Raw genomic sequence first — 143,158 nt, 5'->3', positions numbered from 1 at the left:
TCAAGGATGTCTCTCACCCCAACCATGGAGTATTTACCCTCCTTCCATCTGGGAGGCGCTACATGAGCCTTTGGTCCCGCAACAGCAGGCTCAGGAACAGTTTCTTTCATAACCCCATCACCATTCGGAGCTCTCAACCCTAACCACTAAATAGCTTTTTCTGGCTGCACTCTATGCTTACATACATCAATTCTGTACAAAAATATTTATATACATATGTATATTTATTCATACCCTATAACCTGCCAACTCTAACCCTCCTCCTGCGTCATGGGATACACACGACAGTGCCCCGCCCGCCAACTCTAACCCTCCTCCTGTGTAATGGGATACACATGACAGAGCCCCGCCCGCCAACTCTAACTCTCCTCCCGCATCCACCCTCTATCTGAAGGCTTGCGCACTGCCTGCTCATGTGCCCACACACAACACCTCACCAAACACAGCCTCAGACGCTTTCGTCTCTGCTACAGTCCATATGTACGTCTGAGCCACGTTGACTTTTCATTGTTCTTTTCGGTTCCGGCTGCTTTTCTAACTATATATATAATCAACCAAGTTGCCCGACCATGGAGTATGCACGACAGAGCCCTGCCCGCCAACTCTAACCCTCTTCCTGCGTCATGGGATACGCACGACAGAGCCCCGCCCGCCAACTCTAATTCTCCTCTCGCGTCCACCCTCGCTCTCGAGGCATGCACACTGCCTGCTCATGTGCTCACCCCCAACACCTCAACAAACACATGTTTACACGCTGGATACAGCGATTCCCATCCGCGACAAACATGCTTCTTCTTAGATGGTCCTGCAGGAACAGGGAAAACCTTTGTCTATAAAACCCTGATTCATACCATCAGAGCTAGGAAGCTAGGACCATCATCCTGCTTTCACCTCAAAATGAGTCCCGCCCACACGCAGCCGACACGGCATTTCTCTCGCCAAGCATCTGCAGTATGCTTACAAAATAAAGCAAACTCTACATGCAGCAAAAATTTACTTCAGCTAGATTCCATGCTCAGAACCATCAAACCCTTCACTAAATCATACAAACACATGCATGAAATCGCTCAGTCGAAACCAACAGCATCTGTACGAATGCTTTTCGAGGAAAACCCTACGCAGGATTTACGACAATACAATGCCCCGACATGTCACACCAATGTTGCAGCGATTTTTGTCGGAGAAGATGGCGAACCGCCTGCCGAAAGGGACGTTTGCATCTATCCCATAGGCAACTCCTGTAAACACATTTCTACGCTCAATATGAATTACAATCCTATGGTTTACCCACTTTTATTCCCTTACAGAGAAATTGGCTGGCACAAAGATTTACAACATGTTCCCAATAAAAGAACCGCCAAGCGAAAAAGGCTTACTCAATGCCAATTTTACGCGTACAGATTAGAAATGAGGAATACATTTAGTATTTTGCACTCCAGCGGCAAACTATTCCAACAGTACGTCGTAGTTGCGTATGTTAAAACAGAGGGCACTGGGCTCAACTATCTCAGATTAGATCAACAAGATTTGCGCGTGGAACAATACAAAGGACTGTCAGACGCACTGCAAGCAAACGCTGAATATAACAACGTACGTATAGGCAAAATGATCATATTACCGTCCACATTTCCAGGATGTAAATAATACATGCAACAAAACTATCAGGATGCCGTGGCCATAGTACGTAAATTCCGACAGCCTCATTTATTTATCACTTTCACTAGAAATCCTGCTTGGCCGGAAATTCTACATGCACTGTCGGATACCCAAAGACTGGAGCACAGACCTGATATTGTAGTACAAGTCTTTTGGGTTAAGCTGCAGGAATTACTTAGAGACATTCTACAACAACATCTTTTTCAGGTTGTTATTGATTATATTTATGTATTCTAATTTCAGAAGCGTGGCCTTCCTCATACCCACATGCTGTTTACTCTTCACAATAATTCTAATAGCCAGTCTTCAGCCACAGTCAGTTGTACGTGGCTTTTTCTAGGGTTAGATCTTTCGACTTATTATCTGTCGTCACCACCAAAACACCTATTCACACCTGCGTCTTTCAAGAAGTATTTATTTCTTCTTGATTTCTGAATCCCTTTCTCACCGTTTTCCATTCCTATTCTTACACCACCATATGCTACGCCGGGCTTCGGCTAGTATATACATATATATAAACTGCTCAAAAAAAAATAAAGGAGCACTTTGAAAACACATCAAATCTTAATGGGAAAAGAATCCTGCTGGGTATCTAAACAGATATGGGTGGTGAAATGTCTTAGGAACGAAAGGATGCCACATCGTTTGATGGAAATGAAAATCATCAACCTACAGGGAGCTGAATTCAAAGACACCCTGAAAATCAAAGTGAAAAATGACATAGCAGGCTAGTCCATTTTCACGAAATTTCATTGCAGCAACTCCAAATCGTACTAAGTAGTTTGTATGATCGTGCTTGTATGCATGCCTGACAATGTTGGGTTTGGTTGTAATGCTCCTAATGAGACAACAGACGGTGTCCTAGGGGATCTCCTACCTGATCTGGACCAGGGTATCAATAAGCTTCTGGACAGTCTGAGGTGCAACCTGTGGGCATTGGATGGACTGAAACATAATGTCCCAGAGGTGTCCTATTGGATTTAGGTCAGGCAAGCGTGGGGACCAGTCAATCAATTCCTTCATCCTCCAGGATCTGCCTGCATACTCTTGCCACATGAGACCTGGCATTGTCATGCACCAGGAGGAACCCAGCACTCACTGCACCAGCATAGGGTCTGACAATGGGTCCAAGGATTTCACCCCAATACCTAATGGCAGTCAAGGTGCCATTGTCTAGTCTGTGGAGGTCTGTGTGCCCCTCCATGGATATGCCTCCACAGACCATCATTGACCCCCCACCAAACCGGTCATGTTCAACGATGTTACAGGTAGCATAACGTTCTCCACGGCTTCTCTGGACCCTTTCACGTCTGTCACATGAGCTCAGAGTGAACCTGCTCTCATCTGTGAAAAGCACAGGGTGCCAGTGGTGTACCTGCCAATTCTGGTATTCTATGGCAAATGTCAATGGAGCTCCACGGTGCCAGGCAGTGAGCACAGGGCCCACTAGAGGACGTCAGGCCAAGCAGCAGAAACTGATTAACAACTCCCTCTGCTACTTAACTGATCAGATCAACAGCCCAGAAGTTTCACTGACTTGATGCTGTACTTTGATTAAAAACTGCTCCTTTAATTTTTTGAGCAATATATATATATATATATATATATATATATATATATATATATATATATATATATATATATATATATATATATATATATATATATATATATATATATGTGTGTGTGTGTGTCCTGTGGTGGACTGGCGCCCTGACCGGGATTTGTTCCTGCCTTGCGCCCTGGGTTGGCTGGGATTGGCTCCAGCAGACCCCCGTGACACTGTGTTAGGATATAACGGGTTGGGAGATGACTCGCTGACTCTATATACTCTTCCTTGTATATACTACTACCTGTATATTAAAATATCATATAGATATATATTCTCATTTGTATACTGCCTTATTGCACCTTACTGCATGTTGCTCTTTAACTCTTTAAGGGCTAATTGTTTTTTTTTTTTATTGTGGCCCAAGGCTGAATATTTTTTCCAAGAAAACTCAGTTTTCTGAAAGCACACAAAGCAATAGTTTTACACATAAATCAATATAAAATATTAATTTATAACAAATATCCCTGTGTTTTATGTTCCATGCCTCTACACTATGTGAATTCACATGCCTATTACACAGCATAGTCCTGCAAGGTATGATAATGTTAGAAGCAGCCAATGGCATGCATTGCCACTTTACACTGCTTGCAGTATGTGATGCTGTTTCAGGCATCTGTTGCTGCATACTCTGACTGCTGTGGCAGCTGGCAGCGGCCAGTGGTAGCTGTGGGAAGGCAGCTAGTAGCAGCCATCTCCTATCAGCCATCTTTGTGCAGCCGGTGGCCCCTTCTTCGACCAGCCGTCTTCACACAGCTGTCAGTGACCATCTTCGATCAGCTGTATTCACGCAGCTGTCTTTGGGCAGCCAGTAGCAGCCATCTTCTCACAGCCGTCACAGTATGCATCAGCAGACACCTGAAGTAGAGCCGAAGTATAACGTAAAAGTGGGTTTTGTTGACGTATACAGTTTATTACTGTCCTCTACCCCTAAATGTCGACTAATATTGTACATCCACTTCAGCCCTATTTGTTGACATTAGTCAAAACCTGACAAAGTTTCTTGACCCTGTGATGTTCGTTCCACTTTCTCAAGTTCTAGTTTCATTGCTGCCGTCTTGCTTTGTTGCACAAATCAGGGAACAGGTCAGCAGTTTCGTACAACGAGCTACACATTGATTGTTAGATGAATGTAATTTGAATGTGCTGTAGTGCCATATCTGTACACAGGGCAGCGTAAAGCCACAAATAACTTCTACATGAATGCCATCTGTTTATGAGGTCCTTGTTGCCATTACATTTGGCAGGAAGCATTTACCTCAGCTGACTGATTTTACACATGTGGTATGAAGCAGAGAGTTTTGATGGACAGAATGGCAAAAGACTCTGATGGAATAAATACTGTTACACTTATTAAAGAGATTCGTTCAATGGCTTATTGCAGCTGTGATTTGTTTATGGCTAAAAACACTGCTCCATAGCCACAGCCTCTAAACTGCAGACACAAAGGCCAGTGTCATCCAAGGATGCCCAAACCAATACTACTCGACTTGGCCCACAAGAGTTCACTGCAACGGACTTCTCAACAAAAGTGCTTTATTCACTGTATGTAACATCTGGCTGACTTTGCTGATCATTGTAGCCCGAGCTCAATGGGTCTGCTGCAAAAGGCAAGCGTTAATGCTGAGCTGAGCTCTTAATGAAGAAACACAAATACTGCGTTGCCAGGGTCAGGCTCATCAAAAAGCAGGAAGACGCAGGACACTGATATTTGACAGCAGCTGGCATTAGAGCAATTTCCAACAGGCCATTCAATCCAACAGAGCTGGACATTCCCATTTGCCTAATGTTTCCAAATAAGTGTCAGGACAAGCTTTAAAGGTCCCTATAGCCCTAACCACAGCACTTAGTAATTTATTCCATGATTTTCTGTGTGAAGAAAAATATTCTAATACAGTATTTGTGTGAAACCTGCCCTTAACAAGTTTCCAACTGTGTTCCTGTATTCTCATTGAACATCTAAAGTTAAAAGTTATAACTGGGTTCCACTGCACTAATCCCTTTCTTAATTTTAAACACTTCATTCCTGTCATCTCTTAATCTGCATTTGTTTGAACTGAGAAGGTTCAACTCCTTCAGTTTCTCCTCATAGCTGACACTCTCTGCCTCAGTATTGGACTTTCTCTAGTGCTGCTATGTCTTTTTTGTAATATGGAGACCAAATGTGCACACAATACTCCAGGTGAGGTCTCACTATAAAGCTTCAGAATAACCTCCGTTGACTTGTACTCCTCACCTTGTGATATACAGTGGATTCAAAAAGTGTTCAGACCCCTTTGCTTTAGTCATATTTAATTATGATACAAACTTGCAACTTTTCTCTTATCATACAACACTTGATACTCTAAAATGACAAAGTGAAAACATAATTTAGACAATTTTTGCAAAATTATTAAAAATAAGATACTGAAATATCTTGTTGACACAAGTATTCATATGGTTTATTATGACATTTGAAATCTACCTCAGGTGTTTCCTATTCTGTTAATCACCACTGTGATATTTTGGAATCCAATGGTGGTCAAGTCAGTTGATTGGACATAATGCACACACCTGTCTATAGAAGGTTCCACAGTTGACAATGTGCATCAGAGCAACAACCAACCCATAAGGACATAGATCAGGCTTCCAAAATGTCTGCAGCATTGAAGGTGACACTCCAGCTCGAGTTACGTGCAAAGTAAAAGAGTTATAGTCACCTAAAAACATAGAAAAAGTGTTAGTATTATATAATATTTGTTGCAATAAATTGATTTAGGTTAAACTGCATTTAGCTACATTTAATTATGATAATGATGGTGGAAATAAAAAAAAATCATAAAATTAAATGTATTACCAGGAACACGATGGGGAAGTAGCAGCTTATTGTTCCCATTACATCTTTAGATTTACACAACATGTTTAATGCTTACACATTATTGTTAAACTGATTATGTATAAATAAAAATAAAATTAACAATATAGGGAGATTCACGCGACAGAGTCCCCAAATATTCAGTTGTAACTCCCGTTAGGATGAAGCAATCTAAATAATAAAAAAAAACGCTATATACCTTGACGTACGTGTAATCGATTGCATTACATGCGATGCTGGAAGCGGTTTCCATTTTCTGCCAGACACTTTTCGCGCAATGTTCCATGTTCCTGAACGTAACAGCAAATGTCTCAGGGGGAATAGCAGCAATTTCACATCGGATGTTTTCCTTCAAATCTCCCTCAGAGCGAGGCATGTTTCGATAAACTTTTCCTTTGAGCATACCCTAAAAGGAAGACGTCTGGTGGTGTCAAGTCCGGCAACCGTGGTGGCCAAAGCCCTTTTGAAATTACCTTGTTGCCAAAGAAGGACTCAATTTCTGCCATGTGTGACACGTTGCTCCATCTTGCTGGAAGTAACCTTCCAATAACTCACGATCATCCAGTTGATTCTGACATCGTTTAAACGAATTGGTGACCCAATAGGTTTGCACCATGAAGATGCACTGCACCCCAAAGCTGCATACAAAGGTTAAATATCACGATGGCTGTCCGGTGCCAACCTCATCGCTCCGACGCAGGGACATCCCGGCGTGCTCAAAGCTCCATATACGAGTACTAAGGAGAAGACTTATTACAGAATATTCGTGGCCTCTTTTGAGCGAATCTCCCTGTAGTTGTTGAAAGAATATGCGTTATATTGAATACAGTTTTTAATATTGTGTATATGTTAATATTTCCATGATACAAAAAATTCGGATGGTTGTTTAAATAAAATAGTACTTCCGGTTGAGTAATTTTTACTAAATTTCATATCTGTTGCATTTTATCATTATAAATATCTATACAAAATTTGAATCATCTATATGTAATTATACCCATAGTTTACTTAGGACTCAGGAAGGTCTAAAACGTCAAAATTCATCAAAATCTCGTGGTTGAATTGTTTCGCAATTCCTATACTTTCTATACTATGTGTATGAGAAAGTAAAAACACAAGAATAACCTATCAAACAAGCTCTAAAATCAAAGAAGTTTAGTTGTCAGCAAGGTTTGACTTCTAATTATACAACTGTGTTTTCACAAAACCCTGGAGTTAATATGGACCTCCAGGACTAAACTTGAGGACCACCCTGTCTTAGAGGTTTACTTTCTTCAGCATCCTTGCAATTTGGAATTTTTGTTTTCCTCTCCTCTCTGACCATCTGGCTATAGCATATTTGATCAAATATCTATCTATCTATCTATCTATCTATCTATCTATCTATCTATCTATCTATCTATCTATCTATCTATCTATCTATCTATCTATCTATCTATTGTCACACACGTGTGCATGGGAAGCAGCTGAAGGGCTTAGACAATACTGTTTATACATCTGCCCAGGGGGGTAGCGCTGACGCTCTTTCTGAGTTCTCTGCAGGTCTTACCCGGAAATCCCACCAGGAGCCGCCATTTCCAGGAAGGACACACCACCTCCGGTTCCGGCCCCAAGAATGAGGTCACTTCCGGTTCCGCCCCAAGGGTGATGTCACTTCCAGTTCCGCCCAGAGGACGACATCATTTCCGCCTCTGAGCTATAAAGCTCACTGCCTTTGCTTAGGCAGGCAGTTCTGTTTTGGACTCTGTTGTGTAACAACTGTTTAAATATGCCTCAAAGACTTTTGCAGCCGGAAACCATTAAACGGGTGGCTGCCCCAAACCTTTCACGCCTCTGGTCTCCTCTTCTTACAGTGGCGTAGTCGGCAGGATGGTGTCCCGATGAACCAGGGACACAACTTCATGGAACCAGGTGGGTGAGTACCGGGCCGAGTTTCAGGGCAGGGAGTGCCGGAGGGTCAGGAAGGACGCGGTGCAGGCTCTGCTCCATGAGCATAACCCGGGGCTGACCACCCATCTCGTGGAGAAGGTAGAGGGGACCCACAGGCGTGGGCTGGCTTCTGGGGAACACACACGAGTGGCTCAGTATGCTCTCCTTGGCAGGAAAGCCGAGCTGCCCATCGGGACCAAGGTCCCTGTTAACGATGGGTTGTCCCCAGGCTGGCAGGTGAAAGAAATAATAAACTGGGAGTTTAACCCAAACAAAGGGCTGTCAGAGCAGGCTATGGCTCTCTGGCAAAAGGTGGGTGAGTGGCTAACGCCCATTGAGTTGAACCCTTACAGATAGTGCAGCAAGTGGCCTGTTTTTGCTGCTAAAAGCTACCCAGGATTTTGCCCAGCCGGCCTGGGGCTTAATTCCATTCTATGGACGAGCTGCTAACCTTGCAAACCCAGAGGCCGGCTGTGAAACCTGGGAGGCAGAACAGCCGCTCTGTGGACTACCCGGGAGCTATGTCCTACTAAAGCAGTCCCTTCCACGCAATCCAGAGCCTGTTCAAGTCGCCGGGCCGCCTGGCTTGCGACCTGTCGGGAACAAGGCGGACCGTAGGGGACAATGGCGGGTTGTTTGTGTGCCCTTAGCAATCCCCTGGCGGATAGACATACGGGGGAGCTTCTTATTAATGGTCATAAAATAACAGCGCTGTTGATTCCGCAGTAACGTGTCTGTCGTTGCTCGCCGCTTTATTCTACCGCAACAGTGGATTAAAAAGAAGACCAGTCTAAAATGTATACACGGAGATATCCGCCATACAATACCGCCCGTGTTACGTATGTCTCGGAGGAACCCTTCGGCTTACGTGCGGTACACCCGGATCCTCCGCTTCCGTAATCCTCGGGCGGGACTGGTCTGACAGTAACCGCGGTAGTTTAGAAAGCATTCCCCGAAAAGCTTTTGGCCTCGTTATAGATGATAAAGACTCATCTCAAGCTGCTTCCACACCGTAATCAGCCGACAGGGAGTGGGCGGTAGGCCAAGAGAGTGACGAAGATACTCCCGGACCGTCGCGGGCTACTACGTCATCCACTAGCGCCCGCAGCGAGGGAGGATTCTCCGCCCCTTGAGGTCAGACCGACCCGCTCTCTGAGTTGCACTTTCAGTTTAGAGCGACTCCGGCTTCTTTCAAGAGAGAACAGTGGAATGACGACTCTCTGAAGCACATAAAGAATGCAGTGGTTCTCGTTAACGCCAACGACGATTTGCCCATGCCACAGGGACCTCACTTTGTCATGGATAATGAATTATTGTATCGGGTTGCTGAACATGAGGGGAAGGTCCGGAAGTTGTTGCTAGTCCCGCTGACCTACCGGCGGCAGGTTTGCGAGTTAGCCCACTCTCACCTTCTTGGAGGCCATCTCGCCCGATAAAACATTAGAGCGCATTAAGCTCCGCTTTTTGGCCGGGATTAATGAGGAGGTTCGCCGCTTTTGCATTTCCTGCCGGAGTGTCAACTGCGGCAAATTCCTAGGAAGGACCGTGCTCCTCTGATTCCCCTTCCCCTTATTGACGTTCCTTTGACAGGATTGGGGTGGATATAGTAGGACCCTGGAGCCCTCAGCCCGAGGATATAAATATATACTCGCCCTCGTGGATTATGCAACCCGATTCCCTGAAGCCGTTCCATTGCGCGGCTACCACTAAAAATATTGCACGGAACTAGTAGGAGTCTTTTCACGCGTGGGCATTCCTAGAGAAGTCCTGACGGACCAAGGAACGCCTTTCACCTCGGAAACGCTCAAGGAGACTGCCAAGTTACTGAAAATAAAGCATTTAAAACCTCGTGTATCATCCTCAAACCGATGGGCTAGTGGAGAGATTCAATCAAACTCTCAAGCAAATGCTACGTAAGGTAGTCAGCAAGGATGGGAGGAATTGGGACCAACTCCTCCCCCTTGTCCTCTTTGCCTACCGGAAGTCCTCAAGCCTCTACGGGTTCTCTCCCTTTGAATTACTATACGGAAGACAGCCCCGGGCTTATTAGATATTTTAAAAGAGGGCTGGGAAGGGGAGGCACAGCCCTCCACTAACATTTTGGAGTATATCGCCCAGTTGCGATAGATTTGATGTAATAAGACCTATACTAAAAGTCATATCGAGGAGGCACAATCAGCACAGGCCGCCTGTATGACCGCGGCACGACTCTCCGGAGTTCCAACCGGGGATCGTCATGGTATTGGTTCCTACTTCACACTCTAAACTGCTCGCACATTGGCTAGGCCCCTACGAAATTAAGGAGAGGAAGGGATTGGTCGACTATTTGGTGAAACAGCCCAATCGCCACCAGCTGAGCGAATATATCATGTAAACCTGCTGAAACCGTGGAAGGAGAGGGATCCCGATCCCTCCTCCGACAGCCCTGCTCTCTTCGCGAAGTAAGTGCCCTTAATTTCGCGAACAGCTATCTCCCAGACAGAGACAGGAGCTCAAGCAGCTATCCGCCGGTCCCAGAGGTGGTAAGTGAACAACCAGGTCGGACCTCTCTGATTGCGCACATAGTGACTGACCCGGGGGTGATCGTCCGTGAGCGACCCTACAGACTCCCGGAGGCAAAGAAAGTAGAAGTGGAACTGGAAATCAAGCGAATGCTGGCACTAGGAGTGATCGAGGAAAGTAGTAGTCCCTGGTCCAGCCCCATCGTCTTGATTGCTAAGCCTGACGGCAGTTGGAGGGTTTTGCAATGACTTCCGCCGGCTCAACCAAGTTTCCGATTTGATGCTTATCCCATGCCTCGCGTGGGACGACCTCCTCGAGACTGGGACCAGCCAAATTCTTGACTACACTTGACATGACAAAGGGGTACTGGCAGGTTCCTTTAACGGAGTCCGCAAGGAAAAACGCGCTTAGCACTCCTAGCGGACACTGGCAGTATCGTGTCCTTCCATTCGGGTTACACGGGCCTGCGACTTTTCAGCGCCTGGTGGACAAAGTGCTCCGCCCCATAACTCGCTCTGTGCTGCCTATCTGGATGACGTTGTCATCTATTCCAGCACCTGGAAGGAGCACATACAGCAGGTCACAGCAGTATTACGGACATTGGGAGAGGCCGGGCTCCGCATCAACCCCAAGAAATGTTACTTCGGGTTGAGAGAAGCCAAATATTTGGGCTACCTAGTGGGCCGGGGTACTGTGAGGCCACAGTGTTCCAAGTTGCAAGCCATAATGGCCTGGCCCGTCCAAAACCAAGCGGCAAGTCCAATCCTTTCTCGGTTTGGCGGGTACTACCGCCGGTTTGTGCCTCGCTTCTCCGAGAGAGCGCGCCTTGACCGACTTGACAAAGAAAAGAGCTCCTAATACGGTGGTATGGTCTGATAAAGCGGGGCTGCATTCAGTGACTTAAAAGGGCTCTGACTTCAGCACCTATCTTAATCTCCCCTAACTTCTCTCCCTTTGTCCTCCAGACGGACGCGGACACAGGCTTGGGAGCCGTGTTGAGCCAAAGCGTCGACGGTGTTGAACACCCCGTTATGTACCTGAGCCGGAAACTGTTGGACCGGGAGACCAGGTACGCGGCGGTGGAGAAGGAGGCTTTGGCGATCAAATGGGCGGTGACGCAGCGCGTACTACCTCTTGGGTCGCGTGTTCACTCTGGTGACGGATCATGCGCCTTTAAAGTGGATGGCCCTTCACAGGGAGGCGAATCCGCGGGGCACGAGGTGGGTTTCTTGACCTGCAGCAGTACAAATATACGCTCATCGACAGGGGTCCCTTCATGCCAACGCCGATGCCCTCTCCCGGCCCACGACCTCTCGGTGCAGGTCGCCCGACCCACGGGTCTGGGCTGAGGGGGGAGTCTTGTCACACACGTGTGCATGGGAAGCAGCTGAAGGGCTTAGACAATACTGTTTATACATCTGCCCAGGGGGGGGCGGGTACGCTGACGCTCTTTCTGAGTTCTCTGCAGGTCTTACCCGGGAAATCCCACCAGGAGCCGCCATTTCCAGGAAGGACACACCACCTCCGGTTCCGCCCCAAGAATGAGGTCACTTCCGGTTCCGCCCCAAGGGTGATGTCACTTCCAGTTCCGCCCAGAGGACGACATCATTTCCGCCCTCTGAGCTATAAAGCTCACTGCCTTTGCTTAGGCAGGCAGTTCTGTTTTGGACTCTGTTGTGTAACAACTGTTTAAATATGCCTCAAAGACTTTTGCAGCCGGGAAACCGAATTAAACGGGTGGCTGCCCCAAACCTTTCTACGTCTCTGGTCTCCTCTTCTTACACTATCTATCTGTCTGTCTGTCTGTCTGTCTGTCTGTCATATAGTGCTTTTCTCATCTGTTATATAGCACCTTTATTATCTATCTATCTATCTATCTATCTATCTATCTATCTATCTATCTATCTATCTATCTATCTATCTATCTGTCTGTCTGTCTGTCTGTCTGTCTGTCTGTCATATAGTGCCTTTCTCATCTGTTATATAGCACCTTTATTATCTATCTATCTATCTATCTATCTATCTATCTATCTATCTATCTATCTATCTATCTATCTATCTGTCGGTCTGTCTGTCTGTCTGTCTGTCTATCTATCTATCTATCTATCTGAGGCTTCAATGAGATAAAGAAACAGGCTGCCAACATCAGGCAGGATCAGACTCCATGAACATAAATAGAGGATGCACCTGGTAGGACTGATGAGGCTTGTTGCTGCTTTAACTGTGCAATAGCAGACATTTCTCAAATTGTTGATTTCCTCTTTTCTAAGTGCACTGTGGAAATGTTTTGAGGACCTGAACAGATCATCATTCCTGAGACCTTCACCTTTCTGTATTTTCTGTATAATGGACAATGTTGGTCATTTGTTGCTGGTCTTGTTTTGGTTCATTTTGTATCTCATTATTGTTTAGCTGCTAATTAATGTTTAGGTGCTAATTAATCAATTAAGGGGACTGAGTCTTCAAGAGCAAGGCAATTAAAATTAATTAAAAACAAGTTAATTAGGAGTAAAAACAGGTCAATAATTAAGAAAAGGGTTAGAATGAAAACTGCAGCCACTGCGGCCCTCCAGGACCAGAGTTGGGGACCCCTGTTCTAGAGAACCTTTCAGTCAGTACAGAGAAACAGACAGGATCCGAAGCAGTAACAAACAATGGTGTATTCTGGGAGAGCGGATTGGGTCAGACTGCACTGAGTTGTATTTCAGTAGACTCGTTGGCCTGGTCAGACTCCTAGAAGTTCAAGCAGCATGATGTGAAGATCAACATCAGACTGTAAATGACTTGGGCAGATTCAGACTCCAAAAAGAGGATTCTCAGACGCTACACAATTACAGTTGCAGGATCCCGGGAGCAGGCAGGATCAAACGTCAAGAAGATGAATGCACAGAACAGTGATGGGATAAGACGTCAAGAAAGTAAGTTGGCAGGTTATTGAGATTTGATAGGGTCAGGCTCCGCTCAGGTAAAGCTGAGGACACCAAGGACAAGCAAGTTCAGACTACAAGAAGATGAAAACGAGATTCAGTTACAAGAAGATAAATCTGTAAGGTGCTGAAATTAGACAAGGCCAATCTCCAAGGAGGTAAGGCTGCAGGATATCAAACTCTGACAGGTTCAGTCTAAAAGACATTAAATACTCAAAGTGTTCATTATGAATGCTGGAAAGGAAGTACTGGTGTAAGTGTAATGTAGAAGCCAAAAAAGTTAAAACAGGAAATCTCTGTTTTCCTTTTATGTGCGGTGAACAGACTGCAGCCGTTGCTGGGACTGTCATCACTCATCTTTCAGGATAAAATGGCGATTTAATGCCACTCCAAACTTTCCGTTTCCATGCTAACAGATTAGGATGAGGCGGCAAATAGAATAAACAAGTGCGGGAGACAAGGAAACCACAGACGTGAGCACCAAGTGGAAACTATGAGATGGGGCTTAGCGATGCTTTCCAACTCTATCCCCCATTCTCTGTTTGCTCTGTGGTTTGACCTGCAGGCATATTAGTGGCTGTTTTGCCACAGTGGTTTGGTGAAAAGTGGTTTAATATTCAGACTTTTGGTATTAGTAAGCTGCGGCTGGAAAAACATACGGAGTTGCACTTAAGCAGCGTGACACGGCTTGTTTTGACAGTCCTGCTTTTGTGCTATCTCAGGGAGTGCCTGGCACGTGTCATTCCAGCGTGGCCTAAGGAGGTGGAACCTCGGCTCCTTGGCACGGAGGTAACTGCATTAAATCTGAAACATCTGGAACGTTTTGCCCTGAGAACTCTGGAAAGTGAGCGGAGCAGCTGCTCCACCTGGGGTGCCTAAGAATGTATGGCCTCCAAACTGGGGGCTTTTCATTGGCGATCGAGCAGACTTTATACAAGCAAGAGTCTGAAAGTCTGAGAGAACTAATTCTAAACTGATCGTCAAAACCAAAAACGTAAAAAACTAAATCGAGGGCAATGTGTACATAGGTAAATAGGCCTGGAACTAATCTCAGATAGGCTTTGATTCAGAAGTTTGTTGTTTCATTTCTTGTTGAATTTAGCCAATGGTCAGATAGCAAGAATTCTACAGGGCCGTTCCTCAATACATTTTCAGTATGTGAAAGCTTGGGGGCACCAGAAAGCCCAAAACCCCAACATGAATACACCGAGTCAGTCCTGGGTTCAAATAATTGGATGTTTTATTACAATACCTCACAAATGAAGCACAAAAAACACAGTTATCTCTCCTCCCTCCACCGCAGTATGCTCCTCCAGTAGAGTGTTGGCCGTCTTCCTCCCAGCTCCGACTCACCTGGACAAGATAGTGAGGTTCCTTTTATTGAGGACCCAGGATTACTTCCAGTGTCAGGGCAGTTACCCTGTACTCATGTGGAAGCCCCAAATAATAGAGAGTACATTTCCCTGCCGCGCTGTCTTGCAGCACCCACAGACCCCAGAAAGAGCTGTGCAGCTGAAGTATAATTCCCTACATTCCCTGCTGGTTCCCAAATGGGCCCTGATATCGAGGGCTGCTGCCATTTTGAGACTAGGGGGAATAAACACTCCCCAGAGACAGTCTTTCTCTGTTCTCCTCTTTTATCCTGGCCAGGGAAGGTGCTACACACATATTCGGTCCGGATGCTTGTCCATTTTTCTGGGGCTTCCCACCCGGGTAAGGACCCATCTCTTCTGGCTGGGATGTCCATCCATCCATTGGGTGCAACTTCTTCCCCTCTCAGCTGGGATGCCTTTCTTGTCTGGTAGCCACCTCCCGGCCAAGTAAGATATCCCATGTGCCACCTATAAGTCTATAAGTGATAATGTCATATGGTAATGTCATGATGGCCGCTCAAGTAGTGAACCTAATGATACCACCACTGATGATTCTGCTGAAAGCCATGAACATGGTGCAGCAATAAAAATAGTTTAGAACACAAAAACACATGTAAAAAAAATAAAAAATCTGAAACATCTGGAATTTCTTGCACTGAGAAATCTGAAAAGTGACTGGAGCTGCTGCTTCCATCTAGGCTACACCTGGGGTGCCTAAGGATGTATGACCTCCAAACTGGGGGCTTTTAAAATGGGAATAAAGGAGGTAGAGAAATGGAAGACGGTGAAGTAGGAGAGCCAGAGCAGAGAGACTTCAGAATGGCGAACTCTGTTAACTGAGAGTGAATAAACTTGCAGCCACTGGCCCTGGGTCTTCCAGGATGCACGCCAAGTGATTTCCTGGAGCTCTGGTTCAAGTGATGCACAGTAAATCAGTTTGTGCAGTTAAACTGGCGATGGACTGAGCTGCTTTGTTGTCTTGTAATGATTAATGCAGACATGAAGACCAGGCAAGAAAGCCTAAAGTGCACTGTGGGGGGGCCTTCCATTGATATCCCCCACTTAGCGGCTCAGCCCGTGGGATGTCCTCTGAATATGCTGGCTACCTGAGGTGTTCGTGCAGAGGTCTGTGCATTCATGTCCAGCTGACATCATTTCAGAAAGATGGCATTTGGAGGACTGCTTGTTTCTGCTCACTAAGGGGAAACATTTGTTGCCTGTAGGTCACTGATAACTGAAAGTCACAAAAACGTCTTTTATCTTTATTCAGTAAACCTACCACACAGGAAATTATCTCACAACCTTCTCTGCAAAGCATTTGCCCTGTTTCAGCTTACTGGTACCAGGAACACATGCTCAAGGTTTGGAACTGTCTTAGTAAAAAATTAATGGAAAGCAAGAAAGTTTAACAATGGCCTTGTCACATATAGTAAATATAAATGATAAGCCAAATAAATGAAAGTCACTTAGGAAAAGATCTAAACGCATCCTTGATCTGGGGGCACAGCCCCTTTGTTTAGCAGGGCATTTTATTATAGAGAATCCAGACAGGATTCCCCTACACCAGGGAGAAGCACAAAGCCCTCCAGGCTCACTCACACTCATTACTGCACTTCCATTACATCACAGGATTCTTCTGATTAGCGGAAATAACCTTGCCAGCTGCTTTGGGTGCACCCACTGGTGTTTTTATGCATATTACTTAACCACTGTCAGTATCTACGATGTGAGCCACATTCAAAATTTAATAACACTGCTACCTAATCACACAATAACTCTCTGCATCCCACTGCTGACACCAGCGTGACACATTTGCCATTAAATACCACTGCTAGACCAGGAGGTTTTGCAGGTTCACATGGGTCTCTCAGACAGCTTACACTTTTTTGTTATGCTGTAGGTTGTGTTATTCATTTTTTATTCATTGCGTAGAAGCAACATGGCATCAGTGTTTTGAGAAATCTGTTTGAGGATTCTGGCCTTGGAGCATTCAGAAATGTTCAGTCTCTCTTTGACATTCCTTCTTCCACTTTCTAATACCTACAGCTTCGTTCAGCATTTTGGGCACATGGTACTTCCCTTACATCTCCTTTACCCTATGTAGATGCCAGGGATGGAGGACAGGCATCCTAGCCAGGATAAAGGATGGATTCATACCTGACCAGGAAGCCAACTAGGAGCAGATCATTCCCCCACAGAACAAATGGCAGTGTTCCTCAAGGCTGGATCAGATTAAGACACATGCAGGGTGGCATGGCAGTTGGAGTCTGGAAACACAGCCCTGTTGATGTCTCTGGATACCACCAGAGGGTGCTGCCAGAGGAGGACTACCCTGGTTTCTGCGCATCTCAGAAATGCTCTGGACGACCTGGACCGGTGACTTGAAACAGTCTAGTTTAAAAGAGGTCTCACTAGCTCACTGACTTAGTTAAATCGAGCCAGAGTTGGGAGGCAGTGAGCAACACTCTCTTTGAGGGGGAAGGAGGGTTGTGAGTGGTATATTTTTGCTGGTGTTTGTATGAAAAAAGAGTTTTGTCAAATAACTTGAGGTGTGTTGGGTATTGCTGTTTCTTTGATTTGTGGTTACATTTGTCATCCTCCTTTCTCTCTTGCCGGTTCCTTTTCTCCCCACAGAAAGCTTGACTCTTTTCTTTACTCCCTGCTATGTAAGGCTTCATATAAACCTCTACCCCATATCTCTCAGTGGTCCCAGGACCTCACATTATCATCTCGTATTTGCTGGAATAAACCTTTAAAATGTCATATTCTTATCAAGAAACCCCAATCATTTGTCTTCTTAATTTCAGTTTGTACATAGGTTATATTTTACTTTAAGTAAATTGTATTTGATGGGCTTCAGCCCAGATCCCCTCTGTCAGTTATGCCCCTATGATGCCTCACAACCATTCATACATACGTGTTGGTCTTCCTGTGCTGGGCTTTCTTGTCTATGATTCTGTGCTCACTTTCTTAAATGCCATCAGTTGCAGTTCCTATATTGCCACATATGTGCTCTTAGATCTTTTAGGCTTTACTCTGTTGGAGAATCAGCACAAATGTTTATGTCTAGGCACAGTAGCTGCTAAACTTCTTCTTGTCTGTCGGTGGAGGTCCCCTGATCTAATCTCAGTGAAGAACTGGCTGTCCTCCATTTAGAGCCTGATCCTTCTGGAGTTGTCTGCAATGTGAATTAATGAGGCAACCAGCCAGTCCATTCGTAACTGGGAATTGGCTGCTTCCACAGTTAAATCTTTGATGTGCAGGGGCTTGTGATGCAGGCCCTTACTGGACAATGTGCGGTGGTGTGGTCAGTATGGTGTGGGACAAGGGGCTTTGGGGGTGAACGAGGAGCACCGTTTGGGTCTATTTCACATGTTGATTGTGGCACATTTTGATTTATTGAGTTATTAATCTTTGTTGAATTAAATATACAACTGATCACAAAAATATGCCAGTATTGTTTATTGCATGATCTGATACACATTTTGGGGTTATCTAAGTCAGAGAATCCATTTCTGCCATTTATTTTCAATTCTCCAAATATTTTGTGTTATGATTGGGAATCCCAAAAACACCACCAAAATTGCCCATTTAGGTGGGGCTGGGGTGTAACTTACAGTCAAACCCTGGCAAACATAGGGGTCTTCATAAAATACCAACTTTATTCTCACAAAATGCTCTTTAAAACTAGCTCCCAAAGATCACATAGTCATAAAGGAGCAAAGGAAATCCTAGGTGAATAAAGTCCCAATAGAGAATCCAAAAGTAGAGTCAAAAAATGGAGCACAGGTTTATAAAATGCAGAAATAACACCACAGAAAAAAAAAAAGGAGCTCCACCACTCCAAAGCACATTTGAAACTGTGGGAGAGACCCTCCGGATTTATAGAACAGAGGGCAGTTCCTGGTGATGATTAATAGGTGATCCCACCTCTTGGGGGACCACCCATAAAAATCATGGAACATAATGCAGGCAGCTTACATACAGAAACACAAACAAAAAAGAATGCCCTTAATCAACAAAAAGAGCACATAAATATAAGGAGCAAAATGAATTTGAAAACCCTGGCTGGGACGTGTCAGTTTAGAAGTATGTTATAACATTTAGGGTATCGTTTTAAGTTCCTACAGTCGCTACTGTTTTTTTCTACCCATTGCTAGGCCCGCGTCCCTCGTTTTTTATGGGCGGGGCCTCACAGGCTGTGACCCATTGGTAATTGGCACAGCGGGTTAAAAGGTCAGCAATAAGTGCACTTCCTGATCTGATCTGTGCATTCTGAAAGCCTTTAAAAGTTTTTGCTAAAACTCTGTCCTGATATTGTCTTTCAGTGCTGACGTTTTTACTTTGACTTTTTTGGTTCCATGGTTTCATTCAAAGGTTTTCTCATTACAACCCAAAAAATAAAATAAAACGTTTCATCCATGTCATTCAAGTTATTATTGATCTTGCACCTGTAAGAAATGACACACACATTTATATATCAGCCCCCAAGGTCACTTTTCTAGACTTTTCCAACTAGCAAAGGATCACTCCTGTGCCTGTTATGAATCTCTGTTGCGGCACTGCAGGCATTAATTTTTAATACAAAAGATGACAATGTTTTGTGATGCAAACACCCAGTTTATAGATGAATGGCTCAGAGTAATCTAATCTATGAGCCCTCATCCATTTGGACTGCCATCAATTGAAGAAATAAGATACTTTGCAATAGCCAACTGTTTTATTATCCCCGTGCTGAGAATATCTTCTTCCAAGCTCAAGTTGACAAAGTCTAACATTTAATTCTGACTGGTACCTATAAATAATTCCATGAAGCAGTTGAAAAATTAAGTATGCTTATCCTTTTCATTTAATTTAGGGCACCTCACAATTCAATGCTTCACATTTGCGCAGTAAGAGCATAACCCATCTACTTGCCATTTCTTAAATTCTTTGTTACAAATCCAAAAACTTTTATTTTTCTCCCGCTTAGAGGATTTCTTTAATTCTTGAAGCTGCCTGTCTAATGCAATTGTTTCATTAAAACAGGGAGCTGACACAAAGTCTCTGTGAATTAAGCTGTTGCTGCATTTCAAAAACAAAGGGATGGAGATGCTAGTTATTGTAGACACTTTCCTCCATCTTAGAGTCACTTGGTGCTGCTCTGCTTCCGTTGTAAGCTTTCTGCTGGCTAGGAGCTCACAAAGAGTGACAAACAAGAGAAGGATGATTTCAAAGACGGACAGGCAGACTTTAAGGAAATGGTGGTCCAAAAAACTGGGAAGACTAAACTGATCGTCAAAACCAAAAATGCTAAAGTCAAAGTATCTGCAGCAAAAGGTTTATTGAATAATCTGAAATAAGCTTTGATTGAAAAGTTGTTGATATGTTTCTTTTTGGTCTTAACCATTGCTTGGATCATAAGCTTTGTACAGCGCCCCCCTACTTACATTGTCATTGGTGATGTCATGTGTTACAATGATGCCCAGTTGCATGCCAGTAATGAATACTGTAGCTAACAGTACCACCAATGATGATCCCGGTGAAAACCATTAACATAGGGTGGCAGTAACAAATATTAAAAAACACAAAAGACATGTAAAAAAAATGTAAATATGAAAAATCAATGTGTGCAATGTGTCACACACATGTTACAGGAGTGCGTTGGAGGCTCTGTAATGGTGGGCAGGACTAAGCGAGATTCAGTCACTTAACTCTCTTGTTTCTTCTACCGGAGAGTGGAGGAAGAGCCAATAGAAGATGAGTGACACCACCGCCGACATTCTTCAGAAGTCCCGCCTCTTCCAGTCTCAAATATATAAAAGAACAGAGCTGGCTGGTAGGCGGTGTTACGTAGATTGATGTTTCACATTTTGATAATTGTTTGCAAATAGTCATTTAAGAATGAATTAATGACTTAAAGAGATAACAGCTTTTGTTAAACAAATCATTTTAAGTTTTTAGGAACCTTTTATTAAGTGTTGCGTTGAGGAATGTAGGGGGGTTGGCTTTATCAGTCTATTTGTTACCAGTTTTCCAAGGAAATTCTATGAGCTGTCCTGCCAGGAAGGACCAGCCAGCCTGAAATGAAAGGACAATCTGGCTGGAGATGGAATGGGGGTTGTGCTGAAACAGGAACTGGTATGAAATTGGGACTTGACTGGTCATACTGGTTATTGAAGAATTCAATTGTAGCTGAATAGGACTGGTTGCTGAATCAGGAGAGTCACTCTGAACCATGACACCCCATTGGCACTGCTTGAAGTGGGCCGATACCAGTACCTCTTGCAATTTCTATATAGAGTACTGGTACAGTTTGTTAGCATACAGGACTCCCCCTGGTGTTCAGTCAAATGATAATGTATCCCAGCAATCAAGGCTTCAAAGGGGACCAAAATTCTTTGTTTGAATGTCAGTGTATTGCAACAACTCATATTTTATGGGGAACCTATTTAACTATACCAGTAAGAATCATCACCGTCTCTTAATGTAACACAATGGCACTGAAACCTTCAAATGAATGCTGTTAAACCACTATAAACTTTGGTTCCATTTCAGACACTGCCCATTGGTCCTTGTTGTGTGACAGGAAACTAAAGTGGTCTCTCTGCCTCTCTCTCTCTCGGTGGCCAAATGCAGATAGGCTGCCCGGCCCTCTGCAAGTAATGAGTGAGGTAAGAAGAAAATCAAGAATAGCTACAAGTTTATGTGCCACCTGAAACTACGCATCTAGCACTATCAGCCACATTCTCTTTGGCACTAGGTATACAAATATGTATCATTAATACTAGGGTCTTCACCCCTAACCTCACCAGCCTGTGCTACACGCCAGCCACTTCGCGTCTCTGCCACTTGCGTTGTGAAGAGGGGGGCTGAACGCACCCCAAGGAGATGCGGTCGCTCCTTCGAAACCTTCTCTTAAACAGTGATACAACGGGAAACAAATATAGTTTTTTTTTTTTACCTCCTTTTTGCTCGATCAGCTGCTGGCTTGCTGCTGCTGCCATGCCACATGATCTGCATCACGTGCGGCACACTTCTGTCATATCACCTATGTCCATATATTCGATCTCTTTTTGCTTTGACTTTTTCATCAATATCGCATTGAATTTTGATTCTGTGTTTGGAATTACATCATGACAATGCAACGTATAACTGCCCTTGAGTGAATATTGGTTCTCTCTACAAGAAATGTGTCTGACAATAGCATTCACACAAATGAGAAATGACTGAACCATGTGCGTGCTTGAAATTTTCTCTCGCGAGATTTCACTTTCACCAAATAAGAAATCTTTTAATTTTCGCAGCTACGCCTCTTCATCAGGAAGAAACACTTTTTTTTTTCCCGGATGGCAACACAAATTAGACGATCTACAAGACTCTGACTTAAAGTTTAAATCTAAACAATATCTTCGATCTCTTTTCGCTGTTCCATTATTTCACCAAATAATAATTTCCATTTGTTTGCGCTAATGCAATCGTTACTATCATTTTTTTGAGATTTTCGAATTTTCATACTTCCATTATCTCTAACATGCTTCTGCATGTGTACTGCACCAACGTTTTTGAATTATTTACAACATTCTATTTTGTCGTCTACTCTTTGTCTTTTATTTCCAGCCCCGGGCGTGGTTAAATCTCTTGGCACAAAGTCTCGCCTTATGGGATGTGAAAGTGTCTCTCTGAGAAAATCAAGTCTCGTCTCCTTCCAACCTTCTGAGATTTTTTTTTTATAACAGAGAGACATGACAATCAAAGGTGTAACAAAAGTGGGAGAGAAATTTAAGAAAGTATAGCAAAGTAGGTCGAAGTGGCATAGATCATTAGACACAAAGAATACTTGGGCAAATGAGTGATGGGAATAGAAGTACAAGGGAAGAGAAGGTGAGAAGCAGAAATGGAGGTGGATGGATAAAGTCAAAGAATATCTGAAAGAAAAGGGTCCGACTGGAAAGAAGGTGCAGGATCGAGCTCTTTGGAGAAGGTTGAAGAAAAAGATGATGAAGAAGAAGATTTCCAAGTTATTTGCGCCCCTTCTGGTGCTCTTATCTAATTGCTTGGTGTTGTAGGTTTAAATAGAAGGGTGAAGTGCTGAACTGCAGTGTGGTAAGAGTATTAGACTTTCAGCATTCTGTTATAGTTGCCATAATAAAGAATATATATAAGAGAACATTGTCTCCCTAGGACCCTAACACAACAAAACAGCCTTCAGTGCATCGATATATTACCCTGCAGAGGCCTCTTTTAGCAGCCCAGTGCTGAACTTTTCAGTCTGACCTCTTTTTGTTTGTTTTCCTTTCCAACATTTATTAGCATCATTGTTATTAAATGGGTTTCTCTTGGAAGACCCCAACCATTTTTCATTTTAATAATAATAATTCTTCACATTTATATAGTGCTTTTCTCACTACTCAAAGCGCTCAGCAATTGCAGGTTAAGGGCCTTGATCAAGGGCCCAGCAGAGCAGAGACCCTATTGGCATTTATGGGATTCAAACCGCCAACCTTCTGATTGCCAGTGCAGATCCCTAGCCTCAGAGCCACCACTCCGCTGGATAAAATTTTCAATTTTGAACAAATTCTGAGACTGAGCAACAACATGAGTCACTTGTGGTTGTTCTAAGGCAAAGGACAAACACAAAAAGGTTCTAAATGTTGGATTTCTACCTTTATGAGCAAAACAAGGTTTTAAAGAATAAGCTTCCGCTGTTCTCACTGTGGGCGATCAAGACATTCTGGCCATTGCCTTTGGGCAGAGTTTGTTTAGCAGTTAAAGGAAAACTTGATAGGCAGGTCACCTCAGCTTGTTACCCCTGAAACCTCCTTACAGATATCGGATTTTGCCCCTTTGTGTATATCCTTCTCTGTGATGCTTTTAAACTCGAGAGCCAGTCATTTAGGGGCATCTCGTCACTCACTCAGCACTGGAATCACAGAAACCTGAGAGACAGGAGCAAGCCGCAGCTAATCCAGTGCCTCGAGGGCCAGGGTGGTGAGCAAACAAAACACAGGAGTCACTTCACTGGTTAGTATAAAACATTTATAGTGCACAAGTAACAGTGTCCAGTGGTTTGGCCAATGCAGATTTTTTTTCCTGTTAAAATCACAATACATACAAAAAGGCCTGCTGGGTGCCTGAGGTCCAACTGTATACACTTTGGATTATTTGGGTGTTAACTGTTATTCTGAGAGACATTTCAGCTACAGCGTACAGTTAAAACCCTCAAATATCTATTCATGTATATATAAAGAGAAATAGAAGCACCTAGAAAATCCAAAAGGCACTGTTCAAGTAAAGGAGATGGGCCAGTTTGGCCGGGCAGGCATGGCAAAGCGCCAAGAGCACCTGAGTGTCACAGACAGACAAGCAGCAGGCAGAGTCTGTGCTGCGACTGCCCTGAAATCTGTACAGACATGACCCCCAAATGTAAACACACTGGAAGATTTTGGAATTAAAGGGGCTAGCAGATAACTTTGGAAAATTTTCTGAACGTTAGCTGTCAGGCTTCCACTGGTAAATGCACCAATGGGGGTTTTGTGTGCCTCCAAGTGTCCTGCTGCATCTCAGCTCTCCATCACCTCCGGGTGACACGCTCATCGCCCCGCTCCCGTACTCCATGACCAGGAGCTTGGCAGCTCTGGCAGCATTGCTCTTTTACTGTTGGCAGCTTGCATCTTCCCAGCAGCTTGAGGGTCTGGCAGAAGCCAAGTGTGAGGCGGTCCCTATGGCAGGGTTCTGAAACAAACAAAACAAAAAAAAAAAACAACAAACATTAATAAAGAGTAAAGGAGCCATCACGGCATGATGAGGACCTGTCTGTAGCTGCTGAGGGCAGAAAGCAGAAGGAATTGGGTGGAAGGTGTTGTCCAAGATCCTCTCAATTATTCTTTGGCCTGCTTCTCTGGCTGTGTTAGAGCTATCCATTAATTATTAGTCCGGGTTCTTTAGTGTGGTGCCTTATTCTGTGATAATTAAAAAGAGGCAGGAACCAGCCTCACATGTAGCATGAAAGCACCAAATACCCAAAACCAGGGCTAGGAGCAAGTGTGACGAGACACAAAGATCCAACCCATCTGAAAACAGGTGGTGCTGGGTGTGTTAGACCAGGACCAGTGCCGCTCGAACCCCATTTGGAGTCCTTGGCAGTGTTGATGGACAGTCACTCCTCATTGTCCATAGTGGGTAGTCACTATTATTAGACATTGAAGACTATTGTGGGGGGTGGGTGTCCCCTTCAATGCCTGGAACAAGTGCTCCTTTGATAGCACAAACAGCACCCCTTTGTGCATATACTGTGGAATTTAATGAGCGCACGGCCCTTGATGTACATAGCATGTGCACTTTTACCTTCACAAACAGTGCCCAGTGAGTAATGGCGCCCGCTCAGTATGATCATCAGGGTTTGAGGATCAGGTTTATTTTAATTAATGCTGCTCACTCATTATCATCATAGTTTGACGACCTTTACCCTCTCGGTGTGGTGTCTAGACCACACACCCCTTTACCTTTGTAAATGCTACCTGTGTTGCCTGATGAATTGACCTGTTCTGATTGGGATGATCCAGTTAAAAGGAATTCAGATATCCTCTCTGAGGGAGTTTTATTGGGTTGTCAATGTATAACTGTACAGATGCGTTATAAACATGTGGAATACGGGAGAAGTGTTACAAGGTATTACATTTCCCCCCCAAAAAAATGAAACAAGGGCCCTAGTCCTCTCCCTGATAACCCCAAAGAATTTAATTTTTGGGTGTGACAGAAGAAGAGAAGCCAAAGTAAGCAAATCCTGGTGGTAACTTATCTAGGTGATAGGCAGAAGTCGAACACAATGGCTGCAGTTACTGATGTTATTGCCTAAGGATGTCAGACTACATGACTAGCTTTCACAGGGGATTTTAGATTATATGACTCAATGATGAGTTTTCCACATTTCCAAAGTATTGTGAAGTGTGCCTATTTTTCTATTTTGCCAATACGGTGCTGCCTTTCAGAGCCGGTGCAGCACAAATGCTTTCCAGGTACAGCTATCTCTGCCCTTTGTTGCTTTTTTCCCTTCTGTTGTGGTATATAAAACACAAAACACTGGCCTCTCTTCAATTTGCAAGGTCCAAAGCACCAAAGTTCCCCCTTTCCTTGTTGCTCAATTCTTTACAATGCACTTCTAATTGAGTGCTCATTGGTTTTAAAATCTCACACATGCAAAGTCTGTCCCTATGAATGTTGGGGCGAGTCCAAGGGATGTCAGTCTACATGAATGCCAGTCACGGGTCACGCCACTGCTTTCAACTTGTAAGATTATGAAAATGAAGTCTGTGACTTAAAACACTGGAATAATCATGTAATGTGTCAGGGAGGTGACCTCCTGTCATGTGGTCTGACATCACAACCGACTCAGAGCAACCAGTATGCGATGTGCACTGATAAAATCAAACAGGTCCGATTTCATCTTAAGTCACGGGGTGGACTCTGTGCATGTGAGAGCAGACAACTAAGGAGCAATAAGCTGGAAATACACCGCATGTAATGGACAGTAGTTGTGAGGAATAAGCAGCGTGGGTTCTTTGGGCCTTGTAAACAGAAGAGAGACCTGTCTGACTGATGTCTCAGGTTTTACACAACAAGACAGAATGGACAGTGAAAGAGGGCCGAAATTGTGGCTGACCTCACTGTAGCAGGTATCCCATCATAACAGCATGTCATTGACTGTCAGGTAAATGGACAAGCTCATGATACTTTGGGAAGGTGAAACTCTGCTGAAAAGTCACCATAGAATTGTGTAATTTGTCGTGCCTGACAATTTCTTGTTATGTAATTTGACATTCTCAGGTAACGAGAGCAGCAAATGCAGTCATCAGGTCTGACATCTCCTCCAACTAGAAGTTGTGTAACGTGCCACCAGCTTTAGATGCACAAGGCCTATCATTCTGAACAGCACACAAAACATCATCACCATGGACGACTCGGCAATGATGGTGGTGATCAATCACAATATTCTGCTTACTGGAGTGCTTTCTGTAATACCTTATGATGGAGCTGGCTCTGAAAGTCCTTTTATCGATTTCTTACATTTTTTTAATTATTGTTGTTCATTACAGGATGTCATGGAGATGGAGGCTATCTTGGCCGTATTGCAGGGTGGGTACAAACATTGGACAGGATGCCATCTAAGGGCACACTTGAGCAGTCCCCAATGCCAGTCATATGGGGATCACAAGTTAATCTAATGTGCAGACTTTGGGACTTGGGGACTGAAACTGGAGACCCAAAACACACAGATGGAATGGGTTCAGCGACGTATTTATCAAACATCTCAGAGTTGGGAAACAGACCTAACGGCTCAAAAACTTCAGAGTAAATTTTGGTCCCACTCTTAATAGAAGTAAAATAATTTAATCAATTTTCTTAATTTAGGAAACTACTCTTAACTTCACCAAGATTTTGAGAACTGTCCTAACTCACTAAGAGCTGCCAGAAGATGGTATTCAAGCAGAGATCGACACACACATCCCAGGAAAGGCTGAATGATTTGGAAACGGTGGACAACAATAAACTTGTTAACACAGATTGTACTGATAGAGACGGAATAATATTCATAACAAATCTTGTATGTTAGGTGATCACTAATTCTAAAGAGAATAATTCATGCACTATTACCCAAAATAAAAGTGTTGGTAGTCATACAGAAGATGCAGCTTTGCGATAGTGATGATTTGGGTATGGCACAACCAACCATTTCTCAAATTTTGCACCAAACATTGAACATCCACACAATTAGTCCACCATTCCATGTGAGGTAATGTTAAAACAAGCTGCCTTCATGCAAATTGTTGGTTTTCCTGGAGTTGCTGGTGTGATTAATGACATTAACAGAAAGATTAACGCACCAAGAATGGATGAGCATGCACATGTGAATCTCATGTGATATCACACTATCAAAATACAGATGGTCATGGATGTAAACTATTGTACTGTATACTGTGTACCCGGCGCATTACCCTGAAGATATGCAGTGCTGGATGTCTGATTAACAGCGAAATGTTACACGGGTATGCTGAGTTCTGCATTCCACAAACCCTTGGAAGTAACACTTTAGAAGCCCAGGAAGTGGGCCAGGGCAGACTCAAGGGGGGATTGGATAAACAGAGGCTCACAGAAGATAAGGTGGGGTCAAGGAGAGGGGCAAAGGACTTGAATCCGGAAGACTTCTGGAAGATCTGGAACACTGGAACAGTGAATGTGACTCCAGAAACAGCACCAGAATAATCGCGATGGGTATCAGTAACTGTTACTTTACAAGGTGCTTTCACTGGCCATGAGAGCAGGAAGGTGATTCTACTGAAAGTACGACTATGGATCATTGTCATTGTTAAATAAACCTGCCCGTTTTCGGGCTTTACTCTCATTCAGCATGTGTGCCTTGGTCTTTCCACCTCTGCATTCATTACAGTATTATTCTTGATGTTGTTGTGAAGTGACAAAAATTACGTGCAGCTTAGTGCAATATCCTGCCTTATTGTGTTTTCCTTCTGAATGTTATTATCATTCTTCTTATAATTATTACATTTGTGGCAAAGCGTTAGTGTTAGTATTAGTAAACTACAAAGTGTCACAGTGTTTTTTTACAAAACCTCTTCATCAGGACTGGATTAGCCATTAAGCAAAATAAGCAAGTGCATTGGGCATCAAGGACTGGGTGGCAGCACAGAAATTTTCTGTTGCTGGATTTATCATGAACCATACGTTGCAAAACTTCAAATGGTGCAGCTGAACTGCATTCCACAAAAGGGGCTCCCACCTTAAAAGAAAAATTACACACATATATACAATAATACAAATAATAATAAAATGGTAATAACTGAAGTTAATGATATATATTAATCTTGGGGAATACAACGACATTAGAATCTGGTAACTGCCACATGGTCAACTGAGGCTCACGTTTTCGTTCTTCTGTTCGTCATGTCGGCTGTCCAGTTCAGTTGTTCACTGAGTGTGAGTGCGGTGCAGCATTGCCAGACTTATGATAATTACAAATCATACATGTGTGATAATTTTATGGCATATACGATAACACATAGTATGGCATTATCATACACATTTTGTATGATAATTTGCAAAAAATGTAATTTTATATGACAAACTTTTCTATAAATAAAAATATATAAATAATTTTGAAAAATACAGTTGTATCTTATGGTTTATTATTTTTTGAATTTTTAATTACATATATATGGTGGCATCAAAATCTTTTAAATGCTTAGGGCCTCTAAATGGTCTCATTCTGGCCCTGGCCCTCGTGAGTGCCAGTTAGCAGCTCAGGTTGACCTAAAATCGTGATGTCATTCATCTCAAACGTGATCTTCTATTGCTAGCTGGGAGTGAGTGTAGGACGCTGTGTAACTACTTCTCATGTCATACTGTGAGGTACGACAAATTTTTATCGTAGTACGACTTTTAGTGCACTTCCTAGGAGTACATCTGAGACGCTTGATAAATACGGGCCCAGGTCTCTGGAGCAGTGAAGCAGCTGCGCCACCCATTCTGAATGTACTACCTGATTGACTTTATCACCCTGATGTGAAATGACAGCTAAAGTCTAATGCCAATCAAGTGAGAAAAAATGTAAAGTAACTTGTATGACAATGACCAAGTTAAAGAGGAAACTCCATAACATTTTTCTGTAGTCCTGTTTAACTTTGTTTACAGAAGCAAGAATTTAAACAATGAATTGTTAGTGAATATCTCTTCTTTTATGGCAATCAAATTTTTATTGAACAAATACAAAAGTAGTTTGATCAGAAAGATAAACGGAATCCTTCTTCGGGCACCGTGAGGAGAGATGAAGAAAAAACTGAAACTAATGGTGGCACCAGAGCAGCCACGAGAGAGGGTGGCAGCAGAATTGCTGGACTCAGAGCTAGAAAGGCTGACAGGCCTAAAAGATCCTCATGTGCGGAATCAGTGGCCATTCAGCTTCTGACTAACCCTGCAGGAAGTAGCCACTTCTTGAGATTTTAACTGGATGACCCACTAATCCATCAAGCAGAGAATTCTAGAAGAATCAGAATGTAGAAAAAAGGACCTCCAGAACTTAGAAAAGAGATGTATGAAAGGTAAGAAGACTCTGTTGTACTGGAAGAGGAAGGTATGGAGTGAAATTGGAACATCAATGGAGAGGAATGAGAAAAGAAAGTCACAGATGAAGAACCAGAAGGCACAGAATGGCTATTTGGAATATGACTATTGATAGAAACTGGAACTTTAGCCAGAAAAGGCATAAATGGAAATGTATGTTGGCAAAAATTTCAATTTAATGTGCATTTACAATGGTGGCCTAGCGCTACAGTCTGACAAAAAGTGATAGTGTCTGGCAGTAGCTACACATAAACTGCCTCAAACAAATCCAGTGTGGACATTTTCAGGGTCCTGCTAGGTGACATGATGGAGTAACAGCTAGCACTACTGCTTTACAGCTGAAGAGCCTGGGGTTCAGATCCCAGACCTCTGTCTCTAGGGAGACTCCACATGTCTCTGTGGCTGCAGGGAGTGAATGTGCCCTGTGGTGGGCTGCCACCCTGTTCAGGCATGGTTCCTGCTTTGTGCCCAATGCTGCTGGGGTGGGCCAGGACTTAATCTCTACTGCAGACCTTCAAGGGACAAATGGGCATGAGTTAGACTAAACCTGCCATGGCAGGGACGGCAGAGGATTTGGAATGACAACAGCCAGAATCCTACCAGTGACATACAGTCCAGCACACTTGTCTTTTTTTAGGCGACAGTTCAGTTTTCTCATGAGCTTCTTCCACAGCCTCAAAGTCTCAGGGTCAAGGGACCTTGTGCAGCCTTGAAAAAGGAACTTAATCATCCTGGAAGGCCGAGAGAGCTGCCCTCCTACTGCCCTGGGTCATGTGAAGTAGAAGCCTTCTCTGTCCTGACTTCCCGCTTGTCTGTAAAGCTCTCTCCCCAGCTTTTCCCACACAAACAAGCATCACTAATAGGCAGACTGACTATGGGAGATCCATCTGGGCACCATGAGATGTTGCCCTTACATGTGGCATTTTTATCTTAAGGAGACTTTTACTGCCTTCTTAGCCAAAAGTAAAAGATTAAAATAAAAAGAGGTTAGCTGAACACTTACAGTGTGAAGGTTTTCCTTTTTTTTTTTTTTAGGTTAAGAAGGCAGCCCTGTTTGCTTCCGGCAGTAAGGCGATCCCAAGAGACATCCTGCGTGGGACCCAAATCGTCTCCAGCTGGCGGCTACAAGACAAACAGGGGGCTGGAATTTGGTGTATTTGTTTTACAGGACTCAGGAGTAGCACTCCTCCTCCCACCTTAACAAAAGTCAGAAAATGTAGAGTGCATCACAGAGCCAAGGTGCTGAGGAGTCCAATTTCGAATCGGATGCCAAGAAGGAGGACCTGCGTTGTGCAGGAGGAGGAGAACCTCAGTTGATGTCAGCCTTTTAAAGCAGGCATGGTGATGTCAGGCAAACAGAAGTGGAAAAGAAGGTCTCAGTAAACAGGACAGATGGTGAAAGGTTCATTTTACCAATGTGCCAGATGAGCACTATGACCTCGGACAGACTCACACTGCTGTTTACACATCTAGTAGATCGAGTTCCAGTTTATGCCAGTTAATCCTGCATCACATTTATCCCATTTTATGTAGGGTACTCTTGGGAAGCAAACGGTTATGTCACGACCAATTCCTGGCTCTGGTTCCAGTGCTCTCCTCAAGGATCCTATGTACTGAATTCAGCAGTAGTTTGGAAGAGAGAGACATTCTGCCCAACAGGGCCTATCTCATCTTCCTTAACTATTTAACTTCTTCATTGGTTTACATTTAGAATTTGTCATTCCTTTTAAAGCTCTAAGGGTCTTTGACTTGACTTCAATACCAATCTAAAATGACACCCTTTGTGTCTTCATAACTACTGTTACTTGTGGATCAGCAGCTGTATACAGTATGTACACGCCAGGTAGGCCACCGCTTCATATCCAGGACCAATCCAGTCCAAGGTCTGTCCCTCAAACGCCAATCAGTTCTGTGATGCTGCCGGTCAGCACTCAGCTTACCACAGGGCCTTTGGTGGAAAGGATGGGAAACTACTTGGAGTGGGCCTATTTAAAGATATCCTGCAGCCTGAACCCCATGACACAGCCGGATGCTGGATATTGCAACAATTGAGGCTTCCTGATTGGTACAAATTACCTCATCCGCAAAAATAATAAAGCAGGCACACATTTCCTTAATTCACTTGTCAAACATACATTTGCTGTTAATTACTTTTGGATTTACTTCCATGGAAAAATTTAAAAGCATTTATGATAGATAGATAGATAGATAGATAGATAGATAGATAGATAGATAGATAGATAGATAGATAGGAAACTATATACTCAGATAGATAGATAGATAGATAGATAGATAGATAGATAGATAGATAGATAGATAGATAGGAAACTATATACTCAGATAGATAGATAGATAGATAGATAGATAGATAGATAGATAGATAGATAGATAGATAGATGCCTGTGTCCATCCATGTCCTTACCACTTTTCTGTGAGCTACTCCTGCGCCTAGAGTGCAAGTGGTGACTGATAGATAGATAGATAGATAGATAGATAGATAGATAGATAGATAGATAGATAGATAGACATACATTTGCTGTTAATTACTTTTGGATTTACTTCCATGGAAAAATTTAAAAGCATTTATGATAGATAGATAGATAGATAGATAGATAGATAGATAGATAGATAGATAGATAGATAGATAGGAAACTATATACTCAGATAGATAGATAGATAGATAGATAGATAGATAGATAGATAGATAGATAGATAGATAGATAGATAGATAGATAGATGCCTGTGTCCATCCATGTCCTTACCACTTTTCTGTGAGCTACTCCTGCGGCCTAGAGTGCAAGTGGTGACTGACACCAGTTCATCGTAAGGCACACTCACACATACACATTCACATTTACTCCCACTGGGCTGATTTAGACTGGTCAGTTACTCTAAGCTGTATGCTGTTTGGATGTGTAAGGAAACTGAAATAGTAATAGTAAAAGTCCTGCAGACAGTGAGAACATGCCTTCCTCCTTCTTGTATATAAAACCTTAAATGGCCTAGGCCCTGCTTACTTAATCTGAAATTATCATTTTTTTGCAAACCAGAGCACATATTACGATTTCAAGATGCCGGTGGGTGGTCGAGCTTTTAACTACAGGGTTCCAAAGCTGTGGAACGATCTGCTTGCTTATTTAAGAGATGCCCCCTTTGGTCTCAGCTTTTAGGTTCAGGCTGAAGACTCACTGCTTTAGTCAGGCATACCCTAATTAGAGCCGATGATTAGCTGTGCATATGTAATCTGTTTGTTAGTCATTTGTTTAAAAATATAAGTGATGCAATAATTCTGAACTGTTCCCAACCCTTCTGTAATATATTCTGTTTGCATTCTCTGTCCCCTGTGGCTCTTGGTGACACTGCTCTACTTACAAGTTGTTTTCCTGCCAATAAGAAAGAAATCTGAGGTACAGGGAACTTTGGAATCAATGGATGGAGAGATTCTCTTATCAGAGTAGATGGCCCCACACAGACTTTCCTGTAGTATAAGCAGGAGGGTCTTGGTGGCCAACTGGTTGGGGACTATATCTGTGGCTGACTTACGTATCTTTTGACTTTGCCTGTTATAATTAAATGTGGACCCCAGAGGTTTATTTCCTCCAGGGTGCTGCTCAGATATTTTTAGTTTTCCTCTCCTCCATTATCAACTGACCATAATTCAGCAATTAATTAAAAGACAGCTATTATTACTACTACTACTACTACTAATAATAATAATACATTGGGTGTCATTTATGTTAACCATTATGTTTGAACCACTGTCTGTTTAAACAATTCTGTGTATTTATATGTACTCATTATGTAATTAATAATTTGTAAAGTTTGTCTTTATATCTACCTGTGACCTTGTCACAGCACTCTGCTCTCACGCTATAAAAATCAACTGAACTGAATTGAACTAAACATGCCAGCTCCTTGCAGAGAATCACCAGGCTGTAATGTGAACCCAGGACTCTGGAGATGGGAGGTAACCACAGTGCCTTGATAGACGTATTTAGGTTCAAGTAAACTGATTCATTTTATTCACTAAAGTCCCCACCATCCTTCTAGGCCCATCACATGTCTGTTTTTAAAAGGCAATATGGCTCCTCATGAATGTGTTGGTGCAGTTGGGTCATTACAGGTGTTTAAAGTGGGAGGGCAGTGCAGCTTTGTATGGTCAGTATTAAAATAATTATTACTTGAACACAGTTTGACTGGAAATTTTCAAATTCTGGTGCTAAAAGTTGGCTGCACTGTCGCCTTGAGTCCATATCCTCAACGTGTCCTTGTTAAGATTACGTTTTACTGCACAAAGAATGACTTTGTATTGTAGCAGACATTGTCGATCAATTCAAATTTAACTAATTGCTTACTAATTCCATATTCCTATATTTGATTGTTCGACTTGCCTTTGGATTTGTTATTTCACTAATTGCTTCATTTGCTACATTCTTGCTTTGAATGAGCCAGCTATCCATGTGACCTTACGAGACTTCGGTCTGACATCATGTGGCCTGTCGTCTTTTATTACGTACAGATGGTCTCCTCTAGTCAGTGTGCTACTCACAGTGGAGCTCATTTGGAAATGTCATAGCATAGGGCCAAAATTACACCTTATTTTAAGATTTTATTTGTAAAGATTTGCTTTATCGCCTTTTGAATAGGTTAGCAAAGGCTAAATGCCGATTGGGACAACAGCACAATCAGGTTGGCATGAGAATGGCTAAAGTCCTACATAAGACTTCAGAGAGATGACTGAGAGCAAATGGTGGCACATACACTGAAGCTTTCAGGATCAGTGTGCCACGTCGAATGTAAGGTGTCCATGAAGGTCAATAAATAGGTCAAAGAGGGCGGTACAGTATGTGCCAGCACCTCTCATTTTACATATTTGAGCACCAGTACTGGAAAGCCATGACCAACCTCGTCTCCCAGTGTCTGTGATGAAAACCTCCTATTTCTTGGCATGTAAATCTCCAAGAGGACCCTCCCTCTCCATGATCACTTCACTCCAAACTGCATGGGAGAATAGGCACTTATTTATAGCCACTTAAGGCACTAGGTGGGGCATCATTAGGGGAAGGAAACTGTTATAGCCTGAGGTAGAATCATGTCACGTTCTTCTAGGGCAACAGAAGCCAAGAACATACTGTAAGTGCAAGTACCAACAGTGCCTGGCCTTCGGTTTGAGAATGAGGGTTAATATGAGGTTAGGATACTCCTTGGCTGAAAGATGGCAGCACCTGCGTCAATTCCAGCAGATTGTGTTACCCTTTTAAAGGTGGGTACTGTGATGAACCTGTTTTAGTTACTGGCTGTTGGACCTTCCACAAAGAACCAATTTAGATGGGGTTCTGTAAAGCACTACATGACAGATAGATAGATAGATAGATAGATAGATAGATAGATAGATAGATAGATAGATAGATAGATACTATACAAGTTTGATGGTATATTGTACAGTAAACTGCTGCAATAACACTAAAGTAATATCTACATGGAAACCCTATATGGATCACTCCATACTGAATTTTCAGTAAATGTTTCAGTAAGTGCACCTACGCCACACACCATCTCACAGGTCTAAGGGAGGTGGGAGGAAGATCCACACAAACATAATAATAATAATAATTCATTACATTTATATAGCGCTTTTCTCAGTACTCATGGTGAAAATGTGAAGACAGATTACAATAGGGTACGGATTTGAGACTTGGATGTGGGATCACTAATGGACAGATGCCTGTGTCCATCCACGTCCTTACCACTTTTCTAGTTCAGGATTGCTGGGAGCTACTCCTGCGGCATAGAATGCAACTGGCGACACAACTCTGAATTAGGATAGATAGATAGATAGATAGATAGATAGATAGATAGATAGATAGATAGATAGATAGATAGATAGATAGATAGATAGATAGATAGATAGATAGATAGATAGATAGATAGATAGATAGATAGATAGATAGATAGATAGATAGGATTGAATGCTAATCTTCCTGGAGATGGAATGTCTTTGAATATGCAATGATACTTGATATGATGATGATACACTTTATTAGTCCCCAAGGGGAAACTGTCTTTTCGCAAGACCTCTGGGTCAGAACAGATGATCAACCATTGTACAGCACCCCAGAGTATTTTCAGTTTAAGGGCCTTGCTCAAGGACCCAACAGAGTGAGATCCAGAATTTGCAAATCTGCACACTTTGGAGATACTGAAAATGGCGGTTCGGTGTGGATGGAGGGCCAAACCAACTACAAAAAGCATTTTCAAATGTATGTGTTAGTGTAGGCCAGGTTTGAGTGTGCGGTCAGGAGAAGCTGGGGTAAAGGCTCAACTTCTGGGAGGAAGAAAGGAGATGGTCTAGCTTTTCTCAAACTTATATTTCTCAAGCCCTAATTTTGCCTTCTTAGTGACTTTGAGACCCAGAATTGCTGCTGACTGCCATCCCTTCCGGGTTTCCCTTAGAGAATCGCCACCGACAGACATTTGGGGTGGTCACCCTGCAGGCCATAGCTGAACAATGTCGATTGCTTAAATTGCTCACGGTGACCCATCACAAGACGCTCCACACACCATACGGGACCCTTTCTCATTGAATAGAATTGTGAATCTCGACTTTGTGCAATCCAAAATCAGTTTAAGAAACTATTGTCTAGAGAAAGAAAGGTGTGCATTGTGATTGCTGAAGTACTGGAAAAACTGATCAGCTACTCTGTCTAGTAAATGGGGTTTAAGACCTATATAGGCAGGCCAGATGTATTTATCTCCAGTTTATTTAGTACTTTGTGTTCTCCTTATAATCCTTCCTCATTTTTGTTTAACTTTTTAAAAAGATAATTATTTGTGTTAACTTTTGCCATCAGATTTATACTGTGTGCAGAATACTGCCATGAAGCCACCCTCTTATCACCACCCACCCAGCATTCCGCACACTAAAAATGTGGAGTAGGTTTTGTACAATATATCCCGGTAAAAAAATTAACTAAATTCCATTTAAAGTTTTTGTTGTAACGCAACATAATGTTAAAAGGTATAAAGTTCATGAAGGTGTGCTGTGCCCTTCAGACTTCATGGCCCTTTGCAGCTCTCCTGTCTGTCCACACACTCACCAACTTCATAGCAGACTCTGCAGTTCACTACACCCAGACTCGGTGGTATCTGTGAGTCTCGAGCTCCATGGCCACGTGAGCAGCTCCTAAGCTCTCTGATGCGCTCTTTTTCCCTCACTATATATAATATCACACACGGGCCCCTTGCGTCTCAGGTTTCACATTCACATTGACTGATGGCTCAGCTTTTTATATTGAGACACATTCTATCAGCTTGGCTCATCGCTGGTGAGCTGATCCCACTGTCTACTTTAATAACCCTGAGGGAGGCACACCTCATAGCTAGCACAATAGCCGTCTCTTTTGGCTCGGTCACTTGACTCTTTGTTGCCCTGCCCCCCCAATTCCCATTTCAGACTTCTGAGGACTTTTTCTGAATATCTTCTTGTCTGACATTGCCCCTTCAGGGAGGACGCTAATTGGACTGTCTAATGTGAGATTACTGCAGGCAAAATTCCCAACAGGCCACATCAAGCCTTGGACCACAGTCGGCCACAGAAACGAGCAAAGTAATGCAGCTCTTTGCCGACCCCTTACAGCTCATAATCCAAAAATGTTTGAAAATTTTCTATCGTGGAACTTCACGTATTACTGGGTATCAGACGGTTTCAGCCTGTCACTGCAGAAGAGCACTGACAGTTCCAGGCAGTCTCTTCTTATTACCAACAAGGAAGTGTAATGGTATTAGGCTAAATACTGACAACTATATCAACCAGAACCAGTGCACAGTCGAGAAATGTCCTTTAAGGAACTCTGGTAGTACCAGGCAAAAGGAATAGCCTCTCTCAATATCAGGTTTGGCACAGTGGTTAGTTTGTTCATTTTAGGTAGACTGGCGGCTGTGAACTGGCCAGACTGGAGTGACAATCAGTATGCGAGCAACTGTGTCCTGTGATGGACTGGCACCTTGCCCAGGCCAGATTCCTGATTTGTGCCTCTTCTGTGGAAACAGCCCAATCACAGCCCGGTGCTAGAAAACCAATGAATGAATCTCAGAATTGGCAGCTTTGTGAATCACCCCCTAGCCACCAATAGGGAATGTCAGCACGGTTGAGAAATCAACCATTGAGCAAGACTGCAATGTCACCTTGACACCAATATACCGTATCATGTAAGCTCACCCAGCAGCTGAAGTGAACAGACAGACACTCTAGTTGGACTCACTTGGTTCCATGTTGTTGCACTCCTGTGTGTTACACTTCTGTGTGTTCTCGGGCCAGGAATCATGGCTACACTTGTCACTGTCCTCCTCCGTCTCACCCGTTTTCGTGTTTAGACACTTCACCAGACGGCGCTGAAGGCCACCTCCACAAGTTGCTGAGCACTGAGTAAGAGAGAAGAGGATATTGCTGAGCATTGTCCACAGTAGCAAGCCGGGAGGTCTATGTTTGGCTGGCTTTAATTATCCTCTCCTAATCCAACTACTGTCCCTACATTCCCATTCCATTACTCTGTAACCCCCAGCTTTTCTATCTTCTTATTTTTATGTCATTCAGCATGTCCACCTCTTTGACAGGGGGCACCACACTTACCTGACCCCAAGATCCCACTACCCACTTGGTGCAGGGATGTGTATTGCAGCTCCTTGTTATATTTGGCTGGTTGTTCTCATTGCATCTTCCAAATTCTGGGCAAGTAACAAAACGCTCCTGCTGTCCGTGACCGCACACCTCTGAGCACTGTGGAGAGAGAGGTCCACGTCAGAAGATACAGCCCTCAGAGTGTGACTACAAGGGCAATGAATGTGGGAGAGTGGCACCTACTTCACTCCAGGATGAAGAGTACCATTCCAGACATGGTTCAGTTTTACAGACTGTGCTTGTGGGTGGCTTGTGCTCTATGGCCTGGCAGTGAAATGGCCTCAGGAGCCGCTGCTCTCTGCTGTCCACGCAGTGCACCTCTCGTGTCCTTAGGCCTCCTCCACAGTTACTGGAACACTAAAGACAAAAGAAGCAGTAGTGATAAACAACAACATATGAGATAAAGAGTTAGTCAGCCCTTCTTTTCATGTGTTTTGAAGAAAATAATTCAAGAAAAATACTAGATTGACAAGGAAAGTGCACAAAGCATCCATGTGGTGCAGCCGGGCACCAAGATCAGAGCTTCCCATATCACAGGGCATTATCAGTGTCTGATAATGGGGACTGGACTGTTATCAGGATTTCAGGGTGTAGAATGTGTTCCTATTATGTTTTATCAATGGCCTTAACTGAGAAGAAGGGATGCTGTCAAGGAAGCTGCTGGGAAATCTGGGCTGCTTAGCGTATCTTCTCACTGATGCAGCCTGTGCTGTATGTCTAGCTAGACTGAGTTGGATGGATCAAATGGACCCCCATGGCTTTTGAAGTGCAGGCTTAGTTCAGGCATCTAAGCCCTGTGTCCACATACACTGGGGTGTTGTGACTCAGAATTCAAGTTTGTTATTTGTCATAAACATAGTTATACAAGTATGAAATGAAATGTGCTCTTGACAACAGTGAGGTTAATCTACAATAGTACACTGGCAGAAGGGAAATTCCACTATTTAACCTTTTCACTGGTTCCAATTAAGCAATCTTATTGGTTACCTTGCTCCAGTTTCCCACATGCCACATTGAGCAGGGTCTGAGATAGCATCTGCGAGCGGGCGCTGGCTTCTTAGAAACATCACAGTCTGCATCTGATCCAGTCCCACACTCTACGGTCCTCCAGATCGCCCCAAGTCCACAGGTGGTCGAGCACTGCAAAGGGAGGGCAGAATCACAGTGTGCCCACTGCCTTTCCGTGATAATGCAACTTTACATATTCGTGTCGGTCCCCTGAGCAGCCTATGCTGTCTTTCTATTCAACTGTTTCTTCATTCGTAAATTTAGCAGCATCAGGCACAGAGAAGAATCCAACCCTAGATAGGGCACTCAAGATACTTTCAATCGCAGAAGGCCGGTTAGGAGACACTGGTTTACTTTATTGAGATTCCTGGAGCCCATCCTGGCAGCACTAGGAACAATATGGAGGAAAAACCCTGAGTAGAGGGTCAGTCATTCATATTGCACTCTAATGCACACACTCACATGGGGGTTAATTTAGAGACACCAGCTGACTTCAAATACACACCTTTAGGAATGTGGGAGAAAGCCCAGAGGGGGCATGCAAACTCCACAGAGTTAAAGACGGGTGTCCATATTTATCAAGCATCTCAGAGTAGGAAAATGGTCGTAAGTGGCTCAAAAATCTCAGAGTGATGCAAAGTTGGTCTTACACCTAGCAGAAGAAGCAACAGTGTTTTATTGTTTTTCCTAATTTAGGGAACTACTCTTAACTTCACCAGAATTTAGGATAAAGAACGAGCTGTCCTAACTCACTAGGAGATGCCAGACGATGGAGTTTAGGCAGGGATTGGCATGCACATTTTGGGAAAGGTGGAATGTTTTCGAAACAGTGAACAACAATGAACTTGTAAACAGATATTGATTTGCCAGAGATGGAATAATATTCACAACAAATCTTGTATACCACATGATCACTCCATCTACTTGAAGAAGCCATGCGGTGTCAGGTAATGTTACATTTTTTGGAGATGGGAAAAATGTAGCTTTGTAATAACAATAATTTGGGTATGTCACAAACATACATTTCTCAAATTTTAAACTAGATTTTGAACGCCCTGAGAAAAGCCAAGCAAAATGACAACTTTTATTGGCTAGCTAAAAAGATTACAATATGCAAGCTTTCAAGGCAACTCAGGCCCCTTCGTCAGGCAAGACACCATAGTACTACGAACGCCCTGAGGCAGGCCCGTCGCGACAAGGCAGGCAAACCAAGCAATTGCTTGGGGCCCCGAGCTGGCCTGGGGCCCCAAGACAACGACTGGTTAAGAATAAAATGCAGCGACAAACTGTGTGAGCGCCCCATTGATAGTGAATGCAGTAAAGTGCAATGACACTGTTATCGGGATCCCCCTCAAGGGGGCCCCCCTCGCTGACAGCAGCCAGCCAACCACGCGATCTCTGCTGCCGGCAAAATACAAAACTTCCTCCGCAGTCATGAAGCGGAATTATGCTTCAGGAACCCAAAAATGAAAGAAGAGAAAGGAAGAGGAGGATAAGAAAAAACAAGACAGTGGTAAGTGATAAATTACACACATAAAATAGCTCTACTTGTCTTGTACAAATGGTGCAATTTTGCAGCAGGTAGGCTAGCAGAAATATGTACAGTATGGCTATGCTGTGGTTCCTTTGCGTGCGTGCGTGCGTGCGTGCGGGGGGCCTCCATGTCCATTTTGCTTGGGGCCCCCAAATTCCTTCAAACGGCCCTGCCCTGAGGTAATATGCACATCTATACATTTCCCCACCACTCCATGTGAGGTAATATTAAAGCAAACTACATTCATGAAGATCGGTGTTTTTCATAGAGCTGCTGGTGTGCTTGATGGCACGCACATAAATATTAGCGTCCCAAGAGTGGATGAGCACACACACAATATATGAATCGCAAGTGATATCACAATACAGTATCAAGACACGGGGGTCATTGACGTAAACTGTATTATTGTTGACTAGCCGACACCCGCCGTAGCATATGGTGGTGTAAGAGCAGGAACGGAAAACGGTGAGAAAGGAATTCAGAAATCAAGAAGAAATAAATACTTCTTGAAAGACGCAGTGTGCATGTTGAATTTCCTGCCAAGTAGTATTACATGTGAAAGTTATAAATAAAACAGGCTTTCCGAATTTACGTACTATGGCCATGGCATCCTGATAGTTTAATATGATCATTTTGCCTACACATGCGTTGTTTTCCGCGTTTGCTTGCAGTGCGTCTGTATTCAAACATTGTATTGTTCCACGCGCAGAACTTGATGTAATCTGAGATAATTGAGTTGCGCACCCTCTGTTTTAACATACGCATCTACGACGTACTAGTGGAATAGTTTGCCGCTGGAGTGCAAAATACTAAATGTATTCCTCGTTGCTAATCTGTACGCTTAAAATTGGCATTGAGTAAGCCTTATTCGCTTGGCGGTTCTTTTTATCGGGAACATGTTGTAAATCTTTGTGCCAGCCAATGTTTCCGTAAGGGAATAAAAGTGGGTAAACCATAGGATCGCAATTCATATTGAGCGTGGAACTCTGTTTACAGGAGTTGCGTATGGGATAGATGCAAATGTCCCTTTCGACAGACGTTTCGCAATCTTCTTGGACGAAAATCGCTGCAATGTCGGGGCATTGTAACGTCGTAAATCCTGCCTGGGGTTTTCCTTGAAAACCATTTGTACAGATGCTGTAGGATTGGACTGAACGATTTCATGCATGTGTTTGTATGATTTAGCGAAGGGGTTAAAGGTTCTGAGCAAGGAATATAGCTGGAGAAGTAGGCTACATTTTCGCTGCATGCAGAGTTTGCTTTATTTTGTAAGCATACTGCAGTAGCTTGCGCTGTGTCAAAAACGTACAACTGTCCATATCCTGGAAAGGTAGAAGTGTTAGCGTATAGTGGAGAGATTTGGTGATAAACTTGCCCGTGTATTTTAAAACAGTATGGTCCATGGCCAGGAGGTTGAGTTATCTATGCACCCATGGAAACAAACGCTAGAGAAGAGTTGTATTCTCAAATGTGTTCACGACAATTTTTAGCTTCTGATGTTTCCTGTGTACGAAGCTGTTGGAAAGACACAGATGACTCCCGCAAAGTTGGTAAGGCTGCTTGTGCCGTTGTGGCAGCACCTCGAGTACTTGTTGGATGTATTATGCTCAGCAGGCCAGTATAGTGCATGACATGGAAGAAATAGGAATCGAGGAAATGCCATGTCGGCTGCGTGTGGACTGGACCGGTTTTGAAGTGGAAGCAGGACGAACCAGAAGAGAAATATATATAAGAGATGTTGAAGTGGCCCAATTCAATGCATCACTCTAGAGTACTCCAAATAAACCTTTTTTTTTAACACAATCACGTCCCCCTTGGATGTCATGTTCTTGAGATAAGGCATACCCTCAGAAGAGATGGCTAATGACTGTTTCCAAATCCAACAGTCAGTGCTCAGCTTTCTTACAACAGGTGAAATCCAAGTTCAGCAAATACTGTGGTACTTTACTACATATATAATATTTGCTTCATAATTTAGTTTTGATCTATAACTAAATTTTTTAAATTTTGCTGTCTTGACAGATTAAAATGTTAATGAAATGCACACAGACTGCAAGAAAGATACTTGAAAGTGGGACTGAACAACGGAAAAGAAAATTTTATGTCCTTCACGAAGAACTGCATCCCAGTCCACAGAGTGTGTTCACCATCATTACAGCACGTGCAGTACTACACAACATATTATTATTATTATTGTGTTTTTTTTAATCACCATCCTCCTTTCAGCACACTATGCTACACTGGTACCTTCTCCAGAAGTCAACCAGACCTCCCAGGCTTTGAATTCAGCCTGTTGGACTCATCTAAGAATGTGGCCATACTGAGGAGTATGATCTTCTGGATCTCTTTTCATGCTGACTCTAAATGGGAGTTTGCCCAGATGCTATTGAATCCTGGTCTCAATGGTTCCCAGTGCACCTACGACTACAGGAGCAACTCTTGTCATCGTGTTCCACATGTGTCTGACTTCAATCTCAAGGTCTTTATACCTGATGATCTTTTCTGCCTTCTTGTTCACGAAGTTGTTGTCATCCCGGATTGTCACAATGATGAATATCTACACAATCGAATATGCACAACTTGCTCTTCTTGTCATAGAACACGATGTCCAGCCTGTCGGCAGTGATGGAATGGTCTGTGGGAATAGTCTTTTACCATGTGATGACACAGTTATACACAGTTATCCTCTTTAAAAAAACCACTGTGTGCGTCCAAGTGTCCGTAGGTGTGTGTCTTCTGGTGAAGTGCGCATGCGCGGGGCCACACAGCACGTGTTCAGTCTCTTCCTGTACATTCCCTGTGTGTGCAGAGAGAGAGAGACACACACACAGGTACATGCGCGCGAGAGACAGACAGACAGACAGACACGCACACACACAGGCAGACAGGCCCGCGCAAGAGACAGACACGCACGCACACCCTTGCGAGAGACACACATGCACGCATGCACGCAGGCAGGCAGGCAGGCAGGCCCGCGCGAGAGACGGACACGCACTTGCTCACACACACACACACATACACACACACGCCGGCCCGCGTGAGAGACAGTCATGCATGCACACACGAGAGACAGACACGCACACATGCACACATGCACGCGCGAGAGACAGACATGCACTTGCGCGCACACACACACACACGCACGCACGCACGCAGGCCCGCATGAGAGACAGTCACGCATGCGCGAGAAACAGACACGCATGCACGCACGCAGGCCCGCGCGAGAGACACACTCACACAAATACACACACAGGCAGGCCCGCATGGGGGACAGACACGCACGCACACATACGCACGCACGCACGCAGGCCCCCGACAGAGACAGACACGCACGCAGGCCCACACACACACGAACGGAAGCCCACACACACACGCACGGAGGCCCGTCACAGAGACAGACACTCACGCATGCACACACACACACAGGCCCGAGACAGACACACACACACACACAGGCGTGCACGTGCATTGTTGCAATGTTACTTTTCTTGGTTGTTTATTAGATTACGGGTTTTTCAAATGTTCATTTTTTCCCTGTGCTTAAAGTGTTTTTAGTGAGCGGGTCGTAAGGCTATAGTGCGAATTCTTGCAGTGTTAGTTTTCTCTGTTGTTCAAGGTTTTCTTAGTGTTATTCAATGTTTTTACATTTAGTTTACTATTACTCCGTGCATTCAATGGTATTATTAACTATATTTGTGCTTAAAAACTTAAAAAAATATATATTTAAATACAGTTCATACTGTCTGGAACGGATTAATTGTATTTACATACAATCCTATGGGGGAAATTACTTCGGTTCACGACCAAATCGGGTTACAACCAGAGTTTTGGAACAAATTATGGTCGTGAACCGAGGTTCCACTGTATTACTGCCAGACAAAATTACAGGCATTTTACGGAAATACAAACCAGCATTACTGAGAGAGAAAATTAAAGGCACACAATACAGTGACGCATATTACAGCCACATACAAGGTCCCTTGCCATTTAATATACTGTAGACTGTTCCTACTAATGTTTATGCACTACTGTTCTAGCGCCTGTTATTGTAACAGGCTTAATGTCTAGTTAATAATAATATTATTATCTTTGTGGTGAAGCCTTTGCATTAGTATCAGAAAAATACAAAGTGTTTCCAAGGAAATCTACAAAAAGCTTTCATGAATGCCATTTTGTGGCATGGCATATTGTAAAATCGTGATGGCATTCATTCACAAATGTGAACTCCTACTCCTCACTGCGAGTAACTGTAGGATGCTGCATGACTACTTCTCATGTCCTACTCTGGGGTAGAAAAACTTCTTATCCTAGTCAAACATTAAGGGCAAATAATTCTGAGAGACTTGATAAATTCTGGCCACATGTTTGAGATTTGATCCCAGGACTTCATAGATGTGGTGCATCAGCACACTAAACTGAGTACCTTCTGGCAAAGCTAAAAAAAAGGAAAATCTTGTGCTCTTATTTTCACCAGCTGTTTTCATGGCATGCAGGATGTAAGTAGCAGATATAGCAAGTCACTCAGAAATATGCTGACTGAGGCAAATAAGCTAGCTGAATGAGGGTTGCTTCTGTTGGTGTAACTATAACTCATTAATTAATATTTATTAAAAAACCTTTTGAAATAAACCCAGCAGTAAACACGTTCCAAAAACCATTAGGAAATTTGGGAAATCTGCCAAGATAATCATGAAACAAAATCAGCTTAGCCTACTCAAATTCATTAGAGCCATTAACATGTTGACTTCCTTTTCCCCCATCCCATTAACAGTAAGCTGCTGGAGTGTCCATCTGCACTGATGAGTAAATACTGCAGCTTGTGATGAAATCTTAATTACTCTGAGCTACTACACTGATGAGTAATAGATAGATAGATAGATAGATAGATAGATAGATAGATAGATAGATAGATAGATAGATAGATAGATAGATAGATAGATAGATAGATACTTTATTAATCCCAAGGGGAAATTCACATGTCAAGCTCTTCAACTTGGTGGTGAGGTTTTAACAGTCTGCTTCTCCATTGACTGACACTCATGCTAAAGCAGAGTGAAGTTAGGAAGCAGTGGCCTGAAGGAAGACCTTTAGGAACGTGAGACTTGCAGAGTTTTCATCAGTCTGCCCTATTAGGACACGTCAGACTGGTCAAAAGAGTGAATGATGTGCAAACTAGAATCAACTCTGAAGCCTTTTTTGAGAATGGTGACAACAGTGATCATGTTTTTAAATGACTTTACAAATTCAGGTTCTACCATAATCATTCACCTCTGGGCAATGGTTACATCTACCTGGAATAACCTTATTGCTTTGCTGGGAGTGTTTTGTTAGTCTCCACTCCTTCACCGGCCAGGATTAATAACGCAAGTTGGTGCCCATGGCCTCGGCTCACAGCTTGCGCATTGCCAGGATTAAAATCTAAGTCAACACAGTAGTACTCACGGTGCTCCAGTTCCCGGTCCTCCAGAATACAGTCACATTGACCTCTGGGAATCCTAGTGAAGTAGATGGTTGATCCTGTGGTGTGGGTGTTGTAACCAGCATCTGAACGTTGTCTAGGAACAGGGAGCCTTCACTGGACTGAATCACGGGAATGTGTGTGGTTGCTGGATGGTTATCTTCTGTGGACCGCATGACAACTGAAGGTATGATGATTTCATTGGAGTCGATCTCTACCCAGGAATGACTTGGGCTACTTAATGGACTGTCAGTGACCTCACTAGCCTGAGAGCTTGTGGGTAGAACCTCTTCAAGATGGTTGTACTGAGAGGGGTCTGGAAGCTCTGTGAAGGCAGAAGTCCTTTCTCGGGACCCAGGATACAGGGTCATTTCAGTAGATGACTGATCATCATTTGTAGTCAGCATGTTGTTGAGGTAAAACCAAGTAGGGTTAGCAGTTGCAGTTTTGGTCACATATGCTGTAGTAGCCCAGTCTTCTGATGGCAGCAACATTCTTTCTGACTTTGTTGTCTCTTTTAGATTGTTTACCTCTATCCCTTCTTTCACATCACCGGCATACTTCTTTCTAGGCAAATCATAATAACTAATGAAATCTCCATCTTCTGTGATCATAGTTCCCAGTTTAACACCATCATCATCATGTGGGTTTCGCCCTTCTTCTTCACTAACTTCTTCATTCTTAGTTGTCTTATCCCCCTCTTGCATTTTAACTTGGACACCAAGACTTTGACCTCCTTCAAAGTCATGGTGTTCTTGCATGTAGCTCTGAGTGACCAAGTTGACTTTTGTTGACAGTGGGGCTTTTGTTATGGTAGTATCTTCTGCCTCTTTCACTCTTCCAGAAGAGCTGCTAGCCGGCGTGACCAAAACTTCCTTTTCCACAACACGCAAGAACTGATTTTCTTCATAAAACGTATTTTCATCATCTTCATCTGTGTCCTTTTCTCCTAAGTTGTTCAAGTCCTCCTGTACATGTCTGTCATGTTCTTGGAAACCACTAAGGTCTCTGTCTTTTGACTTCTGAGATAAATCTGTGGCAGGTGTCTGCTCAGAGGGTGAAACTCTAGATACACTAGTGACAGTTGTTTCTATGTTGGGTTCAAAAATAACCAGTGTTGGATCTTTACTCTGGTTATTATTCAGTATATCTGCCCTAGGCTCCTCTGGTTCAGACAAGGGATCATAGGACAGATCTTCGTGGAAATTGATGAAGTTGTAATCATAATAAAAATCATCCACAAACACGTTGGTACTGCCTTTGTGATCTGATGGCCCAGTCCTACCATAAAGGGGGAAGTTAACTTCAATGTCATTGCTGAGGTCACCAGACATTTCTGGGCGCTGCTCTGCAGACACACCATGGCCGGGTCTGGAGAGATGATTCTCAAGTTTTGAATTCAAATCAATCTCATTGAAGTGCTCTTTGCTTGAAGCTCCACTGCCAAACCATTCTGTTACAAAGACTTTCAACCTCTTGGGGCACCTCTGGAGGCTGCAAGGCATTTCCGAAGGTGGCTTTTGAATAGGGTCACACTCCACTTCTACTCCATTACTGCAAGAAACAGGGCGTCTCTGAACTCCATCGCCACAGGTGACAGAACACTGCAGATATAAGAGATAAGAAATCAGTCAGAAAATCAGAGGATCATGCACAGCAGGATATATTGTCCAGGGTGGCACAGGACTAGGTCACATCTGGGTTTGCCAGAAGTCATGAGGGGCTCTTTTGAATATACTCTCTGGGGACAACTCTTGTGAAGTATGCTGGATGAAAAGGAAGCCATGCATCCGAGTTGTGGCTCAGACACTGGGGTTACAATGTGAGTACCTTTTCTTTCAGTATATCCATCAGCTTGGAGAATTCCCCAATTTTATCCCCTACTCCTGCCTGTATTTGTCATCTGAGACTTACAATAAAGTATTTCTTTTTGTTCAATTTGAGGTAAGAGGACAGTGGAGTTGCCAAGAGCTTTAAAGACAGTGAGGCCAAAAAACAAGCAATAGTTGGGATTGAAAGAGGAACGTGTTACAGTTTCACTCTCTCAATCTGAATGTTTTCTGTGAAAATAATACACAACATTACATGGTGCTCTGAAAACAGACCGGTACTAGAATAAATAAAAAGAAATCAAAAACAAGTAATAGAATACATTTAAAAATAATGTTCCTCCTCGGCGTCTCCTTGGTATCTCTGCTTGTCTATGCCTCTCTTGCCCTATGTGTACTATAATGCATGCGTATCGGAGGACCTCCTCACATGCTCAGTCAAGGTAGTGTTAGCCTGCCAGAGCAGGAGGGGGTGCTGTTGCTGACTTTCTTTTCTCCTTTTCCATGTGTAGCTCAGAGAAACTGCCCAATGAGCGCACCTAGCCCCACCCCTTCATGAACTCGGTGATATAAAAAGCCAGCCAGCTGGAGACAAGTCGGTAGTTGACCTGGGAGACTACTGTGAGACAGAGCTCCCAAGAGGTATATTGTTTGAGATTGAAGGCTATGCAGAAGTAGCATTAATACTGCCAGAGCAGCAATTCACTTTGTTTACTAATTTTGGACCTTTCTGTTTGCTTCTTTCTGGTTGGCGTTACAAATATTCCTGTGTTACCCATCCTGCATTACCGATCCCGGACACAGTGGCGCAGTCGGCAGGATTTGGCCATCAAGATGGCAGAGCACAGCAACCTGATGGATGTGGTGATGCCCAAAAGATACAGATAAAACATAAAAGGTGGTACATATTGGAAATTAAGTGATGATCACAAGATAGTTTCCCCCCAAAAAATAAATTGCACCATATCCCATCAGGGGCTCAAAATTTGGCCAGATTACTGAGTGTGCAATCTTGTTTTTATAGTGCTGCCAAAATTATGGCAGATGCCAAATAGAAACACGAGACCAGCTATTGATATCATAATATTGATATTGTAATTTGTACTGATGGGGGTCCATTGTTGATCACATGTTCCTGTGCTGTGAGCAGAGGTGCTGTTTGCACAGAAGCTGTTTGCCTAGCGGATACGGACGCACCTCTAAGAAATGCCGCTTTATCGCGGTGCTTCCAAAAGCACACTTATTGATTTTTTGATGGTTAGCTTTAATCTCGCTCTCTCTCTCTCTGACGTTCTCTGCACCTGACGGAGGAGATGTGAGCAGAGGGGCTGTTTGCACAGAGGCTGTTTGCTTAGAAGATACTGACGCTCCTCTAAAAAATGCCGCAGCAAACTTAAAAGCACACGTATTGATTTTTTGATTGTTTGCTTTTCTTTGTGAGCGCTCTCTCTCTCTGAAATTCTCTGATCTATTTGCATTCTTTTAATTGTGAGAAAGAACCGTCATCTCTGTCTTGTCATGGAGCACAGTTTAAACTTTTGACTAAAGGGTGTTATTTCATGTCTAGAGGGCTCTAATAATGTTAACAGTGTGGGAGAGTTTATAAGGGCTTAAAATATATAAAAATAACCATACAAACATATGGTTTCTACTTCGCAGATTTTCACCTATCGCGGGGGGGTCTGGAACGCAACCCCCGCGATCGAGGAGGGATTACTGTAAATAATTAAATTTTTTGCTATAGAAAATTCAAACCTAGCATTAGTTTTTATTTTTGGTGTTGTTTTAATAAAGTTAATGTTATAACAGTTAATAATATTTTAATTTTTTAAGCAAATTTTGTTTCACGTGACTGATGACTTCATTGGATGTGACGATGTAAATATGATGGTGATCACACATGGAGTTACTGTATCTCTCAGTAGATAAGACTTTGTCACTACAATCCTCTCATTTAGTTTACCTTCAAAAATTCATGTAGTGGGCTTTATTTGGTTTCCTGGCCTTGGCTTCACTTAAAAGAGTTTTCCCTTTGGTTTCTCCCTTTTACTTCAATGCTCAGTACTTGTGCCTTTCTAGTTTTGACCTCTGCATGTCTGACTGTGTCTTGTTCCAGTGCTTGGTTTATCATCTCCCGGTCTGTTTTCAGAGTCACTATAATCTTTGGGTACACATTCATACTTGCTGTATAACAGTATAAAGAAACACCTACTGTATCTAGATTGTAGTACAGTGTTTCTCAACCTTTAAGTATTTGTGACCCGAGTTTTCATAACAGTTTTAATCGCGCCCCCCCCCTAACATTTTTTTGAAATGTATATGCATATTTTATTATACCTACTTAACTTTTATCAACATTTATCTAACTCTATATTTATTGTTCTAGTATCAGAATGTAGTTTAAGTTAATTTGTTTTGGTTTCAACAGATGTTTTTTTAATATTTTTGATTCTTGTTTTCTTTTTTTTCACATCTTCCCCCCCCTTTTTGTTACTTCGTGCCCCCCCCAGGGAGGCCACCCCCACAGGTTGAGAACCACTGTTGTAGTACATTAGTGTCACTAAACTCCAACATTTCAGCTTTTGTGAATTTCTCTGATGCTCCTTTCCAATGATCCCTTTAGAAATTTCTTTTATTCTCTGCCACTGAACTCAGTAAGTCAATTTGGACAACCGTAAGTCAAACACAAACAATGAAAATAATAGCCTATAGCTAGAGGAATGTTTCTTTTGTTTGGACAGCTACAGATAAGTTGTTAATAATTGTACCCAGAGTCTTGTCAGATCAGTGTAAGGCTGAAGGCTTAAGTTCAACAGGCACAAGCTTGACATCAGAATTGTGGCAAAAGTAACATTTGTATTCAAATTAATATGAAATATCTGAGAAGACTGAAAAGTACAATCTTGTTACTAGTAGTTCCATCTATCATCTCATGCCTATATGTTTAAGCCAGGGCTCCTCCCTTCACTTTGGTTTAAATTCCTTTTATATATCTTTTTTATTCATTTTTGATTCTGTTATTGCTGCTGTTTCGGATGATATTGTTATTTTTATCTAATTATGTATACTATACTTAATATTACTATACATTTTATTTTCTTTATTTATTATTAAGTTTCTACATGTGTAATCTTGCTCTGCTATGTTTCTGGTATTTTGTGGGTGGATCTTCACCTCAAGGAACAGCCCCCAGTTTTTAAAGTAAAGCGAGTCCCTTGCGGTTCATTAAATGTGCTTTGGTGGAGTGTTGGATATTCTGTACGATTTATTTGTTTTTTTGATTTAATGGTTTCATCTGCTCATTTTACCTCTGTTTAAAGATTTTGATTTTGAATTTTATTTTGGGACTTGTTTGCTTTCAGATTGCCTTGTTTGTTTTCATATTTTTAAGCTTTTTCCTGTCGTTAGTTAAAAAAACTTCTTTTAATAAGAACCTTGCCTTGGATCTATCTTATGTTCAGTGTTCTTTACAGTTTTCTCTCCATGGTAAGGTATTTCTGCATTTTGTGACTTTCTGGGCACTTTTTAAATTCTTATTGAGTGCATTTATTTGCACTTGAATAGCCTGAATATTCACAAAAATGCTATGCATACCCTTATTTCATTTAGAGGAACCAGGATATTGGCCTGTGAGAAACTGGGTTAACACATGTTATCCTCCATGTAAAGCCTTAACCGGGTTGTATTTAAGGACTTTGTAGTCTGATGCAAATGTTCACATTATTCTTTCTCCTATTTACAGTAATCTGTCTCAATATTTCAAAAATCACTAAATTTATGTTTATGAGCTAAACGTACAGCAGTAAGCTTGTAGCAGACGACGGATCAATGGACTCCATTTCCATGTCTGCTATGAGGGTATTGCCCTGATTGAACATTTGCAATGGGCACAGGGGCTGCTGGGGACGAGAAGGGCCAGAGGAAACTTTAAAAGGGAGCTGCCTAAGCAGCAAGGACACCCCGTTGTTTGCTGTTTGTATGCACCCATTTGTCTCTTCTCTGTGGAATATTGTTTCTATCCTGGATCATCGAACTTGTAAGGATGTATGGACTGTCTCGTGCCTGCCTGTCATTGTGCTTCATCGAAGGGACCACTCCCCAGATTTCACCACCCCGCACCGCATCAGGACTACTGGTAGGCCTGTTTATTACATTACTCACAGAGAGCTGTTCCTGGATCGTCATCTTTCCTCCATACCACTTCTTCCATTTCTGTTGCATTGGGACTGTTGTAAGGACTTTGTCGTAAATGTGTATTATTAGGCATTTATTGTTGTGTGCTAGTACAGTGGAACCTGGGTTTGCGAGTAACTTGGTTTACGAGTGTTTTGCAAGGCGAGCTAAAATTTTTAATAAATTTTGACTTGATAAACGAGCGAGGTCTTGCAATACGAGTAGTATGGATACGCTTTGTCTGCTGAGCGTCATGTGATCACAACTGAGCTGATGGTTCTTCTCTCTCACGCACACGTGCGTGTGTGTGTGTGTCTCTCTCTCTCTCTGTCTGTCTTGTGGGCAATTGTCTCCTATTCTCCGTCTGAGTCTGCGTGCCTCACTCATATAGTCAACATCCATACAAGCGTATACTGTTTACTACAGCATTGTGACTGTGTGTGTGTGTGTGTGCTGTGACGTGCGAGTCCCCGTCTTGCGCCCCAAAACACGAAGCTGAGTCTCAGTACTTTAACAACACCAGCTTTATTCAGCTTGAAACAGCAACAGCGCGGTTATTTATTGTAGCGGGATCTACCGCTCTCCTATACAGAGACACAGCAGTCAGGCAGGGTCGTTGCCAAGCAGTACTGTGCCCTGCACATTTATAATGTTCCTTGTATCACCCACTGACGGCAGGTGCTTATAGCATGTCCGCAATCTTTTTGGATACGCTTTTACATCGAACTGCTACAGCGGTGGGAGACTGTGATTGCAGCTTTGGGACGCTCTTCCACGTGTCGTCCCGTTGGGTGGAATCCCACAAGAGTTTAGAAACTCACTCACACCAGCCATGATTCTTTTCAAAGGCAAAGTGCAGGTTAAATTGTTTTAAGTATTTGTACTTTATATTTTGTATTAATCATTTTTATATGAATAGTTTTCGGTTGTGGAACGAATCATCTGAGTTGCCATTATTTCTTATGGGAAAATTCACTTTGATATACGAGTGCTTTGGACTGCGAGCACGTTTCCGGAATGAATTATGCTCACAAACCGTGGTTCCACTGTATTTGTTATTGCCATAGGGGAAGGGGGACAACTGCATATTAATTGTTTATATTTCCTTTTCATTTAATATATCACTAAATTATTTATTAATTCAATTTGCTGTTAATTTGTGCCTGTGTGTGTGTGTGTGTGTGTGTGTGTGTGTGGAGTGAGTCAGGCTGAGGCTGGGTGCGTTCCTGAGATCCCCACCAAAAAATAAACAAATCATCGTCCCGTTGACCAAACCGCTACAAGCTCAGCAGCTCAATCTCAGAAGGTACTGGCTCCACTCATTTTTGGATTCACAGCGGTGGTTGATGATATTTAATCTTTCTTTTAGCACATTTTAATGACATTGGAGTGCTTTGCCACTTACTCTATAAATGGACTGGCACATGTAAACACATTTATAAATTGCCAAGTTCTTCTCTTAACTGGGTTACTAACCTTATCCTGGCTTTGTGTGTTTATGTAAATGCATTTCTGAGGCAGAAGCCTTCCAGTTTTCTGGGATCAGGCTCCTCTGGGTGAGACTTATTTTTGAGCTGGTCAATTGGATTGGATTTCTGGCATGAGTTTTTAGATCAGTTTTGAAGGCTTTACATCTTTGGTATCATTGAAACCACTGAGCTACAACAACACCAAACTAAAAAATGGCATCTTCTGCAGCAGTTGTTTGTTAAAAGTTCAGAGTGAGAAAATGTTTGACAAGGAAACGTGGTTTAACAACGGGAGATGAATGAGGAATCCCTAACGACTGACATTCATTCACACCGTCAGTGTGCAAATGGAGGAAGCTAAATGGACACTAGCAGTGTTAGACACTGGGTAACTCACTTTAAAGATGGGAACTCACAAATCAACTCACTGGTGGTCATCAATGAACTCCATCAATCTATCCAATTTCTACCACTTATCTGAAGTAGGGTCATGGGGCATCAGTCTAAGCTGTGAAGCCTAAATGTCCTTTTCACCAGCCAAACATGCCAACTCATACTGTGCGATCCCAAGGCGTTCCCAGACCACGTGTGAGATATAAACCTCCCAGTGAGCCCTGGGTCTTCCCTTAGGTGTCCTCCCAGCTGGCTGTGCCTTTAAAACCTCCACATGGAGGCGTCCAGGAGGCATCTGTATTAGATACCTGAACCACCTCAATTGGCTCATTTTGATGCAGAAGGTAAACTCCGAGCCTCTCCTGGATGTCTGTGCTTCTCACCCTCTCTCTAAAGGAGAGCATAGCTACCCTGCAGAGAAGGCTCATTTTGGCTGCCTACACTGGCAAACTCATTCTTTTGGTAATTACCTGAAGCTCATGACCGTAGATGAGAGCAGGGACGTAAATTAACTCATGAATCGAGAGCTTCGCCTTCTGACTCAGCTCTTTCTTCCCCACTACAGATAGGTATAGCGACTGCATAACTGAGCTTGCCACCCCAGTCCGTCTGTCGATCTCACCATACCTTTTCCCCTCACTCGTGAACAAGACTCTGAGGTATTTAAACTCCTCCACTTGAGGTAGTAATTCACCTCCCACTTGGAGAGGGCAGTTCACCCTTTTCCTACTGAGGACCCCGACCACAAAATTGGAGGTGTTGATCCTTACACCTGCCACTTCACATTTGGGTACAAACTGTCCCAGTGCATTATGGAGTTCACAGACTTATGAAGCCAACAGGACCACATCATCTGCAAAAAGCAGCAACGCGATTCTAAACTCACCAAACTGGTCCTCCTCCAGTTCAGTTCATCAATGCACTGAGGTTACCAAAAGCAACAAAAAAAAGAACAATTAGTTTATTGTAGAAAGCCAACACATGATAATCAGAAAATGAGGCCGCACAAGTAGCTGTGCAGTTGGCTGGAATGAAATTCTAATGCAAAAGTGATCTTCATGCTTCTATACAGGTACAAACATTAAAGGCTGGTTTAGTGAAAATGACATCAGACACAGAGACTCTGTGCATGGAAGACGCAGTGCCGTGCATCCAAAGTAATGAATTTTGAGGATAGGATGATTATGTGGGTGTCAGAATGACAAACGAAGGGCTGAATATGGTGCAATAAGTCATAAGGGCACAAGATAGACATGCAAAAATATCTAAAGTGCATCTGTTCATAATGTAGGACCCTGACTTATGAGAATAACCACTCCCCCTTCATTCACTGCTTTTAGTCAATAGGTCTGACACTCCACCGTATCATTTTTTCCTCTTAACTCTTTCAGGGCTGATGTCAACTTTTGTCAAAAGGAGGAGATGACGATGGTAATCAACTGTAAACTGTGCCAAAACAAACCGTTTTGTTTTAGTTGGACTCTTGTTGCTAGAAGGAAAGTTAGCTTCATTAGTTTGATCGAGATTTTCTGCGCTTGCTTGAGTAGTAAGGTGCAAACAAGAGCAAAAATGGCACTGACATAATGGCGAGAGATCAAAGCAAATGTGTAAAGCAAAATACGCCATGGACAACGTTTTGCCTATTATCTCTGAACTGGACTATGACTTGCCGGACTCCGATTTTGATACAAGTGATCGAAAACAAATGTGAGGTTCCAGCTTGAGCTGACACACCTATGGCAATGTTTGCCAGGGAGGACTGCCACTTAACAATGGTAAGAGGTAGAAACCAGATTGCAATGCACTGCGATCATGACCGTTGCTGTGGCTGCTGCTGCTGCCCCAGCCACACAAAGACAGCCTGGCAGCAAGTCTCCCGCACATTTGTGGCAAGCTGCAACACACATTTTATAGCAACAGACATTTTATGTTGATTTCTGTGTGAAACTATTGTTTTTCAGAAAGAATATTCAGCCCTCAAAGAGTTAAAGTCAATAATAGCAGGCACAACTCTTTGTCCATCAGCAGAGTCATACTTAGTTTTCAGGTATGCAGCATTGGACCAAAAACTGTCACCAACTGACTAAAAGACTTTTAACAAAGCAAATGAACTGGCCGCAAAAAATACAAATGTGTTTTGGTTGCTGACAGCACACATACTTTTCATTGCAGTATGTGTGCAGGCTTAATGCTTGACATGTTTGCGCTTGACACAAGAGTTGTGCAGAGAAAATGATTTTGGATACAGAAGGACATCCCTGTGTGTGGCTGGCATGCAATGGGTTTAAGCGGCGTGCTACACACGGAATGCACTGACGCAGATGCGCTGCTGTGTATCCACACTGCTGAATTTCGAGGAGAGGGTAGTTAAGTGGGCACCAGAATGATGAACGAAAGGGCTGAATGTGAAGCAACAGGTCATCAAAGCAGAAGACAGGCATGCAAAAATATGTGAAATCCATTTGTTCATCATATGGGGCTAAGAGACTATCAATGAGCTGGGTGAATGGGCTACCCTCCAGCATGAATGTGTTTAGGCCTCTGACAATGCATGTGCTTTGTGTTGTGGTTTGCACTCTGAATTCACATGGTAAGTAAAAACAAGCCCTTATCCACACAAGATAGGGAATGTGTACAGAGGTAAGCCAAGGTGTGTTGATTTAAAAGATATGCAGTAATTTCTGCTCAATGATAAAATTATTATACCCAGTCCTTTTGATATGACCTCACCTCATGTCTCATATAAAACAGATGGCTTCCAGTCACCATCTTCCCAGATCACCCTGTGAGATTATCAGTAACAGCCAGTACTTAAAACCAATAATCCTCTTAAACACAGCATCTCCACTTAATTTTCTCATCCATCTTAGCTCAGGAATACAGATACCATGAAACAATCAGGAAGAAGAACAACAGGAAATTGGGGAAAAGCAAAGGATTAGTCTGCTCCTTTTCAGCCTCCTATCATACTCATTTCCAAGATGGGGGCAACACAAAGCTGTCAAAAGAAAATGGCACAAATAATTTTCTTGACTGCTTAGGTTGGCAGCTCCAGGGGAATTAGGTCATAAGAGGATGAAGTCAGTGGGCATAATTACCTATTTAGGGGATTTTCTGTTGCTGATTGGTTATATTTTTATGTTGGAATTATCAAAAAAAAGATTTGGGATGTTGGAGGAAATCCTAAATTTGGGAAAACTAGGCAGAGAAAAACTAAACTGAGGGACATTTTTCCAACATGTGTAAGAAAGGACATGCTAGTTCCTGGGGCCATGAATAATATGGGAGGATGGGTCCTTACAGGGAGTAAAGAGCACACCATTACCATGCTGTAGATCATTCTACTGTTAGTAAGGGAATTTGCCATCTCACCTCAGTCCAGCTGCCCACAAACCATTCAGGACAGCTTCGGTCCCGGTTGCATGGTGCCACAGTTACAGGTTTATCTAGGTGTTTGCATTCAGACAGCTGCAGCGCCCTCTGCTCGTCCAATCCAACGCTTTGGATACAAAGCACCGTCCGAATTGTGGTCCCGCTGTCGCCACAAGTGGCTGAACACTTCTGCCACTCTCCCACCCACCATCTGCAGTGGAAAAAAAAGGACAAGGAATGTGGTGTTTACCCTTGAACTGCTGGCCGCCTAGAACAATATCTTCTCACATGAAAAACAAGAAGCTATTGACCTGGACTCTACTAAATTAGCAAGTCAAATGTAGGGTGCGGTGATTTTGGTCTGGGGGAGGCAGCTGGCACAATCCCACACAGAACAGTTTTCAGTACAAGCTGGCATACAGTGACCACTTTATTGGCTATCCGCATGCATGTGCATCCCAAAATCCAGACCTTGCTTGAAAAATAGCACTGCAGTTGGGACCAAATGACGGTGGTGAGTTACATCTCACAGGCTTGTCTCCAACCATACCAGGCTCATGCCAGCCACACAAATGCTTAAAATAGAGAAAAAGTAGAAGATCTGACCTTGCTGGGCACGGCTCCTCATTACAGCTGGCCTGTTGGTCATCTGGCCGTGTCTCTGGTTCACAGAAGTGCTCTTCCACAATCCCTTCTGTCCTTTCCACGCAGTGAACAATCTGCCGCTGAACACCTGAAATGTGCACACACATCAGCAATGAACACATCTCTGTCAAGTCATCGACCTGACCTCCGACCCCTAGCCCCATCATGTGACATCTGCCAAATATAAGAACCTTAGAGCCACAATGTCTTTTGTTCAGTGTGTGTGTTGCACAGGAAAAAGAGTTCCACTAATTAATTATTGTAAAAGAGTCATAAATGCATATATTCAGACATCATCTGGCAGGTCGCAGGAAAAGGAGCAATGGACCTTAAAATTGTGAAGTGATGGCACAGCAATAATAAGAAACGAGCTAGAAGATGTGCACATGGTTTAACATTCAGGGACTCACTGTAGTTCACTGTTACGACAGTTGGAAATGTTTTACATTTTTCCTCATTTACTTAAAAAAAAACAGGTTTCACATTTTTGTTTACTAATCTTTTTGTAACAGATCCAAATAAAAAAGTAATAACAGAATGTATAGTAATTACATGCATTAGTAGACTACAAAAAACACATTTTAAATACCATTTTTTATAATATCACATGGATATTGCTGTTAGTTGTTGGTTGTGGAGGGTTTATGCTGTGACCACTGTGTAGGTGCTACCGACACCCTTAACCCCAAAGTCACCACAACGACCACAAGTTCCAGATTGAAGGGGGCTACTTTTTTTTTAAATGGGCTTCTTGCACACTTAACTGAAAAAACTATTTCTTTTCTTTTCTTTTTTTGTTTTTTACTTTTTGTTTCTATTATTCCCTCTAGACCTCTAGGCAGGCACTGTCCTCTTCTACCCAACTCCGTCTTGACTGGATGAGGCTGAGCAGCTTCTTCTATGCCTGACCTAAGAATACTTCCAGTGCCACCAAACTGCATTCAGGAAGCATTTCTGGACCAGGTGGAACCTCCTTAGAAACTAGAAGGACTCCTCTTTTCTGCAGTACCCCGAGTTGGAACTACAACTCCCATGTTGCCCTGAACTACAACTACTCTCCACCCGAGGGGTTCTGGACAGCTTATCCATTATGGCTCCCAGCCAGGTTGATTGCAGCTAACTTTCATGGCCGTTCCATCCATGTCCTTTCAATACAACCTCCTGTCCAGTCAAGAACCTACTCTCCCCACTGGTCAGGATACCAGTACATCCACTCTGGCACCTACAATTGCTTATTGTAGTTTATATTTCTTAAACATAAAACATTAAAAATAAAAAATCAATGGAGAGTGCAAATATCTGTTGAATTCTGTCTGTGTGTATACAAGCATATGACATGATGGTGAGCTGCCAGCTGTGTGCGACTCTGCTGCCATTTCATTAGCATTGTTTGTCGTCATAAGACATGCAAAAGAGGACAATATACAAGATGAAATAATAACCTCTCCCGAGGCAAAACAAAGTATAAATTAATCAGTAATTGAATTTGCACAGAATGTTTCTCAGTTTTAAGACAGAGGATTTCAAAAACTCATTGACACTTTCTAAATCGGAGTTTCTGAAATTACATTCCTGTGCAATAAAAGAAAAAAAATTCTTTTCAAATTTCAATGAGGCCAGTTTACTGGGAGTGGAGTTGTTTCATACAGACAGGTGGATGTGACAATAACAGGTGCTTCTCCATTTTATGTGAATGTCCCTAAAAGTTCATGGCAAAGAATAAAAGAGGCCTAAGGGTCATCCTGCTGAAACTTCCCATAGGTCAGCAAATTATGTGGCCAACAAGTGTGGCCTTAGGTGCATATGAATACTCGTAGCACACATGTTGAACACCATGAATTCCATTTCATTACCTCTATAAACACCACCGAGTGTGGAGCCAAATCTCAAAATTACCAGACACCAATCTGGCATCTTTGTGATCCATGCAACATAATTGGCAGCCCACTGTGTGCCAGGTACACCTAGAGATGGGCGGGTGGACAAAGTCATTCTTAGTGGACATAGGGGCTCTATGTCATGCTGTTGGAGCAGCAAAGTCACCAGTCTTTAATAGAGGTGATGATGGCTCTGGCCAAGAGATCACATAATCCAGTCATGGTGACTTGGGAAAGCTAGGTATGGATTTATTCAATGTTGGATTTTGGACCAACTCACATTAAAGGATTACTAATGTTTATTAGAGACAACACAACTGGGTGGCTAATGGTCTATAGTTCCGGACTTATGTCCACATTCCACCCAGATGGAACCAGACTAAAAATTCCAAGAAGCTAAACAAAGTTTACATGCTCAAAACAAATCAGGCTGTCTTATGCCTTTCACGTCTCATGGTGGTATGAACTCCAGGTGTCAGGGCCAGACATACACAAGTGGCTGACATGACTTGACTGGCCATGATTAGGACTCTGTCTCTGACCATATCTATTAATGAGAATTGACTAAACTTCAAAGCCAATTGCTTTATTCTTCTGAATTCATAATCAAACCAACACTCTGACTACTGACCGGTTAGAGGCCAGAGAAAAGCAAATGAACATCAGCTTGGTGCTTTCCTGGACACATTAGGTGAAGATAAGCAAACAGGCTACACTGTATGGCCAAATGTTAGTGTGCATCTGACCATCGTGCCTATATGAGGTTGTTGGGCATCCCGTTCCAAAACCATAAGCATGGATATGGAGCTGACACCCTAGTACAGCTAAAACAATCTTCCACTCTTCTGGGAAGACTTTCCATGAGATGTTGGAGTGTATCTGTGGGAATTTGTGTCCAATCAGGGAAAAGAGTATTTGTAAGGTCAGGAGCTGATGTTGGACAAGAAGACCAGGCTTGCAATATTGGTGTCCAGTAGAGTTGAGGTCAGGCTTCTGTGCAGGCCTATATATGTCTTTACGGATCTGCTTAACGCAAAGGGCCGCAGTCATGCTAGAACAGAAAAGTGCCTTCCCAAACTGTTGCCACAAAGTGGAAGAACACAATTGTCTAAAATGTCTTTGTATGCTGTAGCATTAACAGTCTTCTTCACTGTGAGTAAGGGGTCTAGCTCAAATGCTAACAAAAAATAAGAGCCCAGAACATTATCCCTCCTTCACTAAATTTCACAGCAGGCTCTATGCAGTCCAGAAGGTAGTGTTCTCTTCTCATCCATCAAGCCCAGATTCATCCATCAGACTGCCACATAGTGATGCATGATTCATCAGTCCAGAGAACCTGCTTCCACTGCTCCAGAGTCCAATGGCGGCGTTCTTAATGCCACTCCAGCTGATGTCTGGCAATTCACATAATGATCTTAGGCTTGTGAGAAGCTGTTAGGCCATGACAATTCATTTCATGAAGGTTCCAACACACAGTTGCTAAAATTGCTTCCAGGGGCAGTTTGGAACTGTATGTGTGTGAGCAATAGTGTATAGGAGACTGCTATGCCCCATGCGATTCAGGATATGGAGATCTGTTTTGAGAGTTTGTGTGGTCTACCACTTCATGGCCGAGCTGTTGTTAGACAGTTCCATTTCATAATACAGTGGGAAAACAAGTATTTTACGCTTCAACGTTTTCCTCTGTAAATATATTTCTAATGGGGCTATTGACATTAAATTTTCACCAGATGTCGGTAACAACCCAAATAATCCACACATACAAAGAAATCAAAACAATTAAGTCCATAAATTTAGGTATGTGTAATAAATGGAATGGCACAAGGAAAAAGTATTGAACACATGAAGAAAAGGAGGTGCAAAAAGGCATAGAAAACCAAAAAAGCAGCTGAAATCTGTCAGTAATTAGAAAGCAATCCTTCCCCCTATCAGTGCAAATTCATATCAGCTGGTTTAGTCCTAATTGATGGCCTATAAAATGGTTTCTCATTACCAAGATGTCACACAAGAAGCATCTCATGATGGGTAAAAGCAAAGAGCTCTCTCAAGACCTTTATTACAAAAGAATACTGATGGCATTGGTTACAGATGTATTTCTAAACTTCTGAATATTCCAGTGAGCACTGTTGAGGCCATAGTCTGAAAGTGGAAAGAACATCATATCACCATAAACTGGCCATGACCAGGTGCTGCTAGCAAGATTTTTGACAGAGAAGTCAAAAGAATAATCAGAAGAGTTGTCCAAGAGACAAGGACCACTCATGGAGAGCTTCGGAAAGACCTGAAATTAGCAGGTACTTTTGTTTCAAAGAAAACAATAAGCAATGCACTCAACCGCCATTGCCACTACGCATGCTCACTGCGCAAGACTCAAGCATATGGTACTGGCAGACTTCACATAATTGAAGGAAGGATGAATGGATAAATATACCGGAACATTCTTAATAAGAATCTGCTGCCATCTACCAGGATGCTGAAGGTGAAACGAAGGTGGACATTTCAGCAAGACAATGAACCCAAATACAGAGAATGTCCCAATCAATTATCCGACTTGAATCCAATTGAAAATCTATGGAAAGAACTGAAGATCAAAGTTCATAGAAGAGGCCCCCAGAGTCTTCAAGATTTGTAGGCAGTATGTGTGGAAGAATGGGCCAACGTTACACCTGAGCAATGCATGTGACTAGTTTCTCCATCCAGGAGGTGTCTTGAAGCTGTCATTACCAACAAAGGCTTTTCTTCTAAGAATTAAATAAATTTCAGTAAGCGCGTTCAATACTGATTCCCTGTGCCATTACACTTTATTGCACAAAACTTAATTTATGGACTTATTTGTTTTGTTTTCTTTGTATGTTTGGATTATTTGGGTTGTTACCGACATCTGGTGAAAATTTCATGTCAATAGTCCCATTAGAAGTATATTTATTGAGAAAAGCATTGACATGTTCAATACTTATTTTCCCCGCTGTAATAGCACTTACAGTTGACTGAGGCAGATCTAGCAGAGAAGAAATTTCTCATATTGACTTGTAATTAAGGTGGCATCCGATGATGGTGCCACATTTAAAGTCTTCAGTACGAGTCACTCTACTGTCAGTGTTGGTCTATGGAAACTGTCACGTGATGTGTTTGATTTTGTGCCCCTGTTAATAATGGGTGCTGCTGAAACACATGAACTTAGGAATTTGGAGAGGTGTCCACAGACATGTGGTCATACAGTGTATGCTAAGATGGATGGAACTTTCTCATGCTTATGTTAGTAATGGTCAATCAGTCCAAGTCATGGGTGTCCCCTTCTTACCTGTTCCACAGGTGACACTGCACTTTGTCCACGGGCTGTACTGCCAGGAGAAGTCCTGCAGTGGGAGGTCATTCTCACTGTCTGGTTCTCGATGGATTGTGTACTCATAACGTACGCCGGGGTTGGTCTCCTGGAAGAGGAGCTAATGTAAAGAAGACAAAGAGTGCCAAGTCAGCAGTGGGCACACTTAGCCAGAGCTGCACATCACACCACTAACAGTGTTAACATTGTCCCTCACACCACAACTCTGCTGAATACGCTTCCTCTTCTGTGTTACACTCAGCACACATCTCATGTCATTGGACAGTGGGAGAGTCCCGAGGATAGAGCTTTGGTGCCAAAAGACTGTTACAAGCAAGGGTCATCTCAGGGGTGGGGAAAACAATTAAAATAATTCTTCGCTAGCTTATACAAAGCAACAGGGAGGATGGCTTTGTGCAGTAAATGAAATTAAAACACACAAGGGTGGCGCATTTTTCACATATTTCCAGAAATTAGGCGGTGGCCTCCCTTTTGGGCATTCAAGGAAGAGTTCAAAGCTTAAGGCTCTTTCAGGGAGCCTTTATCCACAGCATGAACATTTCAGGTTTGTCTTACTGCCCAGCATCATCCATACATCCACTGTCTAAAGAGCTTAAGCCAGTTCAGGGTTCAGTGTCTGAAGTTAATCTGTGCAACCTCAGGCACACAATGGGAGTCAATCCCGGGTGGGCTGCCAGTCCACTGCAGGGCACACTCACTCACAGCCTTAGGCCAATTACAAGTCTGAAATATACTGAAAATCTTCACTTTGTGGGTTTAGTGCAATATAACCTTTGGTGTGTACATTCCATGCCCTTTCCTATTTTCAGCATCATAGATTTTTTAGCATCTTTCATGATAAATTATGTTTGTGCAGTATGGAGTCCTAAATCAGTGACACATACAGGTCTGAATCCACTTTACAAGCTCCTTGGTGTGCGTTTTCCTTTCCACTTGTGTGTAGACAGCTTTTATACTCTCTGTACTCTGGAGTTAACTCAATGTTTTAGTTCTCCAGCTCGGAAAAAACATCAATTGATTAAAATGGATGATTTTTACGTTTTGCTCAAATGCCATAAAGGAGAAGATTCTTGGATTCCAGTGCATTGAGGGTCACTGCTGGACACAATACAGGAATCTTTCAAAACAGGATTAGCGAGACTTCCCATACTCATAGTCTGTTCTCTGCTTTCACCTCCACCATCTCCACCACTCAACCACCTTAGTAACTGATAACTTTGCAACCTTTTAATAGGAAAAGGTGCCTGTCATCAGCATTCATTTCTCATCATGCCCACTAGCCAGTCTGCTCCCTGCTGAACACACCACAACATTCTCCTCTTTCTCTTTTCTTTCCAACCTCCTCTCTAGCAGCTCCACTACCCGTCCACTTGATCTCATTCCTTTCCATCTTCTCCAGGCTATTTCTCCTTCACTCATTTCTGCAGTTACACACGTCATCAACTCCTCGCTCAACACAGGTATTTTTGCTACATTGGCCAAACAGAGCCTAATAACTCCCCTTCTCAGGAAGCCCACTCTTAGCCCAAGGATTGGTGATGTGTCCTCTCCTCTTCTCTCTATACACCTCTTCAATAGGCTCTATGTTCTTGTCCTATCAGTGCTATGCCAGTGATATGTAGCTGTTCCTGTCGTTTACCTGCAGAGGGCCACATAGTATCAGCTTGAATTTTTACATGTCTCACTAATACTGGAACAATATCTCCAACCAAACCTGGCAAAGACATTCATTCTTCTTCTCTCAGCTTGTCCGTCTATTCAGCACTCAATTTCTGTTCATCTTATTATCGCTAACATCCATCAAGTCTCTACGCATACTTGGGGTGATGCCCAGCTGTCCTTCAAGGACCATAGTGCTACGGTCTCTCAGTCTTACAGATTCACTCTATGCAACATCTGCAAGTTCAGACCGTATCTAACAGAGTATGCAGCACAACTTTTAGTCCAGGTTTTAGTTGTTATTTCTGGACTACTGCAACTCCCTGCAAGTGTCACCAAGGCACAGAAGATAATTCAAAATGCAGTGGCATGTCTGGTTCATGTCTGGTGACACATGTCACTCCTCTTTCAGATAACTACATTGTCTCCCTGTTGTGGCACGCATTAAGTTCAAATCGTTGATCCTTCTCTACAGAGTAGTCAACGTGTCAGCATCTATATATATGGAGACAATTATGAAGTCCTATGCTCCTTCTCAACTATGCAGATCTGGTGTGGCATTAAATCTTAATCCAGATTCTTTTCATGTGTAGTTTCCAGCTGGTGGAACAAGCTGCCCACCACCATTGGAACTTCTGAGTCCCTCAATGTGTTTAAGAAGCATTTGAAGACTCTGTGTTTGGTGAATGTCTGTCTAATTGATATTAGTTGTTAGGTTTTTAGGAAATGAACTAGCTACAATTTTTTCTGAGCTCTTCACTTGTGACAGTAACCTTGTCCCATAACACTTGTTCACAAACAGTCCCCCAGTGTGATGTTTACTCGATTATGTTGACCTCTTTTGTAAGTCACGTTGGATAAAAGTGTCTGCTAAGCAAAAATATGTAAATGAATGAATGAATGCCAAACAAGGTGCCAGGCTATCACAGTTCAATTTAATAGACAAACTAAGCAGGGATATGAACCCCTGATTATGTCTCATTCAGGGAAAGAACAGAATGGTTTCATGTTGTAGCAAGCAAGGCTAAAGGTAGAGGGCTGAAATATAAAGAAGACTGCTGTACAATATGAATTTTCAGAAGAATAATTATAGTAATAATAATAATTTATTACATTTATACATCACTAATTCATGCTACTCAAAGCACTTTATACAGTGAGTGGGGAGCCACTTCCACCACCACTAATGTGCAGCATCTACCTGGATGATGCAATGGCAGCCATTTTTGCCTCAGTATACTCATCACACATTAGCTGTTAGGCAGTGAAGGGGTGAGTGATAGTTAACCAATCAGAGACAGGGGATGATTAGGGGGAAAGAATGACCAGGCCGAGGTGGGCAATTTAACCAGGACATCGGGATACACCCTGCTCTTTACAAAGGAGGCCCAGGGATCTTTAGTGACTACAGAGAGTCAGGACCTCTTGTTTATGTCTCATCTGAAGGACGGAGCCATTTATACACAGCAGAGTGCCCGTCACTGCACTGGGGCATTGGTATCCACATTCAAACCACGGGTTAAGTGCCCCCTGCTGGCCTTAACAACACCTCTTCCAGCAGCAACCCAAGCTTTTTGCTAGTTGGTTTTCCATCCAGGTACTGTCCGGGCCTGAACAGGCATAGATTCAGGTGGATGGCCTCTTCTGAAGTGCATGTGGTATGTCTGCTTGTATGGTACGGTGGCACTGTGGCTAGTGCTGCCACCTAACAGACCCAGTGTCCTGGTTTCAAATTCTGTGTCTGTATGTTGTCCATGTGGAGTATGCATAACTCTCTACAAATCTATGTGGGTCTTCCATTTCACACTGCCAAAGGTGTGAACATTAGGCCAATGGGTGAATCTGCATTGGACCTGTGTGAGTGGCTGCTGTGGTCCATGGCTGCTTTTTGTCATTTGTCAGAACCACCCTAATTTGGTTTAAACAATTAGGAGTATAAAATGAGATGAGCTCTTTTCCTACCACGCATACAAGGATACATCACATTATTTCTCTGTATGAACATTCAATTCAAATAGTTGCCAATTACTGTGGTGGGCTGGCGCCCTGCCCAGGGTTTGTTTCCTGCCTTGTGCCCTGTGTTGGCTGGGATTGGCTCCAGCAGACCCCCATGACCATGTAGTTAGGATACAGCGGGTTGGATAATGGATGGATGAATAGTTGCCAATTAAAATTATTTTGTGGACTCAAACCAGAGATATTCCCATTTGCTGTTCTAAGACCCTAAAGTACAATTACAACAGCTGTTAAGGTTTATTGGCACCAAGCATGGAAACAGTTGTGATACCATCAAAGCCGACATCCAGCGCCTGCACTTGAACTTGATACTTATCTTGTTCTCTGATTTACACGCAAGGATTAGCCCCAGTGATTCCCAGCACATATTGCTTATTGGTACACAGTGGGCAGGCAGAGTGGATGCCGCTAATTGTGCACAATTCTGACCATCTCCGGTGATTTGCTGCTTTCATATTTGTAGAGGCCTCTGATACTGTGTGAGCATTTGGGTGAATGTGGAGACTAACAACAGTTGACTGCAATGGGATTACGTAATTGGGGTCAGGAAATTGGAGTGAAAAGAGACAAAGCAAGGGGTCAGCACACAGAATGAAAACATTTATAAAACAAGAGGGAAGGCAAATTCAAACAGAGACACAATGTGCAGAAGGTTGACAGCATGAGAGGGAAAAGAAGTACTTGAGGATACTCAAGAAGCCGGAAGCTGCCGTGGAAGGCAAAATGATTTCATGGGTAAGTGGGCTGTTAGCATAAATATTGAGCCTAATTGCAACAGACGGCGGGAGTGTGATGAGTTAGTGAGCGGTGCAGAATGGCCTGCCTGCCAAACAGAACTGGCGGAGTGCAATAGTGCAGTTAGCTCCTATCACCAAGAACATCTGGACAGATGAGGACAAATATGTTATTATAAAACGCGGAGGCATGTGACAGGATTAGTTTCTAAGGGTTTGCCACCAGCGGAAAGGGCTCCAGGCAGAGGAGAGCCAAGGATATGCATTTCATTGGAAAAGGAGCTCACACTGGAAATTAAGAGTCGCCCTAAATGCCAGTGGGGATAAAACCCTGAGGGTTTAAATTATGCTGTGGAACTACTAGGTGAAATTAAAGTTGACTGAGAACTGACGACCGGCCAGCAAAACGCCCACAAACGTCAGCAGGACAGACGCTTACACACCCTAAGCCCATTAAAGTGGGTGGGCCACTAGGGAGCAAGCGAGAGTGCCAGGCCTTTTAAAAAGAACAGGGGGCTGAGGGAACCGGTGGGTGAACACTTGGGGCTGCTCCACAGAGCCCTAAGCAAACAGCTCTAGGACTTCCACAGGCCATGACTGATCTTGGACATTCTTTTGGAATGGCCCTAGAAGCACCCCCACAATGGAGATTTTCAGATGGGTGCGATGTTAAATACTAATCGGAGATGAACACCAGTGCCATTGAGTAGACTGCCTTAGTAACTGCGAGTAAATATTTGTAGTCCCTCCATATAAACAGCGCATTCTACCAATTCACTGATCAGAGCTCTCACAGGCATTGACTTCCTAAATCTAAACAAAAAATCTTTAATAAAATGACAATAACTGGCACAAAAGCATCTGACGTTTGAGCACAGGAAGAGTGGGAAAGTCCCTAGCCTCTGTCCTCACACTCACACACACTCACACACACACACACACGCGCGCGTGTGCACACACCCACACACACAAGTCTTTTCCTTATCTCTGCAAACAATGATAGAAAGGGCACTTAACACCTGGGTCAAGGATCAACACAGCAGGGACTGAAATATGATCCATGAAAAGGCAAATTCTCTCCAGTGTCTCCTTAGGCTTCTACAGGGGGATAAGGAAACAAGTGGTGTGTGTGGAATAACCTTCACTTTCTGTGATATTTTCCAACACTGTTTATTTTTCCACTTTTTTTCAGATTTATGTGGAACCCCCACAGTTTATTTTACGGATGGAGAATAACAGCTGAGCTGTAAAGAAATGGAGCAGGATGGCAGTGCAGTGGTTAATGCTGCTGCCTCACAGCTCCAGAGTTATGAGTTTGAATTCCAGTCGGGTCACTGTCTGTGTGGAGTTTCCATGGTCTCTCCCAATGCCTGCATAGGTTGCCTCTGGCGTCCTTGACATCCCAAAGACGTTCATGATTGATTCATTGGAAAGTCTATACAGGCCCGGTGTGTGCATGTAGACTGCTCTTGATTTGTGTTTAAAGTTGGCAGGATAGGCACTGGGTTTTTATGCCTTTGAACTGGAGACGTGGTTTAGAAAATGCAACGATGGGCATAAAGAAACAGACATGCAGTGTGGATCACCACTGTCATTTGTTCATGCAGATGTAAGATGTTTTATTCCTCCCACTGACTTCATGGTTGAACCCATACACATAAAATTCTCCAAAAAAATAGAAATAACCACACATTCTTTCAGTAAAATAGGTTTAATCCAAAACCACATATTATGATTATGGTAGTTTGATATAATGGATGAGCAGGACTAAACACTGAACAATGCTTACCGCCAGATAAACAACATCATCTCTTATATGGTTTACTCTCAACTGAGTTTCAGAATATTGCACAGCAGTGAGAATTTTAAAGATCATAAGGTTCAGACAAGAGTATTCGATTACTTTCTAGTTTTTATGGATCTGATAACAGGGCAGCAGTGGATTAGTGCTGCTGTTCCGTAGCTCCAGAATCCTAGGTTCAAATCCTGACCCCATTGCTATCTGTGTGGAGTTAACCTGTTCCTTGGGGTTCATCCCTGAATACCACAGACTTCCATCACACAATCCAGAAGAGGGGCAGGTTAGGTTAATTGGTGGCATGAAACTGGCACTGAATAGGTGACCCTGAGTGTACCCTGCCATTTTCGCCAAGTATGGCTGATGCTTTCTGCTCAGTATTTACAATCAAAGTAAAATTTAAAATAATGGAAGCCGATGTGTAGCAAAAAAAAAAATACATGTAATAAAATCACAGCATCGGTGCTGCACTTCCAACTCTATTTCATACCTGCCATGTCTTTTTTTTTACTTTCTTGTATACAAAGTATTGTAATTGTCCAAAGATTTGATGTCAAGATTTTGATGAATCTTGACATTTTAGACCTCCCTGAGTCCGAAAATACCACTTTTGGAACTACGTCTGTGTGTTTCTGTGTCTGTCTGCGTGTGTGTGTGTATGTGTGTAAACACGATAACTTGAGTACACTGTCACTTAGGTCAACCAAATTCTTCATACAAGTATTAGGTACAAAATGCAGATTTCTATCAAAGTTTAGGCTATTTCCGTTAACCGGAAGTGGTACTTTATCTTTTATTCATGCAGCTGTAGAGTCCAATTTGTTCAACATTACTTTTATAAGAATTATTCAATATATTATTGATTTGATTTGATTTGTTGTTGATGGTTCATTAATGTACATAATATAAAAATATAATCATTGTATTTCGGTTTACTCCTCGTATATCCATCCCCATATCTGAGTATATGAGAAAGTCAAGGGGAGACCACTCCCAATTTTTTTATAACATAAATGAGATGCCACTTCCCTGACTCTACGATAATTGGCCCCATTTACAAATATCAAACCAACAGACTTCAAAGCCAGGACATGTCTTGTGTAAGTTTCGTTTATACTGTAGCTGTAGAGTAGGAGGGGTATTTTAAAGTAGTAGGTGGGGTTTACAAGGAGGAGTGGTTTCACAGTGGGAGTGGTTTTGATGATTAAATGGCAGAGGCATGACTGCCAGCTAACAGTGATAAGCTATTAGCACTTCTCACATACAAAATCATGGCAACGGTGCAGGTTTTGTAAAAATCTGAACACTGTTATCATCGACAGGATTATCAAGTTTTTAAACTTGATATTTTATTATAATTACTGAAACTTTTCTAGATGTCTTTACCGGAGGCAACTTGCAAGATCATAATTCATTACAAATGTTTACATATATACATTCCTTGAAGCACAGAGCCTCCCAGTGAGTCAGAAACGGAGACTGTACCGCGTCTTTGTCACCACTCCAAACTTCCTGCTGGCCACTTATTTTTTCTCATTGCAACTAAATAACTTTGTTCCCTCACAGACTTTGCAAAAACAAATCAAAGCAGTGGATTTGAGCCATTGACCCTGCCCCTTAGCTCGGAGTACTCGACTGATGGCCCTTATCTCATCGGTCTACTTTCAGAATTAGATAGGCAAGATGGCATTCTTACTGTCACTTATCATGTGTTACTTCATTAATTTCTGCTCTGTCGTCCTCACAATGCCAAGATATTTTCACACACAGACACTTAAAGTCAAGCATATTTACAGCATATATGCTATAAATACTACACTCATGCAAAATTAAGTTACTTCTACATACACAAAACACTCAGCCAGCAGCCAAACCGTATTCACTTCAGAAGAAGTCATCCACCTGAAGCTCAACATGCTCAGGCCTGCCAGTACTTGGATGGGAAACCATCTAAGAAAAGTTTGGGTTGCTGCAGAAAGAGGTGTTGGCGAATCCAGCAGGGGGTGCTTACCCTGTGGTCCAAATGTGGATCCCAATGCCCCAGTGCAGTGATGGGGGCATTGTGCTGCAAATATGGTGCCATCCTTCGCATGAGATGTAAAATCGAGGCCCTGACTCTCTGTGGTCATTAAAGATCCCTGGTCATCTTTCGAAAAGAGTAGGGTGTATCCTGATGTCCTGGCTAAATTGCTCATCATGGCCCCCATTCTGGCCCCCTAATTATTCCTTGCCTCAGACTGGCTAAAAATCTCTCACCCTTTCACCACCTAACAGCTAATGTATGGTGAGAGTACTGGCACAATAATGGCTGCCATCACATCACCCAAGTGGGTGCTACACATTGGTGGTGGTTGAATTGGTTCCCCTCTGTCTTGAGTAGCAAGAATAGCACTATATAAGTGTAATTTATTATTTTTATTATTACTTATTCACATACAATACAAATCTCACACACGTGCACTGCTTTCATAACACGACACCCCAATTTGAGACTAAGAAGGGTGTAGAGTTCAGTGTGATTGGAAATGCGGCACTAGCCTCAATAAGAAAACAAGTCCATCATGTTCAGCAGTACCAATCAATTACAGGTTCATAGAGCAAATGAACTGGTCACTCATACTGGACAGTAAGAGGCAGCCACTCTGTGGTTTACTCTCCTCACTTGGCACATTTGTTTCACTCAGTATCCACCTGTATCTCTGGAATACTGTATATGGCACCTCCATTGGGTCACTAAATTTCATAAGAGGAAGCCAAACAGCGTAGCCAACGTAACACCAGGAACAGCTACAGAATTTTAAAGTGCCACCCATTGGTTTTAGAATTGTTTGAAAATGTGCTTCCGTAGATAAGTTAATTTCAAATTTACTCTATATTAGTACCCGGCCACTGGCCGGCGCACTGTCTAGAGCTGTTTCCTACATTTCGCCTCGTGCTGCTGGGATAGTTTCCAAAATCCATGCCATGACCCTGAACTTGACTAAGTGGGTTTGACTGTGTTATCTTATATTGCTATATATCATTATATTTCTGTTCATGTCACCACTCTGTGCAAGAGCTGGCCTTGAATCTACAGTTCATTTACTTATTTATCTGACTCCTTTATCCAAGGCGACATCACATTTGAAATACAATCGGTTTCATTTCTTTTATTTAGCACAGTGATGTGAAGTGACTAGCTCATGGTCACACATTTATAGCAGCAGGATTTGAACCCACAACCTCAGGGTTTGAAGTCCAAAACCTTAACCACTGCACCACACTGACTAAAACTTTAGTCTCAACCCCAGTCCCTTACCTGAATCCACACAGGCTCCAGTGTGGGCCCTGGGGAGGTCAGATTCTCCAGGTTTCCATTCCGCTCATAAGTGAATGTGGTCCCAGCCACTTTGTAATCTCCATTCCACTGGATAGTCCAGTCGCCATTCAGGAAGTACTTGTCAGGATTGCTGCTTCTCAGAGCCAGGAAGTTTCCAGCCTCTGCAACTTCTTCAATGCGTATCTCGCGTGCTCCTTCTGGGATTACGCCAACATCCACATAACCTAAAAGTCCAGAGGAGAAGTGTAATGTTACAAATGGAAATCTGGATGGTGTCACTCTAACTTGTCTCTGGAAGTGTTTCCAAGTAGAGCAAATGTAGTTAGCACTGCACAGTTGTCTCCACATTTTGTTTGACTAGTGGACATTTAAGATGATTTTGTTCAAGATGTGAACATAATCTGCAAACCCACTACAGATGAAAAGGGAATAAAATGAAACTGGAGTATGTAGAAGAAGAGAAGAGTCTGTAATGAAATTAAGTCATTTTAAGATGTACTCTGATTAAGAAGAGTGATGTGAGGACAAGTGTGGCATACATTGGAAGCAGTCACATAAAAAAAGAAGTAATACAAAGGGAAAGGAGTGCACTGAAGAGAAGGGTGGAGTTTGAAGTGGGAGGGGCAGTCTGAAGGGATGGGCCTGTTGTAAAGTGGGTATAGATTTTTGAAATTGGGGAGGAGCTTAAGGTGCTAGTCTCAGGAGGAGCTTGAATCTAAAAGCAGGAGGGGCATTGTCATTAAATGAGTGTGGTCTACAGAAGTGGAGTGGTTCGAAGAGGCAGAAGTGGCTTTAGTTACATTTGTGGGCATAAGGAAAAGTGATATAAAGTGAGAGGCGAGTCTGAGGAAGAGGGTGTGACTAAGGAGAAGATGAAGGACATCTGAAGGAAGTCTGAAGGAAGATGAGTGACTTTTATGGGGAATCCTGAGTTAGTGGAAGAGTAAGCCAGAAACAAATGGGAGCATGAAGGAGTGAGTTAATGTCAGACTAGATGTTTAAAGAGTATTTGGGTTAAAGTGAAAGGAGAATTTTAATAGAAGGCATGTGGCCTACAAAAGTGGATGTGGCTTAAAGGAGAGGGTGGAAGTGGCCTGGAATGTGAGGTATGGTCTGTGAATGAGGGATTTGTTTCAAATGATAGAAGGAGTTAAAAAAGTGAAAGTGGCCTAAAGTGAATGATGGACATCTTAGTAGAGTGGGAGGGTCTAAAAATAACAATGTGTCTTAAAATTGAATATGTGGCTTGAGGAGGGACTGACATATAAGGTAAGTGTCTTGTGAAGAGAATGAAGTAAAGATAAGGGGATACAGAATGTTCATAAGAGGACAGTACAGCAGCATCATGGCTGAGGGACCTGAACACCAACAAGCCACCACTAGATGGGTGTCAGTATCAGTAGTCCCAGGAGTAATGGGGAATGGAGAGAAGTGAGAAACCATAGAAGCCATATTTATCAGCAAGGTAATGAGCATCTTACCAAGTCCTTCACTCTCCTCAAAGGTCTTTGTCACTGTCTCACAGGTGGAACCATTCCCATGGCAGACTCCACAGCGATCTTCAACAGCATTTGAGTCGATTTCGTAGTCACAGCCAATATTCTGTAACATCAAGTGACACAGGGTCAAAATGCTAAAGTATGTACTCATGGATGTGTAAATTCCCACTACCCAATTTAATGAAGCCTCATTTTATATCCTTGTGTAACTGGTGTCTAAAATAGTGTGTTTAGGGTTAGGGTTAGGGTTAGGGTTATTATTATCTGGGGCTTCACCAAATCCTGATAACATGGCCTTTCTACGTGTTTTTTTTTTCTTAATAGGAGGAATTGCAGAGCTGTAACAGTTATTTCTATTTATGCTCTCTGTTTTAACCTTTTACTCTGTTCATTAAATATAAAAATCTAAAATAAAGGAATCCATTCTGGTTGCATTAGACCTTTGCGACAGTTTGTATAGAACATGCAAATCATAACGAAGAAGCTTCGAGTGTTAACTGGTATCAAGGCCGTGGCACAGCAGTACGGCTCCTGTAGTGGAGACCGGTTACACTCAGATGCATTTCATTTCACATTTGGACTTTGGACATGTGTATATTTCATTTTTTTTCACTAAATCTGTTGGCAAAGCAAAAAAAACTGAAAAATGTAATTGAAAGGTAAAGATAAAGTTTTCCATAACCAGAATTTAAAAAGAAATGAGTAGAACGTTCTTTGCTTTTATTCTCAATCACAAAAAATAAATGAACAATCGTGTTAGTATTTAAAGATGCCACAACATTCAAAAACGGTGCCCTCCAGCAATTGGGAGTCAGGACAAGACCCACAAAATGGTGTTGTGTAGCATGAAAGTATAATTAAAATGAAGCATACTTTCTTCTAGAAGTTCTAAAACCTCATGAATACATGAAAAGGTTATTTTAACCATAATAATTTTTAAAGTGTCAGACTCATAACACCTTGCCAGTAATAAAGACACTTTAAGTGTCCTTGCAAAAATAACAAACAGCAGATGAGTTTGTTTGACAAAGTTGTAGTCAGGAAAACATAACCAAGTAACCAGAATCAAAGGTCAAGACGATAACCAGAAGTTGAGAGCAAAATAAGAGTCAGCAACCAGAACTCAATCAAGAAACAGCAATTTTTTTATATACATTTATAAGCATTAACTAGACAACAATATAGTATAGACGCACTGATAAGCCATGTTCTAATTATTAGTTTAATATAATTACGCTACAAAAACCACAAACAAAGTAGGGTACAAGTGATGGGGGGGGGGGTGTTTTCTGCGCAGAGCAAGAACGCATTCGGATTAATAATGAAATTATAAATTGTAAATTAGTTGTTTATCTTCCTAGAAATTATTATCGGTGTAATGTTTATGTTTATTTTTGTCATTGCCTCATACATTTCAACTGCTGTGTCTGATGCAGAAGGACAGTCTGAACATTATTTTTCAAGCATTTGTGGTTAAAAAATCAGAGAATTTGACTTTTTTCATACATGAGTGATATTTTTCCGAACCCTGCTGCTTACACACAAACTGTACTAAGCCTTGTGGCCAATAATGCCGCCCCCAAATGTGCGCCGGGGACCGCCCCTCCTAGACCCCCAAGCTACGCCACTGTTCATTAGTTACATTTATATAGCGCTCTTCTAGACACTCAGGGTACTTTACATAGACAGTGGGGACACCACTAATGTGCAAGATCAGCCTGAATGATGTGACGATGGCCATTTCATGCCAATATGCTCACCTCACATTAGCTATTAGGTGGTTGAAGGGGTGCTAGAGAAAGTTAGCCAATCAGGGGCAGGCCATGAATAGGGGTCCAGAATGGACAAGGTCATGATGGGCAGTTTAGCTAGGACATACTCTTGTTGAAAGATGACCAGGGATCTTTTATGACCACAGAGAGTCATGACCTCAGTTGTATGCCTCATCCAAAGGATGGCACCCATTTTTCCAGCACTGTATCCCATTCACTGCACTGGGGCACTGGGGCCCACTTTCAGACCACAGTGTGAGTGAACCTTGCTGGCCTCACCAGCACTTCTCCCAGCAGCAACCCAAGCTTTTCCTAGATAGTCTCCCAATGAAGTACTGGCCAGACCCAAACATGCTTCGCTTCAGCTGGATTACCTGTTCTGAAGTGTAGGTGGAATGGTTGCTAACACAGTAAATGAGATAGCTGCCCTAAGAGAATCAAGATGGTGTATAACCACAACACTGTCACATATATACAGTACAAGGTCATTTCCATGATGTTGCAAACACAATGAACAATTTCACATAATGAATTCTGGTGGCATTGCATAATCAAAGAAAACTGAAACAATAACAAAATAAAACTTCTTCAAACTCAGTCTTAAACAAAAAATAAGTCTCAGAAATTAAATCTCTTTGTCAACATACTACACAATACACAAAAACACATACAAATGTATTTAATATGAAGTCAGGTCTTCACAACACCCAAATATTAAGGCGTATTATGATTCCCCTCCGTATTCCATGATGCTGATGCCCATCTAAACCCAAAAAGGTGGCAGGAGGATCTGACACAAGAGCTTTTTACATTGTAATAGCACAATAGTTAGCTTTGGATATTTTGACTGCCCTATCACTATACTGTCATACATTTGAACCTCCCTTCTGTAAAGCAGTCTTTTCGATTTAGGTCAGTGGGCCATGTCTACCCAAATCAATGCCGCTCAGTTCCTGCTTTCATTTTATTCAGCTATCATTTGGTCAACACTTGTGCTTCTGTCCCCCTCCCTGGTCACCCTCTTCTACCTTGCAGATGCCATTGATGCACATGTCCCGGCTGATGCTGCCCTCATAGCATCGTGTCCCGTCAACCACTGCATCCAACATTTTCTCTGAGAAGTACTCATCAACTGGCCGGCAATGGAGCTCACAGGGGTTAACTGGACATGAAAAATAAAAAACAATCAGTACAAATATACTAGAGATTGATGAACAAACAGCAATTTCAAGGGCAAATGAGTAAATTGCTCTTCTCTAGATGCACAGTAAGCCAGCTGTTTTCATTGAGTTCCTCACAGTCTCCTATACTGGTAAAATGCCTTTGTGGGCTCAGGCCTCCACAGCCTTGGCCTTGGTAAAGCTGTCAAAGGGGGAATATGCCTGGCAGGAATCAAACATGCAATGGGGGGCACACAAATCCAGGCTTTAAAGCTTCACTGGACAGAGCTGCACAGAATGTTTGGAGAGGTTTTTTTTCTCAGAAATGGTGAAATCCTTGCCCACCCACCCCTCTGATGAGGTACTCACTGCGGTTCTTCACTGGCACCCACTTGTACAGCTTCCCCTTGTAGGGCAGGTTGTTGAAATATTCACACTGGAGCTGACGGAATGAAGGCTTTTCAGAAGTGCAGGGACGGGTATTGCAAATCTTGTACCTCTTCCTCTCACCCAGACAGTACTTTCCACCATACTTTGGACTGAAATAAAAACAGCAATTAATTGGATCATAGGGCATATCTGGGCCAGCCAGATTTAAGGTTCAAGCACCTTTCTTACCCAGCTTGCCTAGTGCATTTGGGTTGAGTAACAGATTTAAAACAAATCAAGCAGTGTGTTGTAGTGGTTAAGACTTTGGACTTCAACCCCGGAGGCTGTGGATTCAAATCCTGCTTCTAAAACTCTGTGACCATGAGGAACTCACTTGACCTGCTGGTTCTCCAATTGGAAATGTAACCAATTGCATCATAAATGTTGTAAGTCACATTGGATAAAGGTTTCAGCTAAATAAGTAAATGTAAGTCACTGTAATGAAGGAGATGCGATATATCAAAGCACAAATTGACCGGAGCTGGGGACACTGAACTGGTGGAGCTGTCAGTAGTTGGAATATTGGGAACAATGGATAAGTAAAACTTTATACCCAAAACAAATGGGAGCAATCAGGACTCAAAATATGTGGAACTTTATACTGATAAGAACAAGACACACCAGAAACTGAAAAAGAAGTGGAAAAAGGTACACTAAAGAGCTGGGAATATTGGGAATCAGGAATGAGTAAGAGCTGTATATCAAAAGGGGTTAGAAGAACTGGGTACCCTGAATAAGTAGAGCTGTGTGACAAAAAGGAGTTGGGAATACTGGGAAAACAGAATGAGTGCAGCTGTATACCAAAAGGAGTTAAAAGAATGGGTACAGTAAATGATTGCAATTTTCTAACAAAAAAAGTTGTGAAAACTGGGAAAACTAAATGAGCAGAACTTAGTTTATACCAAAATAAGTTAAATGAGCTGGGTACCCTGAATGAGTAAAGCTGTATACCAAAAGGAGTTAGGAATATTGGGAAAACTACATACATGAAACTGTATATCAGAAGGAGTTGGGACCCCCAGGAGCCATGAATGATTTGTCTATAGACAGAATTTGGGTAAGTGAAACTGTATGCTATCCATAGCTGTGAGATGTGGTGTTTTAAAATGCATAGAACTAACAAGAACTAGGAGCACTGGGAACATCAAATGAGTAGAACCATCTACAAAAAGAGTTGGAAATACTGGGGAACCATGAATGAGTGGATCTTTGTAATAAAAGAAGTTAGGAGCAAAATGCAGTTGGGAATACTGGGATCTTTGAATTAGAAGAATTGTATAGCAATCAAATTTAGGAATTTGGAAGTAGAGTGGAACTGTAAACCAACAGAAGCTGCATGGCAAAAGCAACTGGAACGTCTTGAGCAATAAAAAGAACAGGAACCACTGGGAACATTTTTCCTACTGTTCTGCATGGATGAACAAGAAAATTGCGAAGAGAGGAATGAGTGTGGAAAAAAGTAAGTGAATAACAGGAATTCAGAAGGGTGTAAGGGCTCTAGAATGGCGTCCTCACACTATATTCCTCCTATGCTAAGTCACTAACTGAAGGTCTATCCCCACATCCACCACCCACCGGACCCTTTGGCCCTTTCTCCCAGTACGTTATCATTCTGTTAGCCTTACGTGGGGTTGGTACACTGCCGCTCTGCAGTGCTCACGCCTGCTCCACAGCTTCGGGTACATGGTGACCACTGGCTCCAGGACGCCCAGCCGCCATTGATTCTCTCTGGTGGGTATGACCTGGATAAGCATTCGCCATCAATGCACCACTGGAAGAAGCAAAGGCAGAGGCCAAATTAAGAGGAAGATTGCTACACCAACGCCAAGATTTCCACTCAGGTGCCTGAGTCCTGGCCACAAATTTTATATACAATGAGCAAGTCCAAATACTGTTGTGGATCCATTTGTCTCCTGACAAGGAGAGGGTTACACAAAGTCTGGCTATGAATCATCCCAGTTATTGCTACACCAGTCACAGGGCAAATATATAGGCAGAATGTGGAAATCTCCCCAATTCCTAAAGCCCATCTACCTGACGTCTAATGACTCAGAGCTCGAGGAACTTGTGGTCCACAGGATTGAAAGTCATTTTTAATGCACAGATTCCACTTGGCTAATGCTGATGGCCTTGCTCACCATTTATTTCCTCCTCAAATCTTGATATTGACCAGCTGCCCCACTGACCTTGTGTGGACCACACTTGGTGCCATCCACTGCCGCGTCCAGCTTTGAGTGGCAGGTGTTGTGCACGGTACACCACAGAGTATTGCAAACATTCTGAGGAGAAAGAGAGGGACAAACAACTTTAATAATTTGGATGTTCATGCTCCCACTGTACCAGTGAATGGTTATTGTACACCATGTAGCACTTTTCACTATGAGTACCATCATATATATATATATATATATATAACATCAATCGATTTTAAACAATGCAACACCCCATTTAAAGCCAAGGGGGATCTGATAAAATCAGTTATGTGCTCTGATGGGTTGTCTACACTATGCAAGCGTGAGTCTAAATGGCTGAGTAAAAGTAGCAGACTACACAAAAACTCTTAAAACTATGTCACATTATGCTACTTTTCCAGCGATTTTCAGTCATTGCCTTCAGTTATATAATTTTAGTGATTTGGAGGCAGCTGGTGGTTGAAGCCGATCACCTAATGTGTTATACTCACTGACTCAGGTTTGATTTTGTCTTTAGTTGTAGGGGCGGGGTCTGTATGTGTGAGAGCTGACAACCAATGAATGCTCACCTGGAAGTGCAGTGCATATATGGCAGCGATAAAGAATATGGAATGGGGAGACTTTGGACCTCACAAACAGAAGAGAAGCTCATCTATCTGATTTAATTTTTAATTCATTTTATTCTTTACATTTAAACAGCGCTTTTCTCATGAGTCAAAGCACTTTACATATTGAGTGGGGAGCCACTTCGACCACCACTAATATGCAGCAGCCACCTGGATGATGTGATGGCATCATAACCTAGCTGTTAGGTTATGAAGGGGTGAGAGATAGTTAGCCAGTTAGAGTCAGGGGATGATTATGAGGCCATAATGACCAGGCCCTGGTGGGAAATTTCAGACAAGACATCTGGATACATCTTGCTCTTTATGGAGGATGGCAATGGACCTTTAATGACCACAGAGAGTCAGGATGTCAATTTTATGTCTCATCCAAACTACAGCAATATTTTTTCAGCATGGTGTCACTGTCACTGCACTGGGGCATTGGGATACACATTCAGACCTCAGGGTAAGCGCCCCCTGCTGGCCTCACCAACACCTCTTCCAGAAGCAACCCAAGCTTTTACCATCCAAGTACTGGCCAGGCCCAAAGATGCTTAGCTTTGGGTAGATTTCCTGCTCTGAAGTTCATGTGGTATGGCTGCTAATGTCGACAGAATGGAAAAAATGGAAGAAAAGACAGAGATTGTGGCTAAACTCGCCGCAGCTGTTAACCCTTCGTACGGCACGGGCTCAGACAGGCAGCGTGCTACTGACTGTTAGAAAAGGTGGCACACATAGCTGTCCTTGAGGGTCTTCATATGATCGGTATATGTGACATGGGCAGTGATTTTCAGTCATTTTACTTGAGATGGTCTAGTGAAATTTAACATACCCCACAACTAGAAGTCACATAATGTGTCATGGGCTTTCCTTGCATGTGTGACCAACCATGGTGCACAAGAATGTATAAAAAAATAGATGGACATTGTATTTAATGGGCAGCACGGTGGTACAGTAGGTAGCGCTGCTGCCTCGCAGTTAGGAGACCTGAGTTCATTTCTGCGTGGAGTTCTCCCCGTGTCTGCATGGGTTTCCTCCGGGTAATCTGGTTTCCTCCCACAGTCCAAAGACATGCAGGTTAGGTGCATTGGCAATTCTAAATTATGCTTGGTGTGTGTCCTGCGGTGGGCTGGCGCCCTGTCCGGGGTTTGTTTTCTGGGTTGGCTGGGATTCGCTCCAGCAGACCCCTGTGACCCTGTAGTTAGGATATAGCGGGTTGGATAATGGATGGATGGTTGGATTTTATTTAATAGAAAACATAAATCAGCTTACTTCTTTGACACTCTGACTCCCACCACCACAGCCCAATCCAATTGAGACCACTTCAGTCAATTGAAGCCACACTCTCTTCCACAAACTGCATCTCACACTGATGTCATCGGGCCTACATGAATTGGGGTGTTCTATTGTTCTTAATTGATTAAGTAGGATTGGGTTAACTTCATAAAGCACAAAAAACTACGCACATTTGAGAGGCAATTATCAACTAGGAGGTCTCTCATTATTCACGATAAGCACGTTACTCAATTGTTAGTGCAAGAACCATGAAAGCACATATGTCATATGTAGATTTTGTTATTGTTAAGAGTCTAGTTGCTGTCGTGTTATTTATTGCTTTGAGGTCTTTGTTTTAATGCCTGGCTCTGAAGAAGGATTGAATTCTGAAACACATCAGCCTATAGACATGTTTCATATGAACAAATGGACATTTCTGGATAGCTTCCCATTGAGATCCTGGCTTTAATGCTTTGTATTTATAATATTTCACAATTGTTGAGCACTTGTGCTCAAGTGGAAGCTATTATAGCTCATATGCATTATATTTTATGCAGCTCTGAGAAGATTGTGTTTATTGACAGACTTAATCTGTCTTAGCGTGGAATGACTCTTCTGTCTTTAGTTATTGAATGATTGTATATAAACAGTACATTTTCTTGTAAAGAAGACTGTTTCTTGAGATTAAACCTTACCCCATCTAACAAGCACGCTTTATTGCTCCCCAGTCTGACCGGTCTGCTCTCCCACATTACAGCCCTTTTGGCAAGTGGCCACCATTTTATCAGCTCCTTCCAGTCTTGCACTCTTTCATGCGGCTCTGCAGCTGCTTGCTCGATCTATTCAGCTGCCTGGCAGGGGGTTCATGGCAGTGCCAGCTAGAGATGCTAATCCTCCCCCACTACCACCTCTCCTCTCTTTTCCCCTCCTTGATGAATGCTGTTGGTGGCAGTCTCCCTTATCTGAGTGGCACTATTGTCTTGGCAGACATATCTGAGAATGCACTTGGATGGGGGTCCAAGTGAAAGAGCAACCCAGAAACAAAGAAAGGATAGCAAGCACTGGGCTGCTCCAAGTGACCTTTGTGTTTCCAGGAGGCACTGTTTGGGAAACAATGCAGTCGATTTCCTTACAACTCCTAGGCTCACAGAAATTCAAACATGGAGGGACAAAAGTGCTGGCAGCCACCTGCAGTATGTCATCCAGGACCTTCTCTCAGTGTTCTTTTTTTCCTCCTTTTCTTTATGTTAATGAGCCCCCTGACTAAGATGGAGGTGGGGGGAGGCAATCGAAAAGCTTCAGAATAACACAAAGCATAATGGTCTTTTTCCACTGGCGGCTCCTAACTGTTTGCGATGCAAACCATAAAGCCTTAATGGTAATTAGTTTATATCGGAGTGGCTCTCAGTGACAGAGGCCAAAGGACCTCTACTTCATTCCCAGCTCCCACTTGGAATGTCTCCCGTGCAGAGCAGGTTCCAAGTGAAAAAGATTAAATCGGATTTTAATTTAATTCTTGTTTTTCCCCTCCTCCAGGGTTTGGCAGCAAAGCAAAGTCCTACAAAAATTGGAGGCATGCAGGCGTGGCAGACCGCTCCCTCTAACCCAGGGCGCCCAGCCGAAATGAAAGAGGCGTCCATCAGGGCTTCTTCTGACGCGAAGACGACTTGTTCACAAGCCAGTCAGTCAGCCACGCGAGGCCCGCAGGAACATGCTGAGTGAAGCAGATGGAGATGTGAAGGCAGCAAAGTGCATTTCCATGCCCCACTTGGGACTGCACGCTTGGCCATCTGGATTGCATTAAGGCAGAGACAACGCTGTAAAGTCTGTAAGTGGACTGCTGACCAGTGCCGCTTCAGCACTACTGGTTTGAGATTTCCATAACCAAGCCCTTTATTATTTGAGTTATATGACACCTTCTGCTGGATCCCTTTGCGTCTTGGCGGCTTCAGTGGGATGAGGGGTGCCTCTTTTTTCCAGATGCTTTTAATTCATCCTCCTTCCTTCTTTCTTTCCTTTACTGGCTCAGTTTTTTTTTTTTTAATGTGAGCCACAATCACAATGAAAAACATTCATTCTGGGCTCCAGGGCACCCGCTGCAGACACACATTATGAGGTTTGGTCAGGAGAAGCATCTTCACAGCCCATATTTACTTAATTAGCTGTGCCAGGTAGTGCCATCTGGACTGGATTTGGGAGAAGAGAACACAACCTAAACGCATCAAAATGAGGCCTCAGGGCCAAGCTGAAGACTTGTGAAGAGAGTGACAAAATGCGGTATGGAGAGCAGATGAGCAACCTACCACAGGCATTATTCAGAGTGGAAACACCAAGACTAAACATTTACAAATCATCTTTCCTGTCTTCCTTCAACACCCACGCGGTAAACTGCTCTGCTGGTGGCCATTCCCACACCACACAGGGATTGACACAGACACAGCAACACGTTGAGAAGACACAGCAACACGCTGCGCAGTCAGGCAAAGGCGCAAAGGAGACAAAGGGAGGAGATATGGCAGGAGAAGTAAACGGGGAAAAGGGTGAGAAAAAACAGACCAGAACAGCACTGTCGATAAGAGCCCTATGCCAGGCAGTAGCCATTTTAAGAAAAGCCCTCATATGTCCTAATAAGAGTTTATCTGTTAAGGCTTTGTCACATTAGGCACCGTTTCCAGCAATTTTGAGTCGTTGCACAATCTTAGCAAGTCTGTGGCAGTGAAGCCGGACCCCTAATGTGACATGCCCAGCGACTCACTACAACTAGTCTGCTACTCACCTCGACCAAGTCAAACAGATTTGATTATGAAAGGTGGGCTGTGTGTGCATGAGAGATGACAACCAATGAATGCTCATCCTGAACTACAATACATTTAAAACAGCGATGAGGAATAAAGAAAACAGGTGTTTTGGGCCTCACAAACAGAAGAGAATCTTGTCTGTCTGATGTCTTCTATTTTAAATACTATGACACCAAAAAGAAAGAAAAGAGGCTGAGCGTGTCACAGATTTTAATCTTTTGAACAGTGGTGGCTCCGTCGGCAGCACACTGTTGACTGGCAGAAAAAGGGGAGAGCACGACTGTGCTGGAATGTCAGCACTCAGTCAGTAAACAGTTGTTTAAACAGACATACAGTAGTCTGGAGACGCCTTCAGCAGCTGTGATCAGCAAATCTGACAAAGCCCACGACTAGTAGTCACGTAATGTGACATCAGCTTTAAATGCAATGTGGGGTCTCCTGCAGGAGGGCATCCATCAGGTGTTCATTTAATGGAAGATAATTAAGTTTAGCATGCAGGTTGGCATTTCTGCATCACCACTCTAGAAACTTTGAATCAGTTGCACATTGAACATGTACACTGTTTTGTACAGACACTGAAAAATGTTAACTTTAGTTCAACCAGTTAGTCTAAGTAGGCCCAGACTGAGTAAATGTGCCCTTCTATAGATTGTTAACTTAACTACAGTTTGTTGCTGCCTTATATCTCATGCTGTTAGGATAGGCTGAGGCCACCTCAAACCCTGAAGTGGAAAAAGCAGGTTCAGAAAACAGGTGGAGAATAGGCATGAAGTAAGCACTAAATCATATTTAGTGAATGTTACACCAGGTTAAAGACATGCAATTCTTTAAAAGGTGAAAAATTATGTTTGAACATAAGGATTTACTTTCTTATAGTATTTCCTTCCACCCATTTTTTGAATGCAATTAATCCTGGATATGAGTTGGGTGCGAGGCAGAATTTATATTACCTTTTTATTGATGTCATTATTTATATACTTGTGATCCCTCGCTATATCACGCGTCGACTTTCACGGCTTCACTCTATCGCGATTTTTTTCTCATACACGCTTACGTCACTACGCATGCTCTTTCTGAGAACTTTTATCTAAGCCCTACGATGGCTCCTAAACGTGCTGCTTTTTCTAAGCCTTCTGACAATAAAACTAAGCGCCGGAGGAAGATGTTTGCTATCCAGGAGAAGGTGAAACTCTTGGATATGATTAAAGATGGCAATACCCTACAAAAGCCTCCTCACGCATATGAAAAGACAGCGCCAGCAACTGCCGATCAAGATGTTCTTTAGCCACGCACCCAGACACCCACTGCCTACTCCTAGTACTCCTTCAGCCGTAGAAGACAACAACGCACCTGCTGAAGATACTGCACCACCTCTGAAGACTCTCCTACTGAGGTCGTGCCTTCATAGGTTAGTGGTTGTGTGTAAGAACTGTGTGTGTTTGTGTGCAATTAAATGTACAGTACAATAATCTACTATATAAAAGCGTTCGGGGTTGTCCTTCCGTCCCGTGAGTGCAAAGCGTAGCGGTATTCCGCTTATTACAGACTTACTACGTGTGGCTTGAGGTACGAAGCGATGCGATGTGAGCAGAGTTCTGGTTCTCTCATCGTTCCCTTGCTTTTGTGCGCAATGCGCTGGAAAAATAGACAAAATAATGTCTCTGGAAATTAATGTTGATGGAGTACAAATGCCTCACCGTGTAGTAAATATCAGGGGAGATGGTGCTTGCTTATTCTCATCTATAGCTTATTTAGTGCATGAAACTCCGTCTTTAGCGGTACAGATTCGGGCTGACATTGTACGACTTTGGACAGGCACTTGAGGGGATAAAAAACTTAGGTTTTCGGGAGATGTTATGAATGGGCACTTTGATGTTCTCATTCCCTACACTTACATGCCTGATGTACACATGGAGCGCACAAAAATTGAGGATAAAAGTCGGTCGCCTTAAAAGGCGAGTGCGCCTAGTAATATGATATTTGTAACGTCTAATATGTCTTATTTTCTCTTATTTTGTCTAATATATTGGGTAATACGAGTGTAATGGTGACTAAAGGGTGTTATTTCATGTCTAGAGGGCTCTAATAATGTTAAAAAACGTATTTAGAAGGTCGTAAACAGGTTTTCTATACACTGCGAAAATATTCGATTTATAAATAAAGAATCCTACTTCGCAAAAATTAATTTATCACGGTAGAGTCTGGAACGGATTACCCGTGATAAACGAGGGTTTACTGTGTGTATATATATATATATATATATAACTGTAAAGACTTCCTAAATATGCCAACCCATCTGTCACAATTGCCATGAACTAGGAATCTGGAGCACTAAAGTGTTCCAAAGCACCAAGTTCCAAAAACATCCAATAATGCCCATTAGAGGGGGATATCACTGCCAAACCCCAGCTAGTAATAAGGGCAAGCACTGAATCTGTTACGATTTAGGCTGAAACGTGATGTTTTGTAACCCTTTCTTTTTAGAGAAGCCACATTGTGAACTTTTGTCAGGGTCACGCCCCCTGTTTCTAGGGGCGTGGTCTCCTGGGTCGTGACTTTGACTTAATCAGCAAATGGGATTAAAGGTCAGCATTTTACTCTGAGCCTTATCGGATCTGCAGATAAAATCCTTATTTTCATTACTGACTTTTTGTGTGATTACTTTTCTTGTCTTGCCTGCTTTTCACATATTGCATGTTAGTTGACTTTGAATTTTACCTCTCATCTGGGTTTCGGTCACTTTGGTTTCTTTTTATTTTCTTTTGTTTTGACTTGCCCGCTTCTACTGGTTTACTGAAGAAACTAGTTATCTGATTTTCCTGTCAAATCATGACAGAATCTTTATAAAACAAAACATTCTTCCTCACACAAAAAAGTATTCCAATCATAATGAAGCTCCGTGGAGCACAAAGGCAATCCAAGTTGAACAAAGACTTAATACAGATATTCAAAGAATTGTGAAAAAAACAGATTGAAGGTCAAAAATCCAATGAATTAGAAATCCTATAAAACTCACAAAAGCACAAGGACTCACCACCACTCAGTGCATTCAAAATGGAACTGTGGGAGACTCTCTGGATTTAGAAGGTGTAAGGCAGTTCCTGGCAGTCAATGGCAGGTGGCTCCACCCACAAAACACATAGAACATAATACAGGGAGCTTGCACACACAAGCAAAATCAGAAACAAAGAATAGTGTACATCTCTCTATTATAAAAAAAATCTTGGAAGACTTGAAAGTAGACGACACGTGATTTTCTCAGATACATTTTAACGTCTTGCGATGAGACAAAAGGACAGCTGCTGTACAGGCTTTTAAATGATGGACGCGCAGCGCAACAAGCAGAACACGCAGCTCAGCAGCAGCAGCAAACCATCAGCTGATCTGACCGCATCTCCTTAGCGTGTGTTCATCCATCCCCACCCCTTCTTCACAACACAAGGAGCAGAGATGCAAAGTGTCATGCGTGTAGCGTGCCCCCGGGGGCGTGGGGTGTGTCTGTGGGAGAGCGAAGCAAGCAGGGGGCAAAGCCGCTTAGTATTTAAAAAAAGTAACATCAACATAAACCAAAGAATCTAAAATGAACAAAAGAGACATAAAACACAAAACTGAACCCCAGCCTGGTGAGGGACCCAGGCTAAGACATGATAGAAATGTTGCACACTAAGCCTCAGCCCCATTGGCTTTTCAGCTCCCCTTCAGCAGTCACAGTTACCTGCCACTGAGAGGCCTGTGAATATTAATGTCTAGGCAAAGTGTAAAAGGAGGGAAGCCACAATATTACAAGATGTGTTTATATTAATGCAACTGACAGCTGAAAGACAAGAGACATGTTTAGAGCGAACAAAGAGGTCTGCAAGCCAAAAGAGTGAAAAAGAGCAGAATGAAACATGTGAGCCTTTTAGCCAGAAATATGGGCAAAAGCTCAAATGCAGAAGCAGTGCCAAAAAAAGTTGGAAAAAATTACATAAAAAAACATAAGAGATCAAAAGTACTCAAAAGCATGTAAGTCAAAAACTTGAAAGACTCAATGAGTGAACAGTTAGGAATGATCATCAGCAAGTTTAAACACACCAGAAAATGAGTGAAAACATCTGCAGGTAACTATGGAGTAATTGAAGTTGCCAAGCAACTTCAGATGGAAGGAGAGACTACTATATTGCTAAGACTGAACTAGGAAGGCCCAAAGGCAGAAGTAAAGAAATGGGGGATGAAAAAGAAAAGAAAATCCAAAGCATAAAGCAGAAATCTTAGTCAAGAAAACACACAAAGTTCTTTGTACCCAAAATTATTTTTTACTAACTGTATTTCACTTGTGTTATGATTAGGACAAGGATTTGAGGCCTTCAAATTAGCCACCTGAGCAGGTCTGTCCAAAATAGCTTCACCTCAAACCTGGCAGCCGGAAACACTACCACCTGCAGGCTGCAACCTAACCAGGCCCCAAAAACAGAGAAACTGACTTTTAAAGTTCAAAATGCCATTACAGCTCCCAGATATCTTAGATGGCTCTAAAATGGAATGAAACAATAAAAATCTCATTGGCTTAAAAAGACAATCTGAACCAAAGAATCCTTATGAATAAGAACATTTATTCAAAAACAGAAAAGAATATAGAAAAATGCTCAAAAGATTGAAAAAGGAGCTTCCTAAAGGGCAATCGACAGAGAACAAGTCGTGAAACACAATTCGTAATCAGTATCCAGAAACCAGAGCAGAAAATATGTATGTCTGTGGGGGTGTGGAAGTAAACCAGAAGAACCAGAAGGAAGAACATCAGGAGAACATGCAAAGTGCACATGCAGGATCCATGAAGCAGAATCACTGACCACTGCACTACCAAGCTCTTCCTACATAATGTATATATATAAATCTATATATCCATATATATCTACTCTATATATATAAAATCCTAAGCCTAAAAGTGCAACGATTTTATGTGATGTTTTTATGTCACATTTTGTGTCACAGTTTAAATCAGGCTTATTTTAAAACCAACATATATATGTTTGGTGTCATTCTTTTCAGAATTTATCGAACTTTAATGTGATGTTGTTAGATTTTCAGATTCTTATTCCGTTTTTAAATTATAAACTAAAAAATATCAAGAACTCAAATCCTGTGAGACAACACTTTGTGCCAAGAGATTTAACCACGCCGGGCCCAGAAATTAAAGACAAAGAGTAGGAGAGCTGCTGTACAGGCTTTTAAATGTTCGAATGTTCGAAGCGCCATGCAAGATGCAGATGGCAGCAGCAGCAAGCCAGCAACTGATCAAGCAAAGAGTAGGTAAAAAAAACAACTGTTATTTGTTTCCCATTATATCACTGTTTAACAGGGGGTTTCAGAGGAGCAACCGCATCTTCTTGGGGTGCTTAAAGCCCCCCTCTTCACAACACGAGCGGCAGAGATGCAAAGTGGCTGGTGCATAGTGCAGGCCGGGGGGATTGGCAAGCGAAGCAAGCAGAGGGCGAACCCTTAGTGTGTGTATATATATATATATATATATATATATATTGTGGACTGGGACCGGACACAGGCAGACGGACATCTTATGTTCACCCAACACACTGTTTATTCTACAATATATACAAGTTTTTGTGCACTCACACACCCCAGTGCCTCCAGCATCGATTCCCCCAATGTCCAGGCCACACAGTTTCTCTGCCTTTCTCCTTGCCGCCTCTAGTCCTCCCTCCAGCTCTGTCCTCTTCCACCAGACATCCACTACTGACTGGAGGGAGACGGCCCCTTATATGGGAACCCGGATGGGCTCCAGCTGCTTCCTGGCACTCCCTCTTGGACACACCCATGTGTGGCGGAAGTGCCGGCTGTGCACCCGGAAGCCGTCCGGGTGTCTCCTGTCTTCTTCTCCCCAGCACTTCCTGGTGTGGCGGAAGTGCTGGGCTCCAGGGTTCCTCAGGCACCGGGGCGCTGCCTGGCAGTGGCCACGGGTCACTACAGGGCTGGGCTTCCAAGCCCTTTACCCGAGGCCCCCCACATAACCAGGGTGGACGCCCCCTCGTGGTCTGGAGGAGGCACAAGCCCTTCTCTGGTCCTCCTGGGAGCCCGGCCGGGGACCACACGGGATATTCCGGCATCGGGGTGCCGCCTGGCGGTGGCCACGGGTACCTACAGGGCTGGGCTTCCAAGCCCTGTACCCGAGGCCCCCAACATAACCAGGACGGACGCCCCCTCGCAGTCTGGAGGAGGCACAAGCCCTCCTCTGGTCCTCCTGGGAGCCCGGCCAGGGACCACAATATATAATATTTCCTTTACTAACAGAGCAGCGCAGTTTTCCAGTGTCCTAGGTTCAAATTCTGCCCCAATCCCTGTTTATGTGGACTTTTCATGTTCCCTTCACATTTGTGTGGTAGTCAGGATTTCATCTCTCTTTCAAAGGCTTTCATGCAGGTTAAGTTAACTTCTATAAATGATCACGTTTTGAGTGAGTATGGACAGGCAGATTGGTTACTGACTTTTGCCTTCACAGCCCTGTATTGGAATCAGAGGATTTAGGAAATGATGGCCTGATAGTCTATCATAAGATCATTTACATGGATTTAGTACTGGCAATGTAATTCTTTGATAATACCACATATCATGTCATGTTGATAAACCATCACTAAATTTGACTCTTAACAGATGAAGATTTTTACCATTCCAGGGATGGTTCCTACCTTATACCAGCTGGTCTTTCTAAAATTACAGATAAACAGAGATCAAAACTGAACATTGAGCAACTAATAAGATCTGCAGGGCAGAATTTGATCGATTACATTAATCTGTATCCTTGTCCAGATAAAACTCCTTAAGGAAGTGGCTCTAATGATCTGTGAGCTGAACCCAGACCAGGAGCAGCCCACCCAACCATCCATTGCATCCACAAGTCAATCAACAATGAAACCAAATAAACCAAGATGCAAAGCAAAAGAGCCTGTTATCTGGCATTAAAGGTGACCCTGAGTTCATCTCGCAGAATCAGCTTCCATGTTCACAGATACAAAGAGAAGGCTAATCCTGACAATAGTCAGAGTGACCCCATCCTAGCTGCAGAGGTACAGTCAAACAGAGGAAGTGGAGTGACTAGGTGTCCACCTCAATCAAGGACAAGTGGCAATCGGGCAACTCCCACCACATGCCAGCTAGAAAGGATGCCGAGGTGGGCTTCTCTAATAGCTCACTATGTGTCTTAATTTCACTGTCATTATGTGCTTATTATGTGCCTTCTTATAATGATTTTGATATAAAAAGTAATTTGCATTTTAATTACTACTATAATTACTTTGGCAATTGTACAGTAATTGCTTCTAGCAATGCCAAACATAAGCTCATGTGAATTTAGCACAAAAGAAAAGATAACGGGGAATATAAGTAGCAGAAGAAAAGGCTATACAGTACACTGTGTGGCACATTTGCAGTGATCACAGTTCTATGATAGCTATCTATGAAATGGTAAGTGGGCTTACATCCATGTCGTCACAGAAGATGGAGTCAGAGCCGTACTGAAGCCGACACTGGTGGGAGGCATCGTAGATCACTCCAGGGGGCACAAATTCCAACTCGATGGTGTCTTGAGCTGGAGGCTCATCCAGGCACAGACCCCAGCCACGGCTGTAGACAACAAGAGGGTTGTTATAGGTGGAGCACACAAGTCCTGCAACAGAATGGTAGCTGTCACAAGGGGAGACGTGGAATAGGCTGCACTTTGGGGCAAACAAGAAGCGGATACCCAGTGAGCCTGCCTGTCAGGTGTTGCATATAACTGGTGGAGGCAATACATTTTAAGGCTTGCAAACTATTCAAAGATACCCAACACAGCACATGCACTTGCAGTATCACAGTTTGAAAAGAAACAGAGGGACAGGGAGAAGACTCACTTATGGGAGCAAGAGATGTATGTGCTGCAGCCTGCATGCCATGTCTTGGCATACACTTGAAAGACAGAGTACATGCTAAGAACTGTGTGCCAGGAAGCTAAGTGCTAATAAAAAATGCGTTCCTGATAACAGCCACCATGGAACTGTCACCCTTCAGGCTCCCTGTGAAAGTCTCTGGCTGCGCGAGGGAAAGTGAAACAGCTCAGTAGAAAAAGCACTTGCTGCTGCCAGCACACATTTGGCACAAAGAGAGCTGCTTCTTCAGAAGCTGAGGGAGGCATCCATCTTCTTGAAAGGATATTGCAGTTAATAAGAAGATCGAGCAGGGCGACAGATCTAAAGCAGGAGCACATCATTCATTTACGATGCCAGTTAGAGGAAGAGCAAATTAACACAGAAGCTTCAGGCAGGGCCATGCACAGCAGGGCTGAGAACACCGCACAGCATGCCTCAAGCCAGAAGGTGACAGCGTCTCTTAAATGGTTTCTGACCCGAGAGATCATGTGGGCTCTTGAATGGCTTACTAGGTTTCCTGGAGACAGGATGATGAATTACTGCACTCAGCTGTAATACCAGTTGGCAATACACAATAGGATGCAACCCCAGTACTAAAACAACAGATTGGACACATTTCATTTATATTCCTGTAGGTCCCTAATGGCCTTCTAGACCACAAGCTCCTAACTCCCACCTCCAGCTCCCAGCCCTCAGTTACCAAAGCCCATAATTGTCTTCTATGTAAACATGAACTTTAGAAAGAGCTTTTGTACTCACTCAAAGAAGCGGGTTATGTATTCTCGACTGCAGCGGGACCAGATGGGAGGTGCGGCACCATACAGGAGCTGTGGAGACATGATGAAAGGTCTTTTCCCAATCGGCTCACAGTCATTGTTGGTTCCATCATGCTGAATCCCAAAGCTGCGACACAGTAAGAGGCAGAGGTCCCACAAAAAGGGAAAATGAGTGGGCCCTACAATAACGTGACTAGGCACAAGATCTCAGTTCTGCTCTCAGTGCATGTGGATATCTGACAGGTACTTAAACTTTAGGATGACCTAAAAATCTGAGCAATGCTAACCTTGCAAGTTAGCTGGAAAGTCTAAGTGATGCTAATACCGTAGGGTGAACTAACATTCAGAGCAAAGCAGCAAGCCTGAATATGAGAGGTCAACTGTAATTTAGGTTGAAAAGTCTAAGATAGGCCAACCCTTCTGACTGGCTATCACTTCATGCTGTCCTGTATATAGGATCTGAGCTGACATTTAAAAGGCCAAGAGGATGGAGTAGGGCTAACCCTGCTGATCGAGCTGAACACCAGAGCTGAGATGTGCTTACAGACTGATGTACATATTAAAGTGAGACAAAGTCTGCAGGTTTGACTGAGCATCAGATTTGGGATTTGTCTACTGAATGACATAAATATGACAGTCAGGCTAACCCTGCAGGTTCAACTGAAGATGCTGTTGGTAAGTGGCAATGCCAACATGCAGGTGTAGATGTTGAAGTCACCTTTTGGTAAGGTAAACTGTCTATGAGCATGTCAGTATCAAGAATGAAGCCTGGTGTACTGAACATTGATGTGAGGATAACCTTTCAGTGGCATGATTATCACAGTAAGATTAACCCCAAAGAAAGCCATGTTAATTAGAATGAAGATAATATGGCATGATGACCTTAATATCCGAAAGTAGTGATCCCTGCAGTTCTATCAAATTATAGTTATGGCTTTTAATACATCAGTTGGACTGATACAGTAGAGTTACCTGAATTTCAGAGAAGAACAAACCATTCAGCTCATTCTATATATTCATGGTAACCTGAAAATCAAAGTGCATCCATTTCTAAAAGGTCCATGGGATGATTGATATGTGGCTAGCTCTGCAAAATGAGATAAGGACTAGAAAAAGGCTTAACTTTGTGAGATTGTTTAGTGGTGATGCAGCGCAACGAAGGTGGTGGCTGACACAGAGAGAGATCATTTAACATCACCAGGAAGGAGACAGGCTCATCCGTGGCTGACTGATGGAGATCTCATTTAGCTCATGCTGCAACATGCTCACATCTTAGCCAGAGATTGTGGGCTCATGACTGGCCACCGACAATACACCACAGAACCAATCTTCGAAGTGAGAGAATTGGCGATGAGGATGTGATTTGCACTCATAGAGAAGGTGGTGGCTGACACAGAGAGAGATCAGCTGACATCACTTGGAAAAGCACCACTCTCAGTGTACAGAGATGGGCTCTGTGCCACAGCTGATGGGTAGTGCTCTCAGTTTAGCTCATACTGCAAAGTACTGGCCTCTGAGCCAGAGATTGTGGGTTTGCAATTGGCCACTGACAGTTCACCATGGCACCAGTCTTCGAAATGAGAGAACTAGCGATAAGGATGTGATTTACACTGCAGACAGATGGAGTGAAATGTAGTGGTGATGCTGCACAGGGAAGGTGGGAGCTGACACAGAGAGAGATCATCTGACAATCACCATGAAGAAGACAGGCTCATCTGTGGCTGGCTGATGGAGATCTAATTTAGCTCACACCGCAAAATGTTTAACTGGTGGATTGGACTTAGTGCTGCGCTTCAGGGTGAACTGAATATCTGACTGGAGCAAATGCTACAGAGTGCTGAATGCTGCTAAAACCACAAGCCTACTCAATCACAAGTGTGAGTGAGCAACTGTGCAGTGTCACCCTGGACTTTAAAACTGCTTGCCTGTAACTTGCCTTTAGCAATCCAGGTTTGGTGCTTCCTTTTTTAAACTGCTGTCTGCTTTGAAAGAGTGCTGATCCTCTTCATTAAGCACAATCTTTATAAGCTCCATAAAAGAATCTCAACAAACTTGAAACACACAGATCTAAACAGACATTAAATTTAGAAATGAAAACTCAGTAATTGCTGAGTGAATTTTTAATAAGGTCTGCACTTGTCATGGAGTCAGTTTTGTTTTCCAAATCATTAGAAACAAAGCTACATCATTAAACAAATGAACATCTTGCTGTATACCCAAGTTAAGCTTATGCAGGGTGCAGCTTTCACGTGTTATTTTCTCTATCCTGTACACCCATTGCTATTAATGTCAAAATGGCTTGTCTCTAACCTTTTGACCTCCTTGTAATCCATTTAAATGCTTTTACACTCCATGAGTTACAATCCAGATAGAGTTACAAAAAGGTAACATGTTTTCAAGTGTTAGTAGGTACAAAACAGGGCCTGTCACTCCCAAGTGGCTGAAGAGGCGCAATGCTAACACTGTAAGATAATATGAATGTTCAAGAGGGGGCATTCTCTGAATTTCTGCACTAATTATTCATAACAAATGTGGTCTGATCTTTGACTAAGTCACAATCTGCTAAATAATAAAACAGTATGGTCGGTGTTTGTGTGTCCAGTCCCTCAGAACAATCTGATTGGTCAGTTTAGCTTTGGTGTGATTGGCCAGTTTGTCTTTGATGATACAAATGATAGAGGAAGTGTAAGTGTGAGACACCTGAGGAGGAGTAAAGGTGTAGTAGCAACGCTGAGAGTATAAAAGCGGGCTTGAGGCGAGCAAGGCCCCTCAAAATAACAGAGTTTGAGAAGCCAGCTTTATAGGAGCGTGCTTGACAGACGAAACGCAAGAGAGATTCAGACCAGAATGACACTGAAGGTACACGTAGGGCAAGAGATAACAAATATTTTAAAAAATAGATTCTATTACCAGGTAACGTGGCTAGCAACAGATAAATACAATCTGCTGAAACTAGTACCACATAAACAACTGCATTTCTTCTCTGTGGTGTTGCTAGGATGTCATCCTGGGATGGGCATTTGAATGTGTTTATGGGTTTGCATGATCATTGTTGTCACTTGTACTGAGTGAGGGAGGCAACAAAATGCCAAAATAATATTGTTACTGATTTTTCAATGGGTGGACACAGCTCAGACATGCCTAACTGTATACACACCCCCGCTTCTTGGCAAAACTGAACACACGGCTTAAACATTCACATTCCAGGCTGCAAAAAGTACGTAAATCCTTGTCTTTACAACCTTGCAGAACCTCCCACAGCAGCAATAACTTAATTATTTCCTGGAGCTGCTAATACGACTAACACAATAAGAAGATTTTAGGCCATTCCTTCTTACAAAGCTGGTTAATTCAGCTGATATTTCTGGGATTTCTTGCTTGGACAGCTCTCTTTAGGTTATGAAAACAACATCTTAAATGCACTGAGGTCTGGAGTCTTACCTGGCCATTCAAGGACATGAAGTATGTTCGGTTTAAGCCATTCTTGCTTTGTGTTATGGGTCATTGTCATGTTGTATCACTCAGCTTCTCTCCTGACTTTCTCCTATAAAATTTCTTGATATATTTTTGAATTCATTGTTTTCTCCATGAATGCAAGCTGTCCAGGCTTTAAGTAAGTCAAGGAGCTCCAAATCATGATGCTCCCTACACCATACTTCATGGTTGGGATGGGATGGGTTTATGTTTTGATGTTGGTGTGGAGTACTTAATTCTACCAAACAGTTCAGGTTTTGTCTCATCTGCACATAGAAATTTGGCCCAGGTTTTTTTATTTTTTACAAACTCAAGAGATACTGTATTGTTTTTTTTTTTTTGTAGTGCCCATCCATAAACACCATTATCATTCAATGTTTTTCTTATGGTAGACACGTTGATTGAGACTTTGACAAGTTCAAAGAATTTCTGCTGGTCCTTTGCTGCTACCCTGGGGTTCTTTTCCACTTCATTCACCATTGCATGCTGTTCTCTGGATGTGATCTTTGTAGAATGCATCCTCTGATAGACAGCAGCAACAGTACTGAATTTTCCCCATTTATATAAAGCATGTCTTGCTGTGGACTGATGAATATCAAGACCTTTAGAAGTGCTTCTTCAGATGTATGCATCTCTACAGTTCTTCTTCAAATGTCCTCAGATATTTCATGGTTTGCGACAATGGATGTTTCTTGAGGAGATTAGACTCAGTCAGTAACCAGTTGAGTTGAGTACTTTTTATATGGACACCTTCAGTCTTATCCCAACTCCACTTAGCTTTGGGAGACATCATTAGGTTGGAGATGTCCAGAAAAAAACCTGGATTGTATAAAGGGATGTGTTCTGTATTGACGAGAAGTGTAATTGTTTATGTCTTACTACTTTGAGTAAAAAAGTGTTTTCCTAATATTGTAACATATTTGAAGATCAGACCACATTGTTATTAGTAATTAATGTAGAAATTCTGGGAAGCCTAGACGGTCACGCACTATCCGTCTCTATATACAGTATATGTTTTATATACTTTCGGATACATAAGCATGGCGAGTGCCTTACGGGGTCTTGTTTGAGTGAACACAGAGGTAAAGGTAAAAGCAATTGAAGGCCAATAATCTGCCACTAATGTCTGCTGTGAGAGTGGAGGAGGACATCTCTGAAGATGTGTGACATCACTTCCGGTCCACCTCTAAAGACCTGCCTCTTCAGGACTCTTACTATTAAAGATGCCTGTTCAGTTTGAACCAGCTGCTGAAAAGAGCAGAACTCTCTGTAGCAGAACAAAGCACTCCACTTTATAACACAGCTATAGAGCCATTCACCTTACATTATTCTTCCATTCAACATTGCCTATGGCCATTAAACAGGGTTTTCCCGGCTGGGACCCCAACCATTTGTGAGAGTTACATGTCTTTTTATTCACCATATATTGTGTATATTCATATAAAATTTACTGCTTACCTTTGTACCATTTATATTTTAACTGAAAGTCCAAAAAATTGATGCTGCAAGTATATTTGCATATTGAAGATGGGCCAGGGATGCAAAAGTTTTTTTAAGCTTCTCTTCTTTCACTATTGCCTGATTTCGACTGTTGTTCAGGTTAGATTGGGGCAAGGATGGTGGGATGACAGCAGAATGGAGTGCTGCTAATCCTAACGGGTACCCCATATATTTGAGGGAGACTCACTATGAAGGCTGGCCCTGAATAATGAGTTGGATTTGACCTGCAGAGTGACATGAAAATCAGAGTAGAACTGGCCAGAACATCTGGTTAATGCTAAAGTTATATACTGCTGAATGGTGTTACTCCCTTCCATGACATCTTAAAACTGTGCTGAAATGCAGAAATGATCTGTCTGAATATCAGAGTAGGGTAACACGAGGTTGACTTAATGCTGAAGAAGATTATAAGGACGGCCTAACTATCACTGATTAACCATCTCCTCAAACTGTCTAGATGAAGCACCAGGGTGGTCCTAACACTAAAATGAAAAGTGTGAGCAGATCTGAGTATCTAAATGAGAGCTTCATTAGCAAAAAGACATCCTTAACATTTGCAAGGGGCTGACTAAAGTTGCACTTCTATTTAATTAATTGGGGTCGAAACAGGAAATAGTTTCATTTTCAGCAGGCAAAGATCAAAGTGTTAATTTAGTTGTTGGAGCGATTTGATATTTTTTAAGTGCAGAGAACGCCATGTTTTTAGAACTTTGCTGGGTTCACTTACCAAGTCGGCTATGACATCACTGAGACTCTTGGCTAAAATATGGAATGTGCAGTAGAACAAATAGAGTCGTGTTAACCCACGGGGCACGGACATTGCTGAGTGAGAGCAGAATGAATAGCTGCTCAGTATCCACTCTATTATAGATAACAGCGGCCACCGCTGTACTACAGAAAATACAAGGCTTTGTTTCTGCTTTGCTGCATGGAAGCACCTTAGCTAAGTCCCTACTGGATGTGCAGGGGTCCCTCTGACACCTTGCAATTGATTCCAAAGTCTTGCCCCCTGACTCCCAAGTCGGGGTGAATCACAGAGACGATTTCAAATTATTATCTGTTTTTCCATGGTGCTCTGCAGGCCATTTATGGTCCCAGCAGGCCCAGTGATGGTTGGTCCATTTAACTGTGGGCCCAGCAGACTGCACTAAGAAATACAGTGGTCCCAGTTTACAGGGTTCACCCTGAAAACAAGAGATTAAATACCTCCCTGTTCTATGGAAACATCCTACGGTTACCATGTGTACAAGTGTAGTATTCACTGACAGAGCCACTGCTCATGGCTGCCTATAAGTAAAGTCACCCTGCACTAGTGGTCAAAGGTGTTGGGTAGCAAGAAAGGCCACATACCTGTGTCCAAGTTCATGTGCTATAGTGAAAGCAACAGGCAAGCCAGTGTCCTCATTGATGTTACAGCTGCGGTGAGGCTGGCACATGCCAGCAACATGAGAGAGGCCCAGGGTCTCACAGGGTCTGTTCATTGCAGCACAAATGTCCTTCCTGCCGACAGAAAAGAGCAAGTTAGAAGAAACATTTGACAGGCCCCCTCAAACCACCCAGCAGATACAGAGTGATAGGCTCATCCCACACAACCCCACAACAAATCACTGTGCTTGGGTAGTAAATGATAGGGCTGGGGTGGACTACATAATCATGGAATGTCTTCAACAAATAGCAGACATGACACCAGGAGGTCAGGAAGGGTCAACTCAGGGGTTAGACCTCTGCAGGCATGGGTTATGAGTCAAGGGCAACAGGTCAGTAAACAACACAGTAAGGAAAGTCCCTTGAGGACCACTGACCCTCTGTGACATGGAGAAACTTTGACTGACCAGTCAGCCCAGTGGAGAGTCTATAGACACTTTACAAATTGCACTTGACTTCCATATCTCATCCTTGTCTATAATTGAAGTATTTGAGAGATGAACTGTATCTCTTGCGTTGGGCTGGCGGCCTGCCTGGGGTTTGTTCCTGCCTTGAGCCCTGTGCTGGCTGGGATTGGCTTCAGCAGACCCCCGTTACCCTGTGTTAGGATATAGCGGGTTGGGAAATGACCGACTGACTGACTGACCTTCTGTATCTCTGGTTTCAGTTCAAGAAGCCCTGCTGAGTGTAACTTACAGAGCTAACCTTGACTAGTCACTAACAAATGTATGCAGCATTCTACACATCAAGTGCACCTCATTTAGCCTTTTCTCATACAAACTACTTCTTAGAAACACCCCTTGTCACCTCCCCAGTGCCTCCCCACCAAATAAAGAATACCAGACAGGACCTGGTTAGCAGTATAGCCACGTCATGGTGGATAGGATGTCTGTCTCCTTTCATGTTAATGTCTTTCTGCCATTTGCAGAAGCTGGAAAGGGTGTTGTCTGCATGGTGTGTAATTTTAAGGTCATCCTGTGAAAAAAGGTAAATCACAAAACCAGATAATAAAATATGGTCATTACACAGATAAAGATAAACATCTTTCATCAGGTCAGTAACATCTTGCAAAGTCTTGCAGAATGCATGGTGGCTGTTCATTCACTGTTGAAGCACTAATGATGTTACTCATAAACAAAGGCAATAAAAATCCTCCACAAAACTGGCAGACATAACGTGAACTCTGAATGTTGGTAATAATATGGTGCTTTAGTTTCTAGCGAAGATCTATACATGGGGCTGTGGTCAGCTGGAGGTTTTTCATTATAAACTGCTCTGGTCACCTAAACGTTTCCATTACAAACTACTCTGATTTCTAGCTGCGATCTATTAAAAGGCTTTTGAACAACCTTTGTCCAGCCCTTGGCCTGGTACTCTATAAACCCACATAGAGACAAAAACATGGCTCTCTGGACAGAAGGATTCAGTCCTCTGCATGCACTGGTCATCTGGAAGCAGTTCACTTCCTTGAGATCTAATAACCTAAATGCAATCCATTAGCTGTCACCCTGAAAACCCAAAGTAAGTGTGTTTTTGTGGCATTCTGCTTAATCTAAGCAGTTCTCTACATGCTGCTCTGGTCACTGGGATGCCTTTTGCTGTACGATGCCTGAATCATCTTATAGTAGTCCACAACTCTGTGATTTGACAAATGAAATGCAGCCTGCTACTTGGCACTTTGACAAAATGGTTGAAATCCTGAAGTCCTGATCACTGAGGGTCACTAAGATACCATCTCCTACATATTGCTCTGGTCCTACAAGCTGTTCTGCTCTTATGGAAACAGTACATTTTAGTCATAAGCCATTTTATCTGCTGTCACACATTTGCGTATTGGCAAGATCTTAATGTCTTTGGTGATATCATTTACCCACCAGACCAGGGGTTGGCACCATGTGCTAATGCCTTCTCTTTTTCTTTATCTACAGAACGGAAGACTGACAGCCACTCCATTGCTGATGTCACTTCTTATGTCTGTCTATCTGGACCCACCCCTTCCTGCCTCATAACCTCTTAACCTGCGAACCAGCCATTTTGTTCCCAAAAGTCGAGTATGAAAAGACAACTCCGCAATTATTCCATGTTTTTTGTGAATTATTTCATCCAGTTATACAGCGTTGCCAAGGTGATGTCCAAACTCTTTATTTTTGTTTATCACATACTGTATTATACACTACAAGAATGAAACCCATGATTTAGAATTGGCTCAGTTTCCTCCAGGATAAGATGGGTGAAGTCACCTTGGGTACCAGTGCATTGTGTGATGTGGTCACCAGGGAGCAGGTCCATTACATGAACATTTAATAACCAAGATGCATCACACTATCCTGCACCCTGATATTAACTGAATGAATTCTAAGTAATGGTACTCTTATTAATTACAAGAGGTAAACGACGTATTACTCTTTTCCCTAAATGAAGTCTGATGTATGCTGTTCAGGTCTTTAGGATGCAATCAAAGTTTAAGTGGCCTTTGGTGCTGGAGAAGCAGTCTATTGTAAGTTACTAGGCAACCTAAAAGCAATTCATATTTTGGCCCTCTGATAAATTGTGCAAATTTCAGTCCATACTACTCAGTTCATTAGGATGCAGTCCACTATATGCTGCTCTGGTCACTAGAATAGACTCTAATACTTGGCTACTCCATTCAGTGGGACCTATTCCAGTATAAGCCATCTATTGCAAGGAATTCTAATAACCTGCATGCACCCCATCATTTGATACACTAATCACCTTTATAAAGTCCAGTCTAAAGCACTTTGGTCAAAGGGATGTCATCCACTACAAGCTTCTCTGGTCACCAGCAGACAGGCCATTACACAGCTCTCTTATCACTTGACACAAATGAGACACCACCCTCCCAGCTGAAACAGACTGAAAAGCTCTGTCCCTTGACCTTGTTCATTTTGGTTCCTCACCTCATCCTCTTCAAGGGTGATCAGTCGAACAACAACAATGTTGATGGAGTTTCCAATACTGGCGTCGTGGAATAAGCTGGCCACCTACAAGAACAATGACAATTAAAAGCCATCGGTCACTCAGTTTGCTTTTGCTGGCTCGTGCTTGTATCACTTAATCTAACCCTTATTTTCCCCATGTGGTTTTCTGTTGTTTACACTAAAGTTAAAACTGTAAACACCAGCAGCAAACAAAGCCACTGGCCAAGCGGCAGCCTGGGCAGTATCCATGAAAAAAGTGACTCTATTATGAAGAGGAATGGCTCTGTCGACAAAATACAAAAGTGGGAGCATAAGTAGCTTGGAGACCACCAAGATAGCACAACAGGAGAGAGTATGGGGTCAGAGAGAGTCTGCATACCATTCAGGAACCATGATATGAGGACTCAGCAAAGAATATTGAGATTCCATCAAACAGAGCAAGACAAGGGACAAAGACAGACTGGGAGGACACTGATGCTAATTAGTAAGCTGGCACATTTGACTGCTGGCTATTAGAAATGATCTAAAAGGGACAAGGTGTTCCTGCCCTTCCGCCCATTTTTCTAGGAGTTCCCTCAGTGATCTGGCTGTTACTAATGCCCACACACCACACACTTGTGTTGGTAGAAGCTACTCACCATGTTCATGACCGTCAGCACATAGTTCTCCACGTTCTCACTGCCATGGTACTCCACCATCTTGCGGTCAGCCACCACTAAGGTCTCTACCCACTTTTCTTTGCTGATTGAACGCTGACGGATTCTCCGTGGCCGCTGATGCCTCTGTTGCCATTTTTCTCGCCTCCTCTCCTCCTGCGCTTGGCTTCTATGTGACTCTAAAGGGAACATCAACAGAAAATCAACAGAGCTGAAAAGACTGGTGCTGAAGGAGAGTTAAACTAACAAAACCACAACCAACAATCTCTTCCTGGCATCATATTCTTGAAAGAACAAGACTAACACAATTAAGTTATAGTTAGTACTGATGTGGGCATATCCCACAGCTGGACTACTGCACAGGCCTAGAATATGGTACAATGCCCAGGCCACAGCATACAGCCTCTCAAATGAGGTGCACCATCAACTCTGACAAGCTTCCTCACCTCTTATTCCACATGGTCCATTCACAGGGGTGGCCTTGGTGTCAGGCCGTTCCGTAACATGCCGCCTAAATATCATATGGGGTTTCCTCTCTTCACTGCTGCTTTCAGCCTCTTCCAGTGGTTCAATAAAGAAATCCTCACCAGATAGCTGAAACACACCTGTCTGGGAAAGAAGAGGGTCTAACATTACTGAAGCACTTTTAGCAACATGGTTAAGTTTCCATAACTGAAGGACACAGTGATGGCACCATTTATTTGGACCTGACAAATCCTGTTATTACGCAGATGCATTCAGTACCACATTAATCTGATGAAGATGTACCCAGGGAACTCTAACAGGAGATTAGGGGGCTTATTATAACAACCATCAGCACAATTTTAAAGAGCTGTCCGACAGGGGTGCAAGTGTAAAGTACCTGAAAAGAATGTGTCCACAGGGTCTGCCCTCCAAACTAACCTTGTTCTAAAGGGTAGGAGCAAAGGAGCTGGTAAAGGGGCAGCCCTTTACTCAATGTGGCCAAGGCCATGGACTATGGTGCATTTGGTTATTGGGGTAAACACCATTGTGTTCATTATGTAAAGAGTTAATGAGCCCTAACGTTCTCAAACCTGCTTAATCAAATTTTGGAATTCTGGGATGTGGGAGTCTAACCCAGCACTAGACAGAAGGGAGGAACCAATCCTGAATGACACACTAGTTCACTGTAGGGTCTACTCAGGTGCACAAGGTCAGTTTTGAATTGTCAATTAACCTAATCTACACATTTTTGGAAAAAGAAGTGATCAGAATAGAGGCACATGGAAACAAGGAGAACATGCAAATTCCAAGCAGATAATGACTAAGTGTAGGCGTTGAACTTAGGACACCAAGTTTCTGAGGCAGCAGTACTAGGTAATGCATGGCCATGCTGCTCATACGGCAAGCGTTGTGATTACTAATCACTTCAGATAAGTGTCATGAATGGTAAATATGAATTCCTTCATTTTGCCCTAGATAAAACATACCATAAATAGATGGATGGCCATTATGGTGTAGCTTTTAGCAGGGTGCTGAGTTCATCTTCTTTATCAGAGTGCCCTACAATGAATTGCTTGGGTACTATTTTGTACCCTCTTCCATGGGGATATATGGCAGCTTCCTAGGACTCTAATTGAATAAATAGATTCACAAAAGACAAGGCCAAATCTGTCTTACTTACACTGAGCTGATATCCCTCAACTTATGAAGCCCATAAGGTGCCCCCTTTCTTCTCCATACTCCTGATAGCAACACTTCTTGCTAGCATTGGGCTCTGCTTTCCTCAGACTCACCCAGGAATCCCCAGAATCCTGCACTCACTGGGCCCTCCAGGCCTTACAGTTGTCTAAGGGATATCCATCTTATGGAACCACATTTTTACCCACTAGTTACTCACCAGGCCCCCACAGGCACTAATAGCTGCTCTCCCTCTCTGAGATGCCTGGTTCTGAACATCTCCAATGAAGTGGCAGGAACTGCGGTCATGTTTCCAGATCTTGGCTCCAGCGAGGCCACCATGCCTTCTCTCGGATATGAAACCTGGTGCCAGCAGGTTATGATTGACAGTCAAGTTAAACAGCAGTTCCTGCCCGATGGACAACCTTGTAGTAAATGTGCTCAGAGATATGTGCTGAGGACAGGTCCCGCTTGTGAATTCCACGCACATAGCTAGGTGACCAAGACTGAGAGATGGTCTGGCCAATGTCGTCCACTTGGATGGGGTAGACAACCTCAAACTGGTCAAAATCCTTGGACCACCTATCTGAGATCAGTCCAAAAAAAAAAGAATGTTAACCACACTGCCTTCTGGGAACAAAGAAATCACACACATACACAAATCTGATGTGATATTTTCTTGTGCAGTTCCTCTTGAAGTCTGAAAGTTTCTGGTGCACAAATGTCCCCGCATTTATCTAGCAACCTGAACTCTACTTAGATCTCAAGGGGTCCACTGTAACAGTCTATAGCCCAACACTCTCCTGCTGCCACACGGACAAACAGCAGGCTGGCATGCTAGGCACAAGGGTCTCATAATACTATTAAATACTTTCATGAAGAAAAGCAAGAAGGATATGATAAGATATATGTCAACATTGCCAATGATGTGGTCATCAAATTGCATTCAGGAGTTGGAAACTCAAACATGCCAGAAGAGCAGTCTGGCCTGATCACTCCTTAAAACTGGGAGCTAGTGGATATCCTCTGACACTGGCCTCTCCACTACTCCAAACACTCACTGAGCTTTGTACCTCCTCTATGCTGGACATCATGTTGATTGATTTGCTCAAATCAAGGTGGTCCTGGACCTTTAATGGTCACTCAGGGCTGGGGCTCAAGACATTGATATGAAGGGTAGAAAATAGATTGATGGATTCTCCACTTATGCTGCAGAAGTGGTTATTTTGAATTATTGAGCTTTTTAGCTACTGTACAATTGTAGTGTGCATCTAGATATTCATCCAGCCAGCCATCTGTTCCTTTCATTACTGGATAAGGGGAACCAAGCACCTAACCCAGACACACTGAGCATATCTCAGAGACCAGTTTGAGGTTGGAAAACCAGAACATCACAGGGCACAGTTGAACATCCCTTCTGTATGCTTTCTCCTACTGAGAGAATAAACAGCGGGCAATTAATCATACATGAATGTGGTATGGAGGTGGAAAGAAGCCAGAGTAACTACATTACATGAGGAACATACATACTCCACACAGACATTGACATGGCTAGAAATTAAATTTTAACACAACAATAGTCACAACTCTTCCAATCTGACACTTAGAGATACATCTTAGTTAGATGCCATTGGCCTGTCCTGTACCATCAAGACTAAATTGAAAACTGAGACCTCCAAGCCAGGACAAAAATTCTTGTATATAAAGCCACAGTACTTACAACCCTACTTTACAATTTAGAATCCTGCACAACATACAGCAGGCACTTAAAGTGCCACATAGATTTTAACAGCTGAGAGGTGTCAACAACTGACAGGGTGGCCTGGAGAAAGCTTGTTTGTGCTTTGGTGTGGGTGCTGCACATTACAATCAAAATCTCCATAGTGCTGCAGAAATTAGGCACAGACATAGAAAGTAGACAGCTGTTGCCAAAACGACACAAACAATCACCACCATTTCTCTCTGTCCACACTGCAGAAGAGTATGTGGGTCTAGGATTGGCATCATTACCCACCCTAAGAGCCAGGGCCCAGAAGGAGAACAGTCATACTTGATTTCAGGTGACCACCAATGATAAGTCACTGTTGGCCTAGATAAACTGCCTGCCCATGGCAACTCTGGGCAGCTGGGCACTCCTTAAAATTATTAATTGAGCCATGACAGTGTTCATAACAACATACTGAAGTGGAATGGCACTTTGCCAACAGGAATCTAATTCCTGCTCAAAACTAGATGAAAAGAGCTAACAGGAGAGGATGTTCTCCTGCCTGCAGTGAATCTGTGTGTAGGCTTTTGTTTTGTTATTGGTGAAAGTCTGTAGAAAAACAACCACCAATATCACTAAACCCACTTATAATGACTCAGTATACAATATAAACAGGAATGGCAATTCAAAAGCACAATATCATGGGAATGTGAAGATCTGCCTCTCCCCCTCATTTATTTGTCAAGGATCCTGTCTTCATTTTAAAAGCAGAGTATTATGGGAAAATGAAGCTCTGGCTCTCCTCTTATTTGATGTTCAATAATCCAGTCTTCACTTTAAATGCACAGTATTATGGGAATGTGCCTTTCTTGTTTATTTTGTATGCTTCGTAAGAGATTAGTAATAACTTTATAGCAAAAAATGCATATATTTGCACATTCCAAACATATGAAAAGGGAAAAGGACATGTGGATTATGCAACACAAGCAACATGAGAATTTTCTTCTTTTTTCCACGGATGTTTTTCACATCGTTTGCCGTTGTCCAGTGTTGGTTACCATTCTGCCTCTCTGAGATGCCTGGTTCTGAACATCTCCAATGAAGTGGCAGGAGTTGCTGTCATCTTTCCAGATCTTGGCTCCAGTGAGGCCACCATGCTTTCTCTCAGATATGAAACCTGGTGCCAGCAGGTTATGATTGACAGTCAAGTTAAACAGCAGTTCCTGATGCCGATGGACAACCTTGTAGTAAATGTGTTCAGAGATATGTGCTGAGGACAGGTCCCGCTTGTGAATTCCACGGACATGGCTAGGTGACCAAGACTGAGAGATGGTCTGGCCAATTTCATCTACTTGGATTTGGTACTCATTCAGTTAGAATTTTTGTTATGTAATTTCTCCACTAAAAAATGTTACACTAAAATTATTTCATGGCCATCACTACAAACTACATGGAGTAAGTAACATATGAAAAAATCTGATTTTTGAGTGAAGTATTCCTTTAATTCAGGTGAACCACTGAGACTGAAGCCTTTGCTTAAAGCAATAAGAGTAAAGCAGGAAACATGGATGGATTACCACACCACTGCATGCTAAATACACACGGACACCCACCCTTACTCTCATACAGGGCCAGTTGAGAGTGGCCTAACGTGCACATGTTTGGGATGTGGAAGAAGAACTGGAGAAAATCCCTTTTGACCATGTCCTCTCTTTCTCAGTATCTCTGATGATCTGTAAGTATAACAAAAAACAACTTTTCTTTTTGCATAATTCTTTCATATCGTTACAGTATGAGGATGCTGTGGCTAGTGTTATTCGCTCATAGTTTGAAGAGAGTGGGTTTTGAATCTTCTCTGCTCCCAATGTCTGTGTACGTTTTTTTCTCAAGCGTTCCATCCACATGCCAAATATGCATATGCCAGAAAAAGTGACACCTTTAAGCAGGCCCAGTCAGGTGGGCCCATGAGTGTGCTCTGTGATTGACTTTTGTTCCGTCCAGTATTAGCTCCTTTATTTTGCACTTGATTCTGTTGGGAAAGACACTGAAATCCGTGAACCTGATGTGCAATAAGTGGGCCAGAAAATGAACAAATGGCCTTTGTATAGTAAAGACCAACCCATGAACCTAAGACACATCAATATTATGAATACTCACACGTACTCATACCATGAAATAACATTCTTGTGCTAATACAGGGTCACAAAGAACCTTGGTTGGGGTGAAAGCTCTAATATTAAAATAACAGCTTACTTGTGGAGCACAGACAGGCTAAATGACTGGTTTATGACCACAAAATATGGGAAAGGGTTTAAAGGTCTTAGTCACCAGACAGCAGTGCTGGTCTGTACAAATTTATGCACTACCTGTGGACTTGTTCACAGTGACTTTTGTATAACTTGGTGTTCTAAAGGTATTTTAAAAAGATTTTTTGCAATCAACACAAATGATTATGTCCTTCTAAATTAACAGTAAAGAACAATCAGAAAAGGACTGATTTGATCCTTTTGATCAGATTTGTTATCCACAAATGTCTTTAAAAGTCACATAATTAACTAAATGTAGTCCACATGCGTCCCATTAGGGCGTTTCCCATGAGTTTTTGTGGCATTTTGCCTATGCAGGGGCATTCACCCAGGATGACCCCCTCTCAGCCGCTCATCCTCCATGAGATCTACATGACCTCTGGATGACACAGCAGCCTCCTCTACCACCGTGCCAAAGGGATACTCTGTGACCTCAAATGGAGAAGCTGCTGCTTAGTGACCGAGAGGTTCCGGGTTCAAGGCCAGCATCTCCATATGAGGAGGTAAAATGAGGACCAGGGCACTGAGTGATTTCTCACTGGTGACAAATATGTAGATCTTTGTTATGTCCCACAGTTGCTAATTAGAATTCCTAGGGAGTGCAGAAAGCAAATATTGACATTTGATATTGACTAGCCCCAGTCTGGAGAAGTGGAGAAAAAAAATCTTAAATCTTAATACAATTTTCTAAAGAAATGATGAAACAATGAAGGAGTCTGGTCAAGATGTCCATCTAAAGGCCCATATTAACTCAAAAGGAATTACACTTGACTCTTAGAAATAAAAAGTGGCATCAGCTAAAATAAAGTCTAGGCTTTATTGCAGATTGATAAAAATGAAAAACCTTGGTTAAAAAAGCTTACATGATATTTTTGACTAAATGCATGTAGTAGACTCTGGCATCCAGTGGATGGAGGCTGTGTGGTCTGCTGAGACCAAAACTGACTTTATGTTAAGTGACACATCTGCTGCAACATAATGCTGTCTCAGCCACAGAGCATGGTGTTGGCACCATTAAGTTACTTCGATGGTTCTTACAGTTAACATATGGATTTATTCTGAATATAGAATTTAACATGGGGCAGCAAAGAGCACAGAAATCACAGAGTATAAACTGCTGCAGTTCACAGCACACAAGGACTTACAGCATCATTCGTCTCTGACAGGACAATGGGCCATGACATAAGCCCAAAAAGCACAGAGGAAAATGAAGTTTTTAAAAATACAAAATGTAAATTTACTTACAGTAGCCTAATCAGACCACACTCCAGTTACGAAAATGAGTTGAAAACTTGGACTATCCATCTTAAATGAGGTTCAGCAATTTTACAAAGACAGATGTGCAAAACTGGCAGAGTCCAAATGTGAAAAGCTGCTAGAGGCTTATTCTGGAAGACACATGGATGAAACCAAACACTAACTGAATCCTTACTGTATGTGAGTATGTGTGGATGGGGGAGTTATTATGGAATAGGTTTCCATCTGCTGCTTATGAATGGTTATGGGGTAATTACTGTCAAATGTACAGAGTTGCGTGAAATTTGTGCGTAAATGTGCTAATCAACCTGCAACAGGTTTCCACTCTCCAGCGCCATGACTAATGACTATAAAAACCTTACCTCGAAATTTCTGTCTTCCTAACCTCAGACTACCACTTTACTATGCTAATCTGGAAAGGACTAAGTTAATTTAAATGGATTTGTAGAATTACGTTGCCACACTGATTTCGAACTTTTTGCTGGTTGACAAATGCCTAAACAATCCTAATAAAATAAATCAATCACAAGTATAAAGTGACATAATGCAATAAAATGTGATGGAGACCAAGAGCAGCAAGTGATTGCTTGCAGTGTCATCTAGGAAGGCATTGGCCTTTCAACCCTAAAGCTGCTGAGTCATTCCCACCTCTGACCGTCTTTTACCCTGGAATAAGTTATTTAATTCAGTTCAGTTTATTTATTTTTTTTCTTAAGAGACTGCATTCCTTTAATATTGTGACATCCTTCACATATTCTTCAACTCTGTGATGCCAGAGCCATTTCCTGGGTTGTAGAGTGCTGGAAAAGTACCATCATTTCAACAGAGATCCACCAAATTAACAAGCCAGATAAAAGGACAGGCTCCATTACAGGGTTCATTCTGGACCTCCAGAGGTTGTAGTGAAGTAGAGAATGAAGACAAAAACTGAGTGCCATTATGAACAATGCTGCTCATCCTCTCTCTGACATACTTACACTGAGGTTTTTCAGCAGCAGTGTGACAAGAAACGCTATGGGGGCTCCTTTATACCAAGAGCAATACGTCTGCATAATGCTTCACTGGGACTGGGAATGCCAAGTCAGAAGGTTTCTTGTTTTTTTATTTTTCTTCTTTTTTTAGTCATTCTGGTGTGTGTTCAGACCATAGCATGTGTATATATATTTATCTATTTATTTATTTAAAGAGCTTCTGTAAAAGGCAAATTTTCCCTGGGGACAAATAAAGTTCTATCTATCTATCTATCTATCTATCTATCTATCTATCTATCTATCTATCTATCTATCTATCTATCTATCTATCTATCTATCTATCTATCTATTGTCCCATGAGGGAAAATTGGTTTGCCAGATATGCCACAAGGTAACATTAAAAAACACCAACAAAGAACACAGCCATCGAATATAAACTTAGTACAACTTACTAATATAGTAGTCAGCATAATACGTATCTATATAGACTATTTCTTCAGACCACTTAATCCTGAGTAGGCTCATGGGGAGCTGCAGCCTATCCCAGCAAGCAAAGGGTGCAGAGCAGCAGCAGTTTGTGCATGGGGTGCCAGCTCATTGCCACATATACGTAGCTATTAAACCAAATTTGACTCATGATTGATGCAAATGATAACAGTTCATCCAATGGTTTAAGCCCATAGATGTCTGTTAAAGTTGAACTTATTTAGAAGATTAACAGCAGTTAGAATGCAGGAGTATTTGAACCAGTTGCTTTTTATCTTTGGAGCCTTGAGCCTGTAACATGATGGCAAAAACTAAACTGAAGAATGTACAGGTGAGTCCTGTCAGACAGAATGCATGCTGCTTTTCCAGAATACCTGCTTATTAGACAGGTCTGTTAGATTTCACTGTTGAGACTTTGTTATTTTACTGCTCCATTTTACAATTTGATTTATTCTGTTTTTGTTGCTGACATTAAGATTTCCAAACCAGGCCAGCAGAACATAAGTTAAAATTGACTCAATATAAGTTTTATAAAAGATTGTCAGAATGGACATAAACTGAATTTGAACCAACTGCACAAAACCTCTGTAAATAATTGTAAATCCATCCATCCATTTTCAAACCTATTTCTCCTAAACAGGGTCATGGGGAGCTGGGGTTGTAAAGCATCTTAGGATGGTGATCACTAATGAACATTCCTTCCACCCACTTTATAACCTGCTTGTCCAATTTAGGGTCCTAGATAGTAACTCCATTTGGTGATTTGAGAGGGGGGTGTCAGAGAGTTGCCCTGCATACTCACACTGGCAATCTGGGATAGCCACTTTGCTTAACTCTCACAAACTGTGAATGTGAGAAAAAAAATCACTGAGGATATTGAGAGACACCCATTGAAACACAAGGAGAACATGTAAACTCCACAAGTAGTGCCCAGCTATTAATTAAAAGGTGCTTTAAACATAAAGGTTGTTTTATGGTTATGCCACTTTGGTGGTGTGCCTAGGTCATTGGAGATGAATAGACACGCTTGCTGGTTCCATCCCCACCTGTGACTCTGAGTAAGTCATTTAGCCAGTCCCTGCTCCAGTTGTACAAAATACACATAATTACACTCTACCTCTACACTTGTAAAGCATCAGCCATAAATAGAATAATTATAACATGCACTCTCTCTGGGCGCTGCCGTCTTGGTGTGATTGTGCCCACGTCCCCGGGTGTCACTGGGGGTCGGCTTCTGCTCTCTGCGCCCCGTCTAACTGCAAGACTTACCTGTTGTCCCCGTCGCTTCGCCAGATCTGCATAAGAAGAGGAAACAACCTTGAAGGAGACAAGTCAGTGATACGAGTCCGCGGGACACCAACATGCTTGGCCTCTGAAGGGAAACTCGTCGAACTTGAGACAGCACGATGTCCTCGGAGGGGGCACCGCTGCGCGTGCACTTGGACTAAAGCAGCATTATCGGGGCAAAAAAAGAAATGAAATCAAAGTAATGCAGTAATCCAATGAACGTCCCGTCTGTGCATGTCAGCCCATTTCGGTGCGCCGCATCTGTCCTCCCGCTCGACCTTTATGGTCGGTCACCCTTCATTTGCATAACCCCCCGGGCGCCCCGGTGTTCCGCTTGCGTGCCCCGCGTCTGTGTGGGCGGCAGTCCCATTAGCAAACAGCACCTCTGCAGACGCGACTGTTTCTCTCGTGAGAACGGACTGATAACAAAAGTCTCCCAACTTTCTCAAGTGGGGGACTGAGGAGGTTAAGGGTGGGGGAGGCTCCTCCTCTGGAGAGAAAACGAACGACTAGAGACGCTCAGCGGTGCGAGTCGGAACAACAGTGTGAGGGAGAACCGCGCCGATTGTCCTGCCAGGCAGTCTCAAGTGACCGTGGTGGCCACCAGTATACGTGTAGCGCATGCGCTGGGAACAACGAGTCTGTGCACTATGCGTTAAGTCTGGGTGTATTGTGCGAGGTCTTTACAGTAAGATTATGTCGCAAATATCAAGTCGGGGCTCATCAAAGTCATTTTTAACAACGACGATAACGGTACTTTCAAGTAACAATAGCGGTACTGAATTGATACAGTGCCTATCAAATATGCTAACCCCCTGGAAATTTTAATATTGTGTTATTATAGAACACAGAATCACCACGGATGTAATTTGACTTTTTGACAATGACCAACAGAAAAAGACTCTTTAATATCAAAGTGAAAACAGATCTCTGCAAAGCTGCCTAAATTAATTACACCTCAAAAAATCTGATTGTGTATAAGTATTTACCCCCCTTACTATGACACACCTAAATCACCAGTGGTGCAGCCAACTGGTTTTAAAAGTTACAGAATTATTTCAGTGGAGATCACCAGTCTGGGGTTTCAGAGGACTGTACCATAATTGCACCTTATCTAGAAAGTTCAGTTAATGGTTAATCAACATGGCTTTCTAACTTACACAGTAAAGGCAAGAAATAATCCCAAGCAGCTCTGTAAAATGGTGAAGAAAAGCACAAGTCACGGAATGAAGACAAGAAAATATTCCTTGGAATCCAGTTAAATCAACCATGACAAAATGGAGAAAGTAAGGGACTGCTGTAAATCTGCATAGAGCAGGCCTTCCACAAAAACTGAATAATCATGCAAGAAGACAACTAGTGAGGTTGTCTACCAAGAGACCCATAAGAACTCAGAAGGAGTGACAAGCTACAGTCATAAAGACGGGAAAAGGTGTGCAGACAGCAACTATTGTAGCTTTATGAGAAACAGGCAAAGAGAAAGATACTGTTAAAAAATATAGATAGATAGATAGATAGATAGATAGATAGATAGATAGATAGATAGATAGATAGATAGATAGATAGATGTATGACATCTTGGCTTGAGTTTGCCAGAAGGCACATGGGAGAGACAGAAGTCAGCTGGAAAAAGGTTCTATGGTCTGATGAGCCTAAAACCGAGCTTTTTGGTTATCAGACTAAATGCCATGTTTGGCATAAGTGTACGATAGAAAATAATAAAAAAAAAAAATAATACCCCCCACTGTGAGACATGGTGGTGGCAGCATCATAATGAGGAGATACTTCTCTACATCAGGCCCTGGAAGGCTTATGAGGGGAAAACGAATGCAGCAAAATATGAGGGGATTTCTGGAGGGAAACCTGATGTGGTGTAGTGGTTAAGGATGTGGACATCAAAACCTGAGGTGGTGGGTTCAAATCGTGCTACTGCCACTGTGTGACCCTAACCAAGTCACCTGAGCTCCCTCTGCTTCAATTGGAAAACCAAAAGAAATGTAACTAATTGTATCACAAATATTGTAAGTTGCCTTGGATAAAGAAATAAGCCAGTATAAAATGTACTGATGCTTGTGCTTTGGTATAAGATTTGTTTCCCTGTAAGACAACAATCCCAAGCATAAATTTCAAGCCAAATGAAAATTTGTGGCTGGACTTATAAAAGGCTGATCACTCGCGATCTCCATGCAAGCTGGCAGAGCTTCAACAGCTTTTAAAGGAAGATCAGAGAGCAATGGCAGTGTGGAGACGTGCAAAGCTGCCAGAGAGCTGTGTGCACTGACTGAAGGCTGCCTATCTCCTAGACCCGGACTTTAAGGGGCAGAATACTTAATGCCATCAATTCTTTTGTGCTGTATATTTGTCATTAACGTAGATCACTTTACAGAGATCTGTTTTCACTTTGATATTAAAGAGTCTTTTTCTGTTGGTCATTTTCAAAAAGTCAAATTACATCCGTAGTGATTCAGTGTTGTATGACAATAAAATGTAAAACCTTGCGCTACTTTGCACAGAGTGCCGGAGGAACTTAGAACTTTAAAATGTGTTGACAATCTTTAAAGAAATGTTGATTTTCAGGTAGCAAATACGGAAACAATTATCAAATTAAACCAATTAAAGTAACGCATTGTTCTTCAGTGTCCCTCTCGCATTTACTGTGCAGTCAAATGTTTTGCAGCAAATGACTAAATGGTGCCTCGTTTTCTAATTTACGTAGTAAATTAAAGAATAACTGAAAAGACGTCATGTAGTATGAGTAGTACATTTAAAACAATTTCAAGATAACCGTCCATCCATTTTCGAAATCCGCCTTTGCGTCACATGGATCAAAGAGCAAACGGCAGAACCCAACGCTGATGGTCGCGGGTTTGGGGTCGTCAGGGACACGTCCACTGCAGGGCACTGCAGCTAGAGACCTGAGCATCATTTGACAGCAAGGCTACATGTGCCATGCCACCAAATTCAAACTGGAAGATTTTGCGATACGTTTAAGATGTCCTCGTCACTCACTGTCATAAACAGAAGAAGGCTTCACAAACCACGGAATATACACCAGATAAATGAACGGCCAGCCTGCAGATGTAATAATGAAGACTTGTCCTTGTAAGGCACCTATAGTGATGGTGACCAGAGGACTTAAAAAATCATACTAACGGGTTCCGTGAGCATTTCACTTTAATGTTAAAAGGTACTCCCATCATCCAGTCTTCTAAAGCAGCTATGACTTAATATTAGACTTATATTGAATCATGAGATCTTTAGTAAATCCGACAACACTAATATCATTTGTAGAAGATTATTTCTTAAATATATTTACAGATGCAAATCCACGCAATAACGCATTTATTTGAGAAAAGTGTCAAAATCTCATTGAAAGAAACGGGCCAGAAAGAGGGAGATGTTAAACATGTGCAGTTAATCTCAATATCAAGCCTCACTACTACTGCTCTAACTAAATCAAAGAAATCAAGGTCACATTGCAGCCGAAGCTATATATTTAAAAAATCTACAGGAGAATTCATTGGCTGTAGGAAAGGCGTCTCAATTTTCAGTGTGTACTGTACATGGTTCCAGTAAAACCATGCACAAAATAGACTTTTACTCGCACATGTGCGAGTTCACAAAGTGTGTTTGAAGTATTTATGACCTTATCTCGCTCTTCCAACACCAAAGAAATAACTGAAAACATATAAATAGCGGAAACATCCTAAGAATAAACAGCGTAAAGACGGAGCGACTTCCATTCATCCAGGCTCAGTTTAAGAGAAATTCTATTGTTGTGTAACGGCGCCATCTGGTGGCCATTTGAATAAACTCGGAGAGGGTTTGGAGTACAGTATTACTCCCATTCTTAGCTATTCACTTGCCGTGGTGTTAACATCTGATTGGTTCATCTCGATTTGTTTGGGATGCATCTATTGAATTATATTGATTGATTCGCGTTTTGGGAACTCGATACCCAAACACTCACAGCCACAAACACTCACCCACCAGCGTACATCCTCAACGTACACACTAATATACAGGTACATAGAGACTTCGATGCTAATGGTCTAGGAACACATACACAAAAAGCGGCCAGCGTGAAAACAAGTCGCAATTCATTCATAAATGCACGTTTCACGTTGTCCTCGTAGGATTTTTTCCGGAGAAACCATTAGGCCAAATTGGGCCTCTCTGACTGGTAATTTTCTCTGCAGCAGGCTGATTCCACCCGTTCTCTGCTACACTTTTACTACACTATAAGTTAATAATAATAATAATAATAATAATAATAATAATAATAATAAGGTTAGTAAAAATAAATAATTTCCAATGGATTTGATCCGAGTACACGATGTAAGTTTGAATAACTTGTATTTCAGTTATTTTAAAGTATTGTATAAAAGTAATAGAAATATCACCTTACCACTAATTTTCTGAACCCACATGATTCAAACTGAGGGTAGGACCAGAGACTCTGTAGAAGATTGTGTTTTGCGTATGATGTCGTCTTGTGCTGCTTTCAGCCGCCTGCTCTCCGAAAAATAAAGCTGCCCTGGTGATTCTTCAAGAGCGATGACATTTTGGGTTTAATAAGGAACCCTCCACATGAACTTTCTAGAAAGAACCACTCATTCAGATTCGTAGCCGGTTCCAAAAATGTCATGAATATGATGATAGATTTATGAAATAACTGCGGATTTATGATTGTAAAAGCACTCTTGATGCATGCAATAACACAGGTTAAGTTCAGGTGTTCATGGTTTGTTACCTGCTATAACCCACTATAAATTAAAGATTTCTATTTAGCTCACTTATTAAGAGCATTTTCAAAGCTTAAGATCCAATTTGATATGCAAAGATCCCATCTTAGGACGAAATGAGTCCTTGTCAAGCAACACATCCACGACGAACGACACAGCTTGCAGTAAAGTGCCATTGAAGAGCCGTTAGTTTTAGGAGTGATAGTGCGGCACACCGAGATGTGCTGTCACGGTGTCACCATACCATGGCAAATGTTCAGATCTCATAGTCAGTCTACTTGCTTTTCTTTACGATAACTAAAAACACATTGGTCCGTCCCACCACAAAGCTCAAAGAAGCACTGACAAGCCTCTCCTTTGCTTGTAATCGTTACATTTTATAAACATACTTTCCAGTTACAAAAGAGACTGGCAAACTGTAGGACAAGAGTTGTTTGGCTATATAAATTATATATTTATATAAATAAATTATTATTATTATTATTATTATAGGGTCATCTTTTTTATATTTTATGCACATTTCTAGTTAGCACTGTTTCTGCTTTGTTATATATTCCATACGTTACTGCTGAAGCAGATTTCCCTTCATGGGTTAATTATCTATCTATCTAGTGCTCTTCAGTTCTATCTATCTATCTATCTATCTATCTATCTAGTGCTCTTTAGTTCTATCTATCTATCTATCTATCTATCTATCTATCTATCTATCTATCTATCTATCTATCTATCTATCCTGACGTCACCGCTTTGCTCATTATTGGATGGTCAACCTGGTCTCTGGGCGCACGGACACATTGAGTGATAACTTTTAAAACATTACATTCTCCTTGAGTTGTGTTTCCTTTTTTCTGCTGACATCCAGTTATTGTCATATTACAGTAACTATATGTTATTATACAGTACAACATGATGTACAGTTTTTGCACTGTTTCAAGTAGACTCTATACACTACAGTACAATTAATAAACACTTGGCAGTAGCATACAGTCAGTCATGTAGGTGTAATTCCTCTGTACGCGCACTTTCGGTATGGAGGCTGTACATTCTCGGCAGTGCAGAGTGAATTTTCTCCCAGCACTCCAGCTTTCTTCCACAGTACAGATATATTACTGTTAGGTTCACTGGAGACATTAAGTAACCTCGCCTTAAGGGTGTCTGCGCGAGTGTTTGACGCTATGGAGAAACAAACACTCCGTGGCGCCCATGCTGTCAGGGTAAGCTCCAATCCCCTTCCGTCCCAAAACTGAAAAAGGCGGAGTCAGAAAACGGAGTAATGCGTGAACGAGTGAGTTGTTTTGGCTAAGGTGCTCTCTGGAGAATTTTAAAGCTCTCACCTTTAAGTATCGTGCCACTCCATTTTCGCTTTGACTCCTCTAAAACAAGCAGCATTTCATTTCGAATGTGGATGTACACAAACGGCATTGGCTTTCTGCCCGGGAAGATTCCTGCCTTGCACCAGAAAAAGGCTTCAGCTAATCGTGAACGTCTAAAGAACAAAATGAGGCACATAATAGGAGGATGCTGGGTTTAAAATCAAGCACATTACTTACAACAATAAAATAATGAAAAATTCGCTCTCCTTACACAGTATTTTATATAAGGTATCTTATACGTACCATTTGTACATGTAAAACTCCAAGTGCAAAGTGAAAAATTGTATTTAAAAATTAATTTAAACATGTCCTCTATCATCTAGGTTCTTGTGTAAACACATTCTGCATGATGGTAGTATATGTTTATGAATACGAATACACATTTTGGATATAAATATGCCTGCAAGTATCCACTGAAATGTTACCAGCACTTCTGTATGCTTTGCATAGTCTTTCTGCTCGCTTTTGAAATTCTCTTTAAGATAAAAGTACCCTGCGGTGGGCTGGCGCCCTGCTCGGGGTTTGTTTCCTGCCTCGCGCCCTGTGTTGGCTTGGATTAGCTCCAGCAGACCCCCGTGACCCTGTAGTTGGGATGTACCGGGTTGGATAATGGATGGATGGATTTAAAAAAGTATTATAAATAGACACGCGAAAAAATAAACAAATGGTGCTGTGAGTTAAACTGATCTTTGAGCACTGTGTGTCATTTGGGAGCTCGCAAGAATTCTATCAGTTTATATAGCCTTTCGCACTCCGGGTGATTCTCCTTCTTTTCCAAAGGCTGCAATGGAGAACATACAATCAGAAGGGTAAAATGCAAGTGATCTCCGTGTGCTACGTTATTTAATGCGGTTCTGTGTGTTGACTGTGGTCCTTTCATGGTCTTTCATGCTATAACAGGTCCTTGTCAAGATTCAGCGTTTAGGTTTCCTGATTTGACACAGAACGAGTTTGCGATTGGCTATCAAGCACATTGAACAGCGGAGCTGAGGCTGTTACTAACCATCCTTTGGCCGTTAATGATCTGTCAACATTCTGGGCGTGGGACCCTGGTGCATCTTTTGGAGATTAGTTAGGTGTTGCTTTGCCTGATTATGAGATATGATAAATGCTTTCGAGTCACCTACCAGTTGCTTTATTCCAGCTGCACTTCAGACCAATGGGGGTCTTAGGGGGGCGGTCCCAGAGACACACACTAGTATTAAACTGCACCCCTCACCTCCACCTCCTCTCAAATGCCGGCTGAGAAGGTCTGTCGAGGTGTGGTGCCGTTACTGATGCTCTTGCCTACTGGGATCTCATGCGTACATTTCGCATTTTATCAGTTGGTTTGTTTCGATCGGCGAGCTGTAATCGGGGCTTTGATATGCTCACTGTGGTGACCGATGTCCCTGGGATACTGTTATTGTCCACCGGGATGACCGAGTCGCAGAACGACACCCGCCGAGTCTTGAACGCCTCGACAGGAGGGCATCACTTCAGCACCCTCGACGATATCGATGTGACCGCGGACGCCAGTCCGGTGCTGAGAATCTTCATCTCCATCGTGTACTCTGTTGTTTGCGCAGCAGGGCTGGTGGGCAACTTGCTGGTTTTCTTTCTGATGAAGACGAAGCAAGGCTGTAAAAAGTCCAATATCAATTTCTTCATCCTTAACTTAGCGGTCACTGACTTCCAATTTGTTCTAACCCTACCCTTTTGGGCAGTGGACACTGCTTTGGACTTCAGCTGGCCTTTTGGAGATGTCATGTGCAAGATCGTCCTGTCGGTGACCGTCATGAACATGTACGCCAGCGTGTTTTTTCTCACGGCTATGAGTATAGCCCGCTACTGGTTAGTCGCCTCAGCTTTGAAGAACAGGAACCGCCGCTTGCCCTGCTCAGTACGCTGGGTCTGCATGCTGCTGTGGGTCTCCGCCACCGTTGCCACCGCACCCACCACCCTGTTCTCCACGGTGCATAACGTCGCTGGAGAGAAGCTCTGCCTCCTCCGTTTTCCCGAAGGTCAGCACTGGCTAGCGCTTTACCACCTGCAAAAGATAATGATTGCCTTCGTGCTGCCTATGGCTATTCTGTCCATCTGCTACCTGCTGCTCGTCCGTTTCCTCAGACAGCAGAGCACGAACAATAACAACCCCAAACGGAGGTCGAGGGTAACTCGCTCGGTCACCGTCGTGGTGCTTTCCTTCTTTTTGTGCTGGATGCCTAACCAAGCTATCACATTCTGGGGGGTACTCGTCAAGTTCAGCGCTGTCCGCTGGGACAAAGCTTATTACCTCGTGCACACGTATGTTTTCCCGGTCACCGTGTGCCTGGCTCACGCCAATAGCTGCCTGAACCCCATCCTCTACTGCCTCATGAGACGTGAGTTCAGGAAGATCCTGCGTGGCCTTTTCTGGCGGATCTCACCTCCGGTCAACTCAAATACTTGCCCTCTCCGGCAGTTCTCGGGATCTTTCAACCCAGCCCAATATGACACGCAGGGGGTCATTCCTGTGAATGTGACGGGAATCGATCCAGGACGAGTGCCTTCGGCTCTCCACGGTGCGTGCAACACCGTACCTTCGTCTAGTACCTTCATGTAGATATAAGTGGGGTATTTTAAACGAAAGAAGGTCGGCTGTACCTCGTAGAAAAAAAGTAGATCGATTAATCCAGGCAAAGAGCAAAGGAGTGAACCCACGTTGAATCTGCGAAAACGACCTAGCACCCTAATGTCATGGGACTTGCATACAAATGCTGCTGCTCACAAGACTTACTAGTCATCCGCGCTCCGAGATGCGCAAATGTGGACACAGTGGGCGGTGGAATGAAATATTTATTTTCTATCTCACCTCTAAATGTGCTTCGTCCCGTCCACGGCGGGTTCCTGGCTGGCGCCTATTTATGCCGGTATAGGTTATTTTATTTTATTTTGGATAAAGATGCTTCAGAAATTGGACGGATGAACATTTTAAACGTGATCATAACCGCGATCAATTTTCAGCCCATTTGCAAATACCCAGGCCGTTCATGAAGAGAAGTTACCGATTTCCTCCAAACGTATGGACTATTTCATAACATGTAAAGGGGCGTTCATGCTTTCCAAGGACATTTATGTATGGTGTGCATGCGGATTTCGGATAAGAACATATGTCGATATGTTAGTGCGAAGAAATGAATGTGTACTCGATTGTGAGAACACTCGCACGTGAGAACGCACGTGGAATTAACAAGTGCGTGTACTTTATGTGTTGGTTGGAAAGAACATTGGTCTGTGTGAGCACGTCCATAAATTACCTCTTGTTAGTGCAAGAGTTACATGAATGAGCAAGTTAGCTTGTTTTGATAAAGAGAAAGGTTTGAATCGGGGTAAGTCGATTAAACAAGGATGGTGTGTCAACCGGGTGTTATTTACAGTTAACGTCAAGGCACTGGCCATGGTGCTGAGCAGTCAGTCCCGGCCTATGGCAGAATTAAGCCATCGCACATAAAATAAACCTTAGAACCGACATCAAAAATGCATACATAATTATTTTTTTATATCTGATTCGAATCTGGTAGCTCTGTCTTATCATTGCATGATTTCCTCCAACACCCACATAGCTTATTTATCATCAAAAGATAAAGATCATACGTTTTCATAGTTTAATTCCACAGATTTTACTAACCCCTAGACTAGCAATTGGTTGTAGATCAAGCCATAATTAGAATCTAATGTTAAGCGAATTGTCACGAAGAGCTATATAAATAAAAAGCAACAGGTCATACAGAGTGATCCGTTACTAACGGATATAAGGGAGAAAATAGTTAAGAAAAAGAAGGGTTAGCACTTTAAAGACAGTCTTCTTAAAATTCAAGGGGATGCACTCACACACTGGATCAGACCATTGTCCTCCTGTCTGAAACTCCTCATTGAACGATCTGGAATCTACTTTAGGATCAGGTTGCCACCAGTGCTTATGTTCTTGAGACGCTGGTGGTAATTGACAAAAAGGACAGGAAGAAGAATTGGTTATCGATGCCATGTTTTGGATAGATTGCACTTCATTTTTTATTTTATACTATAGTGAGATGAACAAAAATACATTATTCAGGTAACATTTGCTTGTTTACAAACCAAAGCCTTTTTTCATTCAAGGAAAAACATCTAAGAATTCAGCATTATGAGAAAGATAGAAGCATGATGTGACTGTGAGTGAAATGAACGGAGTGACTATATGTGTGGCAAAGGCTGATGTGTCTGCTGAATGCGCTCTGCATCCATTATAAGGTAGACAGATGTGTGTGTGTGTGTGTACGTTAAGCCGGACTCCTCGCCTCCCTTCCCAGCTGTCCGTCTATTTCTTTTCGTGCCGCTTGATAACACAGGAGGGAGAGACTGAATTATAAAGACCTTAATCTGTTCTCCATGCAGAGACACTACCCTTTCATTGAAGAATATACACATTTTAAAAGAAGAGAAATAAACAGTCTATTGGTCGACAAATCTTTTTTGTGTCTCGATTCTCAATGTGGGCATCTCCGCCTTTCAAAAGAGAAACGGCACTCAAACTCTCATTTTTATTTCCTGAAGGAGGTATTGTTTTTTGTTTGCTGGGTTCTTGTTATAAGACTTTAAAATATCGCTTGCAATTAACTATAATGTTAAAAGGTCGACTGGGCTCATTCTCATGCAACTATAGCTGTCTTTTGATTTGACTGTGAAGTTGGACATTTGAGACTGGGCTTATCATGTGGTGCGGCCGTCGGCGCTGCTGGCTTATAGTCTGAGTCTTCTCAATAGCCACGTGCAGGTGGCATGTTCTTCTCTTCTCACGTTTGCGTGGTTTTCTCCTGTTTAATTTTACACATTGTTCTGATTAGCAACTGTAAACTGTCCACTAGTTGAATAGTGACGTTCCTTCTATTCATAGTCACCATGTTTCCGAAATTGCAGCGCAGTGTCAGCACTAATGGCAAAAGACCAGCGTTGTCCCAAGCCAAACTGCGACATTAAGGGGAATTTTACAAATATGTCTGCAATGCAACAACATTCAGAGCGCTTCATGTGTCCACTAACGTTAGCAGCCTATAACAATATTTAGGTCCTGAGGTCTGCATGGAGGTAATAAATAATCCATATCCATCAGGTGGGTACAGGAACATCAGATAAAATCTCTTAAACACTCAGTATCAGAACTATTACACAAGATGTTACTCCGTTACTCCAGTAAATCGCTGGCTTTAGCGTACTCTCAACTGACGTAATGTTAACAATATAGCTTACTGGAAGTTACACAAATTAAACACACCTGCAAGTGCAGCACAAGCTGCTTCTTCATTCTTTTTTTTTTTTTCTTTTCCTTTTCTAACTTGTGTTGTCTTGAAGCCATCTTATTGTATTTTAATGGAAATTGATCAGAACAGGTGACCATCAATGACATTAATTTCACGATTCATAAAACAGCAACACCAGGAGAATCAAGCTGTGGACCTCCAGAGCTTCACTCCATTGAAGAGGATGACACTTTGCTTTATATGTTAGTGATGTTACATGACATGCCTGGTTACACTATGGTTAATATTCCTTTTGGAATTTCAGAATTCCTAGTTGGAATTTCAGAATTCCTAGTTGGAATTTCAACTTTAAGTCTGGTTTTCAACTTGGAAACTCTGGGCAGGTCTGTCAAGTCAGAGTTTATCCATCTTCATATCATGATGTCAATCCAAAATGGCGATGTAAACCACAAACTTTAGCCAAAGCTGTAGCCTGTTTATTAGCACTTTTGTCTATCTGTGTCTCAGCAAATCAGCCATGTCCAACTTCTATGTGTGCACATTGCTGCTACAGTGTCTGGAAGCACACAATCCCATGTAATATGTTGTTATGAATTGCTGTTTATTCCTGCGAAGGAAGCATAGTAAAGGTATTTCTGGACATGTCCATATTGGTTCTCCCAATGTTTTACTGGAATGTGATCATTCCCAGCTCTGACATCCAACTTCTGAGGTTAATAAAACACAATGTGAGTGGAGTATCTGACTCAAGTCAAGTAAACCAAGTAACAAAAATGTGCAATCCAATTGGCCCTTCAGTGGAGTTACTGAATCCCAGATGTCTGCAAACACCCAACAGCCCCCCATTGGTCCTCCAATCATGGGCCCCACGCTCAGTGTCTGACCTGTGTATAAGAAGAGGTGGCTCTAAGGAGTTGAGCTGCAAAAGACTGTGGGTTTTAAGAAGAAAGAGTGTGTGTTGAGGTTGGGGAATTGGGCTGTGAATGTGTGGCAAACATATATACTGTATGGAGTAGTAATACCCCAAAGCAGGGTCATCTTAAGAGCATCATAGGCCCCCAGGCAAAGTAGTACACTGGTGTCCCTGTTTTGATAGCAAAAAAGAAAAATACATAGGCATCAGAAACATTATGGGTCTCCATGCCCCTATCCCCTATGTATTTATACGTTAAGATGGTCCTGCCCCAAAGTTAAATTGGACCCCAAGAAGAGACTCAGCCAGGCCAAGATACAAGAGAGCTTTCAGCCCTGTGCAGAACTGATCCTACTTAGTATAACCAAAGAATTCAATGTCACCTTCTTTTCTTACTTAAGCAGATATTGTATGCAGGAGTTTTGGGTCCATTTTAAACTCTTAAATAAAGGTGTTCTCCAATTTAAAACTCTTAAGTGAAATGCAGGGTTAACTACACAGCCTAGTGGGCAACACAAGTCACAAGGCAGCGCCAATGCTGAATGACAAGTCAGTACAAATGCCACACAGACAGTGCCTGGGCTGTGATTTGATCCCGGATCCTTGGAGGTGTGAGGCAAAGGAGCTAACGAGCGACCCACTTATAGTATTAATAAGAATAAATCCATTAAACAACATGGACAAATTTTGAAAATTTTTTTGACGCTCACTAGGATAAAAATATATTGAACATCAGTAGAGTGATGCAAAATTTGCTATTATTGATTATCTGATTCTGTGATTAATCACTCGATCTTTATTTTAATTAAATAGCATCATGTAGAAGGCAAGTCACCATAATGCTTTTTACAAAGTAGAGGCAGGAGAATGTCTTTAGGGAGGTAGCGCTGTTGAAATTAAGTTCATGGCCTTTTAATTAATATACAGTACAGGCCAAAGGTTTGGACACACCTCCTCATTCAATGTGTTTTCTTTATTTTCATGACCATTTACATTGGTAGATTCTCACTGAAGGCATCAAAACTATGAATGAACACATGTGGAGTTATGTACTTAACAAAAAAAGGTGAAATAACTGAAAACATGTTTTATATTCTAGTTTCTTCAAAATAGCCACCCTTTGCTCTGATGACTGCTTTGCACACTCTTGGCATTCTCTCGATGAGCTTCAACAGGTAGTCACCTGAAATGGTTTTCACTTCACAGGTGTGCCTTATCAGGGGTATTTAGTGGAATTTCTTGCTTTATCAATGGGGTTTGGACCAGCAGTTGTGTTGTGCAGAAGTCAGGTTAGTTGGACGATCATTTATATTTCAACAGGACAATGACCCCAAACACACCTCCAGGCTGTGTAAGGGCTATTTGACCAAGAAGGAGAGTGATGGAGTGCTGTAAATGGTCATGAAAATAAAGAAAACACATTGAATGAGGAGGTGTGCCCAAACTTTTGGCCTGTACTATATATAGTATATTAGCCATCACCTAAGTGAACTGAATACCAGGCTGCATGCATTAATAATGTCTATACTGTATATAATATATACACTATATGGCCAAAGGTTCGTGGACACCAAACCTGTATGAGCTTTGAGGAAATCCCATTCCAAAACCATGGGCATTAATATGGAGTTGCCTAAAGCTCACTCTTCTGCAGCTGTAATAGCCTCAACTCTTCTGTGAAAGCTTTTTTGTACCCATTCAGCCAAAGGAGCATGTTTGGAGGTGAGGTACTGATGCTGGTTGAGAAGACCTGCTTCACATTTGGCATCTCAAAGGTGTTCATTAGGGTTGAAGTCAGGGTTATGGGCAGGCCACTTGAATTCCTCCACACCAAACTTGTCAAACCATATCTTTATGGACCTGGCTTTGTGCACAGAGACATAGTCACGCTGAAACAAAAAAGTGTCTTCTCGAAAGATTGCCAAAAAAGCTGGAAGCTAAGTATTGTTTAAACTGTCTTTGTATGCTGTAGTAGTAACAGCACCCCCTACTGGAACCAAGGGACCTAGCTCAAAACCTAAACAAAATGGCCCCAGATCATTATTCCTTCTCCACCAAACTTTACAGTACGCATTATGTAGTTTAGAAGGTGGTGTTCTCCTGGCATCCATCAAACCTGGAGTCATCCATCAGACTGCCAGATAGTGCACCACAAGGAACAGTCATGTGTCCATTTGTCTTCACTCTGTACACCTCAGACTATAAATATAACACCAGGTCATGCCACTTGCAGAAATTCTCTGATGATTCTGCACTTATGGGGTGTATTGATAAGCGGATGAGATGGAGTATAGGAGTCAGGTGGAAAAGTTTGTTTCGTGATGCAAAGAGAATTGTCTGCATCTTAACATCAGCAAAACCAAGCGGCTTGTTATTGACTTTCGCCGCACCAAACAGCCTCCACAACTCACTGTTCAGGTAGGTGGTCCCCTCCTACTAGCATTTAGGGCTCAATGTTAATTACAGGTTTGACTGGTCTCGGAACACAGAGGAACTGTATAAGAAATGGCAGAGCAAGCTCTTTTTCCTTAGGAGATCATGTTCCTTTAATGTGGGAAGTAACATTCTTCACATCTTCTACAAAGTGAAATACACATTCCTTTACTAAATTACACCTCACATTTATCAAAAGTAAAGCGTCAGTCGTTTTAGATCAACTTTCAATAATATTATCAATTTATTCTGCTGCTCTGGGACCCTCTCCCTGTGTTTATGAATAGGAGAACAACTCATAATCTTCACATCTATAAAGCACAAGCTTTGTTTGCACTTTTGTTTTTCTTACCACACACCTGACATTTGGCATACATTTACTTCTTGACATTTGTCATCTTTTTTGATATATTCTGAAACTTTTAGTCTTGCCCTTTTCAAAGGGAGGTAGGGGCTGATTTGTATCAGAGTAGGTGGCAAGAACACTAGGATTTGACCTACTGACTGAGAAACAGCAGCACACTGGCTCCGACGGTGCTGTGCTGCTTAGCCCACTTGCTTTTCAACCAAGAAATCAAGGGTTTCATTTCTGCCTATTATATTACATTCAACATTTTCCTTAATCAAGCATTACCCTCATTATTTTTGTCAGGGCCCCAATTTGTGTCAAATGGGGCTATATGCAAAGTTATTTTTTTACAAATTGCAGATTTTTGAACAAGAAGGAAAACCAAGAATATTAAACTGTGCATAAGGAAGCTTTCCAATAGAAACAATAGTTATCTGCTAAATATAAATTTAATAGTACATTGTGACTGGTGGCACAGAGGCAGGTAAAAAAAATGCGAAAATTTTACCACCCTGGTAACCTCGTTTACTTCAGATCTCAAAAGAGTAAACAAGAATAGAAAATGTCCTGAAAGTAAAACACCTAAGGATCAAAAGAAAAGAAATGGTAACAATTTCCAGCAAACTCAAATAACACTTGTCTGAGCTCCTGTCTCTTCTGTTGTCTTTCACTAACCACACCACCTTTTCTGCCCCAGGTAGAGGAAGGGGCAGGACTTACTGCCAGACTTGGTTGTGCTCACTGGGTGTGTTTTCTGGGCTGTGGAGAAAGGAGAGGAGACTCTCAGCGTGGCACTGCTAATCTTAGCTGAGCTTGTTGGGGAGCCCTGTGGTGCGCATGCATGACATTATATAATTTGTAATCACTTTTTAACTCTCCAGATTTCAACTTTTTTACTCAAGCAACGTTGGTTTTATAGCTATTAGTGTAATAAAATAAAGCACACAGCTATTCAGTTCAACATAAATGACATGGAAACAAACTTTAAACAGTCTGCATAAATATGAGAATCTCAAGAAAGAATACAGATATTTACTCATAAGGTGTGTGCTTTGCATTCAAATTTTGGAGGAAACCCAAGGCACACCAGAAGAACCGCATTTATTAGCTGGCCTGTGAGTATGTCAGAATTTCACAGAAAGCGTTGGAGACTTTAACTGTCCATAGGATAGTCTGGTCTTTTTTGATCAGTCTTTTTACACATTTATAGAAATTAAATGAGTTCTTATAGTCCAGAATGCAATGAGTTGCCATTGTAACTTGGAAGTGCTATTTTTAAAGGAATGCCTTTGCATTCTAAGTACATGTGCAGATGGTGCATATGTGTTGTTTGGTCCATATCCGAACAAAGGCATCATAATGTTTTTGTTACTAGAGTGTTGACATTAATTTGCTCACCTTCATGAAATTTGAAGTGGGCAGACGATGTCCTGTTGAAGAAGGCTAGTAAGTTCAATCTGACAGGAGGATTTTGGAGGGTTAATTGTTTCTTCTTATGGGATTCTAGCTTATTTCTCTATCTCTCTCTCTCTCTTTCTCTCTCTCTCTGTATCTCCAAGTTCTTTTCTCTCTGTTCGCCTTCCACTAGGTCCTATGATCTTGTGCCATGGTTTCTTTTATTAGTACCATGCTGATGAGATGCAGCTCTACCTTTCAATCCCTGCAGAGAACCACACTGTATCTGTTAGAATCTCTGCATGTCTCACTGATACTGCACCCTGGATGAAGGAAAACCATTTGCAGCTCAACCTGGCAAAGACCAAATTTCTTGTTATCCCAGTTTATGTGTCTATTTAGCTTCTCATTTCTGTTGAGCTCAGCTCGTTATCATTAACACCCACCAAATCTGCTTGCAACCTTGAGATAGTGATTGATGCCCAGCTGTTCTTCACTGATCATTTTGCAGTGGTTTTGTAGATTCACACTATACAACATCTGCAAGATTAGACCATATCTGACAGAGTATTGTGCACAGCTCCTAGTACAGACTTTGGTCTTGTCATGTCTGGACTACCTCAACTCTCTTCTGGCAGGAGTACCAGCATGTGTCACCAAGCCGTTACAGATCATTCAAAATGCAGTGGCATGTCTGGTGTGCAACCAGCCAACAACAATAACAACAACATTTACTTATATAGCACATTGTCATACAAACAATGTAGCTCAAAGTGCTTTACATAATGAAGAAAGAGAAAAAAGACAAAATAAATAAGAAAATAGAATTAGGGAACACTAATTAACATAGAATAAATGTAAGGTCCGATGGCCAGTGAGGACAGAACAAACAAAAAAACTCCGGACAGCTCGAGGAAAAAAAAAAAATCTGCAGGGGTTCCGAGGCCACAAGGCCTCCCAGCCCCCTCTAGGCATTCTACCTAACATCAATGGCCTAACAATCAGTCCTCATGGTATTCAGGGTTCACATGGAAGAACTTGATGATGACGATCATGTGGACTTCTGGCCTTTAATCCATCAATGTAGAGACATCACAGTGCTTTGATGAGGTGGTGGTGGCACAGATCGCCACCACAGAAAAACGGAAAAAGAACAGAAGACACATGTAGGCAGAAACATGTCACTCCACTTTTCAAATTACTACACTGGCTCCCTCCAGCAGTACAAATAAAGCTTAAATTTTTGATATCTTCCTACAAAGTAATCAATAGATCAGCACCTATTAATAAAGAGACACTTGTGAGGCCCTATGCTCCTCTTGAACTATCTGGTCTGCTGATGAAAGGCATCTGGTGATGCCATCTTTGTGTGGCAGCAATTCTCTATCTCAATCCGGAACCTTTTCTTGTGTTGTTTCTAGCTGGTATGAGGATCTGCCCACCTCCATCTGAAATTCTAGTTTTCTCAATATGTTAAAGAAGAGTTTGGTGAACTTCAGTTTAAATGCTGTTAGATTTTGAAGCCTAGCAAGTGTAACTCGCTTGTATTTTGTTCCAAACTCTTCACTTGTTGTGATCAGTTTTGTAACCTTAGCCTTTAACATTTGTCCCCAAACAGCCCATAGACTGAAGTTTACTTGATTATGTTGACCTATGTAAGTTGCTTTGGATAAAAGCATCTTATAAGCCAATAATTACAAATTTAAGTTATAAAGCATTCTCAAATCACTTAATATCTGGTGTCAAAACTCTTCTTATTGACTCCTTAGGGCTCTGCCTCAGTGTCATGTTGGTGTTTATTGTTCAGCTTTATTGGCTTCCATTAACTCAATCTAACATCCATATTTACATTTAATTATTTATTTGATGATCTCTATCCAAAGTAACATACAATTTGAAGCAAAACATTTCATTTAATGTATCTCTTTTTTTTGATTGTTTTATCCAAAGCAATGTCCAAATTCTAAAGGTTATACACTTTTTTCCAGCAATGCATATGCACTATCTGTATGTATACTTCTTTTATATTAATGATTCCTTCAAAATTAGCAATCTCAGTAAGTAGTGGCAGGTTATCCCAATCCTGTCTACAAGACCTACTTATATTGGACCTGTGCAAAAAATCTGAGTAGAAGAGGCCCGACGTCCTTGTACTGTTTGTTTCAGAGCTCTGAATGGTGGGGAGATCTGCTCAGAAATATCAGCAGGTGACTGGTAAAGACTGAAAACCTGCAGCTGAGGATCAAGGAGGCATTGGAAATGGCACTGGCTGCCACTTGAATAATCTGGAAGACTGTATTCATTGTTAAAGTCCAGTCAAGGAATGCATATTTTTATAACATAATATAGCATAACTCCCTTAATCCAATTTCGGGTTGCAGCAATGCTCGCACCAATTGGCTCAAGGAAGAAACCAGTCCTGCTTGGGCACCATTCTATCCCAAGGCCCTCTCACAAACCACACTGGAACTCACAAAGTGCCAATGTGGAATTACTAGTTAACTCATACTGCATAGGGGAGCAGGAAATAGAGTCATGGTATTTTGCAAGTGGGTAGGGAATTGTGCTCCTTCATATAATGTACAATACCCAAAATGCATTTCTGGCATACATTAAGAAAATGTTTCCATCTTCTGACTTTTCCCTCTCATTCATGTTAATCCAAATTGTGAATGTTTCATAGTTGAATGATTTTACTCCACTTTGAAGGAAATTGATAAAAGAATGACAGATCTGCGTCAGAGTTTTCCCTTCTCTAGAGAATTTCCCTTAGCACCTGGCATCTTTTTGTCATCTTCACCAATGAGTTATGCATTATAGTTGGAATTCTTTTATTTTTTCATTCTTTATGACGGAGTATCACAATGGCACAGTGTTTTGTGTTGATATGTCATTGTTTCAATAACAAGCTTGTTTACACCCTATATAGAATCTGTATGTTCTCCCTGTGTTCATGTAGGTTTTCTTTGGCTTTCTCCCACATTCCAAAGATATTCATCTTGGGTTTATTAGAAATTATACATTTAGCTGTTGTGTACAGAGAGTGTGTCCTACAATAAACTAACATCCCACCCAGGGCTGGTTCTTGGTCTTGCTTATAAGATTTAATTCCCTGCAACCCAACAAAGAAGAAAACAGTTCATGGATAGACAGATGAACGGGGTTACAAAATGAATGGATGGACTCCCTTCTGAATTTTCAATTTATTAAACTGGCTTTGATAATCAGAAGTTGCAAACACTTAAAAAAAGTTTCAGGAACATTTTGCAGACATTTAATCAGTTCAAATGCAAAGAAAAATGTACCACTTACATGCACAGCATGCAAAATGAAGTAGTTTGAGTCATAAAGTGGCTAAAGTGGCAACAAGGAACAGAAGGCTCTGAGGCTGACAGGTGGAATCATGCTCATGACAGCTCTAAGGCAGAGTCTGCTCTGGCTTGAGGAAGAAAATTTAACAGGAGGCCGTGAAGTCTACGTGCACAAAGCCACTGAAGCTCTGTATCAGGCCTCCTGCTGCATGTAGCGTAGTGTGAAATATGAGAAACCAATGATGCTGCTAATGTTTTGTCAGAGAAGTTTACAGCTAAAAAAATTGAGCTGCGTTTTACTTTATTATGAAAGAGGTTCTCAGTGATGGTGACCTGCTAACTCCCACACAGCAATTGACAAGGGCTAATTATCACTGGCATACAAGCTGGTCTAAATGAGAAAAACACTGAAAAATGCATTTGCATAGACTTAATCCATAATTAAAATTAAACACAAAATAGATTAAGTTATCTGTGTAGTTTGGAAATCTGCTAGGTTTACAAAAATCTTAAAAAGCCACTTTTACTCTGGCCTGGATTCATTCCTTACACTTAGTTTCCAGCAGGTGCACACAAAGCAGGGGTTGAATCAACTGGCCCAATGGTAGACAACTGGCTGTCGCTTTTTTGTCAACACACTTTTTCCTGGAAGTATTTTTTTTATAATTTTAAGCACAAAGAAAAGAAAAGACAAACAAAGCTTACACAGTACAAAGAAAAAGTATTTGCCCTCCTACTGATTTCCTTTGTTATTGCAAATGTTTGACACTGAATGTTTTCTGAGAGCATACATATGCATCTTTATTTTTTAATTTGTTATTCATTAAATGAAGAAATATATCCAATACCAACAGGCACTGTGTGAAATAATAATTGCCCCCTTCGACTTAAAACTTGGTTGCAACTGCTTTAGCTAGAATAACTGTAGACAAATGCTTCCAATAATTCAGCATCAGTCTTTTCCATTATGTGGAGAGATTTCAACCTATTATTTCTTGCAGAACTCCTTAAATTCAGAAACACTGGTATGTTTAAGAGCATGGACTACATGTGTCAAGTTCCCACTACTTCATCTCTGTTAAGTTACGGTTTGGACTCTGACTAGGCCAGTATAAAACTTTAATTTGTCTTCTGTTCAGCTATTCTGATATGAACTTGCTTCCGTGTTTTGAATCATTGCTTGAAAGGTCCAGCTACACTTGTGCCTCAGTTAAAAGGCAAACGACAGAGCAGAACCAATGGATCCTTCAATTACAACAAATTTTATGGGTCCCAAAGCAGGAAAGCATTTCCTACATCATCAAACTATCACTTTGCTTTACTGTTGCTATGATGTTCTTACTGTAGTACTAGGGTGTTGTACCGTGTTAGCCATTATGAATGTAGAGAAAAACCAAGCAAAATGACATCTTTTATTGGCTAACTAAAAAGATTACAATATGCAAGCTTTCGAGGCAACTCAGGCCCTTCTTCAGGCAAGATGTAATCATATTTTATCATCTTTCAGGATTACATCTTGCCTGAAGAAGGGGCCTGAGTTGCCTCGAAAGCTTGCATATTGTAATCTTTTTAGTTAGCCAATAAAAGGAGTCATTTTGTTTGGCCTTTCTCTATGTTCTTACTGCAGAATTCTGTGTTTGCTCTTAGCTAGACATAATGGTAACCATTTCATCCAAAAAAGCCAGTTTTGCCATGTCTGTCCATAGAACAACTCCCAAAATGTTTAGGAGCAATCTAGGTGCTTTCTGGCAAATGAGGGATGAGAATTTATGCTCCTCGGGGTTAGATGTTCTTGTTTAGGTTTTAAAATATGGTTTAACTCCACTAGATTGGTAGATAGATGACTCTTCTCTCGTAATGTACACAGTTCTTGAATGATCTTATACATACAGCTGGAAAAGACAAAACGGTGAATTGAACTCTGGGCATTTCAACTGTATGTGTGTGGTGTGGAGCTACAGAGCAGGTGTACTGCTAAACATCTCAAATGTTTGATCCTTCTGTTGACATCTTCATACCATACAGTGAGCTATGCATGTGAGAACAAGAAGGTATTTGAGCAAAAATGGTAATAACATAACAGAATTAGACCTGTAGAAGGTACAGATGTTTACATTTTTGGGGCCAGTTTTAATGAAGTAGAGAGGCTGTGAAAAAGAAATGCATGTGGTTTAAGTCTTAATGTTTAATGAAATGAAGGCATAGAACAAACAAACAATGGCAAATAAAAAAGTCAAGGAATCATTAAGTGTACAAAATTTAATTCAAATTTTTGATTCAGCAAAGTTGCTACCTTTTGCTGATCTAACAGCCAAACCGTAGTAAACTTCTTGATTCAGAATGCCAATCACTCTGTGCAAGTCACCAACTCTGCTTCCAGAAAAACAACCGCAGACCCTTCCTCCTCCATGTTTGACTGTCAGTGTTGACAGTGTTGACTTGATGGCAAACAAACACCCTGTGTGAAGAACCAAAGATTTCAAATTTTGTTTCATCAGTCCATAAGACTTTCTTCCTGTCTGCAGGAATACCACAGCTGATCTTTTAATTCTCTATTTTTTCCTTTGGTTTTCTTACTAATATTTGCCCTTTCAAACCTGCAGTACAAAATGTCCTCTTCACAGCAGACAGTGATATTTGCTTTTTCGACCTGTGTTGCTGAGCTGTGCTTGAAGCTCTTGTGCATCATGCAAGCTGGTGACCCTCAGAAACTTGTCTTCTGATTGGGTTGTGACTTTGGGTCTGCCTGATCTTTTCCTATCCAAGTATCTTCCAGTTTCTAATTGCCTTGGGATTGTGGAGGACACAACTTCACTCACTGACACTGATTTTTTTGTCAATTTCTCTAAATGAAAGCCCTGTACTTCTAAAGGTAATAATGCTCTGTCTCATTTCATTTGTTAATTACCATTTTCTTGTCATTATCAATGGAATTGACAACTTTCCACAGTGTAATATTGTCCAAGTAGCACTCCAGAGGGTGTTGTAACTCAGTCTGTTCCAACTCTGCTTTAAGACAGAGGTTTTTGTTTTATTTTAATTTTCTTTGAAGAAAATAACGTTTTGTAAGATCAAATCAAAGTTATACAATAAAGAAGATAACATTACATATAAAGAAGCCAAACTTAAGAAAACGGTATCCAACCCCTACCCGTTTATAAAATAGCTTTAACTTTGATTTCATATTACTGCTAGGTGTTACAGTTAAGGATTGTATTATTATGTTGGTACTTACAGTAGCATGGGTGAAAAAGATAAATAAGAAGGAACTTGCTCTCTTTCCAAAGCCCTCCCCAAAATTGTATCCCCAGGTGAGATTAGAGCACACTTCACAGTGTCCCAGTCAGGCCAAGAGACAGGGCGCATCCAAAACAAACCCCTAGCAGTGGTGTAGTAAGAATTAAAATTAAGATATCTTATGATAGTACAGTCCAGGTACAACAAACCTAGGGTATGATGTTAAACAGACCCTTTAGGAAAAAAAGACAGGTTTATAAGTAATCAACAGAAGTTGGGACACCAGTGCAAATTGTTGGCTTCAACTTGCAAGGTTTCATTTACTTTTATTGCTGCAGAACATCTGTAGGTTCTATTAGTTGTTCCCTGAAGAAGGCCCATTTGTAATATTCTGAAATTGTTTTAACCTAAAATATAAAATTGAAAACTTTGGCAGTTTGCTGCTTACCTTTTCACCATGTTTGGTCATTCTTTACATTTCAACGGATTAAATTTGAAGAAAAACTTTTGACTAGTAGTGTATGTGTGTGTGTTTTTGTGTGTAAAAAATAACATTTTTCTTTTTAAATCTGCATTCTTAATTTAAGCATTTTTTGTAAATTTAAAAGAAAATGCCTTGTGGTTCAAAATGGGTTGTAAGGTACGGGGCATTGGTGCAAAGGAAAGAAAAGAAGCCTTAAAACTAACTGAATACTTCCACTTTAAACAGCAAAGGTTTCAGAAAGCATGCTTTTCGCCCTTTTAAAGTATATTTATGACAACAAAAGGAATACATTTTATCACTGATTCTTTGGACTGTTTTTAATGGGTTAAGGACACATTGCTGTTCAGTTGTCTGTTCACAGACAAAGCCTTCGGTGGAGTTTTCATGTAAATAAGGAAGCAGTCACACATATGTCCTATGGGATCGTCCAGACGGCACTGGAAAGTTGACAAAATACCACCCTGAGGTGAAAGGGGACACAGTTGCTAACAGTATCTCCTGTTTTCTCGGCAGCTCCAAGCAAATGCTGCGCACAAACATTTCCATGTTCAAATCGCGATGTATAAAACCTAAACCTGGTATAAAGCCACGCACATTATCATGGTAGCTCCAACCCTGGCGTACGCAAGTTCTCTGCTCGGTTTTGCAAACTGGCGGCACCCAGCATCAAAACAGTGCCACCGTTCCTGTGTGGTTTCCCTTTCTTTTTTAGATCCACATCCCTGACGCACCTTTATAAATACACTGAAATTAACCGGATATTGTTTATTAGTTTAATGCACCTGATAGTAATTAACGTGTAACAATATAATGGTGCACAGAATGGTCAAACTATTCTAAATACCATAGCTACTTTAGCATTGTTACTCTCACTGCACCTTCTTCTTCTTCTTTCAGCTGCTCCCATTAGGGGTTGCCACAGCGGATCATCTTTTTCCATATTACTCTCACTGCGCCACTCGGAGTATTTATATCACTGTATATGAGTGTGAATCACAGCAGTAGCTGACTGGAAAGAGAATTATCGGTATACAGCATCAAGCTGACTCAGCCATGCTGTCTATTGAACTGCTCTCATACGGCAAACGCTTCAGAGCCTTTCCTGTACGGGCCTCGCGGTTCAGAAACAGTTTCATCCCAAGAACTATAAACGCACTCAATCAGTCCATCAGTTGCTGCTTGTAGAACTGTTTATACTTATAAGTACAATCACCTCACTGTAAACTTGCGATACAGTTATAATATTGCACAACCTGAGCCTCTTTCTAAAGCGCGTATTTATATATGATGACAATATAATTTTTAAGATGAAATGTAGTAAAATATGTTTATTATATTATACAGATAAAACTTTACCATCATTTAAATAATCTATATTGTTAATAATTAAACATGTGAGGACACGGTGTCGCTGCGTTAGCGAGGAGCTGGCACTCCGTTCACACATTGTTCCTGCCTCACGCTGTATTCTTGCTGGGGCTGGCTGGATGAAATAATTAAACACGTACTATGAAGATATTTCAATGTTCTTTAGAAGTTTTGAAGAATTGGCGTTCTAAGCTTACAGATGGCTTAACGTCTATTACTGATTGTGTGGCGATTGGGTATTTGGAGAAAGAAAAGTAAGGACAGGAATTGGGGGTTAGTACGTTTGAAAAAGACAGTATTTCTGTAATAAAGCATTTCATCGATGGGCACGCATGGCGCAGCAAGCATCTTGCGTGAAGCATAAACAATCACTATGCCACAGTGTTCCCATGTTTAATAACATGATTTAACTCCTATCATCATGAAAATGATATCATGTATACTTCTCAGTATTTTAATATTCAGAGAGCTGTAATATTACGAATGTAATGAATTCTGTGTCCTGTCGGAGGAAGAGAAAGCCCCTTTAAGAAGCACGTAGTGATTCACACACATTGAGCACATAGAAGATCAAATACAAAACAAAGCATTTAACGTGCTACTTTAGTTACAATGAGATTTGAGAAACTAGTAAATTAATTGATTTAAAGATGAAGTTTATGATGTTCTACTTTAATGACAAAATAATCTATGTGATTAAAGTGGAAATTTAGAGATTAAAGTTAACATTTCTTGCTTTTTTCCCACTGTGTGTATATTTTTTTTCTCTGTACCCTAATAATCTTTCATATGACACTCGGACGGTGGGCTATGACTCGCCTTTTCACGGCGACTTTAATATCTAACAACTTCTTATTTATTTCAGGTACTGTGCAACTTTGTGAACTTAAGCTTTTGAGTTTCTCCAACACTCTATGTCACTCGATCAACTTCCTTTTGTTGTTTATACCACTGTTTAAACCAACAAATAGTACGTTTTTCCTTGTTTCCACTTAGTATTCTCTGAAATTCTATTTCACCCCTTGCTTTTACCATTGCCTTTTCACAGAACGCTGAGCTTAAGGGCTATTTATATTGGGCGGCACAGCAGGCGCGTGCACGTGCATTACTTTTCACGCTGACTGGGATTTATGTAGCAGAAGAACGTGGAAGTTGGTGTTCACACAGATTTATGCATCTGGATTTTTTTGTGCCTACGTACATTTCCGCTTTTGTCTGTACACCATGTTATAGTGTGAATTCTTCGCACGGCGTTATACATGAGGCCCCAGGAGAGGAGGCATAGCCCTATCCCCAAGGGCTATGCTGGGCCCATTCTCACATATAAAGGCAGAAAAGCAAAGCCAAGAGGGCATCTTTTGACCTTAGAGAAGGCAGATGGACGGAGTTCTCATGAGCTGAAATCTATTCAGAATGAATACATTGTGTAGCCTCCACAGTGAGACCTGATTTGCGTCAACCATTGCAACTGTGTAAAGCAAGTCTATGAAAAAATAAAATAGCATCAAACCCCACAAAGGTGTTTAGTGTAGTGAAAAACAGAGTCATTTAGTATTAGCAATGGAAATGTTGATTACTAGGAAACAGAATACTGTATATTGTAGGTGAGTAGTTCTTATTTAGGAAGTCATGATAGCCATGCTTTTTCATGTATCTACTGTTCTGGGTGTGAATCCTGTGCCTGGTCATTGTTTGTGTCCAGTCTGTATATTCTTCCCAAATAAATGCATTCTGCTCACATCCCCAAATACATGTTCACCTACACTGAAGCTATATGGCTACATTGGAGAAAAGAAAAACCTTTTAAGCGATGGATTGATTCCTGGGTCAAGCATCTAAATTGTCAAGTAAAAATAATCAAACTTCTGCTAGAAAAGGAGACTATGACAATAATGATATAGTTTGGCTTTGTGAGTCCTCATTCTCAACACTGACTGCTATCAGAACAAAGTATAGGGTATATTTGCATGTGCAGGATGATTTCAGAGTCTGCCTACCATCCATCACTCCCAGAATGGAGAAACTATGCAGTCAGAGAGAAGCGCTACCATCTCACTAAATTACCAGGTAACATGATTATTGAACGTACATGCAAAAATGTGCTGTAATGCAGTTCTAAATTTAAACAATCAGAAAAAGTATTTTCATTTCAAGAGTTCTGCACCTTTTTCTGTTAATACTGATGGTGTGCTTGTTAAGTCTGCTCCATTTGGAAGAAACCTTGGGTGTATTATTTGGCCCAATACTTTATTTTGAGCTGCATATCATGTTCCTCACCGAGACTGCTTTCTTTTTTTTACTTCCATAACATTGTTCCTCTTTGCCCCGTTTCTCACTAGAAATGATGCACAAACTCTGGTTCATACTTTCCTTAGGTCTCATAGTGATTAGTGTAATTCTCTCTTCATTTGCCTTTAGAAATGCTACTGTATATTAAGAACTCTGCAACTAGAGTTCTCACCTATATGAAATGTTCTGCTCACCTCACTCCCATTCTTTTTCTTTTTCCTCCACTGCGTTCATAAAGCAACCTCGGGATTGTTAAAGGTACTAGATAAAAATAACTTACTATTTTTAGTATAATGCATTTTGTAATAATAAATGATTTGTTAGACTTTTCCTTCAGATGGGGTCCTTGGTCTGAAAAAGTTTCAGAACCTCTACAGTAAAGGATAATTTTGGTATTTTTCAAGTTGAAGTTATTTCATCGTAATCATGGTATATATTAAGTTTTCCATATGAAACTGTGTTTTAAAGTGATACAGATTTTATAATTTAAAAAAAAAATCTAGACCCATTGTTGCATTTTATAACAGCGCTAATAGATACCAGGCTCTGGTTGTAAAGAAAAGCCTTAAAAATTACAAAATGCATTGTGGCAAAAGGTGCTATATAGGCATTGACCTGACACAGACTGACAACAGAGGCACAGGCAAAAATAAACAAAAAAGATTTATTCTTTGTGTTCTTCAGCCGTGGGGCACATCTTCCCTGTGTCCCACTGGCCCTACACAGTCCCCAAAACAAACACAAAAGAAAACACCCAAAAAGCACACTTCTTCTTTCTCCACTCCTCCCAAGCCGCTTCGTCGTCCTCCTCCCGCCTCTGGTGCACTGAGTAGTGGTTTCAGGCTCCTTTTATAGCCCACCCAGTGCTCTAGATGGTAATTGGCCTAATTAGGCTGCACTTCTGGGTGTGGCTGCGTTACAGCTCCTCCTGGTGGTGGCCACAGAGCCCAACAGGGATGAGCTCTGGTGTAACACAATTGTTGCCCTGATGCAACCCAGCGGGGTTGCCAACAAGTGTTCCAGGGGACGTAGGGTGCATACCATGGCTGCTCCTCCGGATCCAGTGTCAAAGGGGTGTCCTGGCCGGGCATGTGTCCCGGCCGTGTGCCACAACATTCACTTTGAAGCAGCAAAGGTTTCATTTTAAAAAAAGTGTATTCAGCATTTTTGAGGCATGCTTGTGACAATAAAAGTAAACAGTAAATTTTATCACAGATTCTTGGCTAATGTTTTCTTGAAGTAAGAATATGTGTTTTGCTCGCTTGTCTGCTTACAGCAGCCATCGTGGGTGGAGGTATAGCAACCCCCTGCCCCTCACCCTTTACTTCGTCAAGCGACATTCTGCCAATAATACTACTTTTGCTTTTGCATTTCTGTTTCTTTAGTAGTTACTCTTCTTCCATGGCTTGTAATAAGAAACAGACTCTATATGGGCTTGTGTCATATGATTACTTTTTCCCCAACAGCACCTATTTTTCACCAATTACATTCTCTGTTGTTATTTTACAAAGCCTATGGAGCAAAATGCATGCTGAGTGGCAGTGTGGTTAATAGAGCATGTAAGAATGTCATTGTACAAATAACAATACATCTGAATTGAACCATTTACACTGCATTGAAGCCTGATATTGTGAGGCAGGAGTGACAGCTCAGCACTACCACACTGCTTATGTTTAAACACCTACACTAAGCTTACTAAACTTTAACCTGATTAAACTTATGTGAATTGGTTTTGCTAAACTTGCCCTAGTGTGTGTGTGTGTGTGTGTGTGTGTGTTTTCACCCTGAGAGGAACTGGTGCCCCATCCAGGAATTGTTCCAGGCTTGTGTCCAATGACTCCTAGGATAGGCTCCAGTTGATCCATGACCCTGCCTTGGATAAGCAGGTTAGGAACATGGATTAGTAATGTTACTATTATTGTATCTATAGTGAAGAAAAACATATCAATAGATTAATAGATCAATGATATTGAGGACAATTGTTACAATTACATTTTATTATTATTGTTAGAAAATGATTATTATCCAGATTGTGTTACTGCCTCACACTCATTGCTTGCTGGTATAGGCTCCAGCTGCCTGTGACCCTGACCTGGATAAGCAGGTTAGGAAGACAGATGGCTGGATTGATGTATGCTTAAAACATCTGTTCAGTTATTGTTACTTAATTGCTCAAAATTCCTTCTCATAGAACCACACACGTGCATTTTAAATCAAGTAAGAGTAGGTAATATCTTTGTGAAATAACAAAATAAGCCTCTGTATAGTGAAAGAATACAAGCAATCATTAAGTGTGACTTTTTTCAGTTATTATTGCCTAATTTCCTACAGCAGAGAGACAGAAATTCACACCTGGGCATCAACATTCAATGTCAATACTGGTGCTTGACAATGACTTAACGAGGTGAATCTCTGCCCCAAAGTTTAACTTTGGCTCATTATATCTCAAACATTTACAGCTGCGATTCCAGGGATTTGAACAGTGCTATTTTTAGCAACGTTTATTGTACTGCTTCCAAATAAAGTGAAACCAAGCTGATAGTAAGTTGCCATGGAGGAAGATGAGTGGTGAAGTAAAGTGCCCAGCCAGTCTTCATTTAAAATGGATGACTCTCACAGCAATGGTTTGCTTCTTTCCATCCTAAAACAACAGGGATATGCTGTTTTCAAAAATGTATACAAACATT

The 143,158-nt window shown here is 42.1% G+C and overlaps 2 protein-coding genes across 2 annotated transcripts; one reads left to right on the top strand and one right to left on the bottom strand.

The window, feature by feature from the left end:
• Nucleotides 1-23,846: 23,846 nt before the first annotated feature.
• On the bottom strand, nucleotides 23,847-113,896 carry LOC120541515 (A disintegrin and metalloproteinase with thrombospondin motifs 7). The gene is given in 25 exon segments (XM_039773233.1): nucleotides 23,847-24,564; nucleotides 38,226-38,385; nucleotides 38,594-38,740; nucleotides 38,825-38,998; nucleotides 39,629-39,781; nucleotides 46,626-48,245; nucleotides 57,878-58,088; nucleotides 58,484-58,610; nucleotides 63,701-63,842; nucleotides 73,248-73,492; nucleotides 74,750-74,870; nucleotides 77,568-77,701; nucleotides 78,069-78,238; nucleotides 79,754-79,899; nucleotides 80,315-80,407; nucleotides 92,468-92,612; nucleotides 93,653-93,796; nucleotides 99,994-100,143; nucleotides 100,919-101,043; nucleotides 102,987-103,070; nucleotides 103,646-103,842; nucleotides 104,110-104,272; nucleotides 105,525-105,720; nucleotides 105,722-105,890; nucleotides 113,299-113,896. Coding segments are annotated over 25 exon segments (5,271 nt in total). The 5' UTR covers nucleotides 113,393-113,896; the 3' UTR covers nucleotides 23,847-24,403.
• A 6,685-nt stretch (nucleotides 113,897-120,581) lies between these two features.
• Nucleotides 120,582-123,901, top strand: LOC120541514 (relaxin-3 receptor 1-like). The gene has a single exon (XM_039773232.1). It carries the CDS (start codon nucleotides 120,735-120,737, stop codon nucleotides 122,016-122,018), a length of 1,284 nt encoding a protein of 427 aa, XP_039629166.1. The 5' UTR covers nucleotides 120,582-120,734; the 3' UTR covers nucleotides 122,019-123,901.
• The last annotated feature ends 19,257 nt before the right edge of the window (nucleotides 123,902-143,158 follow it).

The sequence above is a fragment of the Polypterus senegalus genome, chromosome 12 (genome assembly GCF_016835505.1).
Source record: "Polypterus senegalus isolate Bchr_013 chromosome 12, ASM1683550v1, whole genome shotgun sequence".
NCBI classification, from domain to species: Eukaryota; Metazoa; Chordata; class Cladistia; order Polypteriformes; family Polypteridae; genus Polypterus; species Polypterus senegalus.
This window is presented reverse-complemented; position numbering and strand designations above follow the sequence as displayed.

Coding starts and splice junctions, on each gene's coding strand:
- LOC120541514 (XM_039773232.1), top strand. CDS start 120,735: ATGCGTACATTTCGCATTTTATCAGTTGGTTTGTTTCGATCGGCGAGC.